Below are 144179 nucleotides of genomic sequence, written 5' to 3'. Positions count from 1 at the left end.
AAAGAAAATGATGTAGTACTGAATTACTACATTGAATATTGAAGAGTATCTCAAAGCAAGAGACCCGATGTACCTCAAAAATAAATCCTTAGTTATTACATTAGCTTGTTACAGAAGTGTCGACCATCAGTTCAATACTGCTGCATCAGCAGCTTTGTGTATTCACAAACAAGGAAGTCATTGTAACAGAAGTTGCACCCAATTCCTCTCAAGTAGCATCCACTGGACATGGAATCCCATCAAGTAAATGGAAAAGTGACTAAATATGTCGGTTTAGATGATGATTTTATTCAGAGAGGCTTCATCTAACAATTGATTGAAATGGATGCAGAGACCTACAGTCAAATATTAGGTGGAGCTCAGAGAATCCTGCAGAAGAAAGGCAGGATGATGGATTGTGTGACCCAGTAGTGTCAAGAACATCACAAAAAAATCACAAAACCAAATAACCCAGGCTCATAGAGATTCACAGAGACTGAACTGACAACCAGGGAGCCTGCATGGGGCAGACCTAGTCCCTCTGCATACATGTGACAGTAGTGTGTAGCTTGGTGTGGGGCTCCTAACAGTAGAAGCAGAGGCTATCTTTAACTGTTTTTCCAGCTTTTGGGACCCTACTTCTCATACCGGGTTGCCCCATCCAGTCTTTAACTTGATATGCCATGTGCGGTTGATATTCATGGAAGGCCCACCCTTTTCTGAAAAGAAATTGAGGGGGAGTGGATGGATTGGGCAGAGGGGAGATATGGGAATGGGCTTGAAGGAAAGATATTAGGGGAAAGAACAGTCAGGTTGCAAAAGATGAATAAATAATATATATATATATATATATATATATACATATATATATATATATACACATGAAGCTTTTGAGTATTTCTTGTTATGAAAAAATACATCACATTATTTAGGGTCAAGAAGAGTGTTGAACCCATTTCAATGTGTGCTCTTTGGCTCTAACATTTCCAAACATCTAGTTTGAAAACATTGAGCTTGGAGCAAGGCAAATTCTGAAGACCAGGAGGCCCCAGGACTATGAGGAATAATTGTCTCTTTATTAGTATGTTGCATTCTGTTACTGCAGACTCAGGGATTAAAACACACATGTGCATGTGTGTCTATGTACATTTATATACATGAATATATGCCTTGTAATGCTCTAGCACATTTGAACTCCAGATAGTAATTGACAGGCAATAAATTATTTAAGGAAGAAAGTTTGTTAATTGATAAGGGATTGACATGAGATGCTTAGTTGGGTGTGGTACCATTAGATTATTGTAGCCAGTTCATCGTGATTCAAGAGAAAAATCAAAAGATCCTCAGACCTACTGGAATACATATAAGTGTAGACAGATGCATCTAGACCTTTCTCAAATCCTCTCTGAATGAATGATTTGCTAAGGAGCTGAGGGTAAAGAGAGATGACAAGATTGCAGAGCTTTGATAAGAGAGAGTTGAATGATAGAGTAAACTTACCAAGGATGTTTAAAGCAGGTGTGCCTTGGCAGGATAGCAGTCCTTTGAGGTTTGTAAGCATGAATTTTAGTTCAGTCAGAGTTTGTCTGGCTTTCTCAATCCACTTCCAGTTTCCAGGTTTAGGGAAGGTATATGTGAAGAGCTGCATTTAGCCGTGTTGAAGTTTTGTTAGAAGGAAGATGGTTAATGTTATGATTTAAATACATTTTTAGAATTTTGAAACTGGAAGAAACTTTGTAAATGTTTTATTATCTTTGGAGAAAAATTCATAACACAGATTTTACAAGTAAATGGACTTGCTTTCAAATGCCAAATACATTTATTTTTTGCATTGTACATTGCTTTTCTTCAAGAATAAATTGGAAACAATTACATATTTCTTCAAAATATCTTAAAGATAAAAAAGTTTTAGAAATCATTAGAGTCCAAGATATATAATTGTTTTTCAAGAAATGTTACTTTTGTCTTTCTTTGTCTGCATATGCTAGTAACATTTGCAAAGACTTTTATGGTTTCTAAAATATTTAGAGATTTTTTTTCTCATTAGTTCATTTAAAATTCTTCAGTAACCAAAAAAACCCAAGAAATGTTAGTAAGCAAACTATGTTTTTTTAACCCACTAGAATTAGCCTTTTATAAAGGTGATAAGAAGGGAGTCATTTTAGGGTTTACAGGAGACTTGATTATAAATGGGATCCCAGGTCCAAGGAGAGATCCCCAGATTGTTCTCTGGACAGAGGAGAGGGTGCCTGAAACGGCCTTGGCCCATAACCATACTGATGAATATTTTGCTTATCACCATAGAACCTTCATCTGGCGATGGATGGAGATAGAGACAGAGACCCACATTGGAACACTGGACTTAACTCCCTAGGTTCAAATGAGAAGCAGAAGGAAAGAGAACGTGAGCAAAGAAGGCAAGAACAGAGGGAACCTTCATCCGACGATGGATGGCGATACAGACGGAGACCCACATTGGAGCACCAGACTGAGCCCCCCAAGGTCCAAATGAGGAGCAGAAGGAGGAAGAAAATGAAAAAGGAAATCAGGACTGTGAGGGATGCGATCACCCACTGATACAAGGGGACGGATCTAATGAGAGTTCACCAAGGCCAGTTGGACTGGGACTGAACGAGGACGCGATCCAACCAGATTCTCTGAATGTGGCCGGATTCTCTGAAAGTGGCTGGCCCGGAGTCTTTCTGAAAAGCCATTGACAATGACACTGGGACTTGTTTCCTCTGCATATACTGGATTTTGCGGATCCAGTCTGTCTGGACACTCACCTTCCTGGACCTGGAGGGAGGGGGGAGGAACTTGAACTTCCCACTGGGCAGGAAACCCTAACTGCTCTTAGGACTGGAGAGGGAGGAGGAGAGGGAGTGGGGGGAGTGGAAGGGTGTTGGGAGGAGGGGCAGAAATGGAAACTTTTATAATTTAATGAAATTACTTTCTCATAAAAAAAATAAAGGTGATAAGAAAATTGTTGAGAATAAGTTCTGTTTAGTGGTTAGACTTACTATGTTTTGTTAGATTTATAAATTGGCTAGGGAAATAATAAAGCATGCAAGGAACAAAGAGAGTAGGAGGAGTTGGGGGGATTTTAATGTACATTCTATACATATATGAAATGGCATAGTGCAACCCAGTAATAAAAGAAGTAAAAGGCTTTCTTTCACCGACATAGGAAGATGGCAACTTCTTTGTGACGGGTAAAACTTGCAGGAGAGTTTGACTTCTTCCCACAGTTCCTAACTCAGTATATCTCAGTAAGGAGTTTTGGTTTATTTAATAGATTCTCTTTTGATAATCACAGTTAAGTCCTCATGGTATTGAGTATAGACAGGGCTCTGCTCTAGGTTCCATAGGTCAGAAATTCAGATCTTGAGGTTTCAAATTGTTTACTTTCAATGTTCCTGTGGCACTCATACACAAGATTAGCTCCTTTTTTGTATCATTACTTGATTCCTTGCATTGATTCTTCAAGTGTTCTAGAATCTGCCAGGGCAATCCAGCCTTCTTCCTTCTGAGCCCACCTCTGGATAATGTCCTTCTAGTCTGTCAGTGCCTAGAGGCAGCTGTCCCGTTAATTTGCTCAATTCCCTCACTGGTGTCTAACATCCAGCTCAGCAACTTTGGTTTTGTTAATTCAGGGAGCACACATGGAAACAAGTCACAAAGCAAGCAGTCTTTCTTCCTCATTGGTAAAATTATGACAACTTTCGGGACCTTAACAATGACAACGAAGTCCAACAGTCCTTGTCTATTTCAAGCTGCATTCTAGAGGCGTTGACAACCCAAAGAAAAGGAGAAACTGCTAGGAATTGGTAAGAATGCAGCCAACAGGGCATTGATAGATGCCACAAAGAATGCGTGTGAGGAAGAATCACACTGAATCCCTACTCTTTATATAGTCAGAGGCTTTCTGGACTGGTATACATGAGACTCAGCCTCAAAATCTTAAAAAAGAAAAAATTATAAGTTTCAGAAAATGCCCGAGAGATCAGTGGGGTAAGTCAACTCCTTCTGACCTTTTTGACCACAAAAACTGAAAGGACAGAAAACAAGGTGCCATCCAGCAGTACTAAAGTACTTAAAAACCACTGAATTTCAATCCAGAAAACTCAAGTCATTTTTGAATATCAAACTGAATGTAGGCATCTCTCTCTTTGAAGATCTTGCATATTTAAAGGGACAGTCACATAATTTACCAGTTCTCCATACAGTCAGTTTTTTGCTTTGGCCACATCTCAGTGGAATAATGCAATATTATCCCCACAATAAAGACCATTAGACTAATTTCTTTTTTTGATTTATAGAAGTCTTAGTCATTGTCCTATTGCTGTGAAGACAGCCCAAGACCATGGCAGCTCTTATAAAGGAAAGCATTTAATTGGGACTGGCTTACAGTTTAAAGTTTTAGTCCATTATTAGTATGGCAATAAGCATGCTGGGAAGCATGATAGCATGCAGGCAGACATAGTACTGGCAAAGAAACTGAGAGTTCTACATCTGGACACAGGCAGTTCTGCACTGGGCCTGGCTTGAGCATTTGGAAACTTACCACCCCCAAAGACACACTTCTTTCAGCAAGGCCACACACTATTTCCTGATGACCAAGCATTCAAATCAATGAGTCTACATAGGCCATGTTATTCAAACTACCATATTCCACACCCTGGATCCTATATTCTTATAGCAATATCATAATCCAGAAGCGCATCAGTCCACTCTCAAAAGTCTGCAAGTCTATAACAGTCTCAACACTGCTTTAAATTCCAAAGCTGAAAGTCTCTTCTAAAGATCATGGCAATCTCTTAACTGTAAGCCCCAGGAAAGTTAAAATTGAAAAGCATGCTTCCAACATATAATGGCAAGGGATATACATTACTATGTCAAAAGGGAAGATAGGGAGCACAGTGATCAAAGCTGATGTGGGAGTCATTCTGTGTATGTGTTGCTTTTATTTGCTAATGAATAAAGCTGTTAAGGCCAATGACTTAGAAGAATATAGCCAGGCTAGAAGAGATATAGAGGGATAGTAGGCAGAGTCAGGGAGATACCATGTAGTTGTCGAAGGAGACTGACACCAGAACTTTACTGGTAGGACACAGTCTCATGGTAATACATACATAGATTAATAGAAATGAGTTAATTTGAGAAGTAAGAGTTAATTAATAAGAAGCCTGAGCTAATAGGCCAAATAATATTGTAATTAATACAGTTTCTGTGTGATTATTCAAGTCTGGGCAGCTGGGAAATAAATGCACATTCTCCGTGTACACAAAGCAAGACTGAAAACCACCTGAGCAAGTTCCAAACTCTGCATCTCCATGCCTGATATAAAAGTGTTCTTCAGATCTCCAACTCCTTTCACATTTGTTGACTGAAACATACCTTTTTCCTTGGGCTAGATCTACTTCCTGTTAGCAGCTCTCCTTGGCAGGTGTCCCACACCTCTGGTATCGCCAATGTCTTGGAGTCTCCTAGGCAATGCAGGAGCCATCACAGCTTCACACAGTAGACTCTCTGGGCCTCCATATGAGGATCCCTGACACATGACTGGCCTTGGGAACTTTCCTTAGCTTCAGGGGTAGATTCCATAACCCCTTTCTTCCATCCTTGAATCTGAAACCAGAACCATGTCGCCAAATCTGTCGAGTTTTGATGCTTTCTGGGGTTCTTTCTGCTTTCAGGCCCCCTTCATTCAAATCCATTTTACCAGCCTTCTGTTTTCAGTTGTCTCCTTCACTGTCTAAGCTTGGCTGACCTGAAACATGATCTGAAGACCAGCCTGTCCTCCAATTTAGAGATCTACCATTTTTTGCCTCCTGAGTGCTGAGATTACAGGCATGTGACACCACACTCAGCCCTAAACTGTTCTTTAATTCCTTTCCACAGGTTGGAAGCTAGGTGTGGTCTTGCCATGAAGTTACCATTCCCTTTATTGCATTTAGTAACAGGCTTCTCTTTAAACTGTTATCTCCCTAAACACCGGACTCGACTCCATTCCACTTCCTGGTGCCCCTTTCCTCTTCAAACTGCACATTCTATACTTTTCCTCACTCGGTTTGCTCCTTTTCATTATAGATCGGCATAACAGTGGCAATGAATAACCAAGCAACACAGTCAATACCAGGCTGCCTGAAACTCTCCTCTGACAAAACCATTAATCCACAACTTTTCAATTTAGTCTTAGACAGGTTATTTGGGCAAGGGCAGAAGGCGGCCACATTCTTTGCCAAAATATCACAAGAACAGTCTCTAAGTCACGTACTGATATTCTTCTCCGCTGAAACCTCTTAAGCCAGGGCGCCATAGTTCAAGTAACCCTCACCGCCACTGTCTTTCATGCCCTTACTTGTATGGTCCAGTTAGCCACACTTAATGCATTTATCTGCTTTCCTAATCAAAGTCCAAGGTCCACATTTCTGCAAGCAAAAGCACCATCAGGCCTATCACAGCAAAGCAACAGTCCCTTATAACAACTTCTGTCTTAGTCAATCTTCTACTGCTGTGAAGAGACATTAGCTCTTATAAGTGGTCAGGGATAGCTTATAGGTTCAGAGGTTTAATCCATTATTAACATGGCAGGTAGCATGCAGCATCCAGACATGGTGCTGGAGAGGTAGCTGAGAGAGGTAGTTCTACATCTGGATCCAGAGGCAGCAGAGAGAGAGACTCTTGGCCTGATGTGAGCATTTGATACTCAAAGCCCATTCCCAGGGACACACTTTCTTCAATAAGGCCACACCTACTCCAACAAGGCCATGCATCATAATAGTGTCATTCTTCAGTAACCAAGCATTCAAATCTATAAGCCTATAAGTGTCATTCTTATTTAAACCAACACAGTAGGTCTTTTCATTTGTCTCTCTACCCATTTCTATAATGGTCACCGTTTCTTCTACATCCAACTAAGCACAAAAATGAGAAAATTCAAGGCATTCAAAATTTTCATCTTTCCTTTTTGACTAAAGTCACATTCTTATTTGCCTTAGATAAAATGAGAGGTGAATCCATTGTCTTATGTTTTCACACAACAGGGGATAGATGTGAGCAGAAGAGGAACATGAAGTAAGTATAATTAGAAACAGTTGGTGTGGATTTAGCGCACAGATAGGACTGACCCATGAAGTTATACGGTGTTGTGCAAGAGTTCCTTTGCATTGTGCAGGGCAAAAGAAATGAATGGAAGCACAGGTATAGTAGGCTTTTCAGTTACTGTCTGAAAACAAAAGGATCTCTTCCTTTCACAGAAAAAGATTTAGTTTCCCTCAAGACAGAGAAAGCAGATTTTATCCCATAGCCTAATAGGGTTTGGATGACTATGTCTTCTTAAGGATCTCATGATGAAAAATTCCTTCTAGAAGATCTGGCAAATAACTTTCATGTAGAAAGTTGCATTGGGTTAATGGATTGTAGACAACTAGACATATTTGAAAAATCAAAATTTATCACGTAATTACCCACTATTTTGTGATTTCCTTCTTTCTTCCTCTTCCTCTTCCTCTCTCTCTCTCTCTCTCTCCCCCCCCCGTCTCTCTTCCCCTCTGTTTTTTGTGTAAACACTTATAGTCACACCTTATTTTTAGGTCCAAGTTTTCTAAACCTACTTTTATGCATAATACCACTGTATGTAGTTAAATCTCAATTATTTTCACCAAAGGTGAAGAATCCAATTTGAAGCCACATTGCTGGCCTTCATCAGAAGATGGCTTTGTGTGTCATTTAAACAAGTGAGTTCCATCTTTGCCATTGTCTTTATCTACAGAGAAAGAGCATTAAAGTTCTATGAGGAAGGAACTAAAAATAAGCAACCACAAAAATACTTATTTTTGAGGCTCCAAAAATGTACTCAGTGTGCTGTCTGCCACCTTGCGGTGTTATAAACTAAAATGAAGTCTATAGAGGAGTTAACAAAAAAATTCATCTAACTAAATGGTCATCAAAAAACCTTAAGTAAAAGTTTTTAAAACATTTATTACCAACTTTACTTTTGTATGTGATTAAGTCAGTGGAAACCAAATTTATGTTAAATTTTCATATTCAACATTAAAAATCACTAATTTCAGAAAAGGATATGGAGCTGAGTTAAAAAAATAAATCACATTCACCATTTCAGCATATGTAGATTAATAGTTAATGACTTTATATGAACTTTTCAAATATCTATGTTCATGTACAAGTTGACAAACTAACTCAAAATGAAGAAAGAAATTTTTTCTTTGTAATAAGACTTGGACATTGTACATGCTTGCCATTTAAAAGAAACATTGAACCAAATTGTTAGGAAGCCTTTTTGTAAATTAGTTGTGAAAAACTAAATGGAAAAAACAGAGAAAAATCAGTAAAAGCCTCAAAAAGAAATGACCAAGTCACATAAAAAATAGGTCTAACCAAATAACATCTGATATTTCAGTTGAGATTCTGAAACCCAGAAGGGCCTGGAGAGATACTCTCCAAGCTCTGACATACCATAGAGAACAGCCTAAACTACTATACCTCATAAAACTATCAATCCCAGTTGACAGAACAAGAAAAAAATTCACAATCAAAACAAATGTAATTCATGGTTATTATTCTGTTAGGATTTAAGCATTATGCTGGTCTGCTGTCTGGTGGGATGCACTCAGTCAGTACCCTGGCCAGCCAAGGGTCCTGTGGCTGCTATTTCACTATGTAGTCTGTATGCAGGCACAAATAGTCTCTTTAAGAGGCAAGCTCTGTCCACTTCCACTCTTTCTTTCCCCTTTCCCGCTGTTCTTTGGAAGGGACAAACAGGTCTTTCCCCCCACTCTCTTTCTCTTTCCTTCCCTTCCTCACTCCCTTACTCTCAATAAAACTCCCCCCACTAACAGCATAAGCTCTGTCTGCATAAACTTATGTCTCTTGTCCACTGTGGGGCCTCTTGACTCTTTTCCTCCAAGATCCCTCTCATACATAATCATTACACAATCCATAAGGAAACTTCAGTCTGAAGAAAACTTTAAGTACACCCAAGCAAGGAGTAATTAATCCCAGACAAGGTAAGGAAATACATAACAAAAAATTAACAGAAATAAATAAGCATTGCTCATTAATAATTCGTAATGACCTTAATTCCCCAATGAAAATACAGTTACTAACAGACTGGGTTAGAAAACATATCAGTCTTGATGGTTTATCCAAAAAACATCAGAGATAGTCACCATCTTAGGGTAAGGATATTTAAAAGGTCATTCCAAGCAAATAATATTTAGAAGTAGGAAAGCATCACTATTTTAATATCAAATAAAATAGACATCATAAATCAGAAAAAAATAGAGGACATTACATCTTCATTAAAGGAAAAATCCCCTGAGGATATTTCACTTCTAAATAGGTCTTCATCAAATACACAGATTTCAAGTTCATAAAAGAACCATTGCTGCAGCTGAATCACATATTGACCTCACATAGCGATGGTGGATAACTTCAGTGTCCCACTCTTACAGGTAGACAAGTCATCAGATATAAAACATGAACACAGAAACACTAGAGGTAAGTAACATCATGAAACTAACATGCATAGGTCATTGCATGCAAACATTAAAGAGTACAGAAGTTCTCAACAGCTCTGGGAACTTCCTTTAAAACTGGTCACACGTTGAGACACAAAGTAAGTGTCAACATTAATAAGAAAATTTAATTAACACACTGTATTCTATTACAAGATAAAGGATTAAGGCTTTATAGCAACAGCAATAGAAGTTGCAAAATGTATAGGTGGAAACTGAACAACTCAGTATTGAATGAAAATTGGGTCAAGGAGGAAATCAACAAGGGTAATAAAAACTTTTTAAAATTGAATATAGAAACAACATTTCCAAAGCTATAGAATATAAATACCTACAAATCAAAGAAACTGAAAAATAAACAAAAGAACAAGTTTAAGATATCGCATATTAAAAACTTGATGATACATTTAAAATCTATTTTTAAAAACAAGAATAAATACTATTCAGAAAGAATAGATGGGAAGAAATAATTAAACTCAAGGCTGAAATAATTTGTTCTTTGAGAAGATTGTCAAGAACTTTAGCCAAATTGGCCAAGGAGAAAAAAAATAGAAGAGAGACTAAAGATCCAAACGGATTTAAAAAATAAAAAGTAGGTAAGAGATGCTACAACAGACACCAAAGAATTCACAGAATCATAGGAACATACTTTTAAAATCTGTATTTCCCAAACTGAAAAAATTAAAGGAGATGGAAAGATATCTTTAAATATTCAACATACTAAAATTAAACTAAGTTAAATAAATAAGTTGAACATACCTGAATCCTTTGTGAAATAGAAGCAGTATTCAAATATTCTCTTAACCAAAATATGAAAATAATAATCAATAAAAATTCCAGATTCAGCTCGATTCAGAGCAGAATTCTAAAGGACCTTCAAAGAAGTAATATCAATGTTTCCAAATTTTTCCACATAATTAAACACTGGAGGTAAATTTCATAATTATTTTTTATTAAGTCACTATTACCCTAATGTAATAGGGAGAAAAAACACAAAGAGACAATACAGAAAGTTATAGACTAACATAACTTATGAGCATAAATGAAAAAGAAATATTTTTTACTAATTTATTTTTATTTCATGTGCATTGGTGTTTTGCCTGCATGTATATCTGTGTGAAGGTTTCATATTCCCTGAAACTAGAGTTACAGGCAGTTATGAGCTGTCATGTAGGTCTGGTCATTGAACATAGGCCCTCTGACAGCAGTCAGTGCTCTTAACCACTGAGCCATCTCTCAAACCCTCCAAAAATTCTTAATAAAATCCATGAAAACCAAATTCAAGAACATATAAAAAATTGTTTCCCATGATCCAAGCTAGTTTCATGCAAGGAACATAGTCATGGTTCAACATATACAAATTAAATAAGTAAACAAAATCTACTACATACACAGAATAAAAGAAAAAAACTTCATGATCATCTCATTAGAAGGAGAAAAGTCCTTTGACAAAAATATAATAAGAAAAATCAAGACTAATACCACTAAAATTCTAATGCAGTTCCTCTCAGAATTTGAAAAACAAATAAACAAGAGTCAACTTCACATGAAACACACACACACACACACAATAGCAAAACAGGAAATCCAAGAGAAATAATCCTAAATAATAAAAGAAGTTCTGGAAGTTCACTATCCCTGATTTCAAGCTGTATAACAGAGCTATGGTAATACAAACAGCATAACATTGCCAAACAAAGAAACACTGATAAAATGAAGGAAATAGAATTAAAGACCCAGATATAACTCCTCATATATACAGATACCTGATTTTGACAAAGCAGCCAAAACTAAACACTGAAGAAAAGACAGCATTGTCAACAAATGGTTCTGGTCAAATTAGATGGCTACATTCAAAAGAATAATAATGGCGAATCAATCCCACACCAGTTAGGTTTTAAAGGGGATATTTATTTTGGGGGGTAAAACTTACATATACACAAACCGTCAGGAAAGGAGCCTGATCGCTGGAGCAGGAGCCGGAACCAAGCGCCGGAACCAAGAGGCCAAGCCGAGGCTTGCTGCTCTTCTTTTAAAGAGAAATATACCACGCCCCAGTGGGCTGGTATTTCAGCGGCTATTGGCTGATGGAGCGGAAGGCGCTCCCACAGCACTGTGGGGTCGTGCTTCAGCGACTATTGGCTGAAGCAGTGGAAGGTACTCCTGCAGCAGAGTTCTTCATCCAGAACAGGTTCAAGACTGCTGCCTGAGATGATCAAGACTCACAGGATACTTTAGTCAGGACTTGATGATAATTTTTTTTTAGGTCCCCATAAGATTATAAGCACGCTCAACCAGCAGGAAGTAGCCTGGAATACTACGCCCATGTTCCCCAAAAATGGACTATGGATATTTTCCTTTGTTTTTCTTTTTTAAAAAAAAGAGGGGGAAGTGGTGTGGGAGAATTGTCTGCATTCTGCCAATCATGTTTTAAATAAACGCTGATTGGCCAGGCAGGAGGTGTAGGTGGGAAAACCAGACAGGAAGTGGAAATGATGCAAGGAGAGCAGGAGAATTCTGGGGAGGAGGAAGTTGATTCTCCCACTCCTGCCCAGGCCACCAAAGCAGCAGAAAGTGAGCTGCCCCACTGGAAAAGGTACAGAGCCACATGGCTAAAATAGATCAGATAAATGGGTTATTCAAGATGTAAGAGTTAGCTAATAAGTAGCCTGACCTAATGGGCCAATCAGCTTTATAACTTATAGAGATCTCAGTGTGATTTTTCTTTGGGACTAAACAGCTGGGGGGCAGGGCAGGACAGAAACAAACAAGCAGGCCCGGCCTTCTCATGTTACAAATAATGCTGTGAGAACTCCTTCAGCCAATGGCCGTTGGAAGATGGCCCACTTTGGCCACGGTCTCATGTACTACATATGCTGATGTAGGGGTTGCACAAGTCTCTTGACTGCAGGTTGAGGGCTCAGTTCCTTGAGCACACAGAGGATTGTGGATCAATATTTTGTGAGTTTACTCCCTGTTAAATAGACCTTTATCATAATCCACTCTGGGTTAGTGTAGGACTATTTTATTCTAAATCACAACAGAATAAAGATAGATTTGTATCTTTCACTCTACAAAACAGTCAGTCCCAAACGGATCAAGGACCTCAAGATGAGGTATCCTGAATCTTACAGAACAGAAAGTGGACAATAGGCTTGAACTCACTGGTACAGGAAAGACTTCCTGACCAGAACCCAGTAGTACAGTCACTAACACCATCAATTAAATGCAACCCTATGGAGCTGAAAAGTTTCCAGATAGGAAAGGACACAATGATTTGAACAAAATAACTACCCACAGAATGAAAAATGATCTGTATCAATACATCTGTTAGAGGGTTAAAATAAAGAATATAGAAATGACCCGAGAGACAGCAACAGAAATGGACATAGACACAGAGAGAACACCAAAAATCAAGAAAACAAATAATCTAATTAACAAATGGGTTGCTAAGAAGAATTATAGGTAGAAAGTTCTTCAACAATGAAACACAATTGGCTCAGAATCACTGAAATGTTCACCAATCTGATCTGTCAAGGAAATGAAAGTAAAACTACTTTGAGATTCATATTGCTCCTGTCAGAATGATCAATAGCAATATACAATGGCAAATATACTAGCAGCAAAGATATAGGGGAAGGGGATCAGCTATTCACTACTGGTGGGAATAGACATAGTACAGTCATAAAAATCAATGTAAAGCTCAGAAAACTGAAAATCAGTCTCACAAAATATTCACCTATATCACTCCTGGACAAATACCCAAATAATTCTACCTCTTACTACAGAGATACTTGTTCATTTATGTACATTGCTTCTCTTTTCACAATAGTTAGATATTTGAAACAACCTAGATTTTCATCAACTGATGTGTACATAAATGGATATGAAATTTGCAGATAAAAGGATGGAGCTAGAAACAATTATTCCGAGTGGGGTAAACAAGGATTCCAAAAGACAAATATTGCATTTTTCTTATATGTAGATGTTATCTTTTAAGTTTTAGACACCTATGTTTCGACCTATATACCCACCGGGATAAGGTAGATAGTACAGTACCGTGGGAAAGGAAGATCCGCTAAGGAAGAAGAAATAAAATATACCGTTATAAAGAGATAAAGTAGAAACAAGAATGGGAGATTAAATGGGGAAAGGATAAGAAGGCAAGGTAAAGAAGGATTATAGTGAGAGAGTGAGGGATAACTAACATAGAAGGCCTTTTGAAAAGCCATATGGAAATATAGAATATATATATATATATATATGTGTGTGTGTGTGTGTGTGTGTGTGTGTGTGAACATAATTCAAGTGGTGTCACTATATAATGGTGAATTTCTTAACTAGACAATTTATATCACCAAATAAACTCTTATGCAAGGAATGGCTGGCATCTTGTTGAATCACTGGTTGAAGGGTTCATATAGACTCCTTATTCTTTAGGTGTTGCAGGTTATTTATTTTCAAGGGTATTTCTTGTCTTCTATAACTTTATGGTAACACACTATTGCTGAAGACACCAGTAATGTATGCCACTGAACTTGGAGAATCAAGCTGGTACCCAACAAGAAGCTTTATCCCTATTGACCATCATTCACGGCACTGGAAGGCACTCTTCACATTGTTGGAGAAGGAAGGTAATCATCAGTATCACCCAGCTACAAATCCTGCTATGGAGACCTGCATACAAGATATAATGAATGGTTCAATAGTGCCATAAATGTTACAAAGGTAATGATCACTTTTTAAAGTTGGATTTAAGGTCCACTCCATGATATCTGATACTACAAAAGTGACATGAGGCTAGACAGGTCTAGGGTCTAGGGGAAAACATACCATATTACTCTGTTAAAGCATAGCAATAAAATAATTCCAAATGACATGTTGCAATACTATAGATAAGTACATCACACAACCCTCATCAGAGAAACTTCTTCTTAGTGTGTATGATAATTGACACAGAGGTTCACAACTGGAAAATGTATAGAGAAATGAGATACTTGAGAGCACTCAACCTAAATGGGGAGTCTTTAGCAAATCTCTCCTCTCGAGGCGTAGTGGTCTATGTGGAAGAGGAGGCAGAAAGATTGTAAGAGCTGGAGGAGTGGATGACTCCAAGAAACCTGTTACCTAGCCACAACAGATGCACCTAGGACAGATGCACATACTTCACAGAGACCATGATAGCATATACACAACCTGTGCTGATTCAAAACAGCCAAAATCCCATCACTATGAAGAGGAAAGGGATACAACCAAGAATCAATCTACAACTGATAAAGCTGGGAAAGAAAAAATATGTTGTTTTCAAAGGAATATCACTGGTATATTAATGCATTCTAGGGCAGGCTCCACACCACGAAGTAGCTAGCGGTCAACACAAAATGGAATCAATGGCTTTTGTGTGCTGTTTTTTTGTTTTTATACTTTTGTTTTATTTGTTTGTTTTTGAGATAGAGATAGATAGATAGATAGATAGATAGATAGATAGATAGATAGATAGATAGAAGTTGAGTAGGAATATGGAGATGGTCTGGAAAGAATTAGGAGAGGAAAAGAATAAAATAAAAATCTGTCAAAAAATATTTAAACAAATAAAAATTTTGTTTAAAAGTAAGGAAGCTGCGGATAAATCTTCACAATACTGACCAAACGTGGTAGAAATCCCTTAAATAAGCAACAGCTTACCATTGTGGTGTATTGCATGGGACATACAGACTATGAAGTCCAGTGTATCTTTGATAAGGTTGCCTCATGTATCCCTCAAAATCCTAAGGAGAAAGAAGTAATGCCCTTTTTCAAAGATGAAGAAACCTAAGCCCACAGAACTGTGAGGACTTCTGTTCTATCAAATAAACTTTTATAGAATCTCAGATAAGAATGTATGTACTTAAGTTTTCTGTTTAATAATTTAATGACTACCGTGCACTGTTCCCTGACCTTGGACAGAGTCTTTACACAATGCCAAAAAAAAAAAAAAATGATTCAAGTGTTCTTTAACATCTTCCCAGAGGAGCTTAAGAATCATCTACTTGGCCGCTTTACTGTTGATAACCCTGCCTAAATGCAGAACAGTCTCTGTTTCTTAAGGGCTGAATCTTGCTCTCTCAAAGCAGGTCAACAAAGAATATGTACTTCAACAGTACAAAAGGCATTTTCCATCAACCACAATGGACTTGAGCTTTGAATGCTGGAATAACACATCTCCATTGACCTAGTTTGGTTTTATTTTCTCAAACTGCTATGAAAGTCATTGCTTAAAATTGGATTTGTAAGTAGCTAAGAAACAGAAAGTCTATAGCAAACAAAACAAATTCTTAAAATCTGATTTTCCGGTACCACATAATTTTTAAAACTATGGTTATTTGGTTTGTATGCATCTTAATGGGCAAAAGACATGAGCTTGTATTAATGAAAAGTAGATAACCAGTGAGTCTTAGGGAGGAAAGAATGTTGAGGATCACTTAGAACAACATTACTCCAACTCTAGTTTACAATATAAGCAACCAGGGAGTTTTTCAAAAGAATCACTTCAGAGTCTTGCTACATAAAAACTTCATTTTGCCTGTGGTGGTGGGATCATATTAGCTCTTTATAAAAACAGTTTCTCAGGCAATAGAACATCCAGTCAGGTGTGTAATCAACATATCAGTAACAACTCTGTGAAGTTAATAGGAGCAATAAAAGAACAGTTTGATTTCTACGGATGAAGACCACAGCGAGAAAGGATACATGGATAGTACAACAACCTGCCACACATTGATGGAGGAAAAAAGTGTCAGACTACCAGATTCGTTTCTTAACCCTTTAGTTCTGTGTAAAAATCCTGAAATGTGTACTTGAAATGAAAGTATTATTCAGGCAGAAAGTATTTCTGGTTACCTTTTAACAAAATTTTAGAGCAATAAAAATCAAGATAACTTTGTGAAGCCTCCCTAGAAGAGTACACAGAATATGCAGTTTGAAGATTGCTGTGAAGTACTGGATGCCCAAAACAGTGCAAACAAATACTTAATCTTAAATGATGCAGATTACTGAATATTGAATTGTGTCTGGGTGAGCATAAATGTAGACACATGCAAGAAACAGTTTGCTTTGTCAGAGGAAAGGACCATAAACCAGTGACACCGTAGTTGGCACAAGCATCGCTGCCCCCATACCTTGTCTTCTAATTCTGCTCTCCTTTAAAATGGCCCAGAGGACAGATATCATATTGCACAACTTTGAAGTCAATACCCTGGAGGCAGAGGCAGGTAAATACCTGTGAGTTTGAGGCCAACCTAGTCTATCTAACAGGTCAGCCAGGGCTGCATAACCCTATCTATCTATCTATCTATCTATCTATCTATCTATCTATCTATCTATCTATCTATCTATCTATAAACAAACAAGCAAACAAAAAACAGATGAGAAAATAAGCAGGCCCAGAATCTTTCCAGAAATAGCTGTTTCTAGAACTATTGGATGAAGTATACAATTGGGTCTGTATCCTCTTGCTTTGCCAGCATGTGTGAAAATCAAATAAAGAAAAACATCAAACAATGATGGAGTATGTAAAAGCCAACTCACCGAATTAACAAAGTCAGCCAAAACTAAACTGATTTCAAAGGTATCAAGGAGTAAAATTGCATTGAATTATAATCTGACATACAAATGTGATATTCATGAGCCATTCACTTTATATGTGTGTATGCACATAAACATATATATGTATAAGTATGTATATAATAAAGACCAAAAGAAAATATCCAGTGCCAAGAAATGTCAAATAACTGATGTAGCTGCTTCTCTGAGGAGGTGACGCAAACCCTCACCCTCGAATGGAGGACAGCACACTGTGACTTTCTATGAGAACACAATAGAGTTGGGGGCAGGAATTTACTTCAGATTATGTGGTAAGTATCTTGCTCAACATTGGGAGGTTACATTGACAGCAAAGAACCTTTACTTAATGTGAAGAAAATTACTTTGCTTTCCATGTATTCTTCTTCAAATCCACTACCCAGCTTGAAATCCCATCTAAATAAAGTACCTGACCAGTGTTCTAAAAGTTATCAAGATCTGGAAAAACAGGAAACTGAGACAATTCTATAAAGTAAAACAGGAGACGTGACAAATAAATACAATGGAATGTCTTGTATGGTCAGTAAAAAAGATGTCAGGCAAAGCTGTCCAATGTAAGATGTTTGTAGCTGCTAAAACAGAGCGGGGTTCCTGGCAGCTTCACTCTGTTTGCTCAGGGACTCTACAAATCTTAAGCTACTCTACTTTTCAAAGTTTATTTAAAGAAAGCCTTTGTTTCCTTCAAAAAGACTAATACTTAATCTACTCTTTGTTACTTCACAGTCATGACTGTTTCTTGTGAATCCTAGGAGGAAAGGGACACTGTGGATATAATTTTAAAATGTCTAGCTATTCTCAATAATTTTGCAAACTAATCATGGAGAAATCATTTTCTGTAATATGTGAAGCCACCCATTATGAAGATTATCTATTGCATAATAGCTGCACATTATTGAGTACTATGCTACAGTCTGTGCAGAGTACAATTTATGTTTTCAGGACAGGGCATCCATGTGAAAAATATAGCATTTTTCTCCTGCTGATAATGAAGCCTATATTTTGTCATGGACACTAAACTCTGCCAAGCTATTTTTCCTTTGGATATTTTCATGTATTTTTTCCCAGCAGTGGCTGCTGTTCAAACTTACATAATAGAATTGTCACACTTTATAAACTGTGTTGAATATTCTGATCCCTTTCATTTGAAGAGGTCCTCTATTTCATGCTCAACTGGCTTTGAGGGCCTTCCGAGATAATCAAGTAGTCATTGGCACCTTGCATGTAATAGCCACTGCTGCATGAAGAGTCCATAAATTCAATTCTCTGTGTAAAAGCCATGGAAAACAGAACCTTCTAGACTAAATCACTTGCTAGATTCTCTATTAGATTTCTGAGACTGGCCCTGATAAACAAAAATTTTGAAGGATATTTTCATTATAGGTTGAGCAATATCTGGAGGCTCAAATGTCTCATTGACTGATATTTTATTCTGGTTCCTTACCTGCGTGTCATGATATTGATACTGTTATAGTGGGTCAGCTCCCTCTGTGTGATTTGTGGTCCCCAGTTCCTTGCAGCCTCGGATGGACCATTGTCACGATTCAGCTGGATAATAGGAGCTACCCTGAGAATTCAGCCCATGCTATTATCCCTGCCACATATCAGATGGAGAGGCAGCGAGGGCACATACTAAACTAGTTACAAGTCAGAGCTCTGTCTAACTAGTATAGATTGCTATTTATTTATGGCTAGCCTGAAGCCATTTCAGACACAGGTGACCATCTTCAACTTGATCAAATTGAACTCTCCTGGTGTTCTTTGGGAACAAAGCACCACTGACTCCAGGTCTGCTGTTACTTGGAGCATTATCTGCAAATGCCACCCTAAGGCTGTGATAGTCCTGCAAAGAGCTTCAGTTAGAAATATTCTTTCTTTAATATATGTCTCTACCATATCACATCCACACATCTTCTATATCAGCAACAAAGATGAAGACAAAAAAGCCATTGCCACTCCCAGCATTTCTGTGTTAGAATGGGAAAGATATCACAAAGAAAACTTTAAGAAATAACAAAAAAGGCAGCCCATCTGAAAACACGAAGTATCTAAGCCGTAAACAAGAACACAAGTAACCAACACACACACACACACACACACACACACACACACACACACACACACACTTTTTTATCTCCAATACAGACAAACATATTTGTGAATAAAAATTCAGAGTGCCCACAGAAAACAAATACAATTTTCACCACATCTAATGTTAGCAGTAATGATGCATTTAAAGCATGAACACAAGATTCCAAAGCTGAGAAAAAAATTCATTAATTGATTCAGTCTTCTTTTCAAACAAGAAATATTGGTTTTAATTTGACCACCAAAAGAATTATTAGTCAACAATCATAAATACTCTCTATTCCATTACTCAGATGAAATTTAGTAGTGTAAATTTTAAAAGCTGTCCCTTTGTCTTAGTTGAGACAACATTTTAACTTCTGTATATTTCAATATCATCTTAGAATCAAGTGAAAACACTCAACTTTCATTAAAACTATCCCCTTTATCTATTTAAAATATTTTCAGCATATATATCTCATAAGAGTGAAAACTTCTCCAATTTTAATATAAGAAATGCAGCTTAAACATCAGGCTTTTCCTGTACTGATTATGGAACTAAAATAAGTTGATTTTTAAATATAAAACTCATTTTTATTTGTAAAATAAAAACAAAATTGTTAGATATTAAGGAATTAAATAAAAATATTTTCAGAATACCACCATATACCTGATTTCTAAGGAAAAAATACACATGCTGCTATTATTCCCCTTCATGCTCACAGTGCAAATGAAAAATATTTGGACTTCTCAATTTCTTATTGCTTCTCTGATTTGACAAATAAATACAGTCACCTGGACTCTGCCAGGCATCATGTAAGACTGTACTGTCAGAGAAAAGAAAATGCAAACTGTGCTTCAACGGAGCTTTCATTGGAACAGAAAACATGTCTTATCTGTTTGTCGCTCATGTTTCTTGATGCTATTTTGCTTCCACCAATCCATCTGATAATAAGAAGCAATGGCTTGACTACCGAAAATTTGAGATCAAACAAGACATCAAATAAAGAACAACTTACTACTTGTGAACACTTTCACTTCTTCCATATCACACATTAATAATTTTACATGTTTCATTGTTTGAAAAGAAAAATACTTCAGATGTTTTACTTATGTGCTAGAAATTTCTGCTTATAGTCATCAAACTAAAAGCATCTTAAGTGTAGGTACTGGGCCTATTCCACTCCCTTGATAACCTAGCCTTTGTCTTTATGCATGGCAGTGTGAGTCCTTTAGCTAATCTTTCTGTCATTAGGTAAATCTATACATCTTTATATCCTACTGCCAAATACAGTTATTTTAGTAGAATATTTTTAACACATGAAAAATAAAATGCAAGAAAACACTTAAGCTCATTCCTTTAAAGTTTCAGATGTGAAAAATATCACGATGTTCAGTTGCAATAACTTTGATTCACTTTCGTCTGTGCTGCCATGATTGTTTTTCAACTCAGCAGTTCCTGCTGATGGACCCTTAGCGTGAGATTCCTGATTGACCTAGATTATATGGCAATGTCTACTTAAGAGCATTGTCTCATCTTGTATCTTTACCATTAGTTTGTGAAGGTGTTCATGATTACACTCTGAAATACAAAGGTTCAGACAGACCAGTAGTTCTCAACCTTCCGAATTCTGGAGCCTTTTATTACAGTTCAGTTCCTCATTTTGTGGTGACCACCAACCATAAAATTATTTTCCTTGTAACTGCAATTTTACTACTGTTCTGCATTCTAATTTTAAATTTTTATTCTAATAATAGTCTCTCAAAATGAACTGAGAGTAGTCACACAGTCATATGATGTGTAATTCCCCTCTGTATGCTGTGATTATCATTAATGAATAAAGAAACTGATTTGGACCTAGAAGAGCAGTACTTAGGTAGGTAAGGAAAACTAAACTGAATGCTGGAAGAGAGAAGGCTGAGTTAGAGAAAAGCCATGTAGTGTTGCCAGAGACAGACACTGGAACTTTACCTGGTAAGCCACACCACATGGGGATACACAATTAAATGGAGATGAGTTAAATTAGTATGTAAGAGTTAGCCAATAAGAAGCTAGAGCTAATGGGCCAAGCAGTGATTTAAATAATATAGTTTCTGTGTAGCTGGGAACCAACAAGCGGCTTTCCTCCTACAGCAACGAATGAATTTGCATTGTATGATGAAGTGTCAGAGCCAGAAAGATGGCTTAGCAGCTAATTAGTACTTGCTACTCTTACCAGAGCTCAGCTGCAAACACCCACACTGACAACTTGGAAAACCTTTAATTCCAGCTCCAGGAGATTTTATGCCCATTTCCATCATCAACTGACACCTGTAAATACAAATGCATACACACACACACACACACACACACACACACACACACACACACACACACACACACACCATGTAAGTAGATTATATAGAAGATAGATAGATAGATAGATAGATAGATAGATAGATAGATAGGTAGATAGATAGATAGATAGATAAATTTTAAATGGGAAAGATTTAGTCTCACAACCGACTGAGCTTTAAATGCTGTATTAATGTCTGTGTATATGCCAAAATTAGGCAGGAAATCACCATGATTGTGGAACAATGAACCATCCACACCTTAAAGAATCAATGGAATATATTCTTCCCTGATCCCACATTCATCCTTCCTCCCTTCCCCCCATCCCGGTCAACCGAGCTTTCTCCATTCCTCCCCTACTCCCTTCTCTCTAACCCTCTCCCCTTCCAACAACCCTCCCACCACCCCCCGCCCCATGCACCCAAGGTTACCTGGGACTCTTGACTATTTCCTACCTCCTGGCGGATAGGTAAATAATCTTCATCAGGTTCGTCTTCTTATTTAGCTTCTCTAGGATCACGAATAATACGAACTGAGCCCCCCAAGTTCCAAACGAGGAGCAAAAGGAGGAAGAAAATGACGAAGGACTGCGAGGGATACTATCACCCACTGATACAAGGGGTCGGATCTAATGAGAGTTTACCAAGGCCAGATGGACCGTGACTGAAAGAGCATGTGATCCAACCAGATTCTCTGAATGTGGTTGGATTTTCTGAATGTGGCTGGCCTGCAGTCTTTCCGAGAAGCCATTGACAATGACACTGGGACTGGTTTCCTCTGCATATACTGGATTTTTGGGATCCAGTCTGTTTGGATGCTCACCTTCCTGGACCTGGAGTGAGGGGGGAGGAACTTGGACTTCCCACAGGGCAGGAGACCCTGACTTCCCTTGGGGACAAAGAGGGAGGAGGAGAGGGAGGGGGGGAGTGGGAGGGCGTTGGGAGGAGGGGCGTAAATGGAAACTTTTTATAATTTAATAAAATTACTAAAAGAAAAAAAAAAGAAAAAGAAAAAAAAAATCAATGGGCTCTTGTTCACATTGACAATCCTTGTTATCATTGGCCTTTGTTATAATTTAATAAAACAGTGTTTCATTTATCGACTCTATTGTAAATATATCACTTAGTTCTATAGGCTTTTGATATCTTACTTGGGCTTTAAATAAAAGGATCACTAGGCATTGTGCTCTTGTTGCACACATATGAAAGAATCAGCTATCTGTGTAGTTAAAGAAATTTTAGTTTTACAAATTATTATAAAAAAGAACTTAAATTTTTCAAGGACACACTGCCTGCTTTAGGCCATTGTTATACATTTGAAATAAATTTAAACTAAACAAATCCTCCCATATTTAATAATAATATAATAGAACAATAATATACTTCATTAATAGAATTCCTATTTAATAGGTATTATCTCTTCGAGTGAGATATCATAAACTTGAAAATTGAGAGACTTCTATGATACTTAAACATAATTTAAGAAATTAGGAGAGAATTTACATGAGCTTTACATGAGGCAATATCCTGTTGATTGACAATTTATATTTTTTATATTGCTTGAGAACTGTAGGCTTGATCAAGATACATTCATAAGTTGCAATTTAAATGAATAAGGATTAATTGACAAAGAAGAGAAGTCACTTCAATTATGTAGAATATTTTTTCTACAGCATTTAAATGATGTAGTGCACACATGGAACAGAAATTGAGACAAATAGATAGTGAAGAAATAATTAAAAACTTAGGTACCTTGAATATGCATTTTTACCCCTCAATTTCATCCTCAGTGCAGGAGAAAATCATAGTCTAATGCTTGTCTGTTGTAGAAATTTTTAATACATAAGGTAGAAAGTTAGTACCAAGGTAATAAATGATCAGTTTATAGAGGAAATTTAGACATCTAAGACACAGAAGATGTATTACTGTCATTTTTAACAGAATCAATGGATGAGTAAAGTTAAATAAGACTTTAACATACAGATTTTTTTTAAAAAAAATAAATACTGTATTAGAAAGATTAAAAAACAAAGCAGTTATAGAAAATAATGAAGTCAATCACAGAAGAATTCAAAAGAGAGGGGTCTCAGAAAGAACATTTTAAAGAAGCAATGAGCAATGCCAGAAGAATAATGAAAAGAGAATAAGGAAGTTTTTCACAGGGGGAAAAATGGAAGAATTATGTGAAAGAGAAAGAAGTGGGAAGATACCTGGGGAAAGATGAGTTTAATTGAGCTGACTAATTTTAAGGCAACTTGACAGAAGCCAGAGTCATCTGAGAAAATGAAGCCGCAGTTGAGCAAATGCCTTTGTAAGATCAGCTGTGCAAAAACATGTAAGACATTTTCTGAAACAGTGATTGATAAGAGAGAGTCCTGCCCATTTGTGGGTGGTACCATCCCTGGCCTGGTGGTCCTGGGTTCTAAAGAAAGAAGGATGAGCAAACCAGGTGAAGTACACAAGTGAGTAGTACTCCTCCATGGCTTCTGCATCAGCTCCTGCCTCCTGGCTCCTGCTCTTTGTGAGTTGCTGCCCTCAGTGCTTTCAATGATGAATTGTTATAGGCAGCTGTGAGTGAAAAACAGCAACAACAAAAAACTCCTTTCCCCCCCAAGTTGCTTTTGGTCATGATGTTTCTTCACAGCAATAGTAACCCTAAATGACACAGTAATGCATATGGACACGATAAAACAATAACTTTAGATCGAAAACTGCTATCAAAAGGAGTGGTAAAAGAAATACTTCTTTGTCACTCAAATATAAAGTATTGTTCATCACTTCGCTGAAAATCTAGGTACAGGAATTGGTAGGAAGGAGTGGATTCATTAATTCTAAGCAGAACAAGGGAAAGAGAAACTTGAAATCTCTTTGTGCCTTTTTCAGAGCAATGCTGAAAGAGAGAGAAAGACAGAGACAGAGACAGAGACAGAGAACAGGAAATAAGCATATGCAAATCTCCCTGTGAGTTAAAATTATCAGTACCAAAAGGTAAATCTTTTACCCTTGGAATCTGTTCTCCTGAGCCACAATGCCTGTGTACAGTCTATCCTCACATGGAAAATTCCTAATTCTGTGGCCTCCTAACACTGAAATTTTCAGTCACTAATGACACAGGAGGAACCAGGTGGTGGTGGTGCATGCCTTTAATCCCAGTACTCGGGAGGCAGAACTGCAGATCTCTGTGAATTTAAAGCCAGTCTGATCTACAGAGTTTCCAGATACGCCCCAAGGCTACAGAGAAACCCTGTCTCGAAAAACATAAACAAACAAAAACATAAATGGAAAAAGCTATAATTCACAAAAATAATGAAATTAGCACAGAACCTTTAACAACAATATGAGATTTATGAAATAGTAGAGGAATAACTTATTCAGAACAATAAAGTAATACAACTATTATATATTTGATTTTGTTTATAATATTACTTATATTTGAAGGTCATGCAAAAACTCTAATTAACCCAATTAAAAAATGGGGTACTGAACTGAACAGAGAATTCACAACAGATGAACTTCGAATGGCTAAAAGGCACTTAAGGTCATGCTCAACCTCCTTAGCGATCAGGGAAATGCAAATCAAAACAACTTTGAGGTATCATCTTACACCTGTCAGAATAGTCAAACTCAAAAACACCAATGATAGCCTATGCTGGAGAGGATGTGGAATGAGGGGAACACTCATCCATTGTTGGTGGGAATGCAAACTTGTGCAGCCAATGTGGAAATCAGTGTGGCGGTTTCTCAGGAAACTGGGAGTCAACCTCCCTCAGGACCCAGCAATTCCACTCTTGGGAATATACCCAAGAGATGCCCTAACATACTACAAAAGCATTTGTTCAACTATGTTCATAGCAGCACTATTTGTCATAGCCAGAACCTGGAAACAACCTAGGTGCCCCTCAATAGAAAAAAGGTTAAAAAAGGTGTGGAACATATATACATTAGAGTTTTACCTAGCGGTAAAAAACAATGACATCTTGACTTTTGCATGCAAATGGATGGAAATAGAAAACAAAACGCTTTACTGAGTGAGGTAAGCCAGACCCAAAAAGAGGAATATGGTATGTATTCACTCATAAGTGGATTCTAACCGTAATTAAAGGTCTTTGAGCCTATTATTCGTGATCCTAGAAAAGCTAAATAAGAAGGTGAACCTGACGAAAATCATGTAGCTATCCTCCTGGAGATTGGAAATAGACAAGAGTGCCAGGTAACCTCGGGTGCATGGGGGGGGCATTTGGAAGGGGAGAGGGTTAGAGAGAAGGGAGTAGGGGAGGAATGGGGAAAGATCGGGGGACTGGGATGGGGGGGAGGGAGAATGGATAGATATGGGATCAGGGAAGTATATACCTCAACTAAGGGAGTCATTTTAGGGTTCCCAAGAGACTTGAGTATAAAGGGGATCCCAGGTCCAAGGAGAGATCCCCAGATTGTTCTCTGGACAGAGGAGAGGGTGCCTGAACCGGCCTTGGCCCACAACCATACTGATGAACATTTTGCTTATCACCATAGAACCCTCATCTGGCGATGGAGGGAGATGGAGGCAGAGACCCACGTTGAAACACTGGACCTAGCTCCCTAGGTCCAAATGAGAGGCAGAAGGAAGGAGAACGTGAACAAAGAAGGCAAGAGCAGAGGAAACCTTCATCCGACGTTGGATGGCGATACAGACGGAGACCCATATTGGAGCACCTGACGGAACCCTCCACGGTCCAAATGAGGAGCAGAAGGATGAAGAAAATGAAAAAAGAAATCAGGACTGCAATGGGCGCCATCACCCACTGATTCAAGGGGACTGATCTAATGAGAGTTCACCAAGGCCAGCTGGACTGGAACTGAACGAGTACGTGATCTAACCAGATTCTCTGAATGTGGCCGGATTCTCTGGATGTGGCTGGCCCGGAGTCTTTCTGAAAAGCCTTTGACAATGACACTGGGACTTGTTTCCTCTGCATATACTGGATTTTTGGGATCCAGTCTGTTTGGATACTCACCTTCCTGGACCTGGAGGGAGGGGGGAGGAACTTGAACTTCCCACAGGGCAGGAAACCCTGACTACTCTTAGGGATGGAGAGGGAGGAGGAGAGGGAGTGGGGGAAGTGGGAGGGTGTTGGGAGGAGGGGCGGAAATGGAAACTTTTATGATTTAATAAACTTTAAAAAAAATTTTCCAATAAGAACATTTCTTGAAAGGACATTTATAAAAATATAATCAGAGATCCTGTAAGAAGGTGCAGCAGGTCAATGTATCTTCGCCTAAGTTTGATGGCATAAGACTTGGTCTTTGTGACCTATATGATAGAAGGAGGGTGGCAACCCATGCATCTTGTTCTCTGACTTCCATACATGTGCAATGGCATGCAGGTGCCCATATGTCCAGACACACAATTAACAAATAAATTTAATAAAAGTATAGTCAAGGAAGAAACAAAAGTAAGTTCAGGAATCTGAAACAAATATTTTGCTTATGTAAAAGTGATATGACTTTTTTAAAGTAAATATTGATAAAATCAAAAGACAAATAAATACATATTGATGAGAACTAACAGTTACTCAAAAGTATTCCAAATGGTGGCTGTTTGAGTGATGGACAAGAAGACGAGGGCAGAGGCCAGCATGCTGCCTCTGGTATTTACCATCGGAGGAGCGAATGGTTTAAGACGGTTAGCATTAGGATGGAATACACTTTACTGAACAAACCCTCTGGTCCATCACAAATATTAACTGTGCCATGTTATAGAAATTAGTCTCCTGAAAAGACTGGTGAGTGGCCAATGTGGCCAAACATGGAGGGAAATGATCCTTGAGAGAAGAGGGTAACACTTGGTGAGATCAGTTTTTTCCTAAGAGAACACTGGATAGGCTGAAGGAACCAGAGAGAGATCTCAAGCAGTAAATAATAGTTTCACTGACTTGACAAGCCTGAGGCAGGCAATACTAGATTTTGCGAAAAGGAACTGGGATATTACTAAAGAAGAGATCACAGAAGCCTCCAAAGATCCCTAAAAGCTTTGGTTGAGTCCTGAAAGAAAAGCAAAGAGTCAGAAGTTTGCAGAACTGTATTCCAGGCTCAGAAAGATCATCTGAATTGAGAAGTGCAATCCATCCTGCAAGCATTGCACCTTATTAAAATTTCCACATTTTCCACATCTCATGAAAAGTGAATATTACCCCTAAACTAAAGCAGAACCAAGCCTAACACCCTGGAAAGTCTAAAATAAGTCTTTAAGGAAACCAACAGTCAGGAATTTTAAGAGCCTGTAGCACAGAGGAGGCACGCACACACACACACACACACACACACACACACACAAAAGAACATTCTTTCATTATGAGTACATACAACTTTTAACTTGGTGTAATAATAAAAATAATTACACAGAGAGAAAAGCAAAAGAATTTTAACAATTAAACAGAAAGATACAAAACAAAAAGCCTTAGCACACAGCCATGTTTACAACATGCTTGGAATAAGGACAGGGAATTAAAGTGGCTTTTACAATTATCTTTAAGAATTTAGAGAGAGAGAGAGAGAGAGAGAGAGAGAGAGAGAGAGAGAGAGAGAAATTAAGGGTATCTGTCACCAGTTCATATTCCCGTGAAACACTCATGTAGGCAGGCCTACACATCAACTTCTTTTAGGTAGCACAGAAACATTCACCAGAAACAGGGTAGATATGCAGTGCATCCCTACATCTCCCCGTTTTCTGTGTGGTAACCAGTTCTACAAGGATACAGCACTGAAACTTCCTATTTGGAAAAAAAAAATGATTTTGAAGAAGTAAAAATGGCTGATAACTATAATACAAAAAAAATTTGATATTGTTTCAAGTTATCCATTGAATATTAAAGGACTCATTGTATAAACAAAAACCAATCATGAGCAATAAATAAATAAAAATATTTTCTAACTGTTCAATATTGGAGATAAAATGAACATTAATAAATGTACAATTTAGTCAATTAGTCTAAATAAATTTTTCTGGGTTCAGTCACAGTCCTTTGACATTTTCCTGCTGAGACTCTCTTTCCAGTAGTTAACTGGATTCCAAGAATAATCCACTAATCATTGGACATTTTTTATCATAAGTAACTTAAAAGGAAGCAAACAACAAGATAGCCCCATGATGCAATCACCCTTAACAGGAGCACTCAACCAAATGTTAGAACTGAGGGGAGCAGCACAGAGCATGAACTATCTCTTATGAGGAGCAGAAGACTCTGCTACAAAGAACACAATAATAGCCATTTTCCCAGAATAATTTTGAAGAGATAGATCTGAAAAAAAAAAGATGCATCACTACCATTGACGATTCACTGTGTGATCCTCCAATCCTTAATTTATTTCCATTTTCTATAAATTTCCACATCCCTGACAACCTCTGAAGAATACATGTGAGGTTATTAAGCCACCACAAAAGTACACAAAACCAAATGGACACATATATAATACATAAATACATACACATACATACGTATACACACTCTTACAAAAGCATGCACCCCATAATCACACACAAAACAAAGCCCAGTCCACAATCTAAAATATTTTCAGAAAAATAAGGTGAGACACAGACAACTTCTCTATCTACCAGACCTTTAAGGAAAATATTCTAACAGTTGTCTGCCTTGTTTTCCGAGAAATAGAAACAGAGGAATATGTTCTAACGCATTTCATTCAGCCAGCACTCTACAGAGAAGCACCATGATAATGACTGACATAGGGGAATTAAGCACATTTTGAACCTCTTCTATTAGGTTCATCTTGAGTTGTACCTTTAATTTGTGGAGCTGCTATTTGTTAATTCTATTTTATAGAATGAACTATTTTACCTTTAAAAAAATCTACTTCTTTATCTGCAAAAAAAATTGAAAACATGAATTTATCTTGAGAATTAAATGGGATCCTGCGTATAAAATAATTTGCAAAATTGTTTTTAAAAAGCCCATATTCATTATTGATTCTACTGCCATTCATTATGCAAAGTTCAGGAATTCTTAAATGTGAGATGATTGTCAGTACTCTACATATCAGAACACCAAAGGTCACTTTAAATCCCAGCCTTGCAGAACGGTTCGTTTATAATGCTAGGCATATTTCTAAGCCAAAATTCAGAAGTTTTATCCCAGATTTCTCACTCCAATTGTCTTCCTATGTAGCACACGCTAACAGGAAAATTCCATGAACTGTTCTCCTAGTGCATGTCTGAAATTTCAAACAGATTCACGCTGCCATCTGCTCCTTCTGATAAGGGACTCATCTATCTGCTGAGAAGGTAGGGAAAGGGCTCGCTGAGAAAGAATAATGCCTCACTGCCACCCCTGCAGCCTCGCTGGGTGGCTCGCGGACATGCACCAGATAATTAGGGGTCAAACCAACATTTCCAGGATGTATTTGGATGGGATTTGAATTCATTGTGGCTGCACTCTACACAGCACTATGCACGGCGACTGGTGTAATTTGGACGATGTGCTCAGCACCTGCTGCCTTTCAGGCGCAAAGCAGAGGAGAGCAGCATGATTAAGGGAATTCGCCTAGCAGCTTTTCTGATTCTAAAGAGCTGAAATGAGACTCGTTCCGACAGAGTCACGGGGACTCATAGGTGTGTTTCTGCAGATGATGGAAGAATAATTGTAGCCACGCTGCTCCATAGTAGAAATAAAGACGGAAAATGAAGCTTATCCAAAACAACACAAATAAAAGTTTCCTTTCAGAAAACAAATATTCAGGAAGTCCTGTTTAGTTTAAAAAATTAGTAGGACTTTTGTTATTCCCATGACTACCCACCCAAGCCACCCACACAACGTGTACAACTGCAATGCAGGACAGACTGCAGGGAAGGTAACTGAAGATATATCTTCATTCAGGTCAACACAAAAAATTCTTGGAGTTAGAGAGAAAAAAATGTTAATAATGCATACCTTTAGGGAACAGAATAAAATTTAAGTTAGTAGGGGAAGTAGAACGGGAGAGATTTTTACAACATTTCACCGTTTTATAAATTGTCATTCTGTACTCTGTGCTTTGAAATTCTGAACATATATAACTTTACATAATTAAAGAATGTTTAACTTAGTAAAAGAAATTTGGATATCAAAATTGGATAGATGTTTTAATCTATCAATTGAAGATACTTTTGATCTGGAAATCAGGAAACCAAATTGGGGTACTTCTTTTGATTGACAGAACAGCAGTCAGTATTGAGTGAGCTGACCTAAATTAGCTTCCATCACCATCAATGAAATTGGAACAACATAAACGGCCTTCCCACCTTTCAAAGGGAGACTATGCACAAAAACATGAACATTAATACACTGGGTTATCAGTGTTGCTACATGAGTAAACCATACCTAGCTGTCCAAGTATGGAGATAGTTTTGTGCATGTTCCTATGAAAATTTCCATTTTTGAATAATTCATAAAATGCTACCAAAATTGGAATAATTCAAAATATAAAACCAATATTTTCAACAATAGCTATCTACTGACAATGTTACATAATATGCGTGTTTTACAATAACTAACATTTTAGCAAAAAAATTGAAAAGAAAGTGTCTGTTCATTTACTATCATTATTCAAAATCTCATATTTGACTTTTTTCCCAGTTAGTTCTTTTTAACTTATTGGAAATTTCTGTGAAAGAACAAAGAATGCACATGGAATCTTTATTTTTGCCATTTTTATTGTGGGATTTTCTTATCAAAGAAAGAAGCTATCAGTTCTTGGCTTGTGAAAGTTACACAAGATGGCTTCCAAAAAAAATAGCAGTAGGCTATAAAAGAAGACTATATGTACATTCCCTTTTCCATATCTTCCTCCTTAATTCTTTTCTCTAAATAATTTTAAGTCTTAAAGGAGTAGATGGATAAACCAGATTAAGCAGACTCTGTGATAACTTTGGTTTCATGGTTTAAGCTACAGACAAGAATTAAGAAGGGATCTGTATTTGTTACAAGCTAGAAATAACTAGAAAGCAAATGTAATAGACAAGAAAATCCTCACGAAGTGCTCAGAGTCTGTGATCATATGAGTATCTTTGAGTGCATAAATCCTGTTGATTGCATGACAGCAATGCTTTGGCTGCAGCAGATGGCAGACTGAACTGTGTGTGTGAGTGTGGATGTATCTGTCTGTATGTATACACACACACATTTACATATAATTCCTTGAAATCTATGTGACTCTATTGTCAGGGCTTAGCCTTGATGGAATTCCCATGTTCCAGAGTAGAAGGGTGAGGATTAGAATTATTAAGAAAAGGGAACAGAGGTGTGAGAGAAATAAAAGACAGAAACACAGAACAGCACTGAGAGGGAAATTCAGTGAATACTGAAGTCACCAGTATTATTTTTTCACTTGCTTATATATCCCACTCCAAAACGGGAGATAGGAGGCAACATACTTCATTAATGTGATATAAAGAATAAACAGAATATCTTCAGTCAAGCACTCTGTTGTTTGGACAAAACATGTAACAACCACACCCTTAGACCAAGTATCCTGCAGGCAGCCACTCCCTAAAGCCTCCTGCCCAGTCTCCTTTGAGGGAGCAGGAAAAGATTTAGATTCTCTGACCTTTGGTCAAGGTGGAACAGATCCACCTCTATACTCAAAATACTAATTAAACAAACCTCAGGTCAGGATCTCTTGTTTGTAGCCCCACCCATTGTCAACAACTTTGAGAGAGCAAGAATAAACTCAAACTCTCTGAGCTTATTGTGGGCCTTTGCACGTTATGTTTTCAGCCTTAATTAAGATTTTGTGTTGCTAGCAGACTGTGCATTTACTACTATGGCTGGGTTTCTCTTTGCCATGGTAGAGAATGTCAAAATTGAAAAATGGTAACCATGATAGTAAAAATACCCAGTGCTATAGAAAGTTCATCTTCTTTATACAGGTTTTTTGTTTTGTTTTGTTGCTTGTTTGTTTTTTGATTTTTTAGTTTGTTTTGTTTTGTTTTGTTTTTTGATACACGGTTTCTCTGTCACTTTAGAGCCTGTCCTAGTACTAGTTCTTGGAGACTAGGCTGGTCTCGAACTCATAGAGATCTGCCTGTCTCTGCCTCCCAAGAGTACTGGAATTAAAGATGTGCATCACCATTACCCAACTTGTACAAGTTTTTGGAGTCTTAGAGCAGCATTCAATATTTCCTATCCCATAGAACATTCTTTACCACCATCCAATGACAATCCAACAATGTATAATTCGTGAAATATTTCAAATACCCTTTCCAAAATGAGACAGAAGCATTCTGATGGTATTTTGTCATAAATCTACACACTCCTATGAGTTTGGTTGAATTTTACATTGCTACCTCACTTTGCTTATCAGAGTTGCAGAATCAAGGCAAAAGAGGGAGTATATAAGGTAGGAAAACATTTCATTTTATATATATGTGGTGTGTGCGTGTGTGTGTGTGTGTGTGTGTGAACACACAGGTTGACGTCTGTAGGAAAAAGTCTGTGAGCACTCAAAGCATGTTCTTTAGTCGTTTGTGTGCTAGATACTGGGAAGTAATTTATGAAGTTTCATTTATTTGTCAACACACTGAGAGACTATATTTTTCCTATGCAGTTAGGTGTGACCTTGTGGTTAGGTATGGCTCAGTAATAAGTGGCAGAAGTTTTAAATGGTTCTTTTCATTTCAACCCAGCAGTCACTTGGAACTTGTGTTTGTCTCACTTAACAAACTTCTCGGGGACGTGATGCAGTGATAGCAATGGACGTTAGCAGCTTAGATTCCCTAGGTGACTCATGCAGTGATCTTCTTCTCCCCAATCCTTCTTTCCAGCAGACTTGACTTGTGTATAAAGCTGTGCAAAGGTTCCTCAGTATTAAATCACGGAGTTTCAGAATTTCTCTATTACTATAAACTCTAGAGATTTCAACAGGCACTATCATGTTTTAGATGTAGCGCTTCAGCTCATTAAACTTAATCAATAGATAAAACTGGCTAGCTTTAGACCATTTTCCTGACTGAGGAGAGGCCATCTTAATTCCTTAAGTCTCATCCATGTCATACTTTTCCTTCTTTGAAACACCTTAATTATCTTTCTATTATTAAATCTATTATTCATACACTCTCAGGTCCTAGATGTTAGATTTATGTTGCTTAATTATTATCATTTTGGAAGTAACAGACAATTTAGAAATAAAACCTATGGGCCCAGATATTTATGTGTCATGACCTCTGATTTATGATATTACTTATGAATAACATTAGAGAACATGACTATTGATAAAATTATAGAATCTCGTAATCATTTATTATATCATAATATATTTAATAATTTTTAAATGTTTATTTATTTGGTTTTATCAGAAAAACATTTCCCCCTTAAGGGTGACGTTAGGAATCCCCACAAATAGAATTATTTCTCTTCTTTCTGATGGATAGAATTTGAATAAATAATTTATATTTAAGGCTCTGTATTCTTAATTATTATTATTATTCCAATCAATCTACTTAGTATATATAGATTACAAACTCAGCTTTTATTTCTGAGAAAACTGTACTCATGTAGATAAAATGGTTGGTAATGAATTACCGGGACCCACCTTCTTACAAATATGTTTCTGATACCTGAAACCATTACATAAGCTTTGTGTGTGATCAAGTCAACTCAAGTCATTGACTATCCATCCAGTGGCCATACTTTTTATTTGATAGTTTATGGACAGAGTTCAGAGAAGAAAAGCTAGAGAGATTTCTCATATGGAAGTGTTCTGTGTCTGGCAACAATATTTTCTTTTGATATCTCATGTTTTCTAAAAGCAATGTTATCTACCAATGTATGCAGGGCACTTCTGCTCAAACTCGTTTACACACACATACACAAATTTAAACTAATTTGTTTGTTTAATCATAAGTATACCTGTGTGTCTGAGTGTGTGTGGACATTGATATGGTGCCCATGGTGTCAAAAATAGCGAATTAGGTGCCCTGTAGCTGAATTACAGGTGACTGTGAGCCACTTAATGAGACTGAACTGAGCACTGGTCCTCTGGAGGAGTACCTGCTTTTAGAAGCTAAGCCATCTTTCCAGTCCCTATATAATATTTTTAATTAGCTTACCACCTCTGGATTTCCTTAATTGTTGTATATATATTTAGCTTTGCTAACACATCCCCTACCCTCTCCTTGTGCTTTCTATCCTCGACTTTGACCTGTGCCCTTAGAGAATGCCCACCCCTCTTTTGTTGTCATCCATTCACGGTTCTCACCCTTGGCAGAGGAACTGCAGTATCCTTTGAGAGTGTGACTCTTAGCAGGTTGCCTGTCCTCAAAAGAATAGTCCCATATGCATACACACAGAGCCACACTAATTGGACTTAGGGAGTTTCTAATAACAGCAAAAGGAGTATGTGGGCCTGTTATGCGGCCCATGCTTTTAATTCTAGCATACAGGAGTCAAAGGCAAGTGTATGTCTGAGAAGACAAGGCCATTCTTCTCTGTATTGATAGGCATAGGGAGACTCTGTCTCAAAACAAAGCAAACATACACAAAAGGCAGATATGAAGTTGGAAGATACAACAGGTAAGGAGTGAGGACCATTAGCAGGAATTGGAAGAAGGTAGATACAATCAAACTAATTGGTTGAGTGTATGAAATTTTCAAAGACTAATTAAAAATGCTATTTTTGAAAGAGTATTTCAATAAAAAAAAAGTTTTCCAAGAACAACAGAATAGTTCTTTTGGTTTGTCTCTGTTTTGTTTTGTTTTAAAGAGGGGATAATAGTTAAATGTTAGATTTCTTCTTTAATTTTTACTAATAAAGTATGCACAAATTAAAACATATAAAACAAGTAGCATATTATTAACAGTCATTATTATTATAAAGCAATTTGCTTATGCTACTTTAGCTAAATTAAATTGAGAGTAATGAGAAAACGAGTATTTTCAATATTTGGAGGTGAGTTTTTAATGTTTTGTTTGCTCCCTCAGAACAATTAGAGTTTTCTTTCTTAAATTTTATATTGTTTTTAATATCTGTTCAAAGATTTTAGTTTTATGTGTGCCTTGATCACATACACACACACACACACACACACACACACACACACACACACATACACATATACACACACATTGCAGGGGGTAGGGAATGGGCAGGGCACACAGTGTACATAAAACTTAGAATTATAAATGAGAAAATTAGATCATTTCACATGGAGGCCATCATAAATCCTCAAAAGTATTTCCCACATTTGTTGACATGATGTCTCCAGTACTCAAGATTTTAAGTCAAGAGATTATAGTGTTGAGGTTAGCCTAGCCTATATTGTAAATTCCAAGAGGACCTGGTTCACAGAAACCCTGCCTCCCCTAAAAAGAAAAGATACATTATTGGTTAGTAAGTATGGAACACTTCTCAGAAAGCTTTATGACATTTTATTTATCTCTATATAAGAAGCCGGGTGCTCCATAGCTCAAACCCCTCATGTAAAAACTAAAGTAGTAACTGATAACCCATTTCAGATATTTATTGCAATGTTTAATTTATTGAATAGGCTCCTATTTGGAATTCAGAGTGTGAGTCATATAGGATAAGGTTTGATAACTCCAACATTTTTTTTTAATTTCCCTCGTATCTAGTCAATACTTAAGAAGGAAAATGTCCAGGAATATTCTTTTCTAATTGCTGTTAAAGAATAAAGGACTGCTGTCTTCATATGATCAAATTCTTCACTTGCATCTCTCCATTTGTCTTAAGAAACAGAACTACAGCAATGCCCAATCTGGTTTATCTCTCTTCATCCTTTTTATACTCTTCAATCAGTTGAAAAAGAAACATGAGGCCAAGTCAAATCCCATTTCCAGACCCCAGGCTGAGGAATTGTCTCCTCTGTGGCACTTGCTGGTGCTTGCAGGCTGTCCTGGTTGGCAGAGATTCTTCTCTGGGCAAACTTGGTGCACCTTCCACCTACCCATCCACCTCTGCCCAAACTTATTAATCTAATCACTTTCAAGCAGCATTTGGTTTTTTGCTTTGTTATTTTTGTTTTCTTCATTTTGGGAAACTTTTTGATTTCCCTTCCATTTCGAAAACTTAAAATGTTGCACAATGATGCAATTCGACTTACAATTTCATCTCACCTACAGAGTAAGTAATTTTTATTGAACTCTGGCTATAATTCTTTCTTGAACTGATTTGACCTGATTGCTTGATTGAGTCTTGTTTCTTGGCTTTCTTGCTGGGTCATGATGAACAGCTTGCATTGCCTCTTTGCAGGACATGCACTCAAATGACTAGTCACAGCTTGGACCATGCAACCTCAAGATGGTGCAAAGTAGGGCTTTATTTCTTCCTTCATGTTTCTCAAGACATAGCCAGATTGTCTACCCAATGCAGCTCCATGAAGCTGATCAGACTAAACCACTCTTGTGTTGGAAGCCTTTTCGTTGCTTAACATTGGGTCAACGTCCCATGTTGTATCTTGAAGGGAACTTTTGTTCTCTTCAAGTAGAGGGAAGCCATAATAAAAAAATATACACCTTAAAAATCACTGCAATTCTCCCGAGACTATATTCATCTTTTAATATCTTAGAATATAATATTCTGCTTGAGAGAAAATGTAAGAAAAAAGGCCATGAATTTAGGACTTAAATCTGTTGAGCTTACTAATGAGGTCCTACTGAAGGTGCCTGTGGTGTTTTCTCTTTCTGGGAGACATTGAAACAAAACCACATCACTCATACTGAAAATATGGAGATACCTCAGGGTAAAAATTAAAGAGGAAAGCCTCATTCCTTTCTGCTTTAAGAATCTCAATAGACTTTGTGTTTGTATTGTAGGAGATTTGTTTAGAGTTACAAAGGGTTAACCAAACATGATGAGAGGAAAATAATTGTTTGTGAATCTTTAACTATTGATCATCTGTAGCGACAAAATTCACTTGTCAGATAAATAAAATTTGACTATTGGGGAATGGAATTTATTTTTCTTTAATTAAATGTTTCAAAAAAAGAAAAGAAAAGGCTAGATATTTGAAAATGTTTGGAAACAAGATGAAAAATATAGATGTCTAAGTGTAGTGAAACTTCGCAGTTCTATTCATACACAGCCCTTAGGCTTCCTGTGCAACCAGGAAGCAGTAGATGGGAAACACTGCCTTGAGAAGCACCTCAAGAGTCTGCCCTGGAGAGCTGACCAGGGTGTATGGAGTTTAGAACATTTCCTCTTGGTACTGTCACCATTCAACCATCTTCTTATCATGCTAGTGTAATCCCAGAAAACATTACCCCATTATGTTTGAGACCTTGAAGACTCCTGGAAACAAAAGTGATCAAGGGACACAGTCAATATCTCAAGTGCAGAGACAGGACTCAATAAATTAATGCATCTTAACAACTATAAGAAAAGGCTATATGAGTTATATATGCTATGCTTTGAGAACTAGCTTAAAACAACATTACCTTAATTTCTTTTACTGTCTGTTGCTGTGATCAAAGCAACTTAAAAGAGACCGTTTCAAGTTATTTGCCATCATGGCAGCAACATCAAGGCCATAGGAGCTCAAAGTAGCTGATAACAGGGCACCCACAATGAAGAACAGGCAGCAAACAAAATACATACATTGTCACTCAATTCCTTTTTTCCATTTCACCTAGCCCAGGATCTCCCTGATCAAGATTTTCCTAACAAAAATTATCATAATCAAGATAACCCTCTACAAATATGTCCGGAGTATTGTCCAAGAGAGTCCAGCTTGTCTCTACCTTAGGGGAAAGCAATAGATTGGGAGTAGGTGGAGCTTGTTGTCTCTTAAAGGAACACGGCACTTACAGGGAAGTCCAGTAAAATTGTAACACTGGTAACATACACATAAGTAACAATATATAGAATGAATGGGTTATATTTATAAACATGCACATATATTTATATGATATATATCATATATATATATATATATATAATTGTTTTATATATACAGTTAGTGAAAAAAGAAGCCAAGAATTAGAAGGAGAGCAAGGAGAGATATAGAAAAGTTGGAGAGAAGAAGAGAAAGGGAGAAATGTTTTAATTACATAATAATCTCAAAAAATAAAGTAAAAATAAATAGATGAAGAAATACTAATCATCATAAAAGATAATCGGTTTTGTTTCCAGTTAAACAGATTTATTGTACAGTGGATTAAGCTGTGCTGTGTTGTATGGGCATAAACTGGATGGAGGCAAGCATCCTACCCCTGAACTAAACTAGCTTTTGTTTCTAATTCAAACAGTGATTCTGAGAGAGGTATTATTAGCCTTGATCCATACTTCAGAAACTTGGGATTTGTAAGGTTAATTAATTTGCTCAAGGTCAAACAGCTATTAAGCTAAGGAGCTATGATTTAAATCAGAGCGCATGTCAAATTCATACTTTCACAGAGCCATGCTAGCTCCTCATCTTTGGAGCAGCAGTCACTCAAAGTTGTTAAAGATGAGATCACCACTCCTGATGTTGCACATGGTTTGATTTCTATTGTTCTTAGTACTGACAGAAAGGAAGAAGCTAAGCTAACATTCCTTCCTCAGCCCACCAGGCCACTTGCAAAAATACTTACAAAACTATAATCACTCATAATCTTGTATTTATAATATGGGATTTTGTTTTCACTGCTCCTTGCAAGGATTCCTAAAGAGAAATTAAAATAAAGTATATGTCATCATCTCAATAAGGAGATCACTTGAGTGAACCTGTGAGGAACGCTTTACAGTGATTTCCAAATTCCAAAAGCCCAAATCTTCTTTACTATTAAATTTCCAGTTTCTCTGCCAACTGTTAAGGCCAAATACAAATGTTGAACCAATATCCCCTTTCCTCAGTGCAATTATACATGGATGCTGTGGGAGTTCCTTCCGCTCCTTCAGCCAATCAACGCTGAGTTACCAGCCCATTGGGGCGTGGTCTCTCTCTCTTTAAAAAAAGCAGCGGCTGTCCTCCACTCTCTCTTTTTGGCTTCCGGCTCTGTTTCCGGCTCCTGGACTCCTTTCCTGTTTGTGCAGAGGGGCTGTTGTCTAGGACGGTAATCTGTAAGTTTTTTCCCCTTTGAATAAATAACCATTCTATTAATCATAATTCCAAACTGGTGTGGGATTGTCTGTGACTTACGCCTTCATCTGGCACCCAATGTTTGGTTGTAGAACCCCCCCTTCCCCCCCACTCAACTGCTTGCTACCAGCCCGGCTAGCTCAGTCAGTAGAGCATGAGACTCTTAATCTCAGGGTCGTGGGTTCGAGCTATGTAGGGGAAATGATGCGGGAGAATTGTCTGTATTCTGTCAATCATATTTTAATAAAACGCTGATTGGACAGGCAGGCAGTATAGGTGGGAAAGCCAGACAGGAAGTAGGGGAGGAGCAAAGAGACTGGGAATATTCTGGGAAAACAGGAAGCTCCCCAAACTCCTGCACAGACTACCGAAGAGGCAGCATGTAACTTGCCCAGCTGAGAAAGGTACGGATCCGTGTGCTAACATAGATAAGGATAATGGGGTAACATAAGTTATAAGAGCTAATAAGTAGCCTGACCTAATGGGCCAATCAGTTTATAATCCTATGGAGTCCTGTGTGTGATTTTCTTTGGGGCCTGCCTGCTGTGAGGTACTGGGCGGGACAGAAACCCCAACAAGCTGGCCCTCATGTTACATATGGCGCCCACGTGGATAACTGAATCCACAGAAAGCTTGAGAAAGCTTGAGAAAGAATAGAATAAAGCATGCTTTGTTGGTAGCAGCAATTTCTTGGGTCTGCTCTGCTTGCTAGAGGCAAGCAAATGCTCTCATCTAAGAGAGGCTTCCTGACTCAGCTTTAGCTGCAAAACCTTGCAGCTCATTACGAGGTCCTGCCATGAAACACTTAAACAGTGTTGATGAAAAGCTGAACGCATGCTTTTCGGTTTTCAGTCATAGCAGGCAAAAAGCTGCAGTGTTTTAAAATGCCGGCTTTCTGGGCTGTCCTGCCAGGGCAAACTCTGACCCTTTCAGGCAGGCAGTCCGACTGAGTGTGGTCTGTGAGCAGAATGCTGCAGCTTGCCGGCAAGGACCTTGAAAGCCGCAGCTTGCTGACAAGGACCTTGAAATGCCATAGAGTTGTGGCAGTGAACACAGCTCTGGCTGGTACCTCAGCCACAAGGTTGGAAAGCTAAGGAATGGGCTAATTCCAGCCGTAAAAGCCACAGTTTTAGTCCTCTCCTTAAAGACTCATGTGGTCAGAAAAAGAGAGATATACAGTAAAGAGATATTCAAAGAGGAAGAAAACCTCTAAATGGTTTACAGTGTATTAAAAATATATGCAGGCTAAAGGTTAAAGTCATTAAAAATAAAAAAGAAAGAAAGGGAGAAATAGGGTGTGGTGGTACTCACCTTTAATCCCAATGCCTGGGAGGCAGAGGTACATTGACCTCTGAGACTTTAAGGGGCAAAGATAGTTGACCTCTGTGACTTCAAGGTGTGGTAGCACACACCTTTAATCCTAGCACTGGGGAAGCAGAGAAACGTGGATCTCTGTGAGTTCAAGGTGTGGTAGCAAACACCTTTAATCCCAGCACTGGGGAGGTAGAGGCAGGCAGACCTCTGTGAGTTCAAGGACAGCCTGGTCTACAGTGTTATTCCAGGACAAAGATATACAGAGAACCTGTCTCAAAAAGTAAAAGTAAAAATAAAAGAAATAGAGGTTAAAATAAAGATGGAAAATACACATAGAATCTTGATACTGTATGTTATTATGCTCTCTTTGAATTGTTTGAATGCTGAGGAAGGAGCAACAGCTGCTAAAGGACTGTTGTTTATAAATGCCGCTGAACTAACCCGAGATAGGTATTTTGAAAATACCTTGGCTTCAAAACTGAAGTCAAAAGGTTTGTTACTTTGGAGAAGAGATTTTGCTTGTGTTTCCACAGAAAATGAGAGGCTCTGGATTTATTCAGAGTTAAGAAAAATCATCTTTGACCAAGGGAGACCACCTGAGAAATCTCTGGTAGGAATAGATGGCCCAGATGGCAGAGTTCTACATCCAGAACAGATTCAAGTCTGTTGTCTGAGATGATCAAGACTCACAGGATACTCCAGTCAGGACTTGATTATAACTCTAAATTTTCTTTAGGTCCCCATAAGATCGATCATCAGCGCCCCCAACCAGCAGAAAGTAGCCTGAAATACTACGCCCACATTTCCAACAAATGGACTATGGGTATTTTCCTTTGTTTAAAAAAAAAGAGGGAAATGATGTGGGAGAATTGTCTGTATTCTGTCAATCATATTTTAATAAAACGCTGATTGGACAGGCAGGCAGTATAGGTGGGAAAGCCAGACAGGAAGTAGGGGAGGAGCAAAGAGACTGGGAGTATTCTGGGAAAATAGGAAGCTCCCCACACTCCTGCACAGACTACCGAAGAGGCAGCATGTAACTTGCCCAGCTGAGAAAGGTACGGAGCCATGTGCTAACATAGATAAAGATAATGGGGTAACATAAGTTATAAGAGCTAATAAGTAGCCTGACCTAATGGGCCAATCAGTTTATAATCCTATGGAATCCTGTGTGTGATTTTCTTTGGGGCCTGCCTGCTGTGGGGTACTGGGCGGGACAGAAACCCCAACAAGCTGGCTCTCATGTTACACATGGATAGTCAGTTGATTAGGAGATTATTCCAGCTGGTCATTGATAAGGATGACACTAATATCATTAATGTAATCTTTCAAACTTTGAGGCACCATTTTTAAAACTTAAGTGGGTGCTACGGAAACAACTTCTTTTTCCAGAAAAACATATACAGCTTTCTCAGCACATTTAACTCCTAAAACTCACAAGTTATCAGTCTGCTGATTGCCAGAATATTTGCAAGGAGAATACTACCCCCCTCTGATTACTACTTCCTTTTCTTTTCTTCTTGTGCAGCTAACCTGTCTAGAAGACCACGACCACTCACTCTCTTGCAGTCACATTTGCCTCTGCCGCAAAAGTCCACTCAGCAGTCTTGTGAGTCAACAGCACTATTTCATATTTTAAACAACAGCCCAAGTTGCTGAGTGCTACTATGTAAATTAGAATTAAATCAGGACACAGATTAGAACAGATACTGCAGTTCATAGGAATTGCAATACTAGCCATTCCCATTAGTTTCTCACATTCGTAAATCTCTTTTTCATTCCTTCTAACTATTCAAAACACCTTACCTCTCCAACTATTTCAACCCCACATTCATCACCTTTTAGTAATGAGATGGTGACTATAGACTGTCAACTGGAGAAGATTGTGAACTACCGAAGAGGCAAGCCACTGGGCACACCTCGGACAGATTTTCTTGGTTGAGTCCTTTGAGGTAGAAAGACTCGCTACAAATGTGGGCATCACTATTCCAAAGGCTGAAGTACTGGACAACAGAAAAAGAAAAAGTTAACTGCAAAGGACCAATGATCCACCTCAGCATCCTCAAGCTTGGCTGCCATGCCTTCCCTGTCATGGTGGAGCTAACATTTCTAGATTGTGAGCCAAAGTAAATACTCCTTTCTTAAGTTTTCTGTGCCTGGTTCTCTCTCTCTTTCATTCTCTCTCTCTCTCTCTCTCTCTCTCTCTCTCTCTCACACACACACACACACACACACACACACACACACACAGAGAGAGAGAGAGAGAGAGAGAGCAATAAATAAAGCAGAAGAGATCAAAATTCTAGTCTATATTTTTCCATTTTGACTGAAACATTTTAATCCTTAACCCTGCTCCCATATTGACTATATAAAATCAATTTAATCTGCTTCCAACACACAAGGTTCATTCCCAGCCTTTGATAGCAAAATCTCTCACATTTCCCTGTGAGCTTTATTCTATGACTTCTGTTCTCTCCAGCTTTTCCTTTACAACCTAAAACATTAAAATAACTCTTTTATCTTAAAAACTGTCTCCCTGTTACCCACGTTCCCTTTTCATAAAATGAAGCAACCTTTAGATTACTCATTCAAATGTCTAATACACGCAGGCCCATTTGCAGCCTCCAACTTCTCCCCTCATTCTCTCCAGCAGTTCAGTCCTCATCACTGCCAGAGTCCCTAACAGAACATTCTAAGGTCACTAGAGATGGCCTGATTCCCATAACTGATGGAAGTATTCATTCTACTTGACCTTGCTAATGCATCTACCTACTCACCACCTTCTAAATAGCTTTTACATGGTTCACTTCACTTGTATTGTCCTCTTCTATGTCCCCTGTGCTTTTCTAATAAGCATTCTGTCACTTAAAACAACAATAAATTTCATTTTCACCATGCTATCTGTATAAATCTCACCCAGTTCTGCCTTCCCACCCTCAACAGGTTTCCTTGTTGTATTCATATTTTTTCTCTTTTCTCATGATTTTTAACACCAATCTATGTTGGCTCACAAAGAATAGAGTTTCCACAAGCTGATTGACCCTATTGGTAGATCTTTAGTAATTAAAGGCAGTGCACTGTTCATCATACCACCGAGGTTCACGTTCTCTTTCCACAGTTTATTAACTCTGTGATTCTCAGGCAATGATTAGACATTCCCCAGCCAGCTTTTTCATGCTTCCAATGGAGGTAGCAGGGTTTTCACTTCTGATCCTTACTGCATTCATTCACACTAAGGAAACGTGTACAGCTGTTACTAGTGTGTGGCATTCTTTATGTGACTTTACTTGGAACCAGTTTTAACTCTTTGGAGCTTGTACTGTTCAAGAATGAAGTTAGGAAACATAGGGGCACAGCGTGCTGAATGGAGAGAGAACTTGCTCAATCAGCCCATGCTTTGTGTTTGTTTCCTTCTTAGAAACACAGCTCATGTCAACCAACTGAAATGAATAACCTGGGACCAGACACCTTCCAGGGTCTCCTTGATGTGTAGAAGTGAAACTTGCAGAGTCAAGACTCCAAACCTGCTAAGCAACTTTTCTGAGGCTTTCAATATTTTCCTATCAGAAACCTGGGCATATGTTGTCCTTTGGTGATTATCTGTAAAAAAAAAAAAAAAAAAAAAAAAAAAAAAAGAAAGGAAAAGAAAAGAAAAGAAAAGAAAAAAACCCTATTTTGTGTGGTGGCTTATGTGAGAAGTTTTCTTTCCCTCTGGACTGAAAACACTGGCAAAGAGCACACAAGTCACCATGCTTCATGCTTCATATCTTGCACAGTAAAAAGATTCCATGCCAAGCTGGTGCCTGCAGGAACATTTCTAGAGGCGTATGCTTAAATGCCTCCTAGTTTTCTCCAATTCCAAATGGTCAAAACTCACTCATTTCCTTAGCATGCTAACCTTCATTTTCTTATTCGTAGAAATTAGAAAGCCAGCAGCAATTCTTTTTTTCTTTCTGAAGATTAACATGAGTTTGGCCAGCTTTTTAATCCACTGTTCCTACTTCATGTATAGTTTTTGATTTAGATACTCTACTGACGCCTTGTCTCTGCCCCTTTTACAGTTATATTTGAAAACCCAGCATTCTTTCCTTTATCATCAAAGTAAGAATTTCTCCAGAACTGTCCTTGACAACATTCTTTGCTCCTTCTGTACATCATTATTTCTTTCTTGAAACACAACAGTGATCAGTCTCTTTATGTGGAAAACTTCCTATTTCTCCTTTCTGTGCATTCTACTCTTCTGACCCACAGATTTATACATCCATCTACCTGCATGAAACAGTGGCTTAGATATCTTACAGGCATCTGAAGCTTCTGTATTAAATATGGCTCTTTCTCTAGTTGTCCTGTCAACGACTGACACAAACATTCATCAATCTCCATAAGATGAATGCTTGTGTGTCATTCTCGAAACATCGTTCTTTAACTATTATGTCCTCCTGGGTATCTAATCCATTACCAAGTGCTCATTTGACCTACTACATACTGTCTCCCGAATCTAATTATCTCCAGTTCCATCCCTGTCACTACAGACTGAACTCCTATCTTCCCTCATCAGAGCGCTTAGAAATCTGTCTAAAAGTTTTCTTCTATTTCTCACTTCCATTTTCCTCCTCTGTTCCTCTCAATAAGCCACCTACAGCCAAGTTTTCTGGAAACAGGACATTAAAGCTGATGGTGAATCTTCAAAATCCATTTATCCCAGGTTTTTCCATGTTGTGAGCTGAAGATACAGAACAGTGTTCTTGGTGATGGAGGACCTAGATTTCCAACTTGAAGGGATCTGTTATCAATGAACAAACATGCCTTTGCGTGAATCTTTAAAGAGAATTCAACAAAGTGCTGACTGAATCAGGGAGCTCTGCCCTCACAAACCTGTCCTCCTCCCACAGATGGCCCAGACACAAAGGGTCCAGGGATGTGCCAGTGCTTCTTGCTTGCACAATTCTGCTGCCTCTGATGCTGTTTCTTCTGCATTTCCTGCTTTGAATATATATGAGGATGATGAGGAAGAGGATTCATTCTGAGATAAATTTTATGAGGTGGCGACAGAATCACACGCGCGTCTCAAGCAAACAGCTATGGTAACATACATTTGCCATGTGTGCTTCTCTGTCCCACTCACTCACCCAGTCCCTTGCTTCTGCTCCCTAGAATCCCTGATTAATAAAAGAACACTGCAAGCCTTTCACTCAGGTTTCCCAGGAGAGCAATCCTAGCTGAGATACATATATTATTCCTTATGCTTGGAGTCCTTCCTCCATCAACTTTGATTATTAACATTCAGTAATTTATGAATGTTTTCAGTGATGTCTTCAGGTTCCACTAATATTCTGGATCAAAAGTACAGTAGTTTTCTAGGCCTATTGTGAAATGAGGGCCAAAACTAATTGGTTTCTAAAAATAAAATCTATTGCTTCACAGTTATGGCGGCAAAAAAAAAAAGAAAGAGAAGCTCAGAATCCCACTGCCATCTGGGCAACGTTCTCTCCAAGAAAGGGCGAGTGAGCCTACCTGCTTGCTCTAGTTTCTAGCATCTGGCAGAAATCGCCAATATTCTTTCAGTTATAGATTCATGACTTTAGGCATAGTTCAGTCTTTCTCTTGTTATCTGGCCAAAAGCTTACTTGAAGGGCCGTATTTTAGTGGACTCAGATGACTTCTATTCATATCACATATTTAAACATCAGTTCTTCTAGGAGGACATGAAATAATGTTTATCAGAGCCACAGGCCACAGTTGGCCAGACAGGGAAAATCAAACATGCGATTCTTAGAGTGCTGTAAAAAAAGAGTTTAACAAAGTAATCATGTAAATCAGTGTTTGAAAAACTAAGTTACCTGGCATGAAGCAAATGTTCAATATCTTTAAATTTAAGCAGCACAATTCACTGCAGAATATAACTCACATTGGGTTAGCAGTTAGGTGCCTTAAATGTTCGCCTTGTTCCTTTCTTCCCCAAAATCTCCCTCCTGGTCACACACAAAATTGCCTATCTAGAAGTATAATGTCACAATTCCTTGCCTTATGATGTTTTAAATAATTTTTTATTTCTATGGGTATAATATAAGAATCTTGAAGTTTCATACACAACTCTCCATTTAATGACATTGTGGTGATTACCCTAAACTCTGTCTGTGTACTTTTCTGATTGGCATTTGGTGATGCTACCAAACAGGGTTAAGTATTGAACTTGATGAAACACAGCAAACTGTGTTTTACATCAAATCAAGTGCTTAAGTTTTATCATTTAATTTGCTTTCTAGATCTGGAAGAATGGGTCTCTCTCCTTTGCTAAGTTGCCAATTAGCACCAAATGGACAATCCAAAAAACTCTTCTTAGTTTCCCAAAATCAAATTAAGTATTTACTTTTATTGCTTGAACAGATACTTAAGGAGTCACTAACACTGTCACTATACATATGTTCCTCTTTTTGCCTTCACTTAGCAGACTGAATTTTCACTTGATAGATAGATAGATAGATAGATAGATAGATAGATAGATAGATAGATAGACAGACAGACAGATAGATAGATATAGATGATAGATAGATATTGATATATATTGATACATAATACACACATTATTATGGAGATTGTTTCCCACTTTTATAATTCTTGGCACATAAAATACACATTTAGGAAATATTACTAAATAATTGAATAAGGTAATGAGTGAAGCAAGGGTATTGATTTTAAGTCTGTAACCCATTCATGTTTTCCCAAGCTACATACCATTCGCCTAACAAGAAGAAGCAGGACCGTGATAAAAGATCCTTCCTGATATTCTTCCTGGCAGGTGTTCAAAACCTTTTACCTGATGGTCCAAAGGGAAAATCTGATGAAGTGACTTACCAAATCTCCAGACACAACAAAGCAAAAGCAACAAGGCAAAGCAGTGTGCAAGAAGCAAAACAACAGTCCCTGGGAAACCTAAATCAGGCACTATCTCCACACTTGGTAATGCTTGCCAACTGCTAAAGTAATTCTCTTAGTCTGTTCTCTAGAGGGACAGGTATAAAGAACATTGAGACAATGGGCAGATGGCATTTAAGAAGTTTGTAAACCCCACTTAATATGAAAAATTGATTTTCATATTATTGAAAATGAAATCAAAGAATCTCTAAAAGCTAACACAAAACATCAAAATCAGATATTTTAAGTAAAAGAAAAGTATAAACAAGAAAAATATGAGTATTTAGAAGACAACTTGACAATATAATTATTTAGCCAAGTAATTCTAGCAGGTTTTTACCCTGGGGCCTATGACTTCCATAGCTATGGACCTTTGATCAGGAGTACAGTTCCAAGTACAAAATTGCCTCCTGTAAATCAGGTCTCAAATTTGGTCAGAATCAAGCTAGTTACACCCTAACAATCCTCCCACTATTATACAAGTATGCCTACCTTGACTGGCAGGTCACTATTGCAGGTGAGCAGTCTAGTGCTGGGTTATATCATTGACGTCTTTCCCCTATAAAAACTTGCATAGTGTTTTCCAAGCTAGCCAGCAGGGAGGCAGTTTATCAGCCAATTTGAGATTAATATCCTTGTGTCTTTTAGCACAAGTGTATGATACCGTCAACTATGGAATCTTCCAATATAGTAGTTATGGTAGATAATCAATGGGAATAGCCTAGCTGCATGATATTTTTGGGCCTCCTGTGCTCCTAGAGATGTATCGCATGCCTTGTACTGAGATTTTCATTTAATATCTTGTGTCTTCTATGAGCATCATTGTCTGTCTGGGTTAATTCACTCAAACTCTTTTGTTTTGAGATGTATTTTGAAACCAGCTTCCTGACTATGGGATCCATAGGACTTTCATGCGTCTTCTTAGCTTTGGCTAGCCTACCCAGGACTGCTACTCTCCCATGCGCCCCTTCTCCTTGAATCCATATCTACTTAGTCACCAAGTCCTCCGTACTTTTACTCGGCCTATTTTTTAACTTGTATTATACTATTCCTCAGCTTATTTGTTTTTTTAAATTTGGTTGTGAGGAAATAGATTTCCATATGGCATTTCACACTGTCTTTCTTTGGATTAGCCTACCCCATATCTCCTGCCCTGCCATACTCTCACAACCCTCTGTTTAAGTCTGTCTGCCTCTTGTATTCCTCACTATTACTTTTGTTTGGCCTATAATCTACTAAACTCCATCAAAAGATAGACTCTGTTTTCCTGGCTTCTCTCTGTGTTCCTCGTGAAACACACAAAAGAGTCATCTTGAAGCCAGGGTCCATATGTGAGAAAGAGCACAGAACATTTTTCTTTCTAGTCTTGAACTACTTCTCTCAGCATAATTGTTTACAGTTGACTCATTCACCTGCAAAGTATAGCTAAATAATATTCAATTTTGTGTAGGTGTCACATTTTTCTTTTGCATCCTTCTGCTGATTGACATGAATTGTATTTCATAGCTATGGTGAACAGAGCATCAAAGAACATAGATAGATAAGCATCTCTTTATCAGTAGGCAAAGTTCAGGGTTATAAGTCCAGGAGCGGTATAGCTGATCCATACAGAAATTCTCATTTTAGTTCATGAGAAACCTCCAGACTGATTTCAAAATTGGCTCTACTGGCTTATGATTTTAGCAGCAGTACATAAGTGTTCCCTTTTTGTAACATACACACACCACCATTTGCTGTCACTGGTTATCTTGATATTCTGACTGGAATAAGATTAATCATAATGTAGTTTTAATTCACATTTTCCTAACGGCTGACTATATCCACCCTTTCACCAGTTTCCTAAGTAATTCCAGTAATTCTTTTGAGAAATTTCCATTCAGTTCCCACTTCACTTTTTACTTGGTCTGCTTATCTGTCATGTAAATGCATAGTTTATGCATTGTTCTTTGTATAATATGCAGTTTCATTCTCTCTTGAGACCTCTGGCAAAGATCGTCCTTGGTTCCATCCTATTTGCTTTGTCGTTGAGGAGACTTATTTTTATAAGATCTGATCTGTTGAGTGCTGATCTCAGTTCCTGAGAGTTGTATCCAGAAAGCCCATACTGTGTCTACAAATTGAGGGCTTTTCCTATTTCTGTCTCCAGCAGTTTGAAGGTATACAATCTTATCTTGAGCTCTTTGATCCATTTGGAGCTAAGTTTGTGCATGGTGAGAGATAAGGTTCCAATTTCATTTTTCTGCATGAATCCAGTTTTGCCAACACTAATAATTGAAGGTGCTATCCTTTTTTCAGTGTACATTTTTGCTTCTTTGTCAAATAGTGGTTAACTATACATAGGTCTTCAAGTCTATTCTATTTTCTGTATATCTATTTGTGTAACAGAACTGAGAAGTTTGTAATACTATGGCTCTGCAGCATAATTTGAAAGAAGGTATGAATATATCTCCCATAGTATTCTTTTCTGTCAAGATTTACTTGATTATTCTTGGACTTCTTTACCTCCATCTAAATCTTTTGTCTTTCTTTCTGTCTGTGAAGAATAATACTGTAATTTTGATTGGGAAAACAACCTATTATGAATAGCTTCTGGTGAACAATTATTTTTACAATATTATTTCTTCCAACTCATGGATCGAGTTGGAAAGGAAGAACAAGGGCTAAGCATAAACATATTTAATTTGTTCTTTATGTATAGGATACTCTATATGTGATACTATATATACTACACATATATACTATATAAATACTATAATATATATATACAGTGATGTTTTAGAAGTTATAAAAAAATTACTTGCTAAGTATTATCTATTTATTAAATGTCATCATAAATGCCCATTCTTTTGTTCAGAGTCAGATAAAAACAGAATCACAAAGGAGATCTGATGTTCTACAGAGTGAAAAAAATATTCTGAAAAAGACTATTTTATAGTCAGAATACGGTTTGAAAAAGAATACAAAAGAAAACATTCTCTAAGAGAAATAAATTTGTTAGAGAAACATTGCCACTGAGATGCGAATGTATTTTATTTAAAGTCTAAAGTTATTTTAAAAGATAAAGGGAATATACCTAAAGTATCCTTTCCTTTTAAATTTTTCATTTGTTTCAATGATAGAGGTAGAGGAGCATAATAATTTGTTCTGTTCTAAACCTTTAAGAATAATATAAAAATGAGGCTTTATCAAATGTTTCATAGGGAATGGTTAAGATAATACACCCCGGGGACAATTGGTGGATAGCTATGCATCAGCTTGTGCATAGCCGTGAGGGTCCCTGGCCAACACACTCACTCCACTATTCACACAAGTGTGTCTTCCTATTCTCCATCATTCCATAAAAGTAGAAATCTAGTTATATGTGATGCATGCATTAACTTTAAAAAATTTTATTAACACAATTATAAGAATATCACTTTCAATTTATTCAAAAAACTGAAATTATATAGTCTGCTTGTTTTAAATTTCTCTGTAGCTATATATGTTACCTAGGTTGGTTCCGAAGTCACTAAGAATTAAGCAAAGTCAAAGGCATCAATTACAGAATAAACCAATATTAGGTGTTCTGTCTCAGTCAAAGAAAATATTAATCAACTTCTTGATATTAATAAATTATGTAAAGCATCCATCTCTTCTATATGTTTAAGCAGATAGTAATTAAGAGAATACATTATCCTGACTAATTCTTGCTCCAGATTTTCAGAAGTATCATATGAAAACCCATATAGGATCAGGTAACCCATAATAGGTGTCAGGGACTGGCCTCAATATGTGTACCACTGACCAGGGCAGGAGCATGGGGATTAGAAAAATAAGTAAAGAGTATGAAGTCACAAGTGAAAATAATAGAGCAGAAAATATAGGAGTACCAGGAGGGAGTTGCAGTGAATACTGAAATTCACCCATGATTAATTGTTCATACACTTTAAAACCCCAATACAACCACGGGGTTTGGGTGGGGGAGAAGGCAGAAGACTGCTTTAACATGATACAAAGAACAACTAGGACAGTTATTTGTTTCAATACTTTGAGCCATCAAATCATTAATTCTTGAGAAAAGTATTCTATTGTTTAGGCAGTGAACCCACCCAAGACCAGTTATCCTGAAGGCAGTCACTCCCTAGGTCAAACCTCTTAATTCAAAAGAAGGAGTAGAAGTATGCTTGATTTCTATGACCTTCAGTCAGGGTGGAGAGGATCTACCTCTACTGGCCATCTTAATGTCTGAAACACCAAGTAGCCACACTCTAGGTTAGTGTGTGTAGCTACACTTGTTGTCAACAACTTTACCAAGCTGAAACTCACTGACCTTCATAAAAAGTAGAAACAGGCTCATATTTTGGGCCTCCACAAATAGGTAGGTGTTTGAATAAAGACTGATTTTTTTATGGTTTAATGGAATGGAACTAAGAGCCACAGATAGAAAATTATACAGTGACAAAGTTTAGCACATTGGTTTGTAACTGTCATTCTCACCTACATCAGAGGGTAGGTTGTGAAGAAAGTGAGGTGATTTGAACAACCCATGAATTGTTACACAGGATTATTAACTTTAAAATGTTTTAAGTTATTCATTTGTGTATCCATGTGCATGAATGTGGGTTTAGTTATATGCAGCCATAGTGAGATCCAGATCTCAGAGGACAATGAGCAGAAGTCATTCTCTCTTCATCCTGTAGGACCAGTGGATAGAACTCAAAAGGAATGACGGCAAGTGTCTTTACACACTGATCCCTCTTGCTCATCCTAAAGGTAACAAGTCTTTTATATGGTTCTTTTTATAAGTGAAAATAAATTTTTATACAGTGCATTTTGATTGTGATTTTCCCTCCCTCAACTCCTCCCAGATCCTCCCCACAGCCCCATCTACTCAAATCCATACCATTTCTTCTTCTCCCTCATTAAAATAGAGATGGGTATCTAATAATAATAATAGAAAATATGGACAAAACAACCAGAATAAGACCAAAAAATAAGAAAGAAAAAAGAAAAGGAACCTACTAAAAAGCATAAGAAATAAATATATAGATGCAGAGAAGCACACAGAAGTTCCATTAAAAACAAACCCACAAACTGTAATATGTAGACAAAGACCTGTAAAGGGGAGAAGGCTTTGACAAAGCATTATGAGGTAAAGAATTATTAGACAATGAATCCTCTTAGATGCCTTTAAGTATGTTTTGTGTCGACCACCTACAGTTGAGCAAGGGACCTGCCTTTAAGAATGGATTATGTACAATGAGACTCCATTGGAGAATGCTGTGGGACAATGGTCTTGTACTCTGTCACTTGTATTGTTTTTAATAAAATGCTGATTGGTCAGTAGCCAGCAGGAAGAATAGGCAGGGTGACCAGAACAGGAGAATTCTGGGAAGAGGAAAGGGTCAGTCTGTAGTTATCATGCAGACACAGAGGAAACAAGATGGGAATGCCTTGCTGATAAAATGTACCAAGCTATGTGGTTAACACAGACAAGAATTATGGGTTAATGTTAGATGTAAGAGTTAGTTAATAAGGAAACCTGAGCTAATAGTTCAACAAGTTTATAATGAATGTAGGCCTTGGCGTGTTTCTTTGGGACTGAATAGTTATGGGACCAGGCAGGGGATGGGGATAGAAAACCTCTGTCAACAAGAGAAAACTAATTTTCATTTACAAGTGATTGTCAATTGAAGACAGATTCTTGGCTAGGGATAGTGACATGTGTCTACTTCCCCTCTAAGCACAGTGTCTAAACCAGACCCATGGAGCCCTGTGCATGCTGCTATTGTAAACAGAAGTTTCTGTCCTGCCTGGTACCAGGGCCATTCAGTTCCAAAGAAACACACACCTTATATTGTTTATAAACTGTTTGGCATATTAGCTCAGGCTTATTACTAACTTGCTCTTACAACACAAATTAACACATAACTCTTATCTATGTTTAGCCACATGTCTTGGTAACTTTTCTCAGTGCAGCATTTTCATCTTGCTTCCTTTGCAACTGGGTGGTGACTGCAGACTGAGCCTTTCCTCTTCCCAGAATTCTCCTTGTCTGGTCACTCCATCTATACTTCCTGCCTGGCTACTGGCCAATCAGCATTATTAAATCAATATTAGTGACAAATCTTTACAGGGTAGAAGAACATTATCTCACAGCAGCCATAGTCTCTGTGAGTTTTTATGTATGTTGGTCCTGTTGTGTTTAGAAGGATTTATTTTCTTGGTGTCCTCGATTCTCTCTGGCTCTTACAAGTTTCTGTCTCCTCTTCAGCAAGGTTCTCTGATCTCTGAGGGGAGAGACCCCCATTTAGAATTGAGTGTTCTAAGGTCTCTCATTCTCTGTGCATTGTCTGGCTGTGTGTTTCTGTATTCATTCCCATATACTGCAGGAGAAAGCTTCTCTGATAATGGGTGGACAAGGCACTAACTTATGAGTATAGTAGAATATCATTAGGAGTCATGTTATTACTACATTCCCTTAGCAGAACAGGATTATTTGGTTATACTTTGGGTCCCTGGGCTATCTATTCTTAGGTTCTTGGCCACCCAAACAGTGTTAGGGATGGATTCAATCTCATGGAGAAGGCCTTAAATCCAATCAGATATTTGTCAAGAAAAAGCCTCTCAAATTGATAGTAGGATTAAATAGGATCATACAGGTGCATCAGAGTGTACTTCAAACATAATAGGTACTTCATGAGTGATTTTCATCATCACTAAAACTCATAGAGACAACAGCAACAAAAATTTTTTTAAACCAGAAATTCTGATTCACACACTGACTAAAGGAGTGAATTTCTTTTAGCATTTTGAAGTCATCTGAACATGGTGAACAGTGGGGTTTTTTTTTTACTTATCTGTCTGCTTAAAATTTGCATGCAGTTTTTATAACCTTGATATGAATTTATTAAGCCTGATTAATTCTTTATGATACTACACAGTGTCATAAATCTTGAAATTAATGATAGAAACTGAATTATTCAATCATAATTGGAAGCAAGCACAACTCTAAAGCACTTCACATTTATGACATGTGACCTCCGGATATTGGCTTTCAAAGTTTTCATTCTTGGGCTGGAAACTGAATATTTGACTGGATGTACATTGTGTATTAGGTTCTCTTAGATTGAGGCAATAGAGGATAAAAGTTAAAAACATTCTCTAGTTTACTCTGACACATATGCTTTCCTTCTGCTAGGTAGTAGAAAACTGATCTAAACACTAAAAACTTCAGGAAATTTTGCATACTCTCTAGAGATAGACAGACTCCAGAACTAAATGCATTAGCTTTTAAGTCATGTGGAATTATAATTAAGGAAAATTATGCATTTTGATTTTAAGATTTATATCTTTATGAATTGATATCGTCTGATTCCTTGGCAGTTTGAAAAATCCAACACTGACTTACTAACAGTCTATGTCATGCACAACACATAAAACTATTCTCCACAAGTAGCTAGAGCCATGCTGAAAACAAATTTTCACGTTGGGGGAGAAGAGTAGCATTCCCCTGTTGTAAAGACACATATTCAAAATCTCAGAGTGATTGACTCTCCCTGGGTTATATACCTAAAACATGGCATGGTAGACTTGGTATTCAGCCCTAACTTGTCTACCTATGTAACCCAACTTACTAGCTAATATGCATTCAAAAATAGGTATGCATTTTTAAAAGTTCCCACAGCTTATGAAATCAGAACTGCTGAACAAAACTCCTTGACATCATTGTGCTTTTCCAAATTCTTCTAAAAGAAATCAAACCTTTGTTAAGGCAGCCTTTTATAATAAATTGCCATTGATAAGTATTTTCTCTTAGTTTTTATTTATAAGAAAAGGTTATAAACTTAGTAATTGTATTCCATGTTAGATCAACCAAGAATTAAGCAAAGACAAACAATCATAAGCAAATGTCAGTATTGTCACTGAGGCTTTAATAATCCTAATCCAAGGGAAGGAGTTGTTAGCAGATAAGGCTGTCATTAAATGACCACAGTGTTGTGATGTTCTAACTGGGCATTGATCACTGTTAGCTTTCCTGGTATTGCCTTGCCTAGCAATTCTGACACCACATTTATCACTGGTTCTATTTTTAGAGCTTTAATGAGCTGATCGCCGAGCCTTACCTCATTAACTGAGGTTCTGAGAAAACATTATTTACAGAGATAATAGTAGGTTAAAACAGTCACTACTCTTAAATTTGTTAGGAAATAATGCTTGCACACCAGGCTTACATATTTCCCCTGCAAAAGATAAGTTTGATCTTGATTAACAAGTTAAGGTCTTGTTCACATTTTTTTTTCAGAATTAACCCACCTTGACTAGTTTAGAATACATTTTTCAAGGACAAATGGAATATGTATTTACTTATATTGCTCCCGTGGCTCACAAAAATACATCACCTAAAATGATTTAGTATTTTTATGATTTTTGAATTAATAAATACTGTTATTTCTAAGGTGTGCAGTTTTTCAATTAAATAATGTTTAGCCTCACTTTGATTAGTTATACTACCAGAGAGAACAATTACAGTATTTTTGGTATACTACACACATGTAAACCCTGAACCCAAGATTTTTATAATTAATATAACATGATATAAACATGTAGCATTTCCACATGCTCTGTAAAAGTTTTCCTTAAAATTTCAAAATACTGGAAAGGTCAAGAGAAAAAAAAGTTGGAAGCATGGAAGGATGTTTTCGTCTTTAAAGTTGGACCACAGGTGGACAGTAATGGCAGTTGATGGACAGGTCAGGGGACAACAGAAGAGGAGAGAGGATGTGTGTCGGGAGAACCAGTGTTGTCACCTGCACAGAGACACTGGAATCCAGGGCACTGAGCATGTAGGAGAAAAATAAGTCAAGTGACCTGACCTTAGAGCACATCCTTTCCAGTAACAGCTGCATTCAGAAATGTTTTCTTGAGGCCCTTAATCCACAAAAATCTCTTCCATGTGCTCACAGTTCTTCTCTATGGAAAGTTTCACAAAGAAAATGATGAGCCCATAACATAAGCCATATCTAGGAGTGATAGCAGGAGAGAGAAGATAGTGGGAATGCAGGAAACTCTATCACCCTTGTCCCAAATGAATTACTCTCCGATTCACAATGTTCTGTCACAAACCAATGGTGATTTTTGGGGAAAGCAGCGTGAGAGAAAAGGACCACAGATTCAAACCCTTGTGAGACAGCCAATTAGCCCATATGCTCTTGACCTTTGAGAAAAACACCAAGTCAGTATGATCTTCCTCTGTATTCGGGTTTGTATCTGCTTTTAGTTTGGGCAGTGCACCCAAGATCATCAAAGTTAAGATGTGTCCAGCATGAATGAGGCCCAAGGTACGACATTAGCACTAGAAAAAGTACACATACAAATAGGCAAAATAATAGAAACAAAACCAAATGAAGGGAACAGGGAGAAAAGAAGATGAAAAAGATAAAACCATAAATGTTTTAGGAAGGAAAGATAATCTACTAGGTAAATTTACAAACCCATTGGAAAAGTAGTAGAAATGTGGTCCTAGAAATTCTTTCACAAAATAACTTAAAACATTGAAAATTAAGGGATTCTACTATATTTTCTTGTAAATGGAATGGCAGGCTGCGTTCCCGTCACCTGGCTAGCTTTACCGGAAATAATTACACTGAAACTGTATTTATTTAAATACTGCTTAGCCCATTAGTTTCAGCCTCTTATTGGCTAACTCTCACATCTTGATTAACCCATTTCTAATAATCTGTGTAGCACCACGAGGTGGTGGCTTACCGGGAAGGATCTTAACCTGCGTCCATCTTGGAGAGGAGAGCTATAGTGTCTGCCTCATTGTCTTCTTCCCAGCATTCTGTTCTGTCTTCCCCGCCTACCTATATTCTGACCTATCAGGCCAAGCAGTTTTCTTTATTAATTAACCAATGAGAGTGACACATAGACCAATGACACTCCTCCATCAATTTTCTAAAACATTAGAACTGGTGACTGCATAGGGAGAAATCGGAAAGTAACAATGTAGTAATAAAAATAAAAAAAAGATCTAATGGTTTGGAATAGCTTCTTTTTTAGACAGTTCTAATCATTAAATGTTCTATGTAGTAGGTAAATTCATTGAAAACCTTATATCACAAAATTTTCTCATTTTGAAATAAAAATAGAGCTAAAACATTTTAACAAATGTGAAGTGTTAAAATTGGAGCTCAGTATGTCTTTGTATTCTTTAATAATGAAGAAAATTTGTGAAGAAACTAGGAAAACAGGTCTTTCAAATTTGACCTCATAAATCTAGATCCTTGTTAATGGGAAAAAAAGATTCTTTTTATTGATTTTATCAAGCTATACATTTTTTCTGCTCCCCTCTTTTTCTCTCCCCTCCCCTTCAATCCTCATCCAAGGTCCCAATGCTCCCAATTTACTCAAGAGGTTTTGTCTTTCTCTACTTCTCATGTAGATTAAATCCATGTATATCTCTCTTAGGGTCCTCATTGTTGTCTAGGTTTTCTGGAGTTGTGAATTGCAGGCTAGTTTTCTTTGTTTTATGTCCAAAGGTCACTTATTAGTGAGTACAACTATATTTGTCTTTCTGAGTCTGGGCTACTTCACTCAATATGATGTTTCCTAAATCCATCCCTTTGCCTGCAATTTACAAGATGTCATTTCTTTTTGTTGTGTAGTACTCCATTGTGTAAATGTACCACATTTTCCTTATCCATTCTTCGGTTGAGAGGCATTTATGTTGTTTCCAGGTTCTGTCTATGACAAACAATGCTGCTATGAACACAGTTGAGCTCATGTCCTTGTGATATGATTGGACATCCTTTGAATATATACTCCTAAGTGGTATTGCTGGGTCTTGAGGAAGGTTGGGAAAGTAAAATTCTTAAGACACACCTGTTTGCTTTACTGCAATAAAGGGGGAATCAAAATGATATAGCAGGACCCAGGAGAAAGAGTCTTGGAAGTGTAGATAGATAGCTAAGCAAAACTGGAACTAAACTGAGGGTCTCGAGCCCCTTAAAATTTGATGGATTTAAATGCTGTGTTCTCTCTCAGGTGGTATCACCAGTTAAACAGTTACTAGGTTAAGGTGACCTTGGCAAGACCTATTCAGACTTTCATTCACCTGGTAGCTGTCAGGAGCCCCTGCCATGCTGTTCCTGCACAGATGAGTCTTCCTCGTTTCACTCTTATTCCTCAGTGACAGAGTAGCCCAGGCATGGTCTCATGATGGAGGTAGAAATGCATAGGTGCTTATTCAAATGGAAGAATACTGGGTTTAGGATTCTCCAGGTGGCTAACCCAAGATGTAGCTAAGTCCGGAGGTGGAATGGGCAGTGCGGATATAGGGGCTAGATACATGGAGATGTGGAAAACTGGGCCAGTATCCATAATACAATATCTATGTGAAAATGGTTAAAAACAATGAAAATGATAGCCTTGTGAAATCGATATTTTTAGAGAAAAATTTCTGTCCAATGTGAAAGTTAAGAAACTAGATAGTTATAGACAGAGAGAATATCATGTGGGAAAATATATGTAACAATTATTAAAAGCAAAAAAAACAGAGGTAAAATACAATCACTGTGTTTTATTCTCTCAACTGTATATAGTATTTACAAAGTCAGATTAATATAAGAACTGAAAACTGATCTAGAAAAATCTGTATGAACATATCAAGAGGGTAGATGAAATAAAGCTCTATAAGTAAATGAAAATGACTACAGGGTGGGAAAATCACCAATTCTAATAATAGAAAATCTATAATAATGTCAGTCCTTGACAAACATCAAGAACTAATATAGGCATGTAATTAAAAATCTCAGAAAAAATACCCTCTCGGGAAAGAAGACATAAATAGAAGATTATTGAGCCATTTGCCAGCCTTCATTGCCACTTGGAGTTTTAAATTATATACTTATATTTCTTTGATAAAAATAAAACTTCATATGAAGCAAAAAGAAATTAAATGAGCAAGAATACACTGTTCATAAAGAACACTTCCTGACCTGGAAATCAATGACCTTGTGCTTTCTTTTCACCACTTTTTATAAAAATAAAAGAGGGAGATTAATCTTCTGTTATTATTTCTTTTGTTTTAAAAACTCAAAAACTCCTGGCACATGAGTCTAATCAGTCTTGTCAATAGTACTTATTAGATGCCCAGTGTCTTTAATTGGATGTTTCCAATAATTTAGTGTCCCATCACATGACATTTTCTAACTTTTATTGAAACATTCTGTCTGCTTGCCCTGTATCAATTGCGTCCATATTCTGCCGCGGAGGTACTCACTGCTCACTTAAGAGAACCTTTGTCCCTCTTCCTGACTGGGAGAGCTAAAATTACTCCATTTATTTCTGGAACTAAAATAGAGTTTCGAAAGGTTGAGAGAGTGCTGTAAGGACCTCGGGCAGGAAGGTAATTTAGAGCATCTTCGGACTTCAGATGTGCTTTTCAAGACTGCTTCAACAACTCTATAGTAAAGCATGACCAGCCAGAAACGTTTTGTTTTTTTTTTTCTATAGTTTTACTTAAGGGCATGATACACTATAGGAAGCAAAGAATTCTTTTACATTTCAACAATGATTTGAGAAGTTATATGTGGATATGCAAACCAGTATCATTTCTGGCTTGTTTTAATGATCTTTCAAGCCTCTTACAGATTGATTGGCCAAACAGTCCATGATTGGCCCACCAAATCAAGAGCTCTGACCTCAAATATCACTGCGTATCAGCATATCCATGAAAAGCAGCAAGCATCAGCATGTTCTTTGTCCTTGCCACAGCCTCAGTTTTCCTTGTGCAGTGTTTTCTTGGCCTTTCAGGTTGTTCATAATTATTAGTTCTTTTCTTTTTTTCTGGAATAAGGAAACACATAGTACAGACATGATTGCATACTGTTTCCACATACTGGAAAAACAGAAATCAGGCATGTCTAATCTAATTGGCTACCTTTTCTCACGTATCCAGTCACGTTTATCCCAGATCTAAATGTCACAGGCTATTTTTCTTTCAGCCAGAATTAGAAGAAAAGGAAAAGGATGGTGAGGGCTAAAGAACGGGAAAAAAGCCCCATGAAAAATCCTATCTCTCTGCACCTGAAGATGAGAATGTGGGCACCCAAAGAGCACAGTGGTAGGATGCAGAAAAGAACAAAATTGTACAGGCATCTGTATCTCTGGTTTTGCTTAGTTTTTTGGGTTTTTTTTTGTTTTTTGTTTTTTTTCAGTTTCAGGATTAAAAAGAAGGACTTGGGCTTCACGGTACCACCGAATGTCAGCTATTTATTCACAAAAAGGATTCCTTAGGCCATGAAGAGTCTTCACGGCTGGGGTATACCGAAAAAAATGGAGCCATGAGCAGAACAACAGAAGAGAGTAGTTTCATCCAGGAGATATGCAGAGCAAATGACAATGCTGTTTAGGTATTTGTAACCTTGCTCACTTGTGCTTCCCCGAATCCTGCTGCTCCACAGAACTGAGTCCAAGAAATGAACACAGTCCCAGTGGGAACAGACCTCTTCTTGCCAGACTGCATTTCCTGATGTCTCCATAGTAACCAGTCTCAGAGATAGGTGGGTGAGAAAAGACCACTCAGTCAGCTCCCGCTGCACTTTGTCATCAAGACTGTATTCATCAGCTTCTCATCTTTGTGATCAAATTCCCCAGAGAACAACTTCAAGGATAGACTTTTTGCTCATGGTTTTAGTCCATAAGAGCTTGCTCCTCTGTGCTGGTCTGTAGCAAGCCAGAACAGGAACACAGAGTAGAAGATGCCTCTTATCTTACCATGACTGGGAAGCAGAGAGAGAAATAAGATTCAACCACATATTTGATAATTTCACATGTCATGACATGTCTCCACCTCAAATTGGAGCTCATCTGATACTTTCTACTACTTAGAGGAAACACTGTCAATCGTGGATCCACTGAGAGATTAATCTGTGAGTTTGTAGGCAAAGGCCAGAGAATCCATAATCCAAAAATCAATCTTCAACACATGAGGCTCCTCACAGGGATGTTGTGTGTTCAGACCAGAGTGGGGTCCCTTGACTTCTTTGCTTACATGCAGCTGCCGTGGTTCTCCTCTAACTTTCTCTACTTTTGGTACATAAACCAGAAAGAAGGATACTGAGAAACACAGCCTTCCAGAAACAGGACAAACATCACTGCCAGTTACCCTCTCTTTCAGCTGTCCAAACTCCGGCAACAACAACAGCAGCAATAACAACAATCTTGATCAAGAAGCAAACAAGGAAAGCAGTGAGAACATATGGTTGATATGAGAGTTACTCCTTAGGAGCAAATGGAGCATACCTTGGGTTATGGCCAAATCATTGATCACAACTATGTTTGAGGGCTACAAGTGAATAAGAATGAGAACTCTAAAATAAGCTACTTGTTTAAGAAGAAAATCGAATTGGTTTATTTCATGGTCACTTGTTTCTGTTTGATCTTAAAAAAAAGACAAAACTTTTCTCAGCTGGGTGTTGGTGGCACATGCCTTAAATCCCAGCTCTTGGGAGGCAGAGACAGGCAGATCTCTGCGAGTTTGGGGCCAGCCTGAACTAGTTCCAGGACAGACTCCAAAGCTACAGAGAAACCTGTTTTCGGTGGCAGGGTGAGGGGGACTTTTTTCTTTTGCTTACCAAATTCAGTTCCCACTTGCTCCCCTCCTCCTGCTGTTCCCACCCTTCCTTCCCCAATCCCCACCCACAACTGTCACCCACATTCAGAGGGCCTCCTTAGGGACTATGCAGGTCCCCACTGTGAGTCCAGAGTCATTGAGCTTCGAATAGCTCAGGTCAGCTGTTACTGTGAGTATCCCGATCATAGTCTTGACCCCTTTGCTCATATTATCGTTTCTCCCTCTTTTAAAGTGAACTCTGAGAGCTTAGCCCAGTGCTTAGCTGTGGATCTCTGCATCTGCTTCCATCAGTTTCTGGATGAAGTTCTATGATGACAGTTAAGGTAAGTCATCAATCCGATTACAGGGGAATAACTGTTTAGACAACCTCTTTACTGTTGCTTAGGGTCTTATCCGGTGTCATACTTGTAGATTCCTGGAAATTTCCCTAGTGCCAGGTTTCTCTCTAGACCCATAATGGCTCCCTATTTGATAATTGTTATGAGTTTCAGTTTCTCAATATGCAATATAATTAACCTCAAGAATTATTTAAGTTGCTAAGAGGTAAAGAAATCCCTAAAATAGACGAAAATGAAAATAAAGCAAGCCAACATTCAATGCTCTTAAATATTGAACAAGTAGTTCTCCTAAGCAAAGCTGTGACGATTAAACAAGTAAATGAGTTATAACCCTGATCCTAATGAAAGTAGTCATTTAGAAGTAGTAGTGGAAATAACTAGAATAAAGTCAACTTATTTAAAGCATAGAAATTACATTGTTTTACCATGCTAAAACAAATACATTCAAGCAATACTGAAATATTTTTTACTATTTTTCAAACAGTAGCTCTTATGTTTGTAGATTTAGACCTTATAGGAGATGTAAAATATACCACTGGTTGGTGAGGAACTGTGATTGGTTGTAGTAAATGTTAAGTTGTCCTGAAAGAAAATAAGTTAATCAATGACTCAGTTACTAGATAGACTGTGGGTAAAGACCTTCATATTCCAGCAGAGATAAGGGAAGCATATTCCTAGCCATTGGTTTTGCCCTGTCAAATGTCAGTCCAGTGGACTGAGATGGTTCAGAGTTTAATAGCTCTTGCTGTTCCTCCACAGATCCAAAGGTCCATTCCCAGAACAGGTGTTGGACATCTCCCAATTGCTTGTAACCCAGCTCCAGGCAATCCAATGGCCATTTCTGATTTTCACAGGCATCTGCCTGTGTAGCATCCCATCATTCAGATACATACATGTGTATAAAAACACATTGAAATAAACCTTTAACAACAACAAACAAGGTCAGATCACTTATGAGGAATATGTATCTGCAGCCCACCTTGAAGGTTCAGGCATGGTTAATTCTGAGACTTGATAAACAATGTTTTCTCCATTTCTTGACAGAGACCTATAGTATACACCCCAGTTTTACCTTTTCCCTTAATAAATGCATATCAAATACTGAAGAAATGTCACTGGTGTCACACAGAGGAGAAAAAGTACTGGAAACAGCTCAGGGAATGAGGAATGGCAAAGTATATAAACAGGGACGTGGAGAAGTTGGAATTTTGCAGCAATAATGGCTAAGGAAGAGGACTGGAAACACTACATAGATAGATGTAAACATCTCAAGGGGAAACACCCCATGCTTGGCAGTTTCTGGAGAAACAATAAATATAGTTGGAAAAATAGTTCTACATAGAGAAAAAATATTTGTAAATATCTGCGAATGGTATTTATAATTTAAAGTCTGATTGTAGCAATGAAGGATAATTATCATTAAAGTAGAAGATGATGGGAAAATGAGTACTGGAAAAGATTCTGATGAAATGCGTGAAGCAATGGCTGTAGGAATTGGCCTGGTGCTGTCTACCCTGTCTCTGCTCTAAGCAATTAAAGTTTACATAGCTTTCGGAGATAAACTGGCCTTGTTTACTTGAAGAAAACTTTGTCCCCTTTGTTCATGTCTTTTCTTTCTTATATTTTTATGTAGTATTACTTTATATATTCTGATGATAACACAAAATGTTGTTGTATGCAAGTATAGCATTTTCTCCTAAATATTTTATGGATAAATCTCTCCTATAAAAACCATGAACTCCTCAATAGTAGAGATCTATCTTACATACATCTTTCGAAGGTTCCAGACATTTGAAATTGCCCCATGTAAGACTAGTGTAAAGACATGAAGGAAGGTTGAAAGAGGAGCACAGCAAACCTTACTCTGCCAAGAGCAATATTGGGGAAAAAAAGAGTAAGTGAATTAATCAGCCATAGTGTGTACTGTCTACATGTGGATGTATGCAAGCAAGTCTAGAGATCAAAATGAAAAGCCATGGAATTTTCTATCCTTAGTTTTAAGAAGTACAATTACAACTAAACAGTGAAAAAGAATACTATAAATGTTCGGTAAACAAAAAGGGACTAAATCTAACCGGATTGCTAATGTCAATGAAGTCAAGAGGCCCATTATCCCCTAAATGAGAATCTTTCCTGTGACTCCACAATGGTAGAAGGTGGGTAGTTGCTGCAGCCAGCATAGCCTGGATAGCCAAGGCTGGCGGGGGTGGGGGGTGGGGGGTGGTGCTGGGATTGAAACAGGGAGGCTTCCTTTCAGGTGGAAGAACAGCAACCTTTATTTTGCCCAGCAACATTTTATACCTCTACTCCTTCTGTGGAGACCCACCGGCCAGAAAGAACACAAACATCCTTGTCAATTACAGACCACAAGGAAGTTCCCTGGCTGGTCAGGGGGAGTGAGGGCAGCTGGATCACAACAGGAAGTGAAACTCACATACATCAGAGGCAGAAGATAGTTGCATGGTCTTCTCTTTCTGAAACCACCAGTAGAGGGATGAACTAGTACATGGATTTAGACAGAAATATTTAGAAGACACTTTAACTACTTGTTTGCCTAGCAAAACATGGAGCCCTTTTCTCCTTGCAATGCCCAGGGAACACTATGGAAAATGGTTGCAGACTGTGAAAGAAGTTAGAGAATTGTTATAAAATATTGTCTTCTAGATATAACATGGTCAGTTTAGTCATGAACCCCCAGAAGCTGTAACCACCTGCTCCAGGCCATCTCAAAAGACAAGAGGGATAAAGCTGGAGAAATGACTCAGGAGATGGGCATATGGATTGCTCCTCTCAATTACCTGACTTTGATTTCCAGCATGTTCTCCTGTATCTCTAGCTCCAGGGTTATCTGAGGCTCTGGTCACTGGTGCCACCTGTACTCATGTGCATATTAAATGAGAAGAAAAACAAATTGTTAGAAAAACAATGTGGAGAGCAACTAATGTGAAGAGCAACTAAGAAAAATGCCCAATGGTGACTTGTAGCATACTCATGCATGCATACACATACTACACCCAAAACAAAAATCTGTACTGTCAAGTACAGGTAGACATTTAAATGTGCACAAACAAGTTGAAGCTATTCTACTCTGATGGTTTGTTATGCTAACTCCACATAGTCAGGAACTCGCTATGTAGACCAGTCTGGTTACCAACTCATAGTGATCTATCTGCTTTCTAAGTGCTGGGACTAAAGGTGTGAGCCACCAAATAGAACTTGATTTCCATTCTCTTAAAAGACATTTTGACTATCTATTAGACTTACTGTCTATAGAAACATCAACATTAAACTCCCACTAAAGTGAAAGGTAAAAGGTATTATGCAACTGAAATGCATTCTATTACCATTAGCATTTAATGAGCACCTAACGTGTGCCAGGTGTTGGGCTGAGTATGTCCAGTACAGAGACATATAGGTCATAGTCGTCCTTTGGAAAGTCTGATAGCTATAGAAAGGTTGTGGTATGGTCTATGTATGAAACGTGATGGGCCTGAAATAAAACAGAAAATGTAAGACATGCTTGAAAATATTTCTAGGATGATGTCTTAGAGTGTGAACGAATGTAGGACGTGGCTCCCAGATGATGCTTGAATTTCTCTCTTGAGTATGAAGGTAGAAAGTCAAAAAGAAATCATGTCCTCCTCTCAGTGCTGAGCCCTCTGTGTGAGAATAAGATCTTCCACTGATCTTTGAGGGTGTGGCAACCTTAGTAGAAAAGTTTTTTATAAAACCTACTTTTCCGGAAAGAGTACTTAAGAAATGGACAAAATGACGCAGTTAGGCTATGGTCACTTTTCTATGTTGATACTATTATTATTATTATTATCTTTTGACACTTTTAAGTAACCTATTGACTTATTCATGTTTTCTTTGTTTTCAAAGGCTTCACAAATTTCATGTCATCCTGGCTCAGGGGCCATGCTAATTTTCCCTGCTGATACATGCTTTTGATCATACAACTGAGCACACACAAAGACTGTAAAAATGTATCACACAATGTTCATGGGAAATAAGAAAAATAGGAAATAGTTAACAAGTGGTAAATCATACCTCCAGAGTAAATATTTGCTTCAAAACAAATTACCCATATTATTGATATGACCATGAGGTGAATTTCATACCTCATTGGTAAAGGGAAGCAGAAATGATATTGCATTGTGGACAAAATGTGAAATTATTCTTCTAATTGATCAGTTTTATGATTCCTACATATGTTCAAATTTAGAAAGATTGCCTCTCAGAAAATTCATGCCTAAGCAACTTTGATGTAATTTAGTGTTTCTGTCAAGTGAATTCAACAATGAAAATATTAGGACAGTCCCAATTAATCCTGTAGCCTGGCCAGAAGCGCCGCTAGCTGCATGCTACTTTCACCTCTGGATGTTGTCTTCAATTAAGATTTCTATCAAGTGAAAGAATTGATTAGTCTCTTCAAGCAAGAAGCCTTGCTTCTACAAGTAAACAGGTTTGTTTCCATTAAAGCTTTCAGTGGCTCTAAGACGTTGTCATCCTCGGCTGGGGAAACAGTTCATGGCAACCCAGCTGTTGCTTTCATTAGAGACACTTACAAGCCAAACAGTGGCACACCGCAAGTTCAGGGGCATTATCTGAAAAGGTCAAAGTTGGACTGCAGAGAAAGAATCATCCTCAAAGGTCACCAAGCCACTGTGAATTTCACGATGCTTTTCTATGCTTTCATATGTAGGAGAACACACACAATTCAATTAGTGTTGGCCCTGGCTTTCTAATGAAACAATCCATTTTCCTACTTGATATCTAATTGTCTCATCTGTGACATCTTTGATTAAAAATAACACACCACACCATCTTGTTGACTGCAGCAAGGATTGTGTTCATTACTACATTATTAAGGCAATACACTGAGTGATAAAATGAATTTTGTCAGTAAAAAAAATCACACTTAAAATAATTACATTGAAGTGATTTTAATGGAGATAATCACATGATAATTTACAAACGTGTGAGCTTCTAGGTAGAGTTAAGCTGAAAGATATTGGATTTTCAATTTCCAAGATGATGTGAAAGCTAATAAAATAAACTTGGCACTATCTATTTTACATCACACCTAAATATGATTTGGTTTATACCTTGGTCATTCATGTCTCCTGCTTGTCAGTTTCTCTTCAGTGATCAGAGGAACTTAGCTTGCTGGTAAACATGGCACTGCTCTCACTACTTTAGTATATGTGTTCAGGGTGTTGTTTCTGAGTCGTTCATGCTCGTATCTACAAAGGCATTTAACTACAGTGTGGAAGACTGGGGCTTATATATAACTTACAATAATCATCCTCGCACCCTCTTAGAAACCTGTATTGTATTATAAAGAACATAGTGCACCTACGATTTCTCATCGTGTGCTATTTGTGTATCATTTCTAAAAGTCATACCTTTATATACTCTAGTCCCTGAGATATTAAGAAAATCAGAAGGTTATTAGGGGCACGAGAAAGTGATTCAGTAGATAAAAATGTGTGCTGTACCTATGTGAGGAACTGAGCCTAAATACCCAGAACTCACATTAAAAAGCAGCATAAATCTCAATGCTCTTACGCAGAGGTGGAAGGAGCTGACAGGAGTCCCAGAAGCTCATTGTCCAGCTTCTCTAGCATAGACAGTTATAAACAACAAAAGACCCGATCTCAAACAAAGTGAAAGATGAGAACTGAGACACAAGATGGCCTCTGATCTGCATGTATGGATGCGGCATTTGTGTACACTCATCCGCACACAAAATTGCATACATGTGTGCGTGTGTGTGTGTGTGTGCGCACGCGCGCGCATGCACACACACAATTCTACTAATATATTGGGTTCTTTTATTTAAGAAGGGTTTTATTTTCAACTTCCATGTCTGTCCAAAGGGACAGCAAATAAATAGAGGATATGAATATGTGTCTAAATATAAGCCATATATTTTCAATGTCTTGCATAAAATGAAAAGAAATAGGGTTTTCTGACTTCAGTAAATTCACACAGCCATTGATTGTGTTACCAAGGTGAGTTCACACATACTGCCATATGTGTGTAATTTATACATTGACTTGCACTCACAGATGGAATTCTTATGTAAGCCTGAAACTATTAGAGGAACTGAAAATGGGGATAGGAGGTGAGTATTAAATATAGGCAGTAGTTGCAAAAATAACTGTGCTTTGATTTTATTCTTGTTATGTTTTCAGTTTCACGACTTTGCCAGTGCTGTGTGCCCCTTTAAAGATGCTTTGTTAACAAGGCCTGCCAGGTGTATTTTCTGTGTGTCCTTGCTTCTAGAACAAATGCATATCTTTGCTCTTTGATCCATAAAACATCCATGTTTTCCTTTTCATTTTATTTTAAAATCAATACATCATTAAAGAAAATTTGTCAGCAGATCAATGTTGAAGAAAAGTCACTGTAACCATAGTGCTAAACTATAGCTATTATCAAAAGTTGATTGTGTTCCTAGGAAGCTTGTCTTTCTAAAAGGAACATGTTTTCATTTATAACTGGTTATATACTTGATACAGTTACCATACGTGATCAGCATGTCCTGCTTCCGGCACTCCTAATATCACACAGATATTTCACAATTTCCATTTCAAAAGTCTTTCCTCCCTCTTTTGATTCTGAGTTCTTTGGATGAAGCAACTGTTCAGACCACATTTAAGAAAAAGCAGACCTGTCTTGGGATTAGAGAGAACCATGAAACTTTCTTCCCCAATTTATCCACACCTGCCTATGTATGTTAGTGTGGACTCATGGACACTTGTGTGGTCTTTGGTTTATAGTCACTACCTCTTTATTCCGTTTGTTGCACATTCTATTCTGTATCTGACTCATCGGAACTCTTTGTTTGCTCTTTCATCCTTTTGAATACACCTTTTAGTCTAATGATTGTTTTTATACTTTCCTATTTCCCAACAGAGTGAATCACCCTTCCATCTGCTAGTCTTTCTCAGCAGGTGCTTAATGCGGTATTTGATTCATCATATTGCAGTCGCCAGGAGCTCTCCGAAGTTGTGATAAATGTTAGTTAAATATTCTCTTGGTCTGAGGTTGACATCAGGAAGTCTTCCTCAATGCCCTTCCTCCTCCTTTTTGGGAGAGGCAATGTCTCACCACTGGAGTGATCATTGCAGCAAGGCTGGTTGGACAACAAGCTTCAGGAAGCCACCTAATTCTCCCTCCAGCATTGGGGTCACAGACACATCTCATCAAACCCTGGTGCTATGTAGATGCTAGGGATCTAAGCTGAGGTTCTCCTTGATCAATGAGAACTGTACCCTCTGAGTCTTCTCCACAGCCTTCCCAAGTGCTGTTTTCTTTAGAATTCCTTACATATTTATTCAAAAACCACTCCAATAAATTTTCTAAATATTAATTTTTTTCCCTTGGGGATGACATCCCAGACTCTGTCACCCCATAACATCTGGAACCAATCCACATCCCAGACTTTTTCACCTGTCAACCAGTATCATCTTGCATTACTCAGTTTTCTAATTGAAACATTAAGTAAGCTGGACTGACTTTGTGACTCCCATCCCCAGATATGCACCTACAACTGGAAAGGCAGAGTTGAAACTGGAAGATACTAGTAGGCCCGAGTCATTACAAGTAACCTCTATTCTCTGGATCTAAGCCTTGGTCCTACATGGGTCAGAAATCCATATAGCAGTCCTTCACTATCTTTGATAATACCATGTATGATATATTTTATCTTTTCTGAGCTTTTTTTGTTCTTCAACACGTAGTTATATATACCAGGAGAGATCCAATAAATCATACAAAGTCTTTGTTTGTCTAGAAACCTAAAGTAGAAAAATGTGAATTGAGAAAACTTCAACTGACTGAGTTCCATTAATTTTCAATAATGGCAAGTGAAGGTCAGTCAAAGGAAGAATGAAAAATACCACAGCTTTGTTTTGTTTTTCTAAATGGAGAAAAACTAAGCTTTAGGGCTCTGTTGACCTTAGTTCTTCTGGAAATATTCTATAGTCTATAAATAAGATTTAACAGTTTATAAAGCAAAACCCACAGACTCAATATAGCACAGAAGTAAAATACCTGACAAACTGACATATTTTGCCTGTACTTAACATCATTCAAAAGAATATCACAGTCGTCTCTCTAGAAAATATAAATTTTCTGTAAGAAATTTAAAGACATTTATGTTAAACTTTTGTATTTGTTTGAATATCCAGATGTTTGGTATCATTTAAAAATTATTAGGATAATAATACATTTTATATAATGTTCTTAGATTCATTTTTTATTTTACATCCAGTATTTTTCCCTAATACGAGTAACCAAATATGTGCAGTACAATCAGAGGCCATAAGAGAGCAAAGGGTTCCTTAGAAATGGAGTTCTAGATGGTTATGAGCAAGCATGTGAGTGCCAGGAACCAAATTCAGGTCTTCTGCAGGAAGAGTAAGTGCTGAACCATCTCTCCAGCCACATTAACCCAGCGTTCTCAACATTGCATAAATATACACATCCAGGAACACACCTAGAGGTAACTGTAGACTGAAGTCCTCAGCTAAGTTTTGGATAACATCACCAGTGATTTGTTAATTCTTTTCTTTTTCTTTCAGTTTCTCATACACAACAGTGAAGATGAAACTAGGCTTATATCCTGCTCCCAGTGCAACTTCCTTAGATATGGACATTTCTGGTATGCTTAAAAACATTGATTTCAATGTTCGATCAGTTATAAGTACTCTCTGAACAGGAAACTATGATGTTTTCCCAAATGACTACCCAAGACCCCATACTGACTCTGCAGCTGTTTCTATGTCCTTCTAAAACTGATTTTCTAAACAGTGGGCAATAAAGTTTTCGAAATTAGTGATTAGATTTAAATTCTTTATAGAGATTCTCATCACACTTAGAAATAAAATATTTCCAGCCAGGTGGTGGTGGCTCATACCTTTAATTCCAGCATTCAGGAGGCAGAGACAGGCAGACCTCTATGAGTTTAAGGCTAGCCTGGTCTATAAAAACTACTTCCAGGACAGGTGCCAAAGCTACAGAGAAACTCTGTCTCAAAAAACCATATATATATATATATATATATTCCACTCAGGCCTAGTAGCTTTCACATAGACATTTCTCTCCCTGTTCATCTTCTCTCTCTCTCTCTCTCTCTCTCTCTCTCTCTCTCTCTCTCTCTCTTTCTCTCCTTCCCTCCCTCCCTCCCTCCCTCTCCATGTTCCTTTCTCTTTAGCATTCTTTCAATTCATTTTACAAACACCAGACTTCTAGGTACTTGGTACTATTTTATAATCACAAGCATAATTTTGTTCTTTAACAAACTGAGCTGAAAGATTGTGAACTATCTTAAACTCTCCTGTAGATTTTGTACATCGAATTCAGCATGACTGCCTCCATTCTTAATTCTAAATGTTATCTCCAGCCTTATGACTAAGAAAGACCCTTTGTGATCATGGAGTCTAAAGCATGCCTTCCCCACTTTCTTTATCACATCATCAATTTAGTTCATTATCATTGTCTATTATTATTTATTTTATTTTTTGCTTTTCTGCCCTAAATAAAGATATATGGAGGCAGAGAATTTGACTCTATTCTTGATAACTAAAATAGTACTCATTGTAAAAGAAATTAGTCTATCCTTTAGTTTTTTTAATCAAAAGGAAAAGTCTTACTGTATGTGCCCTTCAGGGGGCCAAGGAAGGAGAATGACAAGTTCCAGGCTAACCTCAAATACACAGGGGTTTCAGATCAACTTGGCTTAATGGGAAGAACCAACTACCTTCCCCAAGATGAACAAAGAAAGGAAATGTTTTCACTATAAACTTTCAACAATTGAATAATGGCTCATCAAAGAAATAGACAAATAATTGATAATTATAAATTGAATTTTAATCAATTATCAAGTATAATACAATATTGCTAATATTCATCCATGACGTGTTTTTTTCTTATCTTTTATAATCTAGTGTTCCATTGATGAAAACCTACAGAAAGCTCTGCATTCTGTAGAGGCTTTATTATTGTCTTTACACAAACAGACAAGAGAATTATAGGAGGTACAAAGAAGCAGATTGACAAGCTTAATAAAAACCATAATTCTCCAGTACAATTATTGAAAATTTGTATTCAACATTTCACATTTTTATTTGTATTTAGTAATTAGTGTTGAGGAATATTTGTTTAATTATGCAAAGGTGTCTTGCATTTCTTCAGCTATGTAAGGATGTGTTGCCTTTGTTAATGTTGCAGAATAATTGCTTAATTATGTAAAGATGTGTTGCTGTTCTTACCCTGCCTACCTAAGGCACCTATTGGTCTAATAAAAAGCTAACAGCCAATACTGAGGGAGGAAGTATAGGTAGAACTTCTAGGTATGGAGAGTAAATAGGGGGAGAAATTTCTGCTGGAGGGAGAAAAGAAAAGGAGATGACAGAGATCCAACAGGGGCCAGTCAGCCAGACATGGAGGAAGCAGGAAAGTAGGACATACAGGATGAAAGATAAAAATCAATGAGGCAGAACATAGATGAATTGAAACAGGTTAAATTAAATTAAAAGAGCTAGTAAGGCAAGCATAAACTAAGGTTGAGCATTTATAATTAATAATAATTCTCCATGCCTTTATTTGAGAGCCAGTGAGCAGCCCAAAGAAAATTCCAACTCAAGATTAGAAAATTGGAATTTTGAGCTACAGGCTTGAAAATGAATTAAAATGCTTTCAGTTGAACTTGTGAGATAAGAAAATAGCAATTGGAGAAGGTTTTATGACATAACAGAGAAATTCAATAAGGTTATTGGATTATTATTGAGTTAGTGAGTTAGTGAAAAGTTTTAAAGATCATTGACAAACTCTAAAGTAATTAGATTTTTCTGAACAAAAGAAGAAATCAGAATTAATATATAAATTGATGAATTAATAAATTGCTGATATATTAAGATATTCTGTATTAAGCTTCCCATACAGATAATGAGCTGAGTTCTGTAGCTGAGCATGGAACAAACCAGAAAAGTAAGAAACAAAGAAGAATGCTTTTTTAAAAGAATTTCAATCTTGAACTTAGCTGAAGTTGGCATAGAAAGTGAACAGACATAGAATTTAGTGATTAAGATATGTTTGGATCTTGCAGACAAGTGATGGGTGTGAGTTGGAGAAGTGAGAGTTCACCTGGGCATCCTCTGGAGAGGAGGGCATGCAGTGGCTCCAAGGTCACAGAACTCTGCAGTCCCAAGGTCACTCACACTCCCTGTCTGAGTCCCTTAATTTATGAAGAACTGAAGCATACTCTCTCACAGTTTTTGAGGCTGGGATGTGCCAAGAACGTGCAGCAACAGGTCTGAAATCTACTGAGGGCTACTTTCTGCTTCCAAGAAAGTATCCTGCTCCATCTGCCAGAGCAGAAGATACTGAGTTCTCACATGGTGGAAGGCAGAGACGTACCGAAAGAAAGCTGACCTTTCAGCCCCTCCGTGTGCAACCTCTGCAGAAAGGAGTGAATCTTCTTGTAAGGTTGGATGCTCCCCACCTCACTGCTACTCCATGTGGGACCTGTGAGTAGAGTACTTTAGATAGCTCATGTAAATTGTCTCACAGAATGCTCTTCCTTCTGTGAGGGGCTTATTTAACTCAGCACAGTTTCCTTAAGGCTTATTTGTGTCTTATATGTGACGGGACTTCTATTTTTTGATCATTCATTTTTTTTTCGTTTGAGTACATATGTGTGCCCAAATCCATGCTTGTGTGTGCATGGGTGTATATGTGTGTGCATGTTGCAGTGTAGTGTATATCTATGTGTGTGTGAGTTTATGTGTATATGTTGTAACGAGTTTATTTGTATGTGTTCATGTGTGTGGTATTCATGTGATTGCTTAGATCTGTGCAAACTTATGTTCAGGTTTGCATACAACTCCATACATACAGAGGCCCAATGCTGACATCAGGTGCTTTCCTCAATTGCTCAGTGTTACATTTACTGAGACAGGGTCTCTTGTTGAACTCCAGCTAGTCCAACTTCCCAGCATGCTTTGAGGATCCCTGGTCTCTGCTTCCACAGCATTAGAATAACTGGCTTTTGAAATCTTTAAGAACCATAGGCCCTTGTTTTTAACCGCTGAGTAAAACTCTAATGTATATATGTTCCACACCTTTTTTAACCATTCTTCTATTGAGGGGCACCTAGGTTGTTTCCAGGTTCTGGCTATTACAAATAGTGCTGCTATGAACATAGTTGAACAAATGCTTTTGTAGTATGATAGGGCATTTCTTGGGTATATTTCCAAAGGTGGAATTGCTGGGTCCTGAGGGAGGTTGACTCCCAGTTTCCTGAGAAACCGCCACACTGCTTTCCACAGTGGCTGCACAAGTTTGCATTCCCACCAACAATGGATGAGTGTTCTCCTCACTCCACATCCTCTCCAGCATAGGCTATCATTGATGTTTTTGACTTTAGCTATTCTGACAGGTGTAAGATGGTATCTCAAAGTTGTTTTGATTTACATTTCCCTGATCGCTAAGGAGGTTGAACATGACCTTAAGTGTCTTTTGGCCATTTGAAGTTCATCTGTTGTGAATTCTCTGTTCAATTCAGTACCCCCATTTTTTAATTGGGTTAATTAGAGTTTTAGTGTCTAGTTTCTTGAGTTCTTTGTATATTTTGGAAATCAGATCGTTGTCTGATGAGAGGTTGGTGAAGATCTTCTCCCAGTCGGAAGGTAACCTTTTGGTCTTACGACAGTGTCCTTTGCATTACAGAAGCTTCTCAGTTTCAGGAGGCCCCATTTATTCATAGATTCTCTTATTGTCTGTGCTACTGGGGTTCTACTTAGGAGGTGTTCTCCTGTGCCTATATCTTCTAGACTACTTCCCATTTTCTCTTCTATCAGGTTCAAAGTGGACAGATTAATGTTGATGTTTTTAATCCATTTGGACTTGAGTTTTGTGCATGGTGATAGATATGGATCTACTTTCATTCTTCTACAGGTTGACATCCAGTTATGCCAGCACCATTTGTTAAAGATGCTTTCCTTCTTCCATTGTATATCTTTAGCTCCCTTGTCGAAAATCAGGTGTTCATAGGTTTGTGGGTTAATATCCGGGTCTTCTATTCGATTCCATAGGTCGACTTCTCTGTTCTTATGCCAATACCAAGTTGTTTTCAACACTGTCGCTCTGTAATAGAGTTTGAAGTCAGGGATGGTAATGCCTCCAGAAGTTCCTTTATTATATAAGATTGTTTTGGCTATCCTGGGTTTTTTGTTTTGCCATATAAACTTGATTATTTTTCTCTCAAGGTCTGTGAAGAAGTTTGATGGGATTTTGATGGAGATTGCACTGAATCTATAGATTGCTTTTAGTAGAATTGCCATTTTTACTATGTTGATTCTCCCAATCCAAGAGCAGGGGAGGTCTTTCCATTTTCTGGTAACCTCCTCAATTTCTTTCTTCAAAGACTTAAAGTTCTTGTCAAATAGGTCTTTCACTTCCTTGGTTAGAGTTACCCCAAGATAGTTTATGCTATTTGTGGCTATCGTGAAAGGTGATGTTTCTCTGATTTCCTTCTCTGCTTCTTTAAACGCTTTACTGAGTGAGGTAACCCAGACCCAAAAAGAGGAATATGGTATGTACTCACTCATAAGTGGATTCTAGCCATAGTTAAAGGTCTTTGAGCCTATAATTTGTGATCCTAGAAAAGCTAAATAAGAAGGTGAACCTGAAGAAAATCATATGGTTATCCTTCTGGATATTGGAAGTAGACAGGATTGCCAGGCAAACTTGGGTGCACGGGGGGGGGGGGGGGGGTAGGGGGTGGAAGTAAGGGGAGATGGTTAGAGAGAAGGGAGAGGGGGAGGATTGGGGGATGACTTGGGGAAATATGATGGGGGGAGGGAGGAAGGATGGATATGGGAGCAGGGAAGTATATATCTCAACTAAGGGATCCATTTTAGGGTTTGCAAGAGACTTGATTCTAGAGGGGTTCCCAGGCCCAAGGAGAGGTCCCCAGATTGTTCCCTGGGCAGCAGAGAAGAGGGTGCTTGAACTGGCCTTGGCCCATAACCATACTGATGAATATTTTGCATATCACCATAGAACCTTCATCTGGCGATGGATAGAGATAGAGACAGAGACACATATTGGAATACTGGACTTAACTCCCTAGGTCCAAATGAGAAGCAGAAGGAGGGAGAAAGTGAGCAAGAAAGGCAGGACCAGAGGGAACCTTCATCTGACGTTAGATGGAGATAGAGACAGAGACTCACATTGGAGCACTGGACTGAGCCCCCAAGGTCCAAATGAGGGGCAGAAGGAGGGAGACCATGTAAAAGGAAATTAGGACAGCGAAGGGTGCGTTCACCCGCTGATTCAAGAAGACTGATCGAATAAGAGCTCACCAAGGCCAGCTGGACTGGGACTGAATGAGCATGTGATCAAACCGGATTCTCTGAATGTGGCTGACATGGGGGCTGACTGAGAAGCCATTGACAATGGCACTGGGTCTCGTTTTTTCTGCATGTACTGGCTTTTTGGGATCCTAGTCTGGTTGGATGCTCACCTTCCTAGACCTGGAGGGAGAGGGGAGGAACTTGAACTTCCCACAGGGCAGGAAACCCTGACTGCTCTTAGGACTGGAGAGGGAGGAGGAGAGGGAGTGGGGGGGGGAGAGGGAGTGAGGGGAATGGGAAGGTATTGGGAGGAGGGGAGGAAGTGGAAATTTTTATAAACAAATAAATAAATAAATTTGAAAAAAAGAGAGGGGGGAGGAACTTGAACTACCCACAGGGCAGGAAACCCTGACTGCTCTTAGGGATGGAGAGGGAGGAGGAGAAGGAGTGGGGGGAGTGGGAGGGTGTTGGGAGGGGGGCGGAAATGGAAACTTTTATAATTTAATAAACTTTGAAAAAAAAATTTGAAAAAAAAAACTTAAAAAAAAAGAACCATAGGTCCTTGTGCTTGGTTGACAAGCCCTTGATCCATTAAGCTATCTTCTCAGGCCATGGTCTCCTCTTGCTTTACGCTTTTATTACCTTTGTTTGTTTGTTGGAGCCCATGATATGACACATGTCAGAGTCAGAGGCCCTCTCGGAGGAGCTGCTTCTCCTTTCCATCATGCAGGTTACACGGATCAAATTCAGGTCTTCAGGCTTGCATACAATTACCTTCAGCTACTGGAAATTTTTGCAATGTCTCTGCAATCACCAGGTTTTCTGACTGAATTCACATTCCCTTCTCCAGAATGAAGCTTCCAACCATGGCAAACTAAGTCAGGTTCTACCAGGCCTGTGACTGATGAACTAGAAGTTTTTTCCTCGGGCATCATTCAGAAATATCAGAACATTTGGGCATACATTTAGGCTTTTGTTTCCACTCAGGGAAAAGCCCGGAGCTGGGAGGCTCTCCTAAAAACATGACACTCCACTGACAGACCCAAGGGAACGGACACCACAGTAATTCCTAATTTTGATGCATCTGTTTGATTTTATCTTATTATTTTGCCCAGAGTCCTTAAGAAGGAAATTGTAATAGCCCAAGTAGTGCTTAATAAGTCCCTGTGGAAGGCAAAGATGCCTGGGGTTTCCCATTCTGTCTCTTCGCAGGTGTCACTCTCTTCCTTTGTTACATTTTATAGATCCCCTCAAAGTTTCTTTAGTCAGAAGTTTGTGTGTTCTTTGAAATATTTAAATTTTCTCTTTCACCAAAGTTTGGTTACTCCATACTTACCTTCTTTTAATCACACAAAGTCTTACTGTAGCTCTGGAAATTTTCAAGTAAAATAGTTATATTTCTTCTGTTATGAGACAGTGGGAATCTGATGGAATTAGCAGGATGCAATTCCAACTTCTGCCTTGCATTAAAATTGTTTCTAGCATAAAGTGCTAATTCTATGGTGAGTTGTGAATTGTTTTCTTCAACACTCCAGGCACCTGTACTTGTTTCCCTTATTATGATTGTGTTTTTGATAAAGTGTGCACTAAGAATTATTCTCAGGGTACTTGCAAAGTCTGAATAGTAACTTTTCCCCATATAGGATTATCTTCAACTTGTAATTTTGTGGGCTTTCCTTCTCATAATGATTAATATCCTACCTTCAAGTAAGACTTAGGTCAGTGGGCTATGTTGTCAACATACTTCAGAACTCAGACAGTGAAAAAGAATTATAGCCTGTGAAAGTAAAATCCTCTGACATGATTAATGAATATTTTGTTTCATGGGATGAAGATGCAGGCAGTAACTACAAGAAGCTAATCTTGAAAAATAAGCACATACACAGAGAGAAAAACATGTACCCACAGACATGCTTATAGATGCACACATATGCATAATCATATACACATGCATGTACATACTTTACACATTCATGAATACATCTGCACATGCATTCACACATACATACACAACATTCACAGTAAAGGTAATTTCTGTTTATATAGTGTGCCAGTGAAAATCAGGGACTCATGACTTGGACACATTTGAACTAATAAAAGTCTCAAGAGAGTAGAGAGTAGGTTCTTTCACTGAAAAAAGCCAATGGATAAAACAGAACTATGCAAATATGAACTTGAAAGTCTTAGAAAAAGACCAAACTGTCTAAAACATAGTTACTAGCTTGGGTAGAAAGCCCTTAGCTTCAAAAAAAAGCCATGTTACCAACCAGATGCTTCTGTTAAAAACATAGAAGATGCTCCAGGATATGTATATAACAACTGTTAATGATAAAAGAAGCCATGGGTTTTAAGAATAACAAGAAAGGGTAAATGGGAAGATTTAAGGAAGAAAAAGGAAAGGTGAAAATGTAATTATAATCTCAAAAAATAAAAGAAATAATTTCTAAAAACCCAGGAAAAGTAATGACTGTGAGCTGGACAACTCTAAGAAGCTAATACTGTGTAATTTACAGGAAGCACATGATGTACAAAGAACTGTTTCTAATTGGTTTTTCCTATTTTTTAATTTGCTTTTTAAATCTATTTAGTTGTCTACACATTTTAATACTATCCCCAAAGTAGGTCACCTTGAAGATTCTATTTTTATTTTTGAAACTGAATCTCTTCCCTTTTAACTTTCAGTCTAATTTTTACAATTTCATATCTATATTCAATGACATATGGTAATATCTATGCACCATTTCACGCCTTAGATTCTTCTCTAAACCTCCAACACACCCTCTCCCAACTTCTTGCCTTTTTTTATATCACATGGAGTAAGCTTAGTGTTACCCATTGTTGTGTATATCATGTAGATGGCAGTTTCTGTGCTGCCTGGTCCCACAGCTGCTCAGTCCCAAAGAAACACACAAAGGCTTATATTAATTATAAACTGTTAGTCCTACTTTCTCAGGCTTATTATTAACTGGTTCTTACAACTTAAATTAACCCATGATTCTTGTCTATGTTAAGCCACATGGCTTGGGACCTTTCCTCAGTACAGCATTTTCATCTTGCCTCCTCCACATCTGGCTGGTGACTGACTCTCTGCCTTTCCTCTTCCCAGAGTTCTCCTAGTCTGATCACCCCACCTATACTTCCTGTCTGGCTACTGGCCAATCAGCATTTTATTAAACTTTAAACATATTTAATACACGTGACAAATCTTTATAATGTACAAGAGCTTTGTCTCCCAGCATTATAGTGTGGGGAGTGTGTTCCCGCATGACGTGTGTATCATGGCACCTGGGGAAGCCAAAGGACAACTGTGTGGAATTAGCTCTGTCCTTCCACTTTTACATTGGTTCTGAGAAGCAAACCCAGGTGACCAAGCTGGAAGGACAAGCCCCTTTACCCACTGAACACTTACTCCCAAGCACACTTATCACCTTTTATGATTTAAAAAATGCTGGCCTGTCCCAGCAGGCTCACAGAGCAGCCGCTAGTCCAGCAGAGACAGCTGTGGGTCCCTGCAAGATCCCCAGGGGCCATGTGAACAGGTAGCGAGCTCACAGAGCAGGTGGGAGCACGTCCTGGGCAGACTGGTCCTCCCATGCAGCCAGGAGAGTCAGCCAAGAGGGCGGGTGAGCAGGTGGCAGATAAAAGATTTACAAGACATAGTAAATAGACACAAAGCTGAACATTTATTACTTAAAGGAGAGAGAGAGAGAGAAAGACAGTGAGACATCGAGGAGACACGTGTGCACACTCCAAGAGAGAAAACAGAAAGAGGTCAATCTGGCGACCAGAGGTCAGAAGTCACTGGGAGTGGGCATGGTTTGCCCCTTAAAGGTACCAGAGACCAAAAAGAATAGCATTCCAAGATCCTTTTTATAATAAAAAGCAGGACATTAGACACCACAGTTTGAAGGAATTAGGGCAGTGAATTCTCAAGACTGCTTCTCACTGATTTGTGGGCGTCGTTTTTGGGCGGGGGGGGGGGGACCCGAGAGAAGGCTTGGTGCTGGTCACATTCTGGCATAGGTGGTCTCTGCTCCCGACAGGTGTCTGTGGCATAGAAATATCGGGTGTCCCTTATACCTGGTTAGGGTATTGGCAGAACAGAGGAGAAAGTTAAATTAAGGAAAAAAAATTTTTAGGGCCAGGGAATTGAGGGGGATGTATCTGACCTGTTTACGGTGGATTCTTTAATTCGGCTCCCAGGAACTCACAAGAACTCCTTGGGTTTGTAAAAACAGAAGTTTTAGACATATATATTGTATAATGACTGTGACATATTTTTGTACAATGAAAAGTATTTTTTATTTGGTGAGGCAACCTAACAAAACCTCTCAGCTATCAAACTGTCAGAGATCTTTGAGAAGGATAAGATTTTACTTGAGTTACTGATTAAAAAATGACAGCTTACTTGGTTGTCACCCAGAGCTACTCTTTTGGGTCCTCCATGGTTGCTGAAGGTTGCATTTGACCTTTGCTGTTTAGCGCAGGGTCTGATAGGCTTCAGAAGATCCTGTGGGCTAAGAAACCTGTAGGAAGGTAGGCCTACCTTGACCTGGGCAGGTAGGCTGTCGATTCCAGTGATTCTGTCCATGTCTGCAGATCTTCAGTTTAGGTGAAAGGCAGTTTCACCCAATGTTCAGCATTTGGCAGTCGAAGTGAACTGCAGATGAACATTTCTCTGCAACTGCAGATGGACTTTGTTCTGTGCTCATTTCTCTTCTGTCTTCTTGGAGGAAACAGTGCTGCTGCTAGGAGCCAACCTGTCTCTTTTTGTTATGAAAAGTTTTTTAATAATTAAATATTTAAATATCACATTCCCCAGATCTCTGAGAAGTTGAGGCTGTTTATTAGGTATAGCTGCAGTATAGAATCTGTCTGGAAGGTTGGGTCTGAACTTAACTACACTGGCTCTTAACAGGTAAGATTTACATTCTTAAAAAGGCAGAGGGAAGAAAAAAACTGTTTGTAACAGCTTAATATTAAATATAAGGCATTTTTGTAAGAGAGTTAAAAGTACATACCAGTTTAAAATATGAGATTTATGATTTTGTAGTCTGAAATGAGATGTAATGAACAATTATTATATATAGAAAGAATGAAGAGGAATTGGGCAACGTGCATGCTTTCCACTGGCCCTATCAAAAGCATGTCACTGTGCAAAACACCTGTAGCAGAGTTAACGAGAGGATTTCAGTGAACACCGGGGAGGGGGAGAAAGGCAGGGCATAGATAAGAATGGGAGAGCTTGGTTACGTGACCTGGCTCTCAGCCAAGACGGCAGGAAAGTCACCTGACTCCAGTCAACATGGCAGCAGCCACGTGTTGTGGGAAAAAAAGTTACAATTTTTGAGCTGTAAGGATTTTAAGCTTAATGAGAGGGACATAAAGTCATGATCTGCTCTGTTGCTGAGCCACGGGAGGTGTGTGGGGGTTGGCAAAAGGCTGGAACCGAAAAACTGCACCATGCCACAGCTGGAATGGAAAACCCGGCTGAAATTTTAAAAACTGGGGAGCCCGTTGCTATCCAGAGCCAGAATCGTGAAAACCCACACAAACAGAACGAACACCCAGGACCACGTGGACGAGCGTCCTTGTCTTTGATCCACGGGTGGGGTGTTACGGGCCTAGCTGGATCTGGGCAGGTTACTCAAAAACCAGAGTCCAGGCTGCTCCGTAGCGGTGGTTATGACGAGAGAAGAGAAAAGGGAAAGAAAAGAAGTGAAAATGAAAAAAGATAAAGAAACTGAGGACCTGGTCCCCAATCCAATGCACTGCACGGGAAGTGTGCAGTGCTAATGCAGGCGGACCAACCCCCGGGGTCCGTCCAAACACAATTCCAGTAAAGGAAAGCAACCATCCACAGCAGAATGAGGAGCGACTCACCTATTGAAGCCGTCCGGGAAGCTGGTGGTGGGAGTGGAAAAAGAACCCGGTTCAGGATATCCAAGTCACGTCACCAATTTTATGATTTAAAAAATGTTGGCGTGACCCCGGCAGGCTCACAGAGCAGCTGCTAGTCTGGCAGAGACAGCTGTGGGTCCCTGCAAGATCCCCAGGGGCCATGTGAACAGGTGGTGAGTCACAGAGCAGGTGGGAGCACATTCCGGGCAGGCTGGTCCTGCCATGCGGCCAGGAGAGTCATTCCAGTGGGCAGGTGAGCAGGCAGCAGATAAAAGATTTACAAGACATAGTAAATAGACATAAAGCTGAACATTTATTACTTAAAGGAGAGAGAGACAGAGAGACAGAGAGACATAGAGGAGACATGTGTGCACACGCCAAGAGAGAAAACAGAAAGAGGTCAAGATGGTGACCAGAGGTCAGAAGTCGCTGGGAGTGGGCATGGCTTGCCCCTTAAAGAGACCAGAGGCCAAAAGGAATAACATCTCCTATTGCCCCTTTCTTTTTGAGCCAATATCACCTTGTACCCGGCCTTTAATAATTTAGTAGACTTGCATTTACATTCTGGTATTCTGGACATAAAAGGGTTCACAACCTTTTCTTGTCCTCAAAAGAGACATTTTAAGGAAACAAAACCGAACCAACATATGAGTAGGAGAGTCCAGTAAAAAATGCTTTTCAGTGCACAGGAGACAGAGAAAAAGAAAATGTCCGGTCAATCCATGGAGAAAGCATTGCGTCTCAGATCTGACTGACATGTCCTTTGAGCTGTGTTTTAAAATATCAGATGTCTGTTCTGCTTCCAAGTGTCTTTCCTGCCACCAGGTCAAGGAAAGTTCAGCCCATTGAGGCTTCACCAGGCTGATAGTTTGTTTTAATTCTGAGCTTTCTTTATTGTGACAACAAGAGTACTGGTGTGGAGGAGGAGCACAAGTCAGAAAGTCCAGAGCAAGGCAGAAACTTCACCCTGTCAGCTGCCTCTCCTTACAATGGGCTTGGATGCTTCTCGATAATCTGAGGTCTCACAGAAAGAGCAAAGGTGTCTTTGTCTTCCCTTCACTGAAAGCTAGCTGCAGAAGGCGTGTTTTACAAGAAGGAATGCAAGTCTTAAAAAGAGGAAAGGAACTGTTCATTTGTAGCTGCACTACTCATATGTGTTTGGCATTGAAAAAAATTTTAATAGATGGATTAAATATGATAGGAAACATTGAAGTGTGACAAAAGCAAATTTCTAATATTAGCAAGTGTGATATTCCCACTTCAGCACCAAATTTTTAAACTTTAGCAATTGTTAAATTCTCGAAAACTGGATTAGTCTAAATGACCATCCATTTATTTCTTTATTTTGCAATTTGTGTGTTAAATCCTGTATTATTTAAATTAAATTGCTAGCATTTTCTTGGTTATTTAAAACCTGCTAGTGTTGCCATATGTATGCAACTTAAAACCTTGTTCCTACAGAAAACTGAATTTTCTAACAGAACAGATACGAGGTTTCTAAACCTTTAAATGTTTATTTCTAAGAAGTATGATAAGAGTTGTAGATAATAAATATTTATTCATTAAAATAATAACTCTTTGATACATGGAAGGTGTGTGAAACATGTTTTGGAGGTAGAGGTCTGAATCTTATAATACTGAAATATTAATTTTCATTGTTGATAACCGATGAAACATTACAGTTTTTGCATCAACTGCTGCCTGTCAATAGAATGTGAAACAAATAATTTTGAGTGAGATCCACAAAATGTGGATCTCAGCACGGACTTGACAGGCCACCTTCTTGTCCAATTTATTCAATCCATTTGGTCTTGATGATGTGAGACACTCAAGCTGGCAGCTGGCAGTGTTTTGAGCACGTCCCAGTCTGCAGCTCAATCAGGTGCTATTTAGAATCCTGTTGTTCTGGATGTATGTGAGAGAAGGGTACTGTCACTTTCAATGTCTATGTAGAAAGGAGCAAAGTCAATGGATTTCTTGCAAAACTTTTTTTTTTATAACTTTCTCAGAACAGGTTTTGAATAGCTAATTGTATTCTACTACTCATTAGCAGAAGTGATGTCTTAGGTCAATGTGACGTAGCTCACCATTAGAGTATTTGTTCCTACAGGAGCCATCTACAATGCCTGGGATGATCACGGCAGAGAATCAGCTGCTATTCAGGGAAAAGTTAGTTGCCAAGAGTTGAAATTAAATGGTACCTTAGCTGTCTTTCAAATGGCATTTTAAAATTTTAATTTGTAAATTTCAAGAGATAGGAATTAAGAGAATTGTGCGATTGTTATCTACATGGCGTATTCTAAGAGCTTTCTACATGGAACTCTATTCTTAGGTTTATGTTAAAACTTCATAGACTCCATGTCATGCAAGGGTAGAAGATTTGTTCATTTTAGTAACATTAATTTCAAATATGGTATTTCTCTGTGAAATTCATTCATTACAATTTAAAAAATTAATTAGACCTTAGTTACTTTTTATTTACCTTAAAATACACATTCAGCAAGTGAAGAATAAGTGTTATGATTCCACTAAATTGCCCTGGCTTTTTCTGCATGCCATGCCACAATGTAGATATGAGGAGAGTCATATTTACAGGAGTCTTAATTATGAAATATGAATAATGTTTCTAGCTTTACTAAAAATACTAGCAATAAACTTTATTTTCTTACATGAAAAAAAAATAATATGAATACAGAATGTCCAGTAACTTCAAAGAACCTGGGACACATAAAGCAAGTGTTCAGTAACCAAATTAGCAAACAAGCACCTGGTTGTAATGAATTCCTAGGCTAGAGGTACCCGATCAAAATACTTAGTGTTCTAGCAGAACAAAGCACAGGGTGCTACAACAACAAATGAGGTCAGGAAACTGTCAAGAGAGGTAACTCTTTATACATATCTTGGAGGAGGCTGAAAGGAGAAAAAGCAAGGGAGGGAAAGGGTAAAGTAGGTGACAGACTGCAGATGAAGGGACCAACTTGGCCCAAGGCAAGCAAGAGACAGAGAAGCTTCGGAATTTGCATAGTAAAGATAAAGCAAAGTATGGAGCAGTGTTGATTCTGGTTGCATAAGTAAGAAAGCAGCATGAGATCTTTAGTATAATCATAACTCTTTTTCACTATTCAAATTTCTGCAATATAGGTTAAACATTTACCCCACATCTACAGCTCCAGCTAAGCAACATATTCCGTGTGAGAAATATTTATACACACACTTACAGACATCTCCCTGTATTTTTAGCAATTTTTTACATTAAAATATTAATTTAGTAACATAACTATACTGAGATTCAATATTATTCACTTCACATCAATTATAAGTCTTTCTTCCTCTTTATTCAATTAGCTTCCTAAGAATGTTCCCAAACAGGAGCACAGATCTGTCAGTAATACATGACCTCAGTACATATTGCCTTACAAGATCATTTAATTTGCTATAGGATTTTCCCCAGAAAGTGTTTTGTTCCTTCAGTTAACCTTTATTTGCTGTCATTCTCATAAGCCATGAATCATAATCAATGTGTGTCTTAAGTCTTCTTACCTAAGTGAATCAGCTAGGAAGATTTAACTCCTTCCTAACAGGAAAGTTTTCAGATGATCATTTCAGCCCAAATATCTTTGTGCCAGCCTTCTCTGCACTAACAGAACCGAGAGTTTTTACCATCTATATATCTGTCTGTCTATCTATCTATCTATCTATCTATCTATCTATCTATCTATCTATCTATCTATCTATCTACGTACTTATCAATTTATCTATCATCTAGTTATGTGCCTGTTATGGTCATTGAGAAAGACAAAATAAATCAATTTTATATATGCATATTAATAAAACAGACAAAAAGAAGAAATATTTATCATTGATCCTCTTTGGCTGGAGAATTTACACACACATGCATTAAAACATAAGATATAGGCAAATCATTGTGTATAAGGAAAAATTTCTCAATTCCAAGATGCAACATGGAAATTCAGGAAAGTCCATTCAATGACCTGGACCTGGAGGACTAATAATAAAGAATCTGCTGTGTAGCCATGGAAACAGGAGTACCAAGGACAGGAGACAATGGAGGTCCACATTTATTCAGCCCAACAGAGGAAAAGAAAGTCCAGTCCTTCTCCAACTCAGTATTGAATTCGGGATAATGCTGGTCTGATGCTCCCTCACATTGGGGAGAACCATTTCTCTTACTCTTTCCTATAATCCAAATGATTGTCTCTTCCGGAAACATCGTGCAACACACACAGAAATGTTTTCTCATATATCCTGGCATCTCACAGCATGAACCCAGAGTTTACCATCAAAATCTGTCATAGCAGTAGATACGTTTAACAGCTCAGATCCTGTGATGCAAAGGATTCTGCAACTTTGGAGATAACGAAGGATATCCAGTCTTCCTGCAACACAGTACACCATAGCATTTCATTAAAATGGAAGGCAACATCATTTAATGCTGCAGTATGGCAACAACACAAGAAAGAACAAAATCTTTTCACTGTGCTCACTGTTCCCCAGATAATGTCTCCAGCGCAAAGTTCAGATTTCACTGTTTACTCCACTTAGCAGCTCACTCAAGGTCTTGTTTTAAAATCAGACAAGTTCTCACTAATAGACTACTGTAAATTGGCCCTGTCTAATTTCAGGTCACATCAGAGTGATCTAACTCAACTTCAAAGCACAAAGGTAATTTGATACAAATTATACACAACTATAAATGCTTACATTGTACTGGCTGGGTTTATGTGTCAACTTGACACAAGCTACAGTCACCAGACGAAGCCTTGATAAAAACAATGTATGGAAGCAAACCAGGTGTAAGACATTTTCTCATTTAGTGATCAATGAGAGAGGACCCAGCCCTTGGTGGATGGTGCCATCCTTGGGCTATTGATCCTGGATTCTATAAGAAGGTGGACTGAGCAAGCAAGCCATGGAAAGCAAGCCAATAAGCAGCTCCCCTCCATGATCTCTGTATCCGCTTCTGCCTCCAGGGTCCTGCCCTGCCTGAGTTCCTGTCCTGACTTTCATCAGTGAGAACACCAATGCTGAAGTGTAAACCTAATAAAGTCTTTCCTCTTCAACTTACTTTTTGGTCATGCTGTTTCATGGCAGCAATAGAAACCCTAGCGAAGACATACGTCTACACAAGCCCCCAACATGTATGTACCAATTTCTTATTCTGTCAATGCAAGGTGACAGCATTTGTTAGTTTTTATTGAAGTGAACATAAATATACAAATATTATGGACTCCTGTCAAAGTGATTTTGTATATAATGTCTCTAGCAATATAGCTGTCATTTTTATAATACATTCTATGCATCTGTCTATCAGATTACTGGCAATTTGATATGGTCTCTTGATGAGGGCTGTTCTGGATAGTTTTGTGTCAATTTGACACAAGCTAAAATCATCTGAGAAGAGAGACTCAATTAAGAAAATATTTCCATAAGTGGGACTGTACAAAACCTGTAAGAAATTTTCATTATCAGTGACTGATGGGGGAGAGTTCAGGCAATTGTGGGTAGTGCCATCCCTGGGCTGGTAGTTCTAAGTTCCATAACAAAGCATGCTGAGCAAGCCATAAGAAGCAAGCCAGTAAGCAACACCCCTCCATGGCTTCCGTGTCAGCTCCTGACTCCAGGTTCCTCTCCTAATTGAATCTCAGCCCTGACTTCCTCCAATGATGAACAGTAATGTGGAACTCTAAGCCAGATCAACTCTTTCCTTCCCAGTTTGTTTTTGGCCATGTTATTTCATCAAAAGAATGAGAACTCTAATTAAGACAGGTATCGCTGACCTACTATTTTAGGCTAATTGTTTTTCACAGTGACATGCTCAACACCCCTCCTTACAATGCAAGTGTTGTGACACTTCCTGTGCCCTGGGAAGGACCTGCATCTAGCTCTAATTAGACACCTAATAAGTCTGAACATATATGTGTGCCCTTTGTTCATGTTTTAAGAAGAGCTTTTGTTTATTTATTCCTTGAAAATTCTGCCCTGTATTCTGATCAAGCCTACCCTCAGCTCCCACTGTCACTATGCCTCCGATAGCTCTAATATATTCCCCTGCCACCCTCATCTTGTCTCCTTCGTATTTCAATTTTTTAAACACATTTCATCCAATTAGTGTTGCCAGCTGGAATGTTAATTTATCTTGTTGGTTTCATCTTGTTCAGGTAACCATAGCTGCTGTGAGTTAATGTCATGTAAGAAGACAGTATTTTTCTAATGTAAGAGGAATGATTTTTAAATCATAGTAAACCTTTATGCATAAAATCTGGACAACATTTATTTTTCAAGAGGTCATTGCTTTAGAAATAACTTAAATTGGGAGAAAATGAATTATTTTATCAAATTAATGAACACTTTATGTCACTAATCTGAAACAACAATAAATATGAACTGAAGTTAATTGATGATTACTTATAATTTTCAGCTCATCGTTGCTTGCCTTCTTTCTAAAAATAAACTCCCAAATTGCATGAAAACTTACAACTTACTCTGACATTTGTGCTGCTTAAACATTTCCAGCAGTCTCGGTTGTGATTCCCATTGCACATTCACTTAGACCATGCTATAGCTGGATCAACTGAACCTGGATTGATTCCTAGTGCCTTTGGAAAACAGAAAGGCAGAAACATTATGTTTTGATTGAGAATCTTTGGTAAACTTGTAGGGATTATACCATGACATACTACATGCTAAATCATTTAAAAATATCTACAGTATAAATGATCTCTGGTAAACTTTTGTGGATTATACCATGACACATTACATGTGCAAACACTGAAAAAATGTCTACAGTATAAAAGATTGAACCTATACATACTTTTTCCTAAGAATTTCATACCACATATCTCATTGATGAGCACTGAAATTGAAGTGTGACTCAAATATTTGTGTGTGGAATGCCTGGTATCAAACCTGTGTAACAAAGGAATTAGCAACCTGCAGGAGATAGTCTCTAAGGGACAGAACTCCGACCACTGGAGGCATATCCCTGAATGGATGTGGGAACCATCAATCCCTTTCTTTTTGCTTTCCAGCTGTTATGAGTAAAGTCACCATATGTGTAAAATATTACCACATACCCAAAGCAGCAGGATCATGAAGTCATAGACAGAAACCTCTTCAAACATGAACCCAAAACACCCTTTGCTCCTGTAACTTCTCTGAAGTATCTGTCACATGATGTAAGGTAAGTTAATAAATATATCAAATTAAGAAATACCAACTGCATGAGACGACATTATAAAAATACATTACATCATACATTTATTTTTGTAATTAAGTACCTCTAAGTAACTTTTAATTAGTACTTCTAATGAGTTATAGTATTTATATTTTGTAAATAAAAATAATATATCCCCTACTATAAAATTATTCCTGATTTAAGAAGTAAGTCATTGTTATTTTTGATAAGAAAAGGGAAAAATGAAAATTCATAATAATAATGCTCATTTGCTTAATATTATATTCATAAAATATCTCACTTCACTCATTCCATTTATGTTACTTTCCTTGTTCAAAACCTAGGTTGCTCATAAAAATTGCTATATACTTACATATATGTTTACACATGCACATATGCAAGATCAAATTTGAACAATAGAAAGATATTCATAAATAAATGTTCTTTAAAAGAGAGTTTACAAAAGAAAAATATTCCTATGGAAAAATGTTCATCATCTCTAGCAATTAGGGATATATTCATTAAAACAATTTTAAATTTTTATCTTACCCCAGTTCAAATATCAAACATCAACCAAACAGCCTACAAAAATGCCGGAGGAGTGGGGAAAGTGACTCATTATTCACTGCTGATGAGATGGGATTGTAAACTGGTGCAGTCACTATGGAAATCAGTGCAGAGAGTTCTCAAAAAATCTAAAAATAAACATACTGTACGACCCAGCTACACCACTCGTTGGCGTATGAAAGGGTTGGGCCTCCTGCTATGCAGACACGTGCTCAGCCGTGTTTATTGATGCACTATGCACAACAGCCAGCACATTGAAACAAACTAAGTGTCCTTTAACTGATGGACGGTTGCTGAGATTGTGATAAATATACACAATGGGATGCTGTTCAGCCATGAAGAAAAATGAAATCTGACATTTCTGTGAGACACAATTTCAGAGCAAACTCTTGTTCTTCTTCCTCTCACAGTCTTTCCCTCTTCCCCAGTGTTCCCTGTGTCTTGGGTGCCCTAAAGTCTCACTAATATGGCTGCCTAAACACGAGCCAAATAAGAACAATAGATACTTTACAGTGGACAGAGGTAAGCCCAAAAGTCTGCAACCCTAACACAAAGACCGACAAACTTCTAAGGGATTCTGAGAGAGGAAGAAACAGTCTTCCCCAGGGAAGGACATACAGATTGATTAAACAATACCAAACGGTTAGCACAGAAAACACACATACAGCTAACATTCAGACCAAGCAGATTGTATTTAGAAATATAAATATTTTTGTAACAACAGTCAGCAAACAAAGAGAACATAAATTTGAAAGAGATCAAGGAAGAGGATGTGGAAGGATTTTGAAGGAGAAATGTTAAGGACAGGATGATTTGATTGTATTATGATTTCAAAAGGTAAAAGTAGTAGGAGAAAAGATGACTGCTCACTCACTTATACAGTCTCCTTGAGAATTTGACAATGTGTTCTTTACAAACTGAGTCTCTATACCAAATGTGGACTAATGACGAATCTACCTCCAATGCCAATATACTGACCTGATGCATTTTAAATGTGTGATTAGAAAGCATTGCTACAAACTAAACAGGTAAATTTTTTTACAGAACTTTGGTTGTTCCTCAGCTCACTAAGAGACCAATTAGGTAGGAAAAAGTCACAGAGTAAGATTGTTCCAATGTACAACACTATGCAGTAAGGGGGTTATGCCTCAACCACATTAATACAGCATTTTAACATTCTGTGAACTCTAGCAATAAAGAGAAGCAGATCATAGGCTGAGTGCCAAAGTAAATATTTTATTTCACTTTCCTTTGGAAAACATCTTTCAACTGACATAGGTGAAACTCCCTGTTATTCCACCACTTTAATTCTGAGACTGAAGTTAGCATCTCTAGCAGTAAGCGATCAGGTGAGGTGAGGAAGAGTGTGGTACCGAGAATCGCTTTCTGTTTCTTCATCTCCATCTTCTGGTCATCATATTTGCACCTGAATGACAGCTTTTTTTTAGCAGAAAAAAATCTGAAAGATATTTTAATTTTCTTTTGGTTTTGTTTTAAGAAACAGGAGGAAGAAGAAAGAAGGAGTGAGGAAGGAATCATGAAACTGTCTGTACAGAATGCCATCCAACTAAGGCCATTTCACCAGACTCTCATAAAACCTGAAGTTAAATAGCAGAGGAGAGAAAATTCTATATGGAGAAAACTGAAAATATTTTTCTAACAGGATCAACTTTTTAAAAATAATGTGCTTTTATGGGTTAAGGGCCAGTTATTTTATTCTATGGCCAGTAAATTAAAAAGATAACTTGTCACATTTTCAACTTACCCATTTTCACTATGTTTAGTGAGGTATATAAGTTCTATAAATTAATGGGTCTCATTTTCATACTGCATCAGTGCATTTTGATTTTTAATCACTTATACTATCCTAGACTATTTCCATTGTCTTTGTATCTTTTCTTCTTTTCAAATATCTCCACTTCTTTATTTAAAAAAATAATTTTATTGAAAAGTATATTTAACTATATGAAGAATTTTACTTCTTTTTACCTATATCACCATGTCTCATCTTCTCTCCTCCAACTAAAACCATTCTTCACTTCATTTTTAATATTCCAATGTCTGTATTTTATCTGTGAAACTATCTAGTGTATTCTCCAACACTTGAAAAGTGAAACAAATAAACCCAATCACATTAGTAATTATATCCAAATAAAGTCTTAATTGTTTTGTGACATATTTATCTTTTTTATTTTATTGATCTTTATTGATCAATATGTAATCTCTACATTTTTCTCTGTTCCCCTCCCTGCCTTGCCTTTCCCCTCCTCTTCAACTTTTCCCCAAGGTCCCCATGCTCCCAATTTACTCAGGAGATATTGTCCTTTTTCCTATTTCCCATGTAGATTAAATCTATGTATGTCTCTCTTAGTGTCTTCATTGTTGTCTACTTTTTCTGGGATTGTGATCTGTGGGCTGTTTTGTTTTTTTGTTTTTTTGTTTTTTGCTTTATGTTTAAAAACCACTTATGAGTGAGTACATGTGATAATTGTCTTTCTGTGTCTGGGTTACCTCACTCAAAATGGACATATTTATCTAGATTAGGAAAACTTGCTTGACATTCAAGAGGACAGACGGATCACTGGGACTTGGTGGCTGCCAACCTTCCTCCAGTTTCAATGAGAGACTCTGATTCATATGAATAAGGTGGAGAGCAACAACACAGGGATCTAATGCACACCCCTGGCCTCTACATACATGTACAAGTGTGCACACCCACAGGTATGCAAATGCCTGTGTACAGCATTTACATATATGCTCATAACTAAATAAATAGCAAAATTGTAGCTCTTTAATGTAGTCATCCTAAAGAGTTCCATAATAGCCTCAAATGTAGTATCACAAAGGTTTATTTATTTGAGAATAAACTCATAGTAAGGATAGCAATCTACAGTCTTCTGCAAGCACTGGGAACTGGAACTGAATCCAGCAGCCAAGAGGGCTATGCAAGCTTTTTGTCTGAATTTATAGTACATAAGACCATGATCAAAGTGTGCCAGTATCTTAAAGGATATTGGCTGAAGGAGTTCCCACAGCACCTCTCCCTTTTGTCTAAATTAGAGAGTTCTAAGCCTGAAGAAATATTATATGCAATTAGAACAAATATCAATTATTGTCCATGGAAGAGAAGAGGCAAAAGCCAGGCAGTGATGGTGCACGCCTTTAATCCCAGCACTCAGGAGGCAAAGGCAGGTGGATCTCTGTTAGTTCAAGGACAGTCTAATTATTTTATTAAAAATTTCTACCTCCTACCCTCCTCCCACTTCCCTCCCCTTCCCCCACTCCCCCTCCTTCTCCAGGCCAAAGAGCAGTCAGGGTTCCCTACCCTATGGGAAGTCCAAGGTCCTCCCCACTCCCCCCAGTTCCAGGAAGGTGAGCATCCAAACAGACAAGGCTCCCACAAAGCCTGTCCATGCAGTAGAATCAAAGCCCAATGCCATTGCCCTTGACTTCTCAGTCAGCCTCCACCATCAGCCACATTCAGAGAGTCCGATTTGATCACATAATCCATCAGTCCCAGTCCAGCTGGCATTGGTGAGCTCCCATTAGATCAGTCCCACCATCTCAGTGGGTGGACGCACCCCTCGCGGTCCTGACTTCCTTGCTCATGTTCTCCCTCCTTCTCCTCCTCATTTGGGGCTTGGGAGTTCAGTCCAGTGCTCCAATGTGGGTCTCTGTCTCTATCTCCATTCATTGCCAGATGATGGTTCCCTCTGATGGATCTTCTGCTACAGCTCAAGGACAGTCTTGTCTACAAGAGCACGTTCCAGGACAGGCTCCAACGCTACATAAAAACCCTGTCTCAAAAAACAAAAACAAAAAACAAAACATAAAAAGAAAGAGATAAAGAAAGAAAGAAAGAAAGAAAGAAAGAAAGAAAGAAAGAAAGAAAGAAAGAAGATACATAATGGTGCCAACATGGGCAAGAATTTCCACATAAAGCCTTAGAAAGCATAAATTTTAAAAAGGGGTAAGGTCTTCTAGACCTGCAAAAATGGGAGTCAATTGCAGCTTTTTGGTAGCCACATTTTTTTCAGATAGGCTCTGAATGCTGGTGGCAAACAGTGGCATAGCTCCTTTAAGAGAAGACTTCCTGACTCAACATTAGTAGCAAAAACTGCACAGCTTCTTCAAGAAAGGGCTTCCTGGTCTGTGTGTGGTAGTGGCATGAATGGCTGTAGATCCTTTGAGAGGTCCCGCACTTAAATAGGGTTTGTGAGTAACCTGCTGCTAGATGCTTAATGGTGACATAGACCTGCTACATCCCTGGAACTTGGGCAGTGAGCATGACTTGCAGAAGCAGTGAACATGCCTCTGCTATGTTGGATGGGGTGGAACCAATAGGCAGGGCCTCTGAGTTGGTCCTAGACACACCTGTTTGTCATTTTAAAACAGGCACTCCTGGTCAAAAAATGATTACAGAGACACAACAAAGATAGATTCAGACAAAAATGAATCTCTAAGTGGGTCACATTATGTTTTAAAAATATGCATAGTCTTGGGAAAGAGAAGAAAAACACATAGACATAAAAAGAAATAGTTTAAAAAATGAAACAAAGTCTTTAAAGTGACAGTAAATATAAGATAAAGTAGTACATACAGTCATAGATTAAAGGAGTAAAGAAAAATGAGCCACAGAAAGATGGAATATAAACAGAGAGTCTGGATTATGTATATTATTGTCTTTTCTTTGGATCTTTTGACTGTGAATAAGGTAACTTCAGAGAGAAATTTTATTGTATGGACTGCTAAGCTAAACCAACATATATATTATAAAGGTTTTTTGACTTCAAAATTTGAGTCTAAGAATATGTTACTTTGGAAAAGAGGTTCTGCTTTTGCCTCCACAAAGATGAGAACCTGTGGATTTTTCTAGGCAAATGTGGTTTGATAAAATAAGACCTCCCAAAAGGTCCCTGTGAGCCCTAAAAACACTTCACCCAACAAACAGCAGGAAGCAGTTTTGAGAAAACTACACTGATGTTCCCAAAGTGATTGTTTATAAATGTTTATTTTCATTTTAAAGGGGTTGATTATAAATGTTTAATGGTCATAGTCAATTTCTGAAAAAAAAGGGGGCTATGATATAGAGATGATTACTTTGCATTGGTATAGACCTTGGTCTATTGATACAAATTTAAGGTTGATTTTGTTGTTTATATGTATTTTTGTTCTTGTTTAAGGTATTGTGTTTCTGCAGTTCATTTAAAAATGAAATGTATAATTAAGGAATATAGATTAATAGAAAGCCATTTATAATAGTCAAAATTTTAGCCATATTAGTTAGATTTTCTAGATACATAGAGATATGTTTCTCTTTCAACCCTTCAAAGACATATAGAATATGGTATTTAAAAGGTTTTAAGAACTTAGACTTTTCCTGACAGTGAAACATGTCTGGTTCTGGTAGCACCAATTACTTCAGAGAGTAAAGGGTAAATTAGACATAAAACATTAGACTCACAAAGATAGGATAGTTGATAGAGTGTTTCCTTAATTTGCCAAATGTGAATGGACTAAATATTGCACCTATAGTTCTTGCTTAATAACTGTTTTGTATATATAATTTTACTGTTAAATTTAAAACTTCTCTTTTTAATTAAACAGAAAAGGAAGATGATTGAGATGTCTTTCTGTATATGTGTTGCTCTTATTGGTTGATAAAGCTGTTTCAATCAATAGCTTAATAGAACAAAGCAGGCAAGAAATATGAACAGATATATATATAGAGAGAGAGTAGGTAGAGATAGAGAGATGCCATGTAGCTGCCGAAGGAGAGAGATGCAGCTGGAACCTTACTTAATGTAGGCCATAACCTCATGAGGCTACACAGATTAATAGAAATGGGTCAATTTAAGATGAAAGATCTAGCAAGGAATATGTCTATGTTGTTTGTCAAATAGTGTTGTAATTAATAGAGTTTCTGTGTGATTATTTGGGTCTAGGCTGCCGAGCAACTAATGAACAGTTTCTGTTTACAAAACTTTAATGTAAACAAATATTCCCCACAGAACTCAAATAGCTACATTCGCATTAACTTCTTTTCTCTCCAAACTTGACCTACTCACCCTGTATCGTCAACCTTTGCATATGACAGACTTCAGAGAATGTTCTTGGCACTTTTTCCTGTGATTATTTCTGCAACTTTTCTCTACTTCCCAAAGCTCTATTTAATGATTTTATCTATAAAGATTTTCCTTGTTATTTTTCTTTGTTTGTTTGTTTCCTATTTCTGTACAAAATAAATTATGCTATTGTGCCATATACTACTGTAACTTTTAATATATACCTTTATGATAACATGTAACTAACCATAACAATATAATTTGACTGAAATTCTGACTGAAAAACTCAAGTTTATTTGTTCTGCTGTAGATTTGCTGAGAAAAGTGGTAAGTTGGGTTTTGCCTGTTTCCTAATTTGACAACTTGTATTAAAATATCTATCTCATGGGTGAAACAAGGTCCTCCAATTAAAAGAAAAAACACAGTGCTTGAGGAAGAGTGGAAAATACTGCTACTTATAACAGACTTATCTACACTACTGGCATGTTGGACAGCAAGCTACTTAAAAGAAACATATGTTATGAAACAGATTTTATTATATGTTAAAAAGAAATATTTTATCATTGTTACACAAATCCTTAATCATACCATGTTTAGCATATTCAAAGTAATTTTAAGTAAGAACCAATTAATTTAAAATGATATAACTGCTAAAGAAATAGAAACGGTTACCCAAAAAAACCCAGGATCAGATGGTTTCAGCTCAGAATTCTACAAGATTTTCAAAGAAGGACTAATACCAATACTCCTCAAATTGTGCCACAAAATAGAAACAGAAGGGACATTGCCACACTTGTTTTAAGAGGATACAGTTACCTTGATACCCAAACCACATAAAGGCATTACTAAGAAAGAGAATTACAGACAAATCTCACTCATGAACACTGATGCAAAAATGCTAAATAAAATACTGGCAAATTGAATTTGAGAACATATCAAAACTGAGAAGCTTCTGTAAAGCAAAGGACATGGTCAACAGGACAACAGAATGGGAAAAGATCTTCACTAACCACACATCAGACAGAGGTCTGATCTCCAAAATATACAAAGAACTCAAGAAATTGGTTATCGAAAGAACAAACAATCCAATAAGAAATGGAATACAGACCTAAACAGAGAACTCTCAACAAAGGAATCTAAAATGGCTGAAAGACACTTAAGGAAATGTTCAACATCCTTAGTCATCAGAGAAATGCAAATCAAAACAACTCTGAGATTCCATCTTACACCTGTAAGAATGGCCAAGAATAAAAACACTGATGACAACTTATGCTGGAGAGGCTGTGGGGAAAAGGGAACACTCCTACATTACTGGTAGGAATGCAAGCTGGCCCAGTCCCTTTGGATGTCAGTGTGGCGATTTCTCAGAAAATTAGGAAACAACCTTCCTCAAGACCCAGTAACACCACTTTTGGGTATATATACAATGGATGCTCAATTGTGGCACAAGGACATGTGCTCAACTATGTTCATAGCAGCTTTGTTTGTCATAGCCAGAACTTGGAAACAACCTAAATGCCCCTCGACTAAAGAATGGATAAGGAAAATGTGGTACATTTATATAAAGGAGTACTACACAAGAAAAAAAATGACATCTTGAATTTTGCAGGAAAATGGATGGAGCTAGAAAACATCATTTTTGAGTAAGGTATCCCAGACACAGAAAGACAATTATCATATGTACTTACTTATAAGTAGTTTTTAAAAATAAAGCAAAGAAAACAAGCCTACAAATCACAATCCCAGGGAACTTAGACAACAATGAGGAAACTAAGAGGGATATACATAGATCTAATCTACATGGGAAGTAGAAACAGACAAGATCTCCTGACAAATTAGGAGCATAGGGACATTGGGGGAGGGCTGAAGGGGAGAGGAAGAGCAGGGAGGGGAGCAGAGAAAAATGTAGAGCTCAATAAAAATCAATTAATAAATAAAAGTAAGAAAGGTAGCACTAATATTCATCCAACTACTCAATAAGGAAAAAAGGAAGAGTTTCCAGCATGTTCTACAGAGCCAATCACCCGACATGATGACTTACGCTTCTCCCTCGATCCCAAATCATTGAAAAAAAAGCACTGACCTCCAACCATAAGTTTCCTCTGACTTCCTTATCTGTGTTTGTGAAACAGACAGACAAATACATACATAGCAAAAATAAATTAATAGAACAGGACAACCCTAAATGCAAAATTAACAGAAATTATAAACCAACTATTTATGGACATAGACATGACAGTGCTTATTGAAAGTACTTGAAATTGTCCAGCAGTTCAATAACACATAAAGAAGGCCCTATTCATGCAAAAGCTCAGTTCTTTAGTGAAGAAGAGAACAATTCTAACATGAAAATTGACAAATAAACCATATTAAAATAATACAGGATCAAAAATCCTGTAAGTTCAAATGAAATTTAATCATCTTTTCCAGAAAACAGCTGTAAATTAAGATGACTTTATTATGTGTGACATGCCAGACTCAAAATATAAATATTGAGGGAACATTAAGACAGGCCACTGAGGAGGAGGACATGGAACAGGAGGATCATGTCTCCATGGGATGGTCCACAGGGTTCTGGGCTGGTGCCTGGGTGTCTAGCAAGCACAGACTGTTTAGACAAGAGTGATGCTATGTCCTAGCATCACATTGTTCAGAATGTAGGCTTGGGATCCTGATTAGGAATGTGAGCAAGTAGCCGAGTCCCCACCCCAAAGTGGCTTTGAAAACAAAGAAAGCAATTTAGATCCAAAGTAAGCAAAATAGTCTTGGAAGAGAGCAGCCAATCAGACAGTACCTGGTATTGAGTAGGTAAGAAACACCTTCTCCAAATTCGTGGCTTCATTCACTGTCTGTGCACACTGCTGTTGCCACTGGTGTCCTTGAAGTGAAAGCTCTGCCTTCAACCTCACAGGACTGACACCAACTGCCATTTAGATACCTAACTTGTACTGTGCATCCTGATCTAAGGCCTGATTGGTTACATGTACAGAAATGAGCCAATCAGATTGAGCTGACAATCGGGATGCCTCATTGTACAGGATAAATTCAGGTGACTTGTATCTGCTCTACAATGCTTTGGCACTCACCTGGACTGCATGTGGAGTCCTTTGACAGCAGGGCGACTGCAGAAGACTTTGCTTCTTCCTTTTGGCAGGATTATCTCACCTCGGCCATATCACAACCACACTTCTTTCCTTCCAGGGTCTCCTTTCAGTCCTGATAATAAACTTGGTTTCTGAAGGTGGGATTTGTGTTTGATCTGTTTCTAGTCTGTCCTGAGTGAAAGGGTCATCAGGAAATATCTGTGCACTGTTGACTTGTGATTTCCCATAAATGGACCATCAATAGGACCCAAAGATCCCTACCTTTAAAGAACTAAGATTCTGAAACTAAAAGCAAAGCTCACTTAAAATTTCAGCATCCTCTACTTGAATGTGTGCTGATGTTCCCCTGAGAGTCCCCTCTCTTCCTGAATGTCAATACTTAGGTCTATGTAAAAACCTTTACTTTGTAAAATTGAAAGTACAACATCAGCTTGCCATGGCCTATTATACCAACACTGGTCATCAATAGCCTAAAATTAAAACAATTCAATACATATCAAAACCACTATTTTGTTTGCTCTTTCCTCATTCCTTGCACTGCTTTTGTGATGTGTCATTTTAATCCAAAAATCTCTGTATCTCAGTTGTAGCAAGTTCCAAAATTTATTCCATTCATGTATTTTCTTGAACTTTGGGAAACGCGGTCAGTCACTTGGAGAAACTCCTCAAATTTTTGTATGTGCTTTTTCTATGTCCTATGTATTCCTGCTGTACCTGTAACCAGTTCTTTTAAGGTGTTAAACTTTATGGATTCTTACTTTGAGAAGGACACACATAGAGACTTCATCTAAATCTCCTCTGCCACTTTCTTTCCTCCTTGTGCCTCAGGTTATCCTACGTATCCCTGCCCAAAATACGAATTCTTACATGAGTTCCATGCAGTTATGTATGGATTTGTGCACACATATAAACACATTTATTTCTAAACAATATGTTGAATCCATTTAGTTTTGCTTTATTCATCTATGTGTCTAGGGACTGAATGAACTATGTCAGAGCTTGTCCCTGGAGGAGTCTGGTTTACACCCTCTCAGTAGGGATTGACACCTAGCCTTGGCAAAGAGGAATCCTCTCTTCTTCATATATGAAAAATAAATTTAAATCCTCTCTCAGTCCTCTACTGTTCAAGCACCATATTTTTTATTTTTTATACTCCTTCTCCAAAGTCTCTCATGTCCCTATTCTTGAAAATGCTTTCTCAGATAAGCTTCCTTAATAATATTCTGATTCTTGAATTCTACTTGTTTAGAGACTGACTTTCTCCATGACATCTGTCACATCTTTTCCGTTTTATTAACCTAGTTAGTGCTGTAGTACTTACCTACATCCTAGCACTCTGCAGGTGGTGGCAGTAAGATCCTACGATTAAGAATGCTCTTGGGGTACTGATCTACTATGTCTTCTATTGCTGATAGACATCATGACAAAAAGAATGTGGGGAAGAAAGATTTTATTTGGCTTACATGCTCTGATCAACGTCTGTCACTTAGGGAAGATTGGGCAGAAACTCAGGCAGGAGCTGAGGCCAAAAACAGAGAAATCTGGCTGCTGTCTTGCTCAGTTGACTTATAACTTCAGACCAATTAGATGGGGTTATGTCACCCACAGTGGGTTGGGGTTTCCCACGTGATTCAACAAGAAAATGAGTCCTCTGACTGGTCACCAACTGCAAAATTGTAAGCCTACTTTCAGATGCTCAGCATATTAAAGTTTTTGTTAGTGAGCCATCTTCCCAGGAAAATGCATGGATTGGCAATAGATTATATTAGTTGAGTGAGTCCAGATCCAGAAATACAAATGATGAAAGTTCTTTACAAATCTGTTCTTAGCTTCCATTCTTCAAATGAGAGTATAAAACATGGAGGAAGAGACAAGGGAGAAGCTTCCTGGGGTGGCTGGAAAATTTGATGTATATGTGTGAGATTTTGCTTTAGTGATGGGGATATTCAGTAGGAGCTGAAAACAAACAATGTATGTATTTATAGGGCTTTGGATGTGTGGGTGTGGAAGGACATATGTGGTAGTTATTAACACAGCCATGTTTTGTTATAGGCTGTGGCTACAGGAGAGGAAACACAGGAAGACCAGCATCTTACTAACTTGGTGGGACTTTGGTTAAAGGGGAGGATACATAGAGCAATTCACATCAAGCTGTGGGCTGTGGTGAGAATTGTGGGTGAGTTTGAACCCAGAGGAGCATACAAGGAGCCACATTTTGGGCTGTTTTATGACATGAAGAGCCAGACACATAGACATGCAGATATTTATGACGCTTTGCCTATAAAGCCTAGACTTGTAGTGTGCATGTGTGTGGGCGGTGTGGGTGTATGTGTGTGTGAGTATGTGTGTGTGTGTGTGTGTGTGTGTGTGTGTGTGAGAGAGAGAGAGAGAGAGAGAGAGAGAGAGAGAGAGAGAGAGAGAGAGAGAGGTATTAAGAATTTTGTCTCTGGGTTTGGGGTACTGAGCACTACTGATCAAGTACCCATATTGGTACATTGAGGACTAGATAATGAAAGGAAGAACCTATCATGACCTGAGACCTCATCCACTGTCTATGGTGTATATAATATAGGGGAAGCCAACAGGGCTGGAAGCATAGGCCTGAGAGTGGGCCTTTAGCTGTAAGGAAGGGGATACCTATCATACCCTGACACATATCCATCTGTATGAGTGTATGTGTGCTGTGTGTGTGAGTGTCTGTGTTTATATGTAAGTATATTTGGTGTACTGCTGTTTGGGAGGACTATCTTGCAAAATCAGACACCTTGTCATATGTGCATGCTCGTGTGAGTGTGTGTGTGTGTGTGTGTGTGTGTATGTGTGTGTGCTCATGTATGTGGATTGTACTGTAGCTAACCTGACACTAGCTGGACCTGAACACATCTCCATGTGATAAACTCTATTTATAGGCAAAGGGATGCACAGAGGCACCTGTCACCTGGCTGTAGGGGAAGGTGAACTATGCAGGACCTGTTATGCAGCCATGTGTGTAGGTGGAGATTTATGTGTAGGACAATAGATAGGTAACAGAACCTGACATGTGCCTTGTATGAATATGGGGATACAGACCAGGAAGGAACACCTAGTTGTGATCGTGTGTGACTTTGCTTGTAGGGAAGAGTTATGTCCTGGGACCAGATTCAGAGACTTGTATGTATATGTTGAACTTTCACTATAGCAGTGGGAACCTAACAGGATCAGAGAACTGAAGTGTGTAAGACATTTCTATGTAAGGCAGGCAGGGGAAACCTAGCTGGTCTTGACTCTAGGTTATGTGTGTGACTTGTGCTTATGAGAAGTGGTACCTCACAGGAGGAGATAATGAGATCTGTGTGTGGATGTATATGTCTGTGTGTGTTTCTGTTTGTGTGTGTGAGTGTGTGTGTGAGTGTGTGTGTGAGTGTGTGTGTGTGTGTGTGTTTGAGAGAGAGAGAGAGAGAGAGAGAGAATTCCTTTATGTGGGGCTTTGGATATATGGCAGGGAAAAACAAAGAAGCCATGACATCTAGCCCTGTGTTTATTCTTACAGCTTTAATGCTCAGTTTGGTTGTATTTTCAAGGGTAATATTGATAATAATAATAACTATGTAATATTGATGTGTATGCATTATTTCTCTGACAGGGGATAACATGTATAACCTGATATGTACTGGTGTTTTCATGCATGTGTGTGTGCATGCATGCATGAAAGTGTCTGTGTTTGTGTGTGCATACTCATGTGCATGGGTGTGTGAGAGAGAGAGAGAGAAAGAGTGAGAGAGAGAGAGAGATTGAGTTCCTATATGTGGAGATTTGGATGTATGGTGGGGGAAACAAAGAGGCCATGACATCTAGTCCTGTGTTTATTCTCACAGTTTTATACCCTCAGTTGGGTTGTATTTTCTAGGGTACTTACCAGGAACTGATATTCAGCTATAGAAGACTTTCAGTGTAGGGCAGGAAATACTTAGAAGGAAGAGCCACTTACCAATTTATGTAAGATTTATGTGTATGTAAGATTTCTCTATGAGGGGATAGCATGAAGTACTTGATACAAACTGGGGTATTCACGTATGCATATTTGCATGCGTGTATGCAAGTGTCTGTGTTTGTATGTGTGTGTCTGTGTTGGAGAGAGAGGGGGGAGAGAGAGAGAACACAAACTAAACTATGTAAAATTGATGTGTATGCAAGATTTTTCTGTGAAGGGATAACATGAAGAATCTGATATGTACTGTTGTTTTCATCCATGTGTGTGTGTACATATATGCAAGTGTCTGTCTGTGTATGTGTGTATATGTGTTTCTGTGTGTGCATGTGTGTCTGAGGTGCATGCACTGTGTTGATGTGTGCTTAATTGTTAGGGAGGAAATACCTCACATTACCTATTATCAACAGACAATACCCATGTGTCTATTGTATCAGTGGTCATAGAAGGGGGGATTCTTGGAAGTATTTTTTTCCAAATCATGTATTGGGTGGTGGTGTACATACCAGTTGGCAAATCATGCATGACATGACACTTAGCCCTGTGTGGAAGACATTAGTTGTAAAGAAATGGTAAATGTAGCAGAACCTGGCATCAGGATCTGGCATGTGTCTGGGAGGCCTTGACTATGGGTGAGGGCATACCTACGGGACCTGACACCAAGATTTCTTTCTCTTGTTCCAAGATTCTTTTGTTTTCCTCCTCTCCTCCCCTCTCCTCCCCTTTTCTCCCCTCTCTTTTCCTTCCCTTCCCTCCCCTTCTCACTCCTCTCCTCTAATCCCCTCTCATCCCATTTCCTCCCCTCTCCTCTCTTCTCCTCCCCCCCCCGCTCCTGGCATTTCTTTCCCTCTCCTCCCCTCTCCTCTGTTCTTCTGGATATACCTCTCCAATACTACCCGCTCTTCTCCTCCCTTCTCCTCCACTCAATCTCCCCTTTCTCCTCCACTTGCCTCTCCTCTCATCCCCTCCTGTCTCCTCTCCTCCCCTCTCCTTCCCTCCCCTCTCCTCTTCTCTATCAACCATCTCCTTTCCTTCCTTCCCTCCACTCTCCTTTCCTGCCCTCTCATCCCTTCCCCTCTCCTCCCCTTCCCTCTATTCCCTTCTCCCTTCTCCTCCACTCACATCACCCCTTCTCTTCCCTTCATCTCTCTTCACCTCTACTCCCCTCTCCTCCCCTCTCCTCTCCTCTCCTCTCTTCTCTCCTCACCTCCCTGTCCTCCACAGTCCTCCCCTCTCCCCACCTCGATCTCTTCCTTTTTCCTTTCCTCCTATCTCCTCTCCTTTCCTCACTTCCCTTTCTCTATCCTACCTTCTCCTTCCCTTTCTCACCTCTCCACTCCTCCCCTCTCCTCTCCTTTCATCCCTTGCCCTTCCCTCTCTTCTACTTTCCTCCCTTCCCCTCCCCACTCTTCTCCTCTCCTCCTCTTCCCTCTCTACTCCTCTCCCACCGCTCTTTCTCTCTCTCACCGGCATGTGTTTGTGTGTGTAACTTGGCTCTTCAGAACTGGGAAACAGCAGGTCCTGAATCTCTTTGTGTGTGTTGGATTTGAATGTAGTAGAGGATATAACTAGCTTAATCCAATCTGTGTCCATTTATGTCTGTATGAAGTTTTGCCTGTAGAGAAGAAAAAGTCAGGAACTGATAAATAGCATATCATCTTTTGCATGTCTTTCTGTGAGTTTGTGTGTGTAGTATGTTCTTTTACCTAGTAAGGAAAGTTGGCAGAGGGGAATCTAACACATTACAATGTCTGTGTGAGTGCAGTGATGTGGACAGACATGCTGTCAGTTCCTGCCATTTTCCCCCTCCATAGGCAAAGCCTTATATACATGGATAGAAACTAAATTCAGCTAGTCATAGCCTCCCCTATGGCCAAATCCATGCACAGACAAATAGATGTTGGGGCCGGCTGGGTCTCCAGTTCTGAATATCCAAATTAAACACACAAACACATGCAGGAGAGAGAAAGAGAGAGAGAGAGAGAGAGAGAGAGAGAGAGAGAGAGAGAACAAAGAGACAGAGAGACAGAGACAGAGAGAAAAGACAGAGAAGAGGATGTAGGAACAAAAGATCCTGAGAACAAGAGAGACACAGCTTGGCCTGATCTTGCTGTATGTGCAGACCGGTGTCAGGTGTGGGGAATGATCCCCTGTGCTCATTATAAGCAGTGTGTGTTGGGAAGCATGGTGGTGTGTAGCAGGGATTTACAAATTAGTATATGTAGTATTGCAGTTAACAGAAGCATACAGCTGACACAAAACTAGAATTGCATGTGGAATTTGCAAGGGAGAATGGAATACACATGAATTTCTATGTATCAGGCCCTGTTGGTCTACATCTCCTACAAACACTGCTATACAACAAGCCTTTCTACGTTCCTTCTCTGTATTCCGAGTCCTAGATGTTCTGCTTGATGTCAGTCCCTGAAGAACACCTAATCATTCACCCCGCATTCACTGCTGCAAACTATACTACCCTGTAATCCATAATGCATTGCATGTTATCATCACCTTCAGGCTATGTGAAAACTATACAGCCCACTCTCTGAGCAATCACCCCAAGAACACACATGCACTGTTGCTTAGAGCATCACCTCCACCACTGCTCCACAGATACCGCTCTTGATCGGGCCCTCCGGGACAACCATAGGTGTCCTACATATAAGCTACAAGTTGGGTTCTACTTGATCTAGAAAGCTCACAACAGCTGGCATGCAACATACAGTGTTTTGATCACAAGACACTGCAGAGTGTCTCCCTGCTGCTCCCAGAGAGAACCACCTCAGTAACAGGACTGTCCCACTACAGGCCGTCTAGATGTCATCCCTCACAATCCAGCTGTCAACCGCACCCATTAACCTTTGGTTGTCATGCACCGCTGGACACTCCTTCCCCTGCCACTCTAACCTGAAACACTCTGTTGTCTTCAGACCTTGTGACCCAGGGCCTGCATGCACTACTGTGTATCACATCTTCAGAACTCTACAGTCCTAACCTGCATATGGTGCAGGAAAACAGGCTGTTTATAATAAATTTGTCTTCCTACAGCAACACTGCTGCCCCAAAACATTGTTCATCCTCAATCATGCAAACACCCCTACCCCTGTCTAGTAGTGTATGCTGTCAGCAGAATGGAGCTGTTTTTTATAAGGCTTGATGCCTATTGTTGTCTATACATGCAATATGCATGAATGAAATCTGTGCACGGTGGTAATATGTGCCTGATAGGAAGAAATCTGCTGATGTCTGTGACAGGTGTGTGTAGTAGAATCCTAAGAACAGCAGTGACGGTTTGCCTAGTAGTGTATATTGGGGGTAAGGGTGTGTGTCAAGCTTGGTCTCTTACCTGGCATGTCATGTAGGATGGAGGCTAGTGTTCAAGTGAATCTGATGCCCTGCACTGTGTATGCTACTGTGGTTTAGGAAGGGGTTAATGTCCAGCTTGTCCCAGTTGCTAGCAGGGGAGCCTGACACCCAGAACGGTGTGTAGCATAGGAAGGAGTCTGCAGAACCTGATGGCTAGCAGTGTAGTTGTGTCTTCTGCAGAAGAATGGAGTCAGACAATGCTAATTCTAGCAACAGTGCAAGATGTTACTGGGAGAAAATTTCCTATTGTGACCTGGCAGCTGCCAATGTGGTGTATGAGTTCAATCAGGATCCGATAACTAGTAGTGGATGAATGGTCATAGCGCTAGTATTATATCCAAGGTGTTTGATGTATTACACTCTGTGTCAGTGAGAAAAGAGGAAGAATGGGGAGTCAAGCCAAGCACCATATCTCCTAACTGTATGTTAGTGTATAGATGAGCTGGTATCAATCAAGGCGTGATAATGCATGTGGCAATAGGCTGGCAGTGAGGGATGTGATGTCCAGGAGAGCCTGCCATGTTAGTGTGTGTGAGCCATTTAGGGTGTCATCAGCACATGGTACCTAGTGGTGGATGTATGGCAGCTGTGGGGTGATGTGTGCATTTCAGGTAATTCAGGAAGCCTTGTAGGACTGTCATGGGTGTTAGAATACCCAGCAGGTCTGCTATATAAAAAGTGTGTTTAGGTGGATGTGATGTTGTGTCCAGTGTGTCACGATACTACCAATGTTGTTTGTGGTGGTGGGTGTGATATTCAAGAGGGCCTGACACGTACTGGTATATATGAATCTACAGGGATCTGAGGATATCAAGTGGGGCCTCATAACTACTAGTCCTTTTCATTACATGTCACTGCTTGTGGGACAGGGGGAAGGATGTTGACTAGCTGGGCCCAATACCTAGAAGATTGTATGGTGATCGCAGGTGATGGGTGTCCTTCAGCTGGCAGTGTATGTAAGTAAGGTGTTAATATGAATGAACATGCACAGACAAGTATCTCAGTTCAGTTTCTGCTGATTTCCTCAAATTAGAGTACCATCCACCACAGTGCTATTATCAGAATCAAGGTGACAGCTCATCTCCTTCCCACACAGTGTGAGAGGTGCCAGCCCTCATCCCACCACACACCACACCTGTCCCTCCCCACAGCCACACAATATACATTGTTGTTCACCATACCATGATAAACACCATATGCTCCCTGACACTGCAGATAAAATGGAAGATCTCATGCTGAACACACCACCTCTTCTCTCGCAATCCTACATAGCAGGCCCTACTTGAATGCGTCTTCCTGTGGCTCTATTAAGCATATCCAATGCCATGTCCTGGGCCTACAAGAAACACACCTAATGCCAGAATCACACTACACATCATGCCAGTTGGATTGTTCGAATACAGCCCTCGCATTGTACATGCTCTCAATCTTTCAAGGATGTGCCCCAACCGCCACTTAATCTGAAATATAAAATGTTATTAGGGTCTGCTGGACAGAATTCTCCACCACTCTTCCACCTGTAGCTATGAATCCCTGATAACACAACCTTATTAACCCCATATTCAGGCCTGTTTGATATCCTTCCTTGGCTGCTACAGCCCCACATACGGGCAGGTACCACAGCTGCTTTTCAGGCATTGCTAGACTCTCCTCTGCCTCCCTCATGGCTAACAGCCTAAATAGACTGGCAGGAATCAGGTGCTGCTGGAACTCACCTGCCTTCTGCCTGCCCCATGTACGCTGTTCTATGTCTTCTCCCAGACCATTCCCTGTCCCAAGTAGAGAGCTAGGTGACACAGGTGTCTTCATGCTGCTGACACTGGGTGCTGGAAATCAGGAGCAGCTGGTCACCTCCACTCCATTCCACATCCACATTAAATGCTATGTATCTGGCCATGCTGGAAACCACTGTCAGTCAAGATATACCACCATTTCATCAATCCTTATGAGGACCCCAGTATCCACCACATATAAACAACTAGATTTCACTCTCAGATGGACAGCCAACTCTGAACTACAACTCTGTGTTCAAGATAGTTTTCAGATTCTGCTAATCACCTCCTAACCTTAATTCTCCTCATCCACACAAGTAGGCAGCAGACTCTTCAGAATATTTCATCCTGCCTACATCACACATGTACTGCAAGGCTGTAGCAGGCAATGGAGCAGCATGGCCTATGAAACATCATTGGGTCCTGAGTGACAAAGGGGTGCAGTTTCCATGTAGTAGCACTAAGAAGTGACTTGTAGGTGGGGTGGGAGTGTGTTCTAATTGAATTTGATATACAGTATTTTTAGAGTTTTATGGTTGGGTTCTCACAAGGCCTGCTATGGAAGAAATCACATAGGGCTGCTCGAGAGCTGGTATCCAGCTGGTTCTAATACCACCCAGTGCATTGAGATGGTGTCAGGCAGGAAATGTCAAGCAGTGTCAATGACTAGCAATGCTGTTTAGCACAGCAGATGGGAGGGGACATTTGTGTATGATCTTTACTACTACTGGTGTGGGGGTTGATGGGGGAAAAACATTCTGAACTGCCATAATAATGTATATGGATGACAATATTTGAGTGTACATGTAAGAAAAGTGTCAGGAAAGGGCTGATATCTAAATGGATATGTGGATTGGGGGTTGCGGATGTCCATCGGGTTCTGACAACTAGCTGTTTGCTGATATATGTTGCGTGTCAGCACAGCCTGGCTTCATGTATTCACTGTGAGGCGGCAAGGGGGGCTGTGTTCTGCATGGGTTGACATCTAGCATTGAGAGTGGAGCAGTGCTGTGGATTGTGCAGCGCTAGGCTCTCTGGCCTCCAGCAGCAGCATGGAGACTCATGAGCTCAAGCAAGTCTTACATCTGTGCTATGCTCAGCATCTCTCTTCACCTGAACTGAGATGTTTGAGAGTCAAGAGTATAGTTGACTGTCAGAGGGGGAAATGAACCCCCAGCTTTGGAGAGTCTTCATTCTGCTTCTTTACCATATCATCATGCAGTAACATTGGGGGTCACATGGGTGGAAGAGTGGTAAGCAGAACACATCTGGTTGTCAGCATGCACACTCCTTCCTGCTGCATAGCACTGAACGATCTTATCTTAGAACAGGTATTTGTTGTCTGCTGGGCTGTGACAACAGTGTCCAGGCTTTCTCTAGATGTCCTATGATACAGTCTCCCCCAGCCATGCTTGAGCTTTTGTGTTTTCTTGGCTAATGGCATTAAAGCTCGTGTGGCCAGAGTTCATCTTCTGTGCTGTCTTTCTCTACTTCCTTAAGAGGCTGAAACTTATGTAGATCTCTTCTGCATCTCTTACATGAATTTTGTAGTGTTTGCATTGGGGTCAGCTGTAATAGTTGAATGTGTGTTCAGTTTTCTAATGGGTTCCTTATTGTTTACCTTTGCATCATTGTAGACTTTTGTGGACAGATCATGTTCTCTGCCTTCATTTCCAATGCCAAAATCAACTGATGCGATGTAGGTGGGTCACTCACTGGGATTTGTGTGTGAATCCATGTTTCCATCTCCGTTTCTTCCCTGTTCTACTCTGTGGATCTCTGAGACTTTGTGTGAAGGGCTGGAACCAGCAGTGCAGGGTCTGGAGGAGTCGCTCCTGTCCTCTGCCTTCACTTTTGGGATTAGAACCAGGTGGATGTCACATTTAGTGCTTGGGTAGCAGATTGACATGTTTCAAGTCTATCTAAGAAAAGATCTGTCAGTTAAACAGCAGCAAAAATTGTGGAGAAACAGGGGTCTCTGAGAGTTTAGAGTCCTTTGAAATCCTCTCAGAAAAATACATGTTCTATTTGCCAATTGGTGTAAATTCAGCAGGAAATCTACTTTGGTATTTTGATATTTGTTGTTTGTGTGTTGTCTCTATCCAATACCAGTAGGAAACAGTCTAAGTGACTGACATCAAGTGCACCATCATCCGGTGATTACTGGCCTGAGAGAGAAGGTCCAAGGACACTGCCCTTTCCAGGAACTCCAGTCTAGAGGCTGTGCAGATGCACTCTCGTGTCCCAAGGCTCTGCAGTGGCCCTTTCTTTCTCTGCTCAGGTAGTTTTCTAGGGTCATCTCTGAGAAAAGAGAGGCATAGGTGACTTATTTACACTATCAAAAAAACCCACTATGAATGTATGCTGAATATTAAAGGTAACATACATGGAAGGCTTTCACAGGGGATCCTTCTGTTATCCTTAGATCTTGATGACAACTGGAGCAGGTCCTGTAGCTGGATGCTGGAACATGAGCCATCCCAGTGCCCTGTACAGGATGTCCTCCTGAAGCTGTGTAGAACTTCTGAGCTTTCCCGAACTTGGAGACGATCTTTTCCACCACGGACACCAGGGTTGAGTGTGCAAGTCCTCAGGTTAGGAATCCTCTGGGTCACGATTCAGGATGTGGCCAGGCTCCTATAAGAGAAGGAATATTTCAGATCATTGAGGAAACTGGCTGCCAGTTCCACATCCACAGGCACAAGAGCTGTGGACTTGACAGATAATGGCAGGTTTACTTTATGAAATTCAGGGACTAAAGAGGCAGGTATTATGCTCATTGTCTTCCAAGGTGACCTTCTCTAGGCCTACATCATTAGGGTTTCATCAGGGACATCAGAAGGCAGAAAATGATTTTTCATGGCAGACCTGCAACTTTTCAGGCATCAGGTTCTGGGAACAAAGGAGGAAAAACATTTCCCCACCAATATGTTTAAACATAGGCAATCTGCTCCCTACACCTCATCTCACGTCCTCTTGTCTACATTAGACAGGATACATACTTGGTGAAAATGAGCTTCCACAAAAGATGATGTCCCAAAAAACCTACAGATAAGAGAAGAGTAAAAGTGACCAATAAGACATCTGGAGTTGACCTGGGGAATTCCATGTGACCCACCTGTACTAGACTGCTCATTGTGGCTGTGTCAAGCGGCCAGTGGGTGTAGTTTAAGCATTGTGACAACAAAATATGTTATGTCCAGAAGAGCATCTAAGGACTCAGCTTTGTGCTCTGTGAGGAGGACACCTGTGGACACCTTTGGGATGAAGTGTGTGAAGTTCCTCCTTCAAGAAGCTGGTAATCATGGACCCTACCCTTGCTCCATCCAACAGAGAGACAGTAAAGGAGGGAAGTGATTGGTGTGGGGGTCGGAAACTCAGTTGACTTCTGTTCTCTCAGGTCAAATGCTAAAGATAGCAACTTGCTTTAGTATCAGGGAAATTCCTCATTTGTCCCAAGGCAAATGTCAAAATAAACATCACAAGTGATCATACTGAGATTTGCCTTTTTAGAGTCTGTCATGAGTGTCTGGAGCCCATGATTCTTATCGATTATATCTCCTGGGTTTTACTGATTGGCTACAGCATCCAAGTCTCCCTTTCCCAGGCACTGCATTCAGTAAAGTATATCACAAATGGTACTTCCCTTAGTAATCACCCACGAATGCAGAGCAGGTATGGACACATAAGCAAGAAGGCCTGCCACTCTAGTCTGGTTGTCCTTGCAAGGCTGTGTGCACTCTCGTTCTCATGGTTCTTCAACCCAGTACAGACTAAGCATCTTGCCAGTTGCAGTGATTGTTCTTCCACACAGGTGTCAGATGATGTTCACCTGTTATACACAAACTGTTCCTCCATAACAGCTAGGGGCAGAGGGGAAAGATGAGGTACTTGTCACAATTTATATCAAGATTACTCTGAATCCATGCCTCTTGTCTGCCTCCTCACCTTTGTTCCTCTGCATCATGAGCTTAATGACCACGTTCCTTGGAGTTGAAAAAGGTTGACTTTGGCATCCTCATGCTTATCTTTCTGAGATTCAGTATCAAGGATAAACCAAATCACAGATACCTCTCCAATACAACAGGATGAAAATTAGCAGGCTCCATGCTGCCTTCAATCATGAGACCCACAGATAAGCCCTCACATTCAGTCCTTTCTGAGTGGCCCCTCTTCGTTACTTCATTGGTTCTGCATGGAGAGTGTCCATGACAACACCAATGCAACTTTCACAAGAGAATCCTAGCAGAATGCTTCTAATCTACAGTCACAAGTTTCTGTCCGAGTCTGACCCTCTGACCCATGATATCGAATCTAACCAAAAAATAGTTCCAATACCATGGAATCAGTCATGTGTCCACTGTACATCAGAATCAGGACAATCAAGCAATACCCACCGTGCAAGTTGGAGCAACATCCCAGCATTCCATCCAGAGTGATATCCATTTCCTTCCTGCTTGCTGTCACTTTCCTATTGAGAAACAAATGTGGTTCTGACAAGCACCCCACAGTAAGGACCTCTTCACCAACAGCTAGACTGAAGCAGCATGTAGTAGGAGTGTCTCCCGTGCAAAGAAGGAAATGGATACAGGCAGCCTGCAAACTCATCAAAAGGGAGGGGAGGGGAGGAAGAAGATTCACCTCTGTCCAGTCTGAAAAAACATTTCCCTTGGACTTGACCTTGAAGAGAAAGACAGATGAAGGAGTATTGATGTTGTATGTCATGGAAGACTGGCCCATTGCAGTTTATAATCAAATGACATCTTTGGGTGAATTTTGGCACAGGGCTGCACACTGAGAAGGATGCCATTAAAGGTCAGCCATTGGACATACCTCCTTTTAACAATGGTTTTCTGTGGAGAACCCTGTGGTAGATGAAGCCTTACCATCTCCTGTGTTGGACTTCTCTGTTGGAGTACACGGCACTCTATCATCTGGACTTCCTGCATGGCTCCCAATTTGGCTATTTCAGTCTCTCCAAGAAAATTGCTATCCCCATGTCTCATCCTCGACATTGACTCAATTTGGAAAATGATAATGACATATGGAAGACACAGTCTTAAGAAATTTAAAATATATACTTCAGAGTCTTGACTAATATCTTTCTGGATCATCTGTTATCTGGTGTCTCTTCTTCTCATACTCTGTCCTGGTCTTTAGTTTTCTTCCCTCAAAGCCTTTGATGATCTATAATTCTTTCTTCCTTTAGCCAACACTACTTCTGGCTGCTTCTACAGCCTCTACTTTTCAACCACTACTGTCTACTTTAGCTTAAACAATTCAGGTTAAAGGTGGAGGTAGAGTTGCTTTTGAAATAAGAGTTCCTAATTTTCAAATCCTAACTATCATGTGATGGTCACAAAGGACCTTAGAAAACATATAGATTAATAAACACTGACGTGCATCCTGGGCACACCATTTAGCTGTGTGTGTGCTCCTGCAATGCTCTCTCCTTCTAGTGGTGCCTCTTCATTCGGAGAAACATGGATTTTTCGTGAGAGTGGAAGACAGCAGCACAGAAATCTCACACTATTCCTAATTCTCTTCTTAACCCTCTTCCAGCCTTTGGACAGACTGCTGGCAGAGGCTGCACTTACATTTTCAGGAAGGACATCTTTTAATTTGTTCTGTGATGTTGTCTGAAGGGAAGATCTCTGAGTTCCCTGGTTTTCAGTGGTGATCATACCCTGAGGTGCCTCCCTGTCCTTCCTTTCAGAGGGTGTATTCTGAGCATCTGAGCTATTCTTCGGGGAGCTCACTTCCTGGGGTTTCTCACAGGACAAATACTGTGCAGAAGAAATGCACTCAGAGAATGGGCATCCTGTGGACAACTCATTGCAAACCATGCTACCTACTGCCACACTTTTACTCATGAGAGGAGTAACCTCAGGAACACACATGGGTACTGGGTGGGGAGGGATGTCCTCCTTCAGCAGGCAGCACAAGGTGGCAGGCATGCTCAGGCTTCTGCTCCCCTGCTTGCGTGAACACTTCTCAACCTGCCCCTGATGTTTATCCAGCAGGTCGAAGGTGGGAAGGGCAGGCTCACTCACTCTCCTTTTAGGAGCAAGGGAGGTCAGAGCACCTGATGATGACACAGCGACACAGGCCTGCAAAGACTTAGTGGAAGATTTAGTGTGGTCCTGGGGTGACTCATGGTTTGAAATTAGGTATGTGGCCATGATGTTATTGAATTTTTTCTCACGTAGACTATCACTAATAGCCTTGGGATGGTAACCCATACCCCACATAGCCAGCAAAATACTGGGATTTGGATTGTTACAGAATGACTCTGAGGATGATGGGAGTTTCCAAAATTCTTCCCTGTCTTTGATCCACTGGTGTTGCCTAATGTCACATATTGTGGGCCTCTGTTCAGGGTTCACAGTGAACATGTGCACAATGAGGTGCACAAGCAAAACATTTTGAGAGTGTGTGTAAGGAATGTAGTACGTGGGATCCAGCATCTCCTCCTTCATGTCTGGATAGGTCTTTGCTTTGAATGGGAAGCTTGCTGTCACCATTACATATAAAACCACTGCCATGCTCCAGATGTCAACTGCCCTTGCATCATACTCCTTGTCATCGAATAGCTCTGGAGCACAATATTCAACAGTGCCACAGAATCCCTTGCACTTCTCCCCAGAGCTGACTCTGATGGCCAGGCCAAAGTCACACAGTTTGATGTTTCCTTTGCCATCAAGCAGGATGTTATCTAGCTTGATGTCCCTGTGGGCAATGCCATTATCGTGGCAGTAGTACACTGCACACGCCATCTGGCAGAAGATGTGTTGGGCCTGTTTCTGCTGAAGAGGGCCACCCCGCTCAATGTGCTTGGCCAGATCGCCATGAGCAGCAAACTCCAACACCATATAGGTGTGGTCTCTGCTGTCGATGATGTGGAAGAGCTTTATTATGTATGGGTGGTCCAGCTCTTTCATGATGTTGAGTTCATTCCTATTTTTTCTGTCTTTCCCCTCACCATTCGCAAGGATTTTAACTGCGACTTTCATATTTGTGAGGAGATGGCAAGCTAGCTTCACCTCAGCAAAGGTCCCTTTGCCGAGGGTATTGAGTATGATGTAGTGATCTGTAATGGTCTCCTCTTCATAGGCGCTGGCATTCAGGGCCAGCTGCATGGTCTCCTCCTCTCTGGTCTTGCTAGAAATGGTCTTGATAATTTCCATGCCAACGCCACCTGAGAAAATCAAAATAAAAGCAATGAGATGTAAGTCAAGGGGTAAAGTTTTTAGCTTTCTGTTTCTTCATGGACAAATCTGACAGAGCAAACAACCTTACAGTGATCTTCTGGGTCAAAGAAAATATGAGTAAACCAAAATCTAAAGAAATTCCAGAAAACATACTGAAGATGAGAACTAAACATAAGGAAATAGACCAGATTGAGCATTGCAATGGCATAAATGCTTGATTATTGAAAAGAAAAAGCGAAACAGATAAAACCTTACCAAAAATAGTCAAAGAGGAAAAAATTCAGTTTAAATTTATAGTCAAGCTTTGGTCTTGTTACAGTAAATATGGCTACTTCTAAAACATCATTTGAAAGACTTTTTTGGTAACTAACAAGGCACTTTATTTTGGTATGGAAATGATATCCTTTTTTTCTGTAAACATATTTGGAGATAAAATGAATTAAAAATTCTATGCAAACCAAACCATTTCTGAATCAGTCTCTAGGAGAAATTTTGAATATTTCTTCACTGCTAAGTTCTCACTAACCTAAACAATGGAAATCATGGAATAACAAAAACTTTGGAAAAACTCTTAGTATAAGTACATAGTACAGAAAGAAAAGGAGAATCAGCATTCCTGCAGAAATAATGAAATCGGGGGAAATAGGAAAAGTTATGATGCACAATTTGCAGACGCTTTCCTATGCTGAGGAAAAGGAATGCCATTTCTAAGAAAAATATTTTGCATTTCTAGATTCTAATGTAACCTTTTAGCAGTCTATGCCATCAAATTTACCTATTTTTCCTGTTCCCAAGTTATATATTTTACTCTGAGATAGTTTGGTGAATATAGTGATATGACTCTTGTGGGCACCATAATGAAAAGTGGTCGTTAACTAATATGGATTATCATTCTATGTTAATCACTTGATGGAGGAGGGTTATCTGTCTATTGTGTTATTTTCATTGGTCAATAAAGAGACTGCCTTGGCCCCTTGATAGGACAGAAAATTAGGTAGGCGGAGTAAACAGAATAGAATGCTGGGAAGAGAGCAATGAGGCAAACGCCATGGAGCCAGCCACCAGGTCAGACATGCTGAATCTTTTCCGGTAAGCCACTACCTCGTGGTGCTACCACGAGATTATTAGAAATGGGTTAATATCAAGATATGAGAGTTAGTCAGTAACTAACTCTCTAGAGATAATGGGCCAGGCAGTATTTAAATGAATACAACTTATGTGTTATCATTTCTGGGGCTAAGCTAGCCGTGCGGGAGCTGGGCAGGATGAAAAGCAGGCCTGCCCGCAACTCCTCACTACAATCACTTGCTTTCATGCAAACTCAACTAAAAAAAATATTTTTCAGTAATCTATGGTGGTGCAGGACAATTGTCTGTATTCTGTCAATTACGTTTTAAATACACGCTGATTGGCCAGTAGCCAGGCAAGAAGTATAGGGAAGACAACCAGACAGGAAATAGAGGCGGGTCAGTGAAAACAGGAGAATTCTGGCAAGGAGGAAGCCTATTCCTTTCCAGTCCTGTCTCAACCACAGAAGAAGGAAGATGTGATTCCCTGCTGAAAAGGGTACGGAGTCAGTGGCTAACATAGATAAGAATATAAGTATATATATATATATATATATATATATATATATATATATATGTTATAGCATTTAAGAAAAAGCCTGAGCTAATGGACCAATCAGTTTATTATTAGTATAGACCTCTGTGTTATTTCTTTGAGGCTAAATGACTGTGGGACCTAGTGGGAGGACAGAGACCAGGCAGGACAGAAACCCAGACAACTCTATGGTATCAGTCATATGTTTTAAATTATTTGTACATTTACAACTGGGTTTGAATCTTTAATTTTTTAGCTTTTCAATAATTTTAAAGGTTTTAAACATGATTTTTCAATTTACATTATTATATTCTTTTCCTTTTTTAAGATCTGACAGTATTACTTTGAGGGCAGGTGTAACAAGTGTGATGTTTCCTGATAACATAAGAATGAAGCCAATGTCTCAAGGTTTCTCTATTGTCTGTATAAAGATATAACAAAAAGGCTACTCAGGAGTCAATAATGTCAATCACATTCTCATTCCAATTCCTCAAGTTTTCTAGTACTATTATCTTTCTATTTTTATCAGTAACATGAATTTTAAATTCTTCTCTCATACCCTGACTTGAGTTTTCACTCTCTCATCTGCTTCATGTTCTCCTGCCTCTTCCCCCAGATTTACCCTCCCTCCATCTCCCCTCAGGAAAGGGCAGGCCTCCCAGGGACATAAATAAAACAGAAATAATATGCTTTTATAAAACTGTGCACATACTATCATATCAAAGCTGAACTAAAATCCAAGAAGGAGGAAGAGGTAACCTAAATAGGTTGAAGAGTTAGCGACCACCTTTCCACTGTTAGGAATCCAAGAGTAATATCAAGATTATGGAAAATAACATGCACACAGGATCTAGGTAAGATCCTTGTCTCACAGGATCTTGTCCTGTGAGATCCTTGTCCCTGATCTCTTTGAGCCACTCTGAGTTCCAGTCAATTGATTTTGTAGGCTGGGTATCCATGGTGTCCCTGACTATCCTGGTACTCTAATCGTTCATTTGAAAGTATTTTGAAAACCTATGTTCCCATGAATTGTGAAACTAGAGCCAATGGCAAATTTCTAAACATGTGTCACCTCTCAGAAATCCAAAGTTAGTGTATAAAGCCTATGCAGATTAGTAATAAGTATGATAGTTCAATATTCTTTGAAAAAATCGTAAGAAAATCATTTGGGTCCATTTACATAATTGTGTCCTTTTTCATACCAGAAAATCGGTCCCGTGAAAACCACAATGCTCACCTCTACTGTCAAGACTATTGCTATGATGCAACATTATTGTTATGCACTCTTGCTAAATACAACACTCATGTATATCAGTCAACATGGAGGTGTTGACTGGTGCTTCAACTGCTAAAAGATTCACCACTGCTGACTGACACTCATGATAGAGAAATGCATTCTGCATTCTACTGAAGAAAAAGATAATCATCAACATCATCCAGCTACAAACCCTAGGACAAGAGTGACCCACAAACATAATGGACTGAAGCAATATTGGAATAAGTCCAATGGCAATTACCAGTCACTTTTTGATTGGATTTAAGGCCCCTCCAAGAAATGGACACCATTACTGACACTGCTCACATGAACAAGAAACTGAGTGGAAAGGTCAAAGCTTACAGAAAAACCTGCTACTATGATTTTGCTACAGCAACACAGTGAACAAAATAATTTTTGTTGACATACTGCTACACAAAGACATCAATGTCTCACACAGCGCACAGCAGTGAAGCCGTTTCTAGTGAGAGATGTATCTAACCCTGAGTCTTATAGCAATGTAGAGGGAGTATGAGGTTTAATAATATTCAGTCCCAATTGGAAAGCTTCATGAAAACCTTCCCTCAAATTTCAGGGAGCTAGTCAGAAGAAGAGGCAGAAAGATACTAGGGCCAGATGTAATAGTAGATTCCAATAAAACAAGGATATTGATGAGCACATGAACTGAAAGAAATTGAAGCAATACACACAAACATACAAAGGTTCTAGTTAAATCGGGGTGCTGTCTTTGAAAATGGAAAGTAGAAACAGGGTTCGATCCCCAAACAGGAAAGCATCAGTATTTGATTCCTGATGGCAAAGAAGAAATTGTTTCCTTCAATGGATTCTCACTGGGTAACTTAATCACTACTCTTCGTAGGATACATGTATTGGAATCGTTGGAAAACACAAAATCAACTCAATTGAAATGTAGTAGACTTTGGAACTCATTGTCCTTTTCTGGGGACATTTTATAGGTCTTAATTCCTTATTTAAATTTTTCTTTTCTTTTTTTATAATAGAAAGTGTGTAAGACCATAACCCTAGATGGTATAGGAATATAGAAGGCTGTTGGAGGAAATGGGGAAGGGATAAATGATCAAAGTACATTGCATGGATGACTTTTGTTGAAAAAAAAGAAGACTTTCATTGATAAAATGTCAAGAAAATAACAGACTGGTATGAATGCTCTCATGTATGGATTCTACCTGACTTTCAAAAAAAATTAACACTAATATTTCTCCAAGTATTCAATGAGAAGGAAGGAAAGAGACACTTTCCAACATGTCCTACATAGCCTACAGGAGCCTACTACAAGACCTGGTGATCTGAGCTTTCCTCCCTTGATCCCACATGTTGGAAATAAATATCCTTACTTCCATCCACAAATTTTCTTTGGACTTCCATAAGTGTGTGTTGTAATACACTTATAGATAAATAAGTAAACAAAGGAAAATAATCTAACATAAAAAAGAAATTATAAGCCAACAGTCTATGTACTTAGACATGAGAATTCTTATTAAAAGTAGTTGAAATTTTCCTGCAAGTTCAATAGCACATGAAATGGCTATGTTCACGCTCAAGCTCAGTTCATTACTGAAGAACAGAAGGACAAATGTAACATAAAAGGTGACAAATAAACATATGAACAGGATACAGATTACAATGCCCCTATCTCCAGTAATTAAATTTAATCATTTTTGAGAAAACTGCCTCAAATGCAGATGACTTTGTTATTTGTGACATGATAGTTTCAAAATGTAAATTTTGAGGGAACCTAAAACATGACACTGAGGACACAGAAGAGAACTATGGTCAACCTGGGGAAGTCCACGGTCTTGGGACCTAAGTTTCTCAGCTGGCACAGACTCTGTAGACAAAACAGTGATGAACAGAGTCCTAAGTAGCTCAGAATCCAGGCTTGGGATCCTTATTAGTCAACCAGTAAGAACAAGGGCTGGTGACCAAATCCCCACTCCAAAGTTATTTTGACAAACAAAAAGAACAGTATGGGTCTCATGAAAGCAAAAGGCTTGGAAGACAACAGTCAATCAGGCTGTACCGGGTGTTGGGGTGTTGCTTGAGTAGATCAGAAAGGCTTCCTCCAAATTCGTAGCTTCATACACTCTCTGTAGGTACTGCCTCTGCCACTGGTGAACTCAAAGTGAAAGCTCTGCCTTCAACCTTCCAGCACTAGCACCAACTGTCTGTTAGCCACGCAACTCGTGCTTTGAATCTGCATCTTGATCTGCGACCTGATTGGTCACAAGTACAGAACTGAGCCAATTAGATTGAATAGACAATTGGAACTCTCTCATTGGTCAAGTTGAAATCACGTGACTTGTGTCAGCATGCGAATGCTTGGTAACACCCTTTGACTGCACATGGGCTCCTGTGAGAACAGGATTGGAACAGAAGGCTTTGTTTCTTTGTGTCTTTTGTGTAGGGACAACCAAGCTAGTTAGGATCACCCCACACTTTTTCCTTTCCAGAATTGCCTTTCAGTTGTGAAAATGGACTTGGTTTCTGAAGGTGGGATTTGTGTTTGTTTTTTTCTTTGTCTTTTCCTAGTGAAAGTATCATCAGGCTATATTTGTGCACTGTTGTTTTGTGAACACCCATAAATCAACAGAACCCCAGGAGTTACTGACTTCAAAGATATAATAGTCTACAATGAAAAGTCAGGCTCTCTTTAAAGTCCTGCACCATGTCTTGAGTGCATGCAGATCTTTCTTTAAGAGCCCCCTCCCTTCCTTAATATCAGTGTTTCGGGTTATGTAAAAACATTTATTTTATAAACTCGAAAGTTACATCATCAACTAGTCAAGGACTATTATTCCGATACTGGTCATAAATAGCCTAAAATTAAAGTAATAATAAACACAACCATATCGAGCCACTATTTTACTCCCTGACTTTCCTTATTTCTTGCACTCATTTTGTTATGGGACATTTTAATTCAAAATTTTCTATTTCCCAGTTGTAGCAACTTCTAAAATTTATTTTACAATTTGTATGTTTTCTAGTACATGGAGGAAACACACACATTCTTTTGGTGAACTTGTCTTCAAACCTGGATGCATTTTGTACATTTTTTTCAGTATTAGTGCCCACTCTGAAACTAGTTTTTTAAGACCTGTTGATTTTCATGTGTTTTTTTAGAATGTCATTCATAAAGAATGTATGTAATTCTCTCCTTTCAACTTGCTTCGTTTTTCTGCCAAGAGATGATGCCTAGATGTGTGTATGTGTGTTTATTTGTGTGTGTTTATGTCTGTGTACCTGTGTCTATGCAATTTTGCCTGTGTGTGTGACAGAGTGGGGGAAGGAGTGAGGGAGAGAATTCATTTATGGGGGCCTTTAATGTAGGACATAAAGAAACAAAGAGACCCTGAACTTAGCCACATGTGTATTTTCAGGGCTATATACCATAGGTTTTGTTGTGTATTCAAAGCAACTTATGAGGAATAGATTTTTAGTCATAGGTGACTTTCACTGTAAAAGGGAAAATACATTGAAAGTCTTGCCACCAACCAATTTATGTTTGTGTAAGTTTGTAAGGGGATAACAGGCAGAACATGATACAAATTAGTACATTTATGTGTGTGTATGTGTGTGTGTGCATGCATGCAGGTGTGTTTGTGTATGTGTGCATGGACACAGGTGTGTGTGTATGTGTGTGTGTGTGTTTATGGGTGCTTCAGTTGTTATGGAGGAAGCCCTTCATATGACCTATCACCACACATGTATGTGTGCCAGTGGCTACACAAGAGGAGATTCTGAGCAGTACCTGGCACCAAACTATGCATGTGGTGGTTGTGGTTCTAAGGTTGTGAAGACCTTTAAGTCATGACTATTAGTCCTGCTTGTAAGGCTTTGGCAGTAAGGAATAGTAAATGTAGCAGTACATGGCCTCATGGTCTTGTGTGTGTCTAGGGGGCTTTGACTTTGAGTGAGTGGACACCTACTGGACCGGACACCAACCTCTCTTTTTCTTGGTCTCTTGCACTATTGTTGCTCTCTCTCTCTCTCTCTCTCTCTCTCTCTCTCTCTCTCTCTCTCTCTCTGTCTCTCTCTCTCTCTCCATCTCTGTGTGTGTGTGTGTGTTTGTGTGTATATGTGTGTGTTTTCCACTTGGGTGTGTTTTTGTGTGTTGCTAGACAGCTCAAGGTTTGGAACTCAGCAGGCCCTGACATTTATTTGTGTGTGTGTCTGTTTGAGAATTTGACTTAAGATGAGGTGATAACTGAATGTGATCCCTTTCCATGCATTTGTGTGGGCAGCTTTGCCTGTGGATGGGAAAAAGTCAGGATTTGATATTACATATACTCATGTTTGTGTATGTGTTTATTTCCATGTGGTTTTTTTTGACAGACTCTGCACACCTAAAATGATCTAACACAATCTGTGGGTGTAAGTATGGCCTTTGCTGTAGCAGAAAGTCTACCTAATATAATGTAACACCTAGTCATGCATTTGTACATGGACCTTTGCATTTGCAAACATATTCCTGAGAATGAATTGACACACAACCATGCATGGGGCCTTGGACAATAGCAGCTTATTCCTTGTGTTCCTGACAGTTGGTGGGAGTAACATGTCCTTTGGACATGTTGCCTAGTCATGTGTGTGTGTGTGTGTGTGTGTGTGTGTGTGTGTGTGTGTACCTGTTGCAAAAGAAAATTTAGTACCTTACTGGACATGATCTTAGCCATGTATGAAGAGCTTTTTATATAAAGAAAGGACTACCTAGCAATACCTGGCACATACTCTTGTATGTTCATGATTCCATGTATTTCTGACTGTGTGAGCCTGTGTAATTATCTGTGAATATGTGTGTTTGTGTGTGTATAGTATGATCTTTTACCTAGCACTGAATGTTGGGCACATGAGAGTCTTAATACATTCTATAATTAGGTGTAGCTGCAGAGATACGGGGGACAATGCTGTCAGTTCCTCACTTTTCCCCTTCATTGGAAAAACCACAAACACACATGCATGGATAAGGATTAGATTCAGCTACTTACAGACTGCCATATAAACAATTAACACACACAGAGGGGGGGGCTTTGACTGTAAAACAGGGAGAAACAAAGAGTCTATGACACCTATCCTGTGTGTATATTCAAGGCCTTATACCATGGGTTTCATTGTACATTCAAAGATACTCATCAGGAAATGATACTTGGCTCTAAGCGACCTTCAGTGAAGGGGAGGAAATACATAGAAGAACTGGACACCTACCAATTTATGTGTGTTTAATCTTTGTCTATGAGGTGACAAATTACTGAACCTGATAAATTCTAGAGCCTTCATGTATGCATATGTCCATGCCTGTATGCATTTCAATGTGTAGGTTTGTGTTTATGGGTGCTTTAGTTGTTAGAGAGGAAATTCCTCATATGATCCATCATTGCCTATGTCTGTATTTGTGTCAGTGGCTATAGAAGAGGGGATTCTGAGCAGTACCTTAAACCAAACCATGCATTGGTGGTTGTATCTGTAAGTTTGGGTACTTTCCAAGACAAGACACCTAGTTCTGTTTGTAATGCTTTGGTTATAAGTCAATGGGAAATGAAGCAAAACCTGGCACAGGGTCCGGGATGAGCATCTGAGGAGCTATATAAGAAACAGTGCATCTGTATCGCCATCCAACGCCAGATGAAGGATCTATGGTGATAAGCAAAATATTCATCAGTATGGTCACGGGCCAAGGCCGGTTCAGGCACCCCCTCCTCTGTCCAGAGAACAATCTGGGGATCTCTCCTTGGACCTGGGATCCCATATATAATCAAGTTTCCTGTAAACTCTAAAATGACTCCCTTAGTTGAAATATATTCTTCCCTGATCCCACATTCATCCTTCCTCCCTTCCCCCCATCTCGGTCAACCGAGCTTTCTCCATTCCTCCCCTACTCCCTTCTCTCTAACCCTCTCCCCTTCCAACAACCCTCCCACCCCCCCACCCCCCATGCACCCAAGGTTACCTGGGACTCTTGACTATTTCCTACCTCCTGGCGGATAGCTAAATAATCTTCATCAGGTTCGTCTTCTTATTTAGCTTCTCTATGATCACGAATAATAGGCTCAAAGACCTTAAATTATGGTTAGAATCCACTTATGAGTGAATACATACCGTGTTCCTCTTTTTGGGTCTGGCTTACCTCACTCAGTAAAGCGTTTTCTATGTCCATCCATTTGCATGCAAAATTCAAGATGTCATTATTTTTTACCGCTGAGTAAAACTCTAATGTGTATATGTTCCACCGAACTGAGCCCCCCAAGATCCAAATGAGGAGCAGAAGGAGGAAGAAAATGACGAAGTACTGCGAGGGATACTATCACCCACTGATACAAGGGGTCGGCTCTAATGAGAGTTTACCAAGGCCAGATGGACCGTGACTGAACGAGCATGTGATCCAACCAGATTCTCTGAATGTGGCCGGATTTTCTGAATGTGGCTGGCCTGCAGTCTTTCTGAGAAGCCATTGACAATGACACTGGGACTGGTTTCTTCTGCATATACTGGATTTTTGGGATCCAGTCTGTTTGGATGCTCACCTTCCTGGACCTGGAGGGAGGGGGGAGGAACTTGGACTTCCCACAGGGCAGGAGACCCTGACTGCCCTTGGGGACAAAGAGGGAGGAGGAGAGGGAGGGGGGGAGTGGGAGGGCGTTGGGAGGAGGGGCATAAATGGAAACTTTTTATAATTTAATAAAATTACTTAAAAAAAAAAGAAACAGTGCATTCCAGACACAGCAGGACTGATGAGCATGAGAGCTCACAGAGGCTGTAGCTGTACAGAGGAGCACACAAGAGGTCAGTTCACGTGGTGGTTCTGTCACTGAAAAGAAGAAGTGGAAATGGAGTTCCATTCTTAACCAAGGACACATCTACAACTTTCCTGGGGTAAAGGAACAATCAGTTTCCTCTAATGGTTACACACGGGGATCTTAGTGACTCCTTTTGACCATGACCTGGAATTATTGGCACTCAGAAAATTAATCCATTAGGACATGGGGTAGACTTTTGGGTTTGTTTTCATTTCTCTTGGGGCATCATATATGTAAGTATTGCAAATTATGATGTTTTTTACTTTTTTTCTTGCAGAAAGAAAAGCAGAATGCTGTAAGGGAAGACAGGTTAGGAGGCTCTGTGATGAGTTGGGTAAGGGTGAAACTTATCAAAAATATATTGTATAAAAGACTTTCAATGATGAAATGTCAAGAAAATAAAAGCGTGGTATGAATGCATTCATGGATGGATTCTACCTGATTTTAAAGAGAGGCAGCACTAATATTTGTCCAGCTACTCAATTATGGAAAGGGGAAGACACAGTTTCCAACATGTTCGACAAAGCCTTAAGGAGCCGACCACCCAACATAATTACTTGAGCTTCTCCCTTGACCCCAAATCTTTGAAAAAGAGCACTGACTTCCAACCATAAGTTTCCTCTGTCTTTCATATGTGTGGTTGTGACACAAATAGACAAACACACACAGCAAAATAAATGAATAGAACAAAACAACACTAAATGTAAAACTAGCAGAAATTATAAACCAACTGTTTATGGACATAGACATGACAATCCTTATTGAATGTACTTGAAATTGTCCAACAAGTTCCACAACACATAAAGAAGGCCATATTCATGCACTTTTTTATTGAATAAGAGAAAAACAATTCTAACATAAAGTTGACAAACCATATAAAAAGAATACAGGATAAAAAAATCCTTAGGTTCAATAATGAAATTTAGTTATTTTCCCAGAAAACAGCTGCAAATTAAGATGACTTTATTATGTGTGACATGCCAGACTCAAAATATAAATATTGAGAAAACATTAAAATAAGCACTGAGGATGAGGACATGGAACAGGAGGACAGCAGTCTCCATGGGATGGTTCACAGGGCTCTGGCCAGGTGCTTGGGTGTCCAGCAAACACAGACTATTTAGAAGACAGTGATGCAGTGTCCCTAGGTTGTTCAGAATGTAGGCTTGGGATCCTGATTCTTCAGCCTAATCTTCATCCCAAAGTGGTTTTGAAAATAAAGGGAGCATTTTGGGTCCAATGAAAGCAAAAAGTCTTCGAAGAGAGCAGTCAGTCAGACTGTACCTGGTGGTAAGTAGATAAGAAATGCCTCCTCCAAATTTGTGGCTTCATTCACTGTCTGTGCACACTGCCTTTGCCACTGGTGTCCTTGAACCTCACAGGACTGACACAAACTGTCATTTAGACACCTAACTTGTACTGTGCATCCTGACCTAAGGCCTGATTGGTCGCATGTACAGAAATGAGCCAATCAGATTGAGTCGACAATCGGGATGCCCTCATTGTACAGGATACATTCAGGTGACTTGTGTCTGCTCTACAATGCTTTGGCACTCACCTGGACTGCATGTGGGATCCTGTGAGAGCAGGGCTACTGCAGAAGGCTTTGCTTCTTTATTTCTTTTTGATAGGGATATCTCACCTCAGCCCTATCACAACCATACTTCTTCCCTTCCAGGGTCTTCTTTCATTCCTGAAAATAGACTTGGTTTATGAATGTGGGATTTGTGTTTGATCTGTTTCTAATATGTCCTAAGTGAAAGGGTCATCAGGCAATATCTGTGCACTGTTGACTTGTGATAGCACATAAATGGACCATCAATAGGACCCAAAGATTCCAGCCTTTAAGGAACTAAGATTCTGAAACCAAAAGCAAGGCTCACATAAAATTCTAGCATCCTCTACTTGAATATGTGCTCACATTTCCCTGAGAGTCCCCTTTCCTCCTGAATGTCAGTACTTAGGTCTATGGAAAAGCCTTTACTTTGTAAAATTGAAAGTACATCATCAGCTTGCCATGGCCTATTTTACCAACACTGGTCAACAGTTGCCTAAAATTAAAGCAATTTAAAACATAACCTATCAAAACCACTATTTTGTTTGTTCTTTCCTCATTCCTTGCATTGCTTTTGTGATGGGTCATTTTAATCCAAAAATCTCTGTATCTCAGTTGTAGCAAGTTCCAAAATTTATTTCATTCATGTATTTTCTCGAACTTTGGGAAACAATGTCAATCACTTGGAGAAATTCATCAAAGTTTTGGATGAAGTTTTTCTATGTCCTAAGTATTCCTGATGTACCTCCAGACAGTTCTTTTAAGATGTTAGACTTTGTGTTTTTTGAGAAGGACACACATATAGACTTCATCTAAATCGCTCCTGCCACTTCCTTTCCTCCTTGTGCCTCAGCTTATCCTATGTATCCCTGCCCAAAATATGAATTCTTACATGAGTTCCATGCAGTTATGTATGGATTTGTGCACACATACAAACACATTTATTACTAAACTATTGAGTTCATTTAGCTTTGATTTATTCATCTATGTGTCTAGGGACTGAATGAACTATATTGGAGCTTGTTTCTATAGGAGACTAGTTTACCCTCTCTCAGTAGGGATTGATACCTAGCCTTGTTGGCAAAGAGGAATCCTCTCTTCTTCATATATGAAAAATAAATTTAAATTCCTATCACAAGTCTCTGTTATTCAAGTGCCATATTTCTTATTTTCTACACTCCTTCTCCAAAGTCTCTCACATCCACCTTCTCGAAAGTACTTTCTCAGATAAGCTTCCTTAATAATATTCTGATTCTTGAATTTTACTTGTTTGGAGTCAGATTTACTTTCTCCATAACCCCTGTCTCTGTAGGGAGCCGCCAGGATGTCGCCTTGGCGAGATAGTGCTAGCAGTCCTACAGCCTGGAGGTATACAAATCCTTTGTTGCTGCTGTCCAGGCCAGTGTGCTTGGAGCCTTGTTTTGCATTTCAGAGATGTGGTTCCCTGACCTGTCCTGTGGCCTTGGGCCCTAGCAGAATGGCATCAACCAATCAGCATTCAAGCCTCTCCACCGTTTAAAAGCAGCTGCCTTTGGACTCTGCTTCCTCTCTCTAAGCTTTCTCTCGTCCCTGCACTCTCTCTTCCCTTCTCCCAATTTTCCTCAATCGAGTGCTCCGAATAAAGACGTGATCAGGGAAGGAATTCTCTTTTTCGTGGCGTTCATTCCTGCTGGTCAGGAAGCGTACCGCAACTGGTGCTGAAAGCCCAGAAGAAAAAGCCGAAATCAGACACTGGATTCTCAGAGAGCCGAGAATTTCAGAACCCTGGACACGTGGAGCGGTGAGTGACGTCAGTTAAATCCTCCAGAAAGGGGAGGAAAAAGAATGGAAAAAGTATAGGCCTAAAAAGAAAAGAAAATAGAAAGAATCAAAGAAAAGGTATCTGAAAGAAGGTACAAAAAGCAACGGGGAAGAAAAACCCCTTAAGTTCAGTGCAGGAGGAGTTTGAAAAAACAGCAGCAAAAAAAGCGAGGTAACTAAAGGCAGGACTATGAGGACGATGGGGTACGGGAGACCGCGGCTTCTGCCCCCTCTCCGTCCACCTGCGTACTCGCTGATAGAGACTGGGGGCAACAGTCTTGTAGGGAGGCGGGCTTGATCGTGTTTGAGGACTGCCTTTCCTGTTCTTAAAGAGCCACAGAGCTTTTGGAGGTGATTTTCGCCTAATTTTGATAAGAGAGCTCAGTCTTTGGCTCTCACGTACAAAAAACTTTAATTTTTGACTGAGAAAGACAGGCTGCTTGATCGTGTGGAGAGTGCTGGCGGCCGCCAGCCCGCCTTTGAGCGGTGATGCCTGATTAGGGACAGGGAAGTGCCAGGCGCGGTGGCGCACGCCTGTAGTCCCAGCTACTCAGGAGGGAGATGCAGAACTGCACCGGACAGTGCTAACTCATCCGGGAGGCATGGCCATGCTAACTAGATACTGGCTGGGGTTTGCTGGAGTCTGCAGAGACATACGAAAATCCAGGTCGCTGTGGCGACTTGGACGGGCTAAAGGCCGAATGACATCAGAGGCTATGTGTCCCAGCCTTCTGGCAGGGCTGTGGTTTTCGGAGGATTTTTTCAGCACCTGAAAAAACTTGCCCTGACTGAGGCGGAAGCTGCCGGATGAGCAGCGGCTCCGCTAAGGTGGAGAGGAGCCAAACTCTGAGCCGCGTTGCCATAGCAACATGGGCGGGCACTTTCAGGGTGCACAGATCACAGTATAAACCGGCGTGCCCGCGCACGGCCCGGGGCGGGGCCATGCCTTTGTTTGAGCCAAGCTAAAAGTGCCAGAGGCAGGCTGCGCGCGTCCTTGACTGGGGCAGCGGCAGCCAGGGCGAGTTTTCTATGCAGACCAGGAAAGCTTCTACGGTGTTCGACGAGGTCCATAAGACCAAAGCATGCGCCACAGTGGGCCGTGTCTCAGAGGCGGAGCTGTTGCAGCCGCTGCCACCATCCGCTGCTGCCACAGCTCACAGCCGCGGCCGCCAAAAATTCAGTCAGATAAAAACATTTGCCACCAAAAATTCAGTCAGATAAAAACATTTATCCCCCCAAAAATCTACATCATCCCTTCTTCAGCAGGAAGCAGCTAGATTCGACTGTCGACGTCCATTTTCCCTCATAGACTTCAGGCAATACAGGTCGTAATTATCATAATAAAAGCGCGTCAACCTGGTTACCCATATCCTAGGTAACAAAGGCGGACCTATTGCCTCAGGCAACGGGTGGAATAAACAATACTAGACCTAGAGGTTTTTTTCATCTGAATGGAGTACTGGAGAGTTTGCTCAGAGGTTAAAAGCACTGCCTACTCTTCCTGAGGTTGTAAGTTCAATTCCCAGTGACAACTGTTTGGTTTTAGACAAAAGAGGGGGACTAGCAGTGACAGCTTCCCCCAGAGAAAGGATTTCTCTTGCATTCTTTACATTTAATTTTTAATTCAAAATTTTGCTGGAGAAACAGAAACAGACAGAGACGCTCTGTTTGAAAGCAATTACATCTAATTCTAAGGCCTGCTTTAATGGCACAGGCAAACAAGATTTGCTCTTTGGAACAGAGACATGCAGGTCTCTAAGTTTAAAACCAGCCTACTTCCAGTACTGATTGTGCTGAATTTTTACACTGAGTTTTTAATACTCTTAAATGTTAATTTGGGAGGAGAGTTTTGTTTATGTTTTTCTAGAAATGCTGACATACATCTGGATGCCAGCGAGACTGACAAGAGAAATAAAGAAGAAAGATGACCCAGTGGATGCTGAGTGTCCTGCTGTGGAAGATTCATGCGGAGGCAGCAGAGATGACCCTCTGGGCAGTGTCAAGAGCAGCTATTTCACACCATCGACTTGAACAGCACCCTGTGCAACCTCTTATCTCTTAACAATTTTCTGACTGACTCTATTTTGCCTTTTCCTTCCTTAGGAATGGGTGGGAGCAGAGATATTCCTGGCATGCTGTATCTAGGTGGAAGTGCTGTATGTCTTTGATTGGTGTGCTACCTGCTAGCCCAAGTGAGGAGGGACAAGGTCTTTGTGGCACAGGCCTTGGCAGCCTTGGAATGTGTATCCTCACCCCAGGTTTGGCTCTCAGCCTCAAAAGAGCTCATAGGCAATTAGCCATGCATAGCCTTTGCACCCTCTAGGGACCAGATAGTCCCATGACACAGAGGAAGGTATGCATAGGCGGAGGGTGTGCAGACACAGCCCTAGCACTCCCAGGGAAGTAGTTGTCCCATTGCACGGGAAGGGTGTGTCTTGTTCTTCTTTTCTTTAATCGGTCCACACATCATGAGGTGGGGACCAGATTGGAAAATAGTTTTGCCTTATTGCTCTTAATAACAATAGAAGGGGGAGCTGTAGGGAGCCGCCAGGATGTCGCCTTGGCGAGATAGTGCTAGCAGTCCTACAGCCTGGAGGTATACAAATCCTTTGTTGCTGCCGTCCAGGCCAGTGTGCTTGGAGCCTTGTTTTGCATTTCAGAGATGTGGTTCCCTGACCTGTCCTGTGGCCTTGGGCCCTAGCAGAATGGCATCAACCAATCAGCATTCAAGCCTCTCCACCGTTTAAAAGCAGCTGCCTTTGGGCTCTGCTTCCTCTCTCTAAGCTTTCTCTCGTCCCTGCACTCTCTCTTCCCTTCTCCCAATTTTCCTCAATCGAGTGCTCCGAATAAAGACGTGATCAGGGAAGGAATTCTCGTTTTTCGTGGCGTTTATTCCTGCTGGTCAGGAAGCGCGCCGCATGTCTCATCTTTGCAGTTTTATTCATCTACTTAGTGCTGTAGTACATACCTTCATCCTAGCACTCAAGAGGTGGTGGCAATAAGATCCTAAGATTGAGGAAACTCTTGGGATACAGACCTGCTATGTTTTCTATTGCTGATAGACATCATGACAAAAAGAATGTGGGGAAGAAAGAGTTTATTTGGTTTACATGTTCTGATCAGTGTTTGTCACTTAGGGAAGTTTGGGCAGAAACTCAAGCAGGAGCTTAGGCAGAAAACAGACAAATCTGGCAACTGTCTTGCTCAATTTACTTATACTACTTCAGACCAATTTGAAGGGGTGACGTCACCCACAGTGGGTTGGGGTTTCCAACATGATTCAACAAGAAAATGAGTCCTGTAACTGGTCACCAATTGCAAAGTCACAAGCCTACTTTCAAATTCTCAGCATATTATCATTTTTATTAGTGAGCCAACTTCCTAGGAAAATGCATGCATTAGGAATAGATTCTATTGTGAGTGAGTCCACATCCGGAAGGACAAATGCTGAAAGTTCTTTACATATACTGTTCTTAGCTTCCATTCTTCAGATGCGAGTATAAAACATGGAGGAAGACACAGGGGAGAAGCTCCCTGGGGTGGCTGGATAATTTGATCTATATGTGTAAGTGAGATTTTGCTATATTGTTGAGGATATTTAGTAAGAGCTGAAACTAAACTATGTATGTATTTGTAGGGCTTTGGATGTGTGGGAGGACATATTTGTTAAGACAGCCATGTTTGTGTAAGAGGTTGTAGCTACAGGAGACGGAACACAAGGAAGACCATCATCTTGATAACTTGGTAGCACTTTGGTTAGTTACAAATAGAAATTCACATCAATCTGTGTGCTGAGGTAGTTGTTGTGGGTGAGTCTGAACTCAGAGGAGCGTTCAAGTAGCCACTTTTTGGGCAGTTTTATGTTCTGGGAGGAATCGATATGAAGAGCCAGATGCATAGACATGCAGATATTTGTGATGCTTTGCCTATAAAGTCTAGACTTATATGGTCTGTGTGTGTGTGTGTGTGTGTGTGTGTGTGTGTATGAGAGAGAGAGAGAGAGAGAGAGAGAGAGAGAGAGAGAGAGAGAGAGAGAGATTAAGAATTTTGTCCCTGGGTTTGGGGTACTGAGCACCCATGTTTGTACATTGAGACCTAGATAATGAAAGGAAGAACATATCATGTCCTGAGACCTCATCCAGTGTTTATGGTCTGTATAATATAGGGGAAGCCAGCAGGACTGGAAACATAGGCCTGAGAGTGGGCCTTTAGCTGTAAGGAAGGGGATACCTATCATACCCTGACACATAACCATCTGTATGTGTGCTATGTCTCTATGTGTGTGTGAGTGTCGGTGCTTATATGTATGTATATCTAGTGTGATACTGTGTGGGAGGACTATCTTGCAAAATCAGACACCTTGTCATATGTGCATGTTGGTGTGTGTGTGTGTGTGTGTGTGTGTGCTCATGAATGTAGACTTTACTGTAGCTAACCTGACACTAGCTGGACCTGAACACATCTCCATATGATAAGCTCTATTTATAGGCAAAGTGATGCACCTGTCACCTGGCTGTAAGGGAGGGTGAACCATGTAGGACCTGTTATGCAGTCGTGTGTGTGTGGGTGGAGATTTACCTGTAAGATGATAGACAGTAGAACCTGACATGTACCTTGTATGAACATGGGGATAGACAACAGGATGAAACTCCTAGTTATGATCCTGTGTGACTTTGCTTGTAGGGAAGGCTTATGTCCTAGGACCACATCTGAAGACTTGTATGTATATGTTGAACTTTCACTATAGCAGAGGGGATCTAACAGGATCAGAGAAATTAAATATGTAAGACACTTCTATGTAAGGCAGGCAGAGAAAACCTAGCTGGTCTTGACTCTAGGTTATGTGTGTGATTTGTGCTTCTGAGAAGTGGTGCCTCACAGGAGGTGATAATGAGATCTGTGTGACTGTGTATGTCTGTGTGAGTTTCTGTGTGTGTGTGCGTGTGCGTGTGCGTGTGCGTGTGCGTGTGTGTGTGTGTGAGAGAGAGAGAGAGAGAGAATACTAAACTATGTAAGGTTGATGTGTACACAAAATTTCTCTGTGAGGGGATAACATGAAGAATCTGATATGTAGTGGTATTTTCATGCATGCATGTGTGCATACATGCATGTAAGTATCTGTCTGTTGTGTTTGTGTGTGTGTGTGTGTGTATGTGTGCATGTGAATCTGTGGTACATGTATTATGTTGATGTGCGCTTTAGTTGCTGGGTAGGAAATATCTCGTATTACCTATCACTCACTACCCATGTGTCTACTGTGTCAGTAGTAATAAAAGAGGGGATTCTGAAAAGTGTCTTGTTCCAAATCATGTATTGGGTGGTAGTGGACATATCACTTGGCAGATCTTGCTTGTCATGACACTGAGCCCGTTGTAGAGGTCTTTAGTTGTAAGGAAATGGTAAATGTAGCAGAACCTGGCATTAGGACCTGGTGTGTGTGGGGGGGGGCTTGACTATGGGTGAGGGCATACCTACTGGACCTGACACCAAGATCTCTTTTTCTTGTTCCAAGGTTCTTTTATTTCCCTCCTCTCCTCTCCTCTCCTCTCCTCTCCTCTCCTCCCTTTCCCTCTCCTCTCCTCTCTTCTCCTGTTTTTCCCTCCCCTCTCCTCCCCTCTCTGCCTCAACGCTGTCTTGCTATCTCTTCCCCTCTCCTCCCCCTCCTCATTTCCCCTCAACTTACATATCCCTTCTTCTGCTCCCCACTTCTCTCCTCTCCTCCCCTCCCCTCTCCTCTCCTCCACTCTTCTCCTGGTGCAGGAGAATTGTCTGTATTCTATCAGTCATGTATTTTAATAAAACACTGATTGGCCAGGCAGGCAGTATAGGTGGGAAAGCAGACAGGAAGTAGAGGTGGAGCAGAGACTGGGAACATTCTGGAAAGCAGGAAACTCCCTCTGCCACTCCTGCACAGACCACCGAAGAGGCAGCATGTAACTTGCCCAGCTGAGAAAGGTACTGAGCCATGTGGCTAACATAGATAAGGATAATGGGGTAACATAAGTTATAAGAGCTAATAAGTAGCCTGACCTAATGGGCCAATCATCTTTATAACTTACAGAGACTCTGTGTGATTTTCTTTGGGACTTTCCAGCTGTAGGGTACCGGGTGGGACAGATACCCCAACAAGCTGGTCCTCATGTTACAAATGGTGCCCCACGTGGATAACTGAATCCACAGAAAGCTTGATAAAGTTTGGGAAATAATAGAGTAAAGCATGTTTTGTTGGTAGCAGCAATTTCTCAGGTCAGCTCTGCTTGCGAGAGGCAAGCAAATGCTCTCATCTAAGAGAGGCTTCCTGACTCAACTTTAGCTGCAAAACTTTGTAGCTCATTAAGAGGTCCTGCCACAAAACACTTAAACGGTGTTGGTGAAAAGCTGAACGCATGGTTTTCGGCTTTCAGCCATAGCAGGAAAAAAAGCTGCACTGTTGTTTTAAAATGCCGGCTTTCTGGGCTGTCCTGCCAGGACAAACTCTGACTCTTTCAGGCAGGCAGTCTGACTGAGTGTGGTCTGTGAGCAGAATCATGAAGCTTGTTTGCTGGCAGGGACCTTGAAATACTGTAGAGTTGTGACGTTAAAAAATGACTCTGGCGGTATCTCAGTCATGAGGCTAGAAAGCTAAGGAATGTGCTGGATCTAGCCATCAAAGCCATGGCTTTCCATATTGCTTTGTAAATTAAAGGCTCATGTGGTCAGAAAAAAGAGAGATATACAGTAAAGAGAGATTCAAAGAGGAAGAAAACCTCTAAATGGTTTACAGTGTGTTAAAAATATATGCAGGATAAAAGTTAGAGTTCTTAAAAATAAAAAAAGAAAGAGAGTAGTTGGGTGTGGTGGTACACACCTTTAATCCCAATGCCTGGGAGGAAGAGGTAGATTGACCTCTGTGAGTTCAAGGTGTGGTAGCATACACCTTTGAGCCCAGCACTGAGGAGGCAGAGACAGAGGGATCTCTGTGAGTTCAAGGACAGCCTGGTCTACAGAGTTATTCCAGGACAAAGATATATACAGAGAACCCGTCTCAAAAAGCCAAAAGTTAAAAGAAAAAAATAAAAGAAATAGAGGTTAAAATAAAGCCACATAAAGATGGAAAATACACAGAGAATCTTGATACTGTATATTATTATGCTCTCTTTTAATTGTTTAAATGCTGAGGAAGGAGCAACAGTCGCCAAAAAAGACATTTGCTTATAAATGCTGCAGAATTAATCCAAGATATTTATTTTGAAAATACCTTGGCTTCAAAATTGAAGTCAAAAGGTATGTTACTTTGGAAAAGAGATTTTGCTTTTGTTTCCACAGAAAATGTGAGGCTGTGGATTCATTCTGAGTTAAGAAAAATCAGGTTCAAAAAAGGAAGACCACCTGAGAAATCTTCGATAGGAACAGATGGCCAAGATGACAGAGTTCTACATCCAGAACAGATTCAAGACTGCTGCCTGAGATGATCAAGACTCACAGGATACTCCAATCAGGACTTTATTATAACTCTAAATTTTCTTTAGGTCCCCATAAGATCATCAGCGTCCCCAACCAGCAGGAAGTAGCCTGAAATACTATGCCCACATTCCCAACAAATGGACTATGGGTATTTTCCTTTGTTTAAAAAAAAAAGAGGGAAATGGTGCGGGAGAATTGTCTGTATTCTGTCAGTCATGTATTTTAATAAAACACTGATTGGCCAGGCAGGCAGTATAGGTGGGAAAGCAGACAGGAAGTAGAGGTGGAGCAGAGACTGGAAAGCAGGAAGCTCCCTCTGCCACTCCTGCACAGACCACTGAAGAGGCAGCATGTAACTTGCCCAGCTGAGAAAGGTACTGAGCCATGTGGCTAACATAGACAAGGATAATGGGATAACATAAGTTATAAGAGCTAATAAGTAGCCTGACCTAATGGACCAATCAGCTTTATAACTTATAGAGACTCTGTGTGTGATTTTCTTTGGGACTTTCCAGCTGTGGGGTACCGGGTGGGACAGATACCCCAACAAGCTGGCCCTCATGTTACATTCTCCTCTATTTTTTCCTCCTTCTCCTTCCCTCTTCTTTCTTCTTCTTTTCTCCCCTCTCATCTCCACTCCTCCCCTCCACTCCCCTCTCTTCTCTTCCAATCTATTCCCACTTCCTCTCCTCTTCTTCCCTCCCTTCCCTTCTGTCCTCCTCTTCCATCCCTCTATCTCTATCTAGAGACAATAAAGAAAACACAAACTGACAGAATTACAGAAGCAGAATTTATGAGAAAATGATCAGGAACCACAAATGCAAGCATGAACAACAGAATACAAGAGATGGAAGAGAGAATCTCAAGTGCTGAAGATATAATAAAGGAAATAGACTCATCAGTCAAAGAAAACATTAAATTTACTAAAAGCTTAACTTAAACTAACCAGGAAATATGGGACATCATGAAAAGGCCAAACATAAGAATAATAGAAGAAGTTCAACTCAAAAACACAGAAAATATATCTAACAAAATCATAGAAGAAAACTTTCCCAACCTAAAGAAAGATATGCCTATGAGGATACAAAGCTTGCAGAACAACAAATAGACTGGATCCAAAAAAAAAGTCCTCTTGCCACATAATAGTCAAAACACTAAATAAACAGACTAAAGAAAGAATATCAAGAGCTGCAAAGTAAAATGGTCATGTAACATAAAAAGGTAGACCTATCAGAATTACACCTGATTTCTAATTGGAAACAATGAAAGTCAGAAGGTCATGGTTATGCAGACATTAAGAAACCACGGATGCCAGCCCAGATTACTATACCCAGCAAAACTCTCAGCCACCACAGAAGGATAAAACAAGATATTCCATGAGAAAACTAGATTTCATCAATGCCTAGCCACAAACCCAGCCCTATATAAAATACTTGAAGGAAAACTCCAACCCAAGGAAGTTGGCTATACCAACAAAAACACAGACAATTGATGGTCTCATAGCAGCAAATCCCAAGGAAGGGGAAAATTCACAAATTAGCATCACCAACAACGAAAACTAAGTTAACAGGAGTTAGCAATCAAAGATCATTAATATCTCTTAATGTAAATTAACTCAACTCACCTATAAAAAGGCACAGACTAACAGATTGGATACAAAAACAGAATCGATCACTAAATACCTACATAAGGAAGCTGGAAAAATCCCACACTAGTGAATTAACAGAACATTTGTAAACTTTAGAACAAAAAGAAGCAAACTCACCTAAAAGAACTAGATGGCAAGAAATAAATTGAGAGTTGAAATCAACAAAATAGAACAAAAAAAAACAACACAGAGAATCAACGAGACAAAGAGTTGATTCTTCAAGAAAATCAACAAAACAGACAAACCTCTATCCAAACTAACCAAAAGACAGAAAGAGAATATCCAAATTAACAAAATCAGAAATGAAAAAGGAACCATAACAACAGATATGGAGGAAATACAAGAGAATAATCATGTCATATTATGAAAATATGTACTCCACAAAATTGGAAAACTTAAAGGAAATAGACAACTTTCTGGATAAATATCACCACGAAAATTAAATAAAGACCAGATAACCAAATTAAACAGATGTATAACTACTGAAGAAATAGAAACAGTCATCAAAAGTCTTCCAACCAAAACAAGCCCAGGACCAGATGGTTTAAGTTCAGAATTCTACAAGACTTTCAAAGAAGAACTAATACCAATACTCCTCAAATTATTTCACACAATAGAAACAGTAGGAACATAGACAAAAACTTTTTAAGAGACTACCATTACCCTAATACTCAAACCACAGAAAGACATTACTAAGAAAGAGAATTACAGACCAGTCTCACTCATGAACATTGATGCAAAAATATTAAAGAAAATACTGGCAAACCGTATCCAAGAACAAATTACAACCATCATCCACCATGATCAAGTTGGCTTCATCCCAAAAAAATGGTTCAACATACAAAAATCTGTCAATGTAATTAATCATATAAACAAACTGAAAAATAAAAACCACATGCTCATCTCATTAGATGATGAAAAAGTTTTCAGAAAAATACAACATTCCTTCATGATAAAAGTCTTGAAAACAGCATGGATACAATGAACATACCTAAAAATAATAAAGACAATATACAGCAAGCTAACAGCCAATATCAAGCTAAATAAAGAGAAACTCACAGCAATCCCACTGATATAAGGAACAAGACAAGGTTGTACACTTTCTCCGTATCTATTCAATATAGTTCTTGAGGGCCTAGCTAAAGCAATAAGGCAACAAAAGGAGATAAAGGGGATAAAAATTGAAAAAGAAGTTAAACTCTCACCATTTGCTGATGATATAGTAGTTTACATAAGTAACCCCAAAAATTCTACCAAGGAACTTCTACAACTCATAAACACATTCAGTAATGTAGCAGGATACAAGATTAACTCAAAAAATTAGTAGCCTTCCTGTACACATCTGATAAATAGGCTGAGAAAGAAATCAGAGACACATCATCATTCATAATAGTCACAAATAGCATTAAATATCTCAAAGTAACTCTAACCAAACAAATAGAAGACTTGTATGACAGGAACTTTAAATCTTTGAAGAAAGAAATTGAAGAAGACAAAAGAAAGTGGGAAGAGCTCCCATGCTCTTGGGTAAGCAGAATTAGTGAAAATGGCATTCTTACCAAAAGCAATCTACAGATTCAATGAAATGCCCATCAAAATCCTAGCAAAATTCTTCACAGATCTTAAAAGAATGGTACTCAACTTAATATGGAAAAGCAAAAAAATAAAAAATAAAAAAATTTAAAAACTAGAATAGACAAAACAATCCTGTACAGTAAAAGAACTTCTGGATGCATCACCATCCCTGACTTCAAACTCTACCACAGAGCTACAGTACTGAAAACAGGCTGGTGTTGGCATAAAAACAGACAGGAGAACCAATGGAACTGAATCAAAGACCCGCATATTAATCCACACATCTATAAACACCTGATTTTTGACAAAGAAGCAAAAAATATCAAATGGAAAAAAGAAAGCATATTTTAAAATGGTGCTCCTGTAACTGGATATTAACATGCAGAAAAATGAAAATAGATCTCTATCTATCACCACACATAAAACTCAAGTCCAAATTGATCAAGGCCTCAACATAAAAGCAACCACACTGAATCTCATAGAAGACAGATTGGGAAGTACACTTGAATGCAATGACACAGGAGACTACTTAGTAAGTATAACCCTAGTAGCACAGACACTAAGAGAAACAATTAATAAATGGGACCTCCTGAAACTGAGAAGCTTCTGTAAAGCAAAGGACATGATCAACAAGACAAAATGACAGCCTACAGAATGGGAAAAGATCTTCACTACATCACTAACCCTACATCAGACAGAGGTCTGATTTCCAAAATATACAAATAGCTCAAGAAATTGGTCATCAAAAGAACAAATAATCCAATAAAAATGGAGTACAGACCTAAACAGAGAACACTCAACAGAGGAATGTAAAATGGCTAAAAGACACTTAAGGAAATGTTTAACAACCTTAGTCATCAAAGGAATGCAAATCAAAACAACTCTGAGATTCCATTTTACACTTGTAAGAAAAACCAAGATCAAAACACTGATGACAACTTATGTTGAAGAGGTTGTAGAGTAAAAGAAACATTCCTGCATTGCTGGTGGGAGTGCAAGCTTCTACAGCCCCTTTTGATGTCAGTGTGGCGATTTCTCAGAAAATTAGAAAATAACCGTCTTCAAGACCCAGCAATACCACTTTTGGGTATATATCCAAAGGATGCACAATCATACCACAAAAACTTGTGTTTGATCAATTATTTTTATAGCAGCATTGTTTGTCATAGCCTGAAAACAACTTAAATGCCCCTTGACCAAAGAATGGATAAGGAAAATGGGGTACATTTACACAATGGAATACTACACAGCAGAAAAAAATGACATCTTGAATTATGCAGGAAAATGGACGGAGCTAGAAAACATCATTTTGAGTGTGGTAACACAGACCCAGAAATACAAGCATCACATTTACTCACTCATAGGTGGCTTTTAAACATAAAGCAAATAAAACCAACCCACAAATCACAATCCCAGGGAACTTAGACAACAATGAAGACACTAAGAGAGACATATATAGATCTAGTTTACATGGGAAGTAGAAAAAGACAAGATCTCTTGAGAAACCTGGGAGCATGAGGACCCTGGGAGAGGGTTGAAGGGGAGGGGGAGAGGAAGGGAGGGGAGCAGAGAAAAATGTATAGCTCAATAAAATCAATAAAAAAGACTAGGTCTTAGGTTAGCACACTCATTATGTTCATTATTATTAAATCTTCCTAGGTTGAACTCTAGGTTCACACTTTTGAACTTTGTGAAGTAGTTTTATTCTTTGTGCAAAAATGTCAGGCACTAACATTATCCTCAGTAATGCCATTTAAATATACCCCATAGATTCTTTGGCAAATATTCATCTACACTAGAAGTAGGAGGAGATAAGCTGTTAAAGCTTCAAACAGTAGCAAAAATCAGCACCAAGTACTATTAAAATCCTGCCCACAGATATTTAAGGTTATTTCAGAGTGGTTTACCCAAGATAATTTTGAGAGATGTCTGCTTTCTGAGCTTTCTGCTGAATCCCACTTTGAGGAAGTCCAAGTAAACAAACTCTTACTCTGCTCCTGGCCATGGCTGTCAATCAGTCTCGGTAGACTATAGGAATGTCTGCTCGGGTCCCTGCTGAAATAGCCCCTCTTGAATTGCAAGGCTCTTCCTAATTGTTGCTTGTATCTGTGCTTAAGAAGGGAAGATTTATAAGCAAACATTTTAGTTAGTTTATTGTGCTCCTAATTATCGCTTAAATTGGAATTTCTTATGTATCTCTCGCAATTCTTTACAAACAACCCATCTGTTATCCCATGGCAAGAGCAGCCTCGCATGAATGTTTGCTCAACACTCAGTTATTCATTATATAATGATAGACAATGAATTGATGATGAATGAATGCTAATTTTTGATATTTGTGAGTCATAACTGAAGATTATAATCAGAAATGTGACATTAAGTTAGTACAATACATAACTTCATTGACTATAAAGCAATATCATCATGCAGATATCAGTGATATTTAAGAATTGCAATCACTACACACTTGTGGGAAATAATATTTCAACTTTCTATTTTATAATACCTTATTATCACATGACAATTATTTTGTTGGGTTTTATGTTGCTATTTTTGAAAATGTTCTGTTGTTACAGTCTGGTAATGTTGAGTGTATATCTGCATGTGTGTGTGTGTGTGTGTGTGTGTGTGTGTGTGTGTTTGTAACATATGATTGCATGCATGTGGTCTGCAGGCCAAGGTTGATATGTCTTCCTTGATCACTTGCTACCCTATTACTTATTATGGCAGAACTCTCACAAGGAACTCACCAATTGCCTAGACTGGTTTGTCAACCAGTTCTGCATATCTCCCTGTTTCTATCCCCAGTTGCCAGCACTGGCAAAGCAAATGCACACAGCCTCATCAGGTTTTTTTTTGTGAGTTTTGGGAATCCAAACTGAGGTCTTGATGCCATCTGCTTAGCAGACACTTCTCTGGCTGAGCCTTCTCAAAACCTTTTTTCCTCTTTAATCTTGGTTCATAACTAGCATAAAGAAAAATTACCAAGTCCCGAAATCCAGTAAAAGATCTGTAAAATAATCATAAAACTATGATTGCAGGCAATAATATACTTTTGAGTCATGCTTTATTATTCATAGAACTCATTTCCAAACTGGTCTTATTTGATCTTTGGAACTGTGCTTTGCACTGCAGAAATCAAGGAAACGCAAATGATCCTTCGTGCTTATTTCAAAGGAGGGGAAAAACATCTCTGAAAACTACATTTTCTGGCATTGTATAAAATCTGTTGTCAAAATAACTTAAAGGCAAAACTATTCTATATTTTATGAGAGTGTTTATAGATCTTACTTTATATATTTTATATATGCTTTTTGTATGTATATGATATTACTGAAATTATTTCAGTCATCCCAGCTTAGTAAAGCCTGTGTGTGTGTGTGTGTATGTGTGTGTGTGTGTGTTTGTGTCTGTGTGTACTGTGTTTCAATATGAGGTACTTTATTAGACAATGAGTTATATGAAATAACATGCTAATATTAACCATGTAATTTTCCCCAATTTAAATTGAAATGCAATTATATTTTCAAATCAAATTTCAGGTTGTTATTTGTGAACAGGGTCTTTGCTAGGAGGGCACCAGTGGCAAGCAGTCAACATAGGCTGAGAGTTCAAATCCTTGTGATGAGTATTATTAACGAATCAATCCCACACCAGTTATGTTTTAAGGGGTTATTTATTTGGCGGGGGGTAAAACTTACATACACCATAAACCGTCAGGAAGGGAGCCTAGTCGCTGGAGCAGGAGCCGGGAGCAGCAGCTGAGACCGAGCACCGGAACCAAGAGCCGGAACCAAGAGAGCCTTATCCGGAACTGCTTCTCTTTTTAAGAGAGAAATATACCACGCCCCAGTGGGCTGGTATTTCAGCAGCTATTGGCTGACGGAGCGGAAGTCGCTCCCCGCTGCACTGTGGGCTCCTGCTTCAGTGATTATTGGTTGAGGCAGCGGAAGTTACTCCCACAACACCTCCCCCTTTTGTTTAAGTAAGAGAGTTCTAAGCCTACTACGAAATTATATACAGTAAGTACAAACCTACACAATTATATACAATAAATACAAATATCCTATTCTAACTAGCTTAAGTCTTGTATAAGAAATAACTTGGCCACGTCATAAAAGGAAAGTAACTACGTTTATATAATCTTCAATCCCATCAAAGATCTGAGAAGGGAAATAATGTTACCTAAGT

General features: G+C 39.1%; 1 protein-coding gene and 4 long non-coding RNA genes across 6 annotated transcripts; 1 reads left to right on the top strand and 4 right to left on the bottom strand.

The window, feature by feature from the left end:
* Positions 1-60171: 60171 nt before the first annotated feature.
* LOC146891828 (uncharacterized) lies at positions 60172-80237 on the bottom strand. Its single transcript, XR_015005279.2, has 3 exons — positions 80158-80237; positions 65559-65633; positions 60172-60633 (listed from the first exon to the last, which is right to left on the bottom strand). It is a non-coding gene; the product is annotated as an uncharacterized LOC146891828 (long non-coding RNA).
* A 556-nt stretch (positions 80238-80793) lies between these two features.
* On the bottom strand, positions 80794-83410 carry LOC146891827 (uncharacterized). Its single transcript, XR_015734738.1, has 2 exons — positions 83013-83410; positions 80794-81895 (listed from the first exon to the last, which is right to left on the bottom strand). It is a non-coding gene; the product is annotated as an uncharacterized LOC146891827 (long non-coding RNA).
* LOC146891825 (uncharacterized) lies at positions 81720-92968 on the top strand. Its single transcript, XR_015005436.2, has 3 exons — positions 81720-82047; positions 90080-90231; positions 92291-92968. It is a non-coding gene; the product is annotated as an uncharacterized LOC146891825 (long non-coding RNA).
* On the bottom strand, positions 84930-90216 carry LOC146891826 (uncharacterized). Its single transcript, XR_015005437.2, has 3 exons — positions 90125-90216; positions 89534-89647; positions 84930-87427 (listed from the first exon to the last, which is right to left on the bottom strand). It is a non-coding gene; the product is annotated as an uncharacterized LOC146891826 (long non-coding RNA).
* Positions 92969-105363: 12395 nt separating the features above from the next.
* LOC125405882 (sperm motility kinase X-like) lies at positions 105364-121327 on the bottom strand. 2 transcript variants are annotated; one of them, XR_015734737.1, is made up of 5 exons: positions 121197-121327; positions 113953-116264; positions 113464-113537; positions 111453-112929; positions 105364-111367 (listed from the first exon to the last, which is right to left on the bottom strand). XR_015734737.1 is itself a non-coding variant. In XM_048442682.3 (2 exons), the coding sequence occupies exon 2, from the start codon at positions 116251-116253 to the stop codon at positions 114451-114453; it is 1803 nt and encodes a 600-aa protein (XP_048298639.1). In that variant the 5' UTR covers positions 116254-116264; positions 121197-121327; the 3' UTR covers positions 113560-114450. The 2 variants fall into 2 exon arrangements, 1 of the variants encoding a protein (XP_048298639.1); XM_048442682.3 differs by lacking the exons at positions 105364-111367; positions 111453-112929; positions 113464-113537 and having other exon boundaries at positions 113560-116264.
* Between the last annotated feature and the right edge of the window lie 22852 nt (positions 121328-144179).

This window comes from Myodes glareolus, chromosome 13 (genome assembly GCF_982192425.1).
Source record: "Myodes glareolus chromosome 13, mMyoGla1.1, whole genome shotgun sequence".
Lineage (NCBI taxonomy): Eukaryota > Metazoa > Chordata > Mammalia > Rodentia > Cricetidae > Myodes > Myodes glareolus.
Note: the sequence above shows the minus strand (reverse complement) of the source record. Positions and strands in the feature narration are given on the sequence as shown.

Excerpts from the sequence above, each read along its gene's own strand:
- LOC125405882 (XM_048442682.3), bottom strand. The coding sequence starts at position 116,253 with ATGGAAATTATCAAGACCATTTCTAGCAAGACCAGAGAGGAGGAGACC.